At 53.5% G+C, this 144,179-nt stretch overlaps 1 protein-coding gene across 1 annotated transcript; it reads left to right on the top strand.

The window, feature by feature from the left end:
* Window positions 1–33,831: 33,831 nt before the first annotated feature.
* Window positions 33,832–142,264, top strand: LOC139250291 (POU domain, class 2, transcription factor 2-like). Its single transcript, XM_070872780.1, has 12 exons — window positions 33,832–33,842; window positions 36,528–36,641; window positions 50,369–50,563; window positions 95,882–95,999; window positions 100,983–101,074; window positions 106,034–106,219; window positions 111,797–111,938; window positions 118,365–118,513; window positions 119,131–119,310; window positions 121,335–121,401; window positions 122,927–123,074; window positions 142,143–142,264. The coding sequence occupies exons 2-12, from the start codon at window positions 36,615–36,617 to the stop codon at window positions 142,180–142,182; spliced, it is 1,344 nt and encodes a 447-aa protein (XP_070728881.1). The 5' UTR covers window positions 33,832–33,842; window positions 36,528–36,614; the 3' UTR covers window positions 142,183–142,264.
* Window positions 142,265–144,179: the final 1,915 nt, after the last annotated feature.

Genomic DNA, 144,179 nt, shown 5'->3' with positions numbered 1-144,179 from the left:
CCTGGGACCGGGTCTGGAGCCTGGGACCGGGTCGGGAGCCTGGGACCGGGGGGTCGGGAGCCTGGGACCGGGTCTGGAGCCTGGGACCGGGTCGGGAGCCTGGGACCGGGGGGTCTGGAGCCTGGGACCGGGTCGGGAGCCTGGGACCGGGGGGTCTGGAGCCTGGGACCGGGTCTGGAGCCTGGGACCGGGTCGGGAGCCTGGGACCGGGGGGTCGGGAGCCTGGGACCGGGTCGGGAGCCTGGGACCGGGTCTGGAGCCTGGGACCGGGTCGGGAGCTTGGGACCGGGTCGGGAGCCTGGGACCGGGGGGTCTGGAGCCTGGGACCGGGTCGGGTGCCTGGGACCGGGGGGTCGGGAGCCTGGGACCGGGTCTGGAGCCTGGGACCGGGGGGTCGGGAGCCTGGGACCGGGGGGTCGGGAGCCTGGGACCGGGTCGGGAGCCTGGGACCGGGGGGTCGGGAGCCTGGGACCGGGTCGGGAGCCTGGGACCGGGTCTGGAGCCTGGGACCGGGTCGGGATCCTGGGACCGGATCGGGAGCCTGGGACCGGGTCGGGAGCCTGGGACCGGGTCGGGAGCCTGGCGCCTGGGACCGGGTCTGGAGCCTGGGACCGGGTCGGGTGCCTGGGACCGGGTCGGGAGCCTGGGACCGGGTCGGGTGCCTGGGACCGGGTCAGTCCTCTGGCTCTATCAGTGGGCACATTGTAAAGTTAACTGCAAGCTAACTGCCAATTTAAACGTTGTTGCCAATGCCTTTAACATTGAGCTCCTGGATCGCTGCTCAAATTTGTCTTCCAAATTCCTGGACTTCTCTGGGCATCAAAACTAGGCTTCTGTCCTGGGCTGCAACCTAAGACTCCACTGCTGTATCTGTGCTCTGTGGATGACATTTTAAAGTAAGTTTGATCAGCTTCTAGCCCTTCCCCCATGGCCGCTGTTCCCTGTCGAGCCTGTGACCAGCCGACTGGTTCCACAGGTTATTCAGCTCCAGCAACAGTCAGATTTCCGACCCGCTCCTGGGCCCAAGTACCTTTCTCCGCCACTTCTACATCCTATGGTGACCTCCAACGTCGCCATCATCTCCTGGATCTTCATTCCCATGGAAACGCCTCCGTTCCCCAACTCTCTCCCCTTCAAATAGATTCTGGGTTTCACTCGCCCGCTGCACCTGTCCCTGAACATCGACAACAGTTTGTCAATGCTGCTTGCCGACTCCATCCGACTCCATCCGACCGACATCCCATCACGGGACCTCTGGCTTTTTCTCTGTGCTCCCTCCTCACTATTCCCTGTTAATCATCACCATAGGTAGTCCCTCGGAATCGAGGAAGACGTGCTTCCACTCTAGAAGTGAGTTCTCAGGGGACTGTGCAGTCCAATACGGGAATTACAGTCTCTGTCACAGGTTGGGCAGTCATTGAAGGAAAGGGTGCGTGGGGAGTCTGGTTTGCCGCACGCTCCTTCCGCTGCCTGCGCTTGGTTTCTGCATACTCTCGGCGACGAGACTCGAGGTGCTCAGCGCCCTCCCGGATGCACTTCCACCAGTCAGGGCGGTCTTGGGCCAGGGACTCCCAGGTGTCAGTGGGGATGTTGCATTTTATCAAGGAGGCTTTGAGGGTGTCCCTTTCCTCTGCTCACCTTGGGCTCATTTGCCGTGTAGGAGTTCCGAGTAGAGCGCTTGCTTTGGGAGTCTCGTGTCGGGCATGCGGACAATGTGGCCCGCCCAGCGGAGCTGGTCGAGTGTGGTCAGTGCTCTTCGATGCTGGGGATGTTGGTCTGATCGAGGACACTAACGTTGGTGCGTCTGTCCTCCCAGGGGATTTGCAGGATATTGCAGAGACATTGTTGGTGGTATTTCTCCAGCGATTTGAGGTGTCTACTGTATATGGCCCATGTATCTGAGCCATACAGGAGGGCGGGTATTATTACAGTCCTGTAGACCATGAGCATGGTGGCAGATTTGGGGGCCTGTTACTATCAGACTATGCGTATCCTAATAATTACTACGTAGCCAAGCCAATGCAACTGGAGTTTTCCCTGTGTCCATTCGCCTGGGGATTTTGGCTGCCACTCCGGACTTGAACTCACCACTTCAATTTCCACTTTCTTCTTCGCTTTTTTTTAAAACTTCTTTTCTCCCTACCCCTCCTCGACCCCTCTCCTCTGTCGACACGCTGCCTCTGAGGTACTCTGGCCTCCCAAATCCCTACCCCAACTCTTCAGTACCCCTCAATGTTCCTCGTCTCTGCTCCTGTCCCAGTCTTGACTGCCTCTTAGATAAGGCTACAGCTTCCCTCTGTGTCTCTTTGGGCATCCTCTGAAGGGCCGATCGAGGCACTCACCACTGCCTCCTTACCAGCAGCCACTGCTCCATCCTACTCTCTCGCCGACCTTCCCGCCCAGCGCTCCCACTGGGGGGCTAATCTTACCAACCTCCTCCCCGTCCAACTCACCCCTCCCAGTGGACTCAGCCAGCAGGTCAGCCATCACTGCCTCTCTCTGCATCTCCCTCCACAACATCCATTCACTTGTGAACAAGGCCCCTGCCATGCACGAGCTTTTCGTCGATGATTGCATTAGCATCATGGCCTTGATGGAAACCTGGCTCTGGGGTGTTGCCACCTCCATAAGAACATAAGAAATAGGAGCAGGAGTAGGCCATACGGCCCCTCGAGCCTGCTCCGCCATTTAATACAATCATGGCTGATCTGATCATGGACTCAGGTCCACTTCCCCGCCCGCTCCCCATAACCCCTTATTCCCTTATCGGTTAAGAAACTGTCTATCTCTGTCTTAAATATATTCAATGTCCCAGCTTCCACAGCTCTCTGAGGCAGCGAGTTCCACAGATTTACAACCCTCTGAGAGCAGAAATTCCTCCTCATCTCAGTTTTAAATGGGCGGCCCCTTATTCTAAGACCATGCCCCCTAGTTCTAGTCTCCCCTATCAGTGGAAACATCCTCTCTGCATCCACCTTGTCGAGCCCCCTCATAATCTTATACCTCTCGATAAGATCACCTCTCATTCTTCTGAATTCCAATGAGTAGAGGCCCAACCTCCTCAACCTTTCCTCATAAGTCAACCCCCTCATCTCCGGAATCAACCTCGTGAACCTTCTCTGAACTGCCTCCAAAGCAAGTATTACCTTTCGTAAATATGGAAACCAAAACTGCACGCAGTATTCCAGGTGTGGCCTCACCAATACCCTGTATAGCTGTAGCAAGACTTCCCTGCTTTTATAGAAACATAGAAATTTACAGCGCAGAAGGAGGCCATTTCGGCCCTTCGTGTCCGCGCCGGTCGACAAAGAGCCACACGGCCCTTGGTCAGCAGCCCCTAAAGGTTACATATAAACCTATGAGCAATGACGGAAAGGCAAAGAGCACCCAGCCCAACCAGTCTGCCTTAGCACAACTGCGACACCCCTTATACTGAAACATTCTACACTCCACCCCAACTGGAGCCACGTGATCTCCTGGGAGAGGCAAAAAACAGATAAAAACCCAGGCCAATTTAGGGAGAAGAAATCTGGGAAAATTCCTCTCCGACCCATCCAGGCAATCGAAACTGGTCCACGCGATCACCCTGCAGTACTTACCATTATATCTGCTCCGTCCAGCAAAAGGTTATCCAGTCTAATCCCAATTACCAGCTCTAGGTCCGTAACCCTGCAGGTTACTGCACTTTAAGTGCCCATCCAACCATCTCTCAAAAGTGGTGAGGGTTCCTGCATCCACCAATCTTCCAGGCAGCGAGTTCCAGATCCCCACAACCCTCTGAGTAAAGAAGCCTCCCCTCAAATCCCCTCTAAACCTTCCACCAACCATCTTAAAACTATGCCCCCTCATAATAGACCCCTCCACCAATGGAAATAGACCCTTACTATCCACTATGTCCAGGCCCCTCAATATTTTGTACACCTCAATGAGGTCTCCTCTCAACCTCCTCTGTTCCAATGAGAACAAACCCAGCCTATCCAATCTGTCCTCATAACTAAGATTCTCCATTCCAGGCAGCTTCCTAGTAAATCACCTCTGTACCCTCTCTAGTGCAATCATGTCCTTCCTATAATACGGCGACCAGAACTGCATGCAGTACTCCAGCTGTGGCCTAACTAAAGTATTATACAATTTAAGCATAACCTCCCTGCTCTTATATTCTATGCCTCAGCCAATAAAGACAAGCATTCCATATGCCTTCTTAACCACCTTATCCACCTGGTCTGCTACTTTCAGGGATCTGTGGACAAGCACTCCAAGGTCCCTTTGTTCATCTACATTATTAAGTAGCCGACCGCTTAATGTGTATACCCTTTCCTTATTAGCCCTCACAAAGTGCATTACCTCTCACTTCTCTGAATGAAATTCCATTTGCCGCTGCTCTGCCCACCTGACCAGTAGATTGATATCCTCCTGCAGCCCATGACTTTCCTCTTCATTATCAGCCACACAGCCAATTTTAGAGTTGTCTGCAAACTTCTTAATCATACTCCCTATATTCAAATCTAAATCGTTGATATATACCACAAAAAACAAGGGTCCCAGCACTGAGCCCTGCGGAACCCCACTTGAAACATCCTTCCAGTCCCAAAAACATCCATCAATCATTACCCTTTGCTTCCTACCTCCAAGCCAATTTTGGATCCAACTTGACACTTTGCCCTGTATCCCATGGGCTTTAACCTTCATGACCAGTTTACCATGTGGGACCTTATCAAAAGCCTTGCTAAAGTCCATATATATTACATCGTACGCACTACCCACATCGACCCTCTTGGTTACCTCCTCAAAAAATTCAATCAGGTTAGTCAGACACGATCTTCCCTTAAGAAATCCGTGCTGACTGTCCCTAATTAATCCTTGCCTTTCCAAATGCAGATTTGTCCTGTCTTTCAGGATTTTTTCCAATAATTTTTCCACCACTGAGATTAGGCTGTAATTATTTGGCCTATCCCTTTCTCCCTTCTTAAACAAGGGTACTACATTAGCAGTCCTCTACTCCTCCGGCACCATGCCCAGCTCCAAAGAGGACTGGCAAATGATGGTTAGGGCCTCTACTATTTCCTCTTTTACTTCGCTCAACATCCTGGGATGCATTTCATCTGGGCCTGGGGACTTATCTACTTTCAAAGCTGCTAAACCCCTTAATACTTCCTCTCTCACTATATTTATTTCATCCAGAATATCACATTCCTCCTCGATAGCAGTATCTGCAGTGCCCCTTTCCTTTGTGAAAACAGATGCAAAGTATTCAGTAAGAACCCTCCCAACACCTTCCGCCTCCACACAAAGATTACCCTCCTGGTCTCTAATCGGCCCTACCCTTTCTTTAGTTACCCTCTTACTATTAATATATTTCTAGAACATCTTGGGGTTTTCCTTAATTTTACTGGCCAAGAATTTCTGATGCTCTCTCTTAGCATTCTTAATATCCTTTTTAATTTTGCCTCTTAACTTTCTATATTCCTCTAAAGATTCTATAGTATTTAGCCATTGATATATATGACATAAGCATCCCTTTTTTTCTTAATCCTCCCCTGTACGTCTCGAGACATCCAGGAGGCTCTAGAATTATTTTTCCCAACCTTATTCTTTAAGGGCACTTGTTTGGCCTGAGCCTTCAAATGCCCCCCAGTGTTCCGACACTGATTTACTCCATCCCCTTTGCAATAAAGGCCAAGATTCCATTGGCCTTCCTGATCACTTGCTGTACCTGCATACTAACCTTTTGTGTTTCATGCACCAGGACCCCCAGGCCCCGCTGTATTGCAGCACTTTGCAATCTTTCTCCAGTTAAATAATAACTTGCTCTTTGATTTTTTTTTCTGCCAAAGTGCAGAACCTCACACTTTCCAACATTATCATCATCATCATAGGCGATCCCTCGAAGCGAGCATGTCTTGCTTCCACGCCAAAAAGGGATGAGTTCACAGGTGTTTCAATGAAGGACCTAATATTCCAGATCCCGAACTACATCTTGAAGGGTGGAAGATACCTGTGGGTGGATTTTGTTAACGTGGGGTGGCTGTTGCACACCAGCCACCACACGGGCTTGACAGAGCTAGGTCTTGGTCCAGTGGCAAGGATTACCCAAGACTAACTGGAGACCAGCTCTGCTGTGCAGACCGAGCGCGCACACTTATCGCAGTGTGGGCTGGCCCGTGCTGCCCCTGGGCCCTCGCCTCTTCTGGGCCCCAAACTCACGCCTCTCCTGGGCCCCGGTCACTTCCCCCTGCAGACTCTTGCCGCTCCTTCGCCCCTCCTGCTGTACCTGCCCGCACTTGCAATCAGCGACCTGGCTTCGCTGCCGTCGCCCTCCTGCAGTAGCACACGCTGCTCCCTGCAGTGGTATGTCACCGCAAGCTGCTCCCTCCGATGGCCCCGGCCTGCTGATGGTCTTGCAGGCCGGGACCACGTCGATTTCCAGGCTGGGCCGCGGCACGCTGCTCCCTCCAACATTATACTCCATCTGCCAAATGTTTCCCCTCACTGAGCCTGTCTCTGTCCTTTTGCAGGTTTTTTGTGTCCTCCTCACACATTGCTTTTCCTCCCATCTTTGTATCGTCAGCAAACTTGGCTACGTTACACTCAGTCCCTTCATCTAAATCATTAATACAGATTGGAAATAGTTGAGGTCCCAGCACTGATCCCTGCGGTACCCCACTAGTCACTGATTGCCAACCGGAGAATGACCCATTTATCCCGACTCTCTCTTTTCTGTTAGCTAGCCAATCCTCTATCCATGCTAATATATTACCCCTCAATGAAGCCTCCCCACCTGTCTATACATTCCATCACTTGCACCGCCCAGATGGTTGAGGTGGCAGTGTGACTCTTATAACCAAATCACAACTTGATCTGTTGTCCTGCTCCTCTGACACGTTCTCATCCTTTGACTCCTCTGGCCTCGCCTTTAAAATCCGCCCAAGGACCATGCCAAGTTTCTCACCAAGATATCTTCACAGCTTTCCTTCTGACACTGCACCAAGCCGCCTCTCATCCTCAGTCTCGATTCATCATGCTCTCTCCTGAGTTCACTGCCCTCTTATCCTCTTCCTCCCTGTAAAGTCCCCGACCCATATTCATGGCTATCCCATTGCCATCTCACGTGGCCTCGTTACTCCCATCGTGTCGATCACCGATAAGGCCATCTCTGACCACTTCCTTGTTTTGCTCTCCATCCACATCCCCTTTTCCCCTCCCAACCCTTCTGGAAAAACTCTCCCAATTCACTTACAACTGCACTTTGAAACTGTCTAGCCTTCGGCCCTCCATTCACCACAACGTTTCTGCTCAACCTCACCTCCACCTTTGCCCCAGTCCCCTTTAAATCCATTACTGTCTCCCACCCTGGCCATTCCCCTGGTACAGCCCTCATCTCAGCTCCCTCAATTCCAACTTGAACAGATATAGCGGACAACTGGTTTCGCCATTCACTGCTCGATCTGACTGGACCACGTAAAGCACTATCGGGTCCTGCTCTCATCTGTCAATGCTGATAACTACTGCAGGATCATTCTGGACTGCAAAGCTAACCACCGGCTTATTTTCTCTCCTGCAAACAGTCTTCTTGAACCCTGCTCCCGTCTCCTCCACCCTCACCTCCAACAAGTTTCAGGAGTTCTTTGTCACTAAGATTGAGACCATGCGATCAGCTGGCTTCCTCTACCCCTCTGGGCCAGCTTTCTCTCAGATTCCCACCCCCTCTGCATTCGCCCTGAAATTGCAACCTTCTCCAGTTTCTCTCCGAGCTCGCCTTGTCCACGACACCCACTTCCTGCTCCCTTGACCCTATTCCCACTAAACTTCTGACCACCCAACTTCTCTCTCCTCTGCTGTTGTTACCGTCCTCATCAAATCTGCCGTCATCACCCCTCCCCTCACAAAAAACAACCCTTGACCCCTCCATCCTTGCAAACCACCTCCCCAGCTCCAACCTCCCTTTCCTTTCCAAAGTCCTCGAACGTGATGTTGCCTCCCAAATCCATGCCCATCTTTCCCAGAACTCCATGTTTGAATTTCTCGAATCCGGTTTCCGCACCTGCCACAGTACCGAAACAGCTCTTATTAAGGACACGGACATCATCCTTTGTGACTGTGACTAAGGGAAACTATCCCTTCTCGTCCTTCTCGACCTGTCTGCAGCCTTTGACACGGTTGACCACTCCATCCTCCGCCAACGCCTCTCCACCATCAACTGGGTGGGACTGCACTCGCCTGGTTTCATTCTTAGCTATCTAATCGTAGCCATAAAATCACCTGCAATGGCTTCTCCTCCCACACTATTACCTCTGGTGTCCCCCAAGGATCTATCCTTGGCCCCCTCCTATTTCTCATCTACATGTTGCCCCTTGGCGACATCATCCGAAAACACGGAGTCAGTTTCCACATGTACGCTGGTGACATCCAGCTCTACCTCACCACCACTTCTCTCGACCCCTCCATGGTCTCTAAATTGTCAGACTGATTGTCCAACATCCAGCACTGGACGAGCAGAAATGTCCTCCAACTAAAGCCATTGTCCTAGGTCCCTGCCACAAAACCCGTTCCCTGGTCACCGGCTCCACCACTCTCCCTGGCAACTGTCCGAGGCTGAACGAAACTGCTCGCAACCTTGGTGTCATATTTGACCCCGAAATGAGTTTCCGACCACATTTCCGGAGCATAACTGAAACCGCCTACTTCCACCTCCGTAACATTGCCCGTCTCTGCCTTGCCTCAGCTCATCTGCTGCTGAGACCCTCATCCCTGCCTCTGTTACCTCCAGACTTGACTATTCCAACTCACTCCTGGCCGGCCTCCCTTATATCCTCCATAAACGAGGTCATCCAAACGTGTGCTCGCTGATCTACATTAATTCCAGGTTAAGCAACACCTGGCTTTTAAAATACTCATCCTTGTTTTTCAATCCCTCCATGGCCTCGCCCCTCCCCATCTCTGTAATCTCCTCCAGCCCCACAACCTCCCTGAGATATCTGCACTCCTCCATTTCTGCCCTCTTGAGCATCCCTGATTATAATCGCTCCACCATCGGTGGCCGTGCCTTCAGCTGCCTGGGCCCCAAGCTCTGGGACTTCCTCCCTGAACCTCTCCGCCTCTCTACCTCTCTTTTTTTCCTTTAAGACACTCCTTAAAACCTACCTCTTTGACCAAGCTCTGCCCTAATATCTCCTTATGTGACTCGATGTCAATTTTTGTTTTATAACGCTGCTGTGAAGTGCCTTGAGACATTTACTATGTTAAAAGCGCGAGATAAATGCAAGTAGTTCGATCAGGAGAGTGGAGCGGATCGGGAGCTTGGACTGGGTCTGGGAGCTGCCCTTTGTATATTGGTATGTGGGCCGAGATGACACTCGGGTTGTTTTGCCCGGTTTGTGCGTGTTGACCTGTTCAGCAGCACTGACTGTGCACACTCTGGGCTGTACAGGTGATGTCAGCTCCTTGTGTGGTGGAGGGATTGTACACAGTGTGACCAGCCGAGTCTGGGAGTGGCCACAGTTCCCATACTGCACCGATACACCTTCCACTGTGGGACTGAACCCCACAAACGCTAGCAACAGCCCAGGTTCCATCACCGGCCTGAGTCGTTTCAGCCTGATCTCAGCTTGGACAATGGTAGGGCTACAATTGGCCTCATTGATCTGGGATTAGAGAGGGTAAAATCAGCCAGCGTTCATGCTCTTGATGCCTGCCAGAAAGTGTGCGTGCCTGGCCCTGGGCTCTGACAGTGACTGACCTACCTGTTCAGGCAGCGAAGAGGTTCCACCCAATGTTACTGAAGTCAGAGGATCCAATCACAGCAGGCCCACTCACAGGGCGGGAGAAGGGAGGCCGGCTGACATCCAGCCGCCTGTCAGAACATGAAAACCACTCGGAGGTTTACCTCACCAATTTTTGCCTGGACAAGAGTCTCCTGTACAGACGGCAATTCAACCAGAAACCTCACCCCAAGACATGGCCCCTCACCCGGCCTAGGGAATCCATGCTTAGCCAAACTCCACATTCGGGCCCAGTGAGTCAGGGACTATCCAAACCCCACACCCAGGGCCCAGTGAGTCGGGGGCTATCCAAACATTACACCCAGGGCCCAGTGAGTCAGGGGCTATCCAAACCCCACACCCAGGGCCCAGTGAGTCAGGGGCTATCCAAACCCCACACCCAGGGCCCAGTGAGTCAGGGGCCATCCAAACCCCACACCCAGGGCCCAGTGAGTCAGGGGATAGCCAAACCCCACACCCAGGGCCCAGTGAGTCAGGGGATAGCCAAACCCTACACCCAGGGCCCATTGAGTCAGGGGATAGCCCAACCTCACACCCAGGGCCCAGTGAGTCAGGGGCCATCCAAACCCCACATCCAGGGCCCAGTGAGTCAGGGGCCATCCAAACCCCACACCCAGGGCCCAGTGAGTCAGGGGATAGCCAAACCCCACACCCAGGGCCCAGTGAGTTGGGGATAGCCAAACCCCACACCCAGGGCCCAGTGAGTCAGGGGATAGCCAAACCCCACACCCAGGTCCCAGTGAGTCAGGGGCCATCCAAACCCCACACCCAGGGCCCAGTGAGTCAGGGGATAGCCAAACCCCACACCCAGGGCCCAGTGAGTCAGGGGCCATCCAAACCCCACACCCAGGGCCTAGTGAGTAAGGGGATAGCCAAACCCCACACCTAGGGCCCAGTGAGTCAGGGGCCATCCAAACCCCACACCCAGGGCCCAGCCAAACCCCACACCCAGGGCCTAGTGAGTCAGGGGATAGCCAAACCCCACACCCAGGGCCCAGTGAGTCAGGGGACAGCCAAACCCCACACCCAGGGCCCAGTGAGTCAGGGGATAGCCAAACTCCACACCCAGGGCCCAGTGAGTCAGGGGATAGCCAAACCCCACACCCAGGGTCCAGTGAGTCAGGGGATAGCCAAACCCCACACCCAGGGCTCAGTGAGTCAGGGGATAGCCAAATCCCACACCCAGGGCCCAGTGAGTCAGGGGATAGCCAAACCCCACACCCAGGGCCCAGTGAGTCAGGGGCCGCCATCCAAACCCCACACCCAGGGCCTAGTGAGTAAGGGGATAGCCAAACCCCAAACCCAGGGCCCAGTGAGTCAGGGGATAGCCAAACCCCACACCCAGGGCCGAGTGAGTAAGGGGATAGCCAAACCCCAAACCCAGGGCCCAGTGAGTCAGGGGATAGCCAAACCCCACACCCAGGGCCCAGTGAGTAAGGGGATGGCCAAACCCCAAACCCAGGGCCCAGTGAGTCAGGGGATATGCAAACCCCACACCCAGGGCCCAGTGAGTAAGGGGATATCCAAACCCCACACCCAGGGCCTAGTGAGTCAGGGGATAGCCAAACCCCACACCCAGGGCCCAGTGAGTCAGGGGATAGCCAAACCCCACACCCAGGGCCCAGTGAGTCAGGGGATATCCAAACCCCACACCCAGGGCCCAGTGAGTCAGGGGCCATCAAAACCCCACACCCAGGTCCCAGTGAGTCAGGGGATAGCCAAACCCCACACCCAGGGCCCAGTGAGTCGGGGATAGCCAAACCCCACACCCAGGGCCCAGTGAGTCAGGGGATAGCCAAACCCCACACCCAGGGCCCAGTGAGTCAGGGGATAGTCAAACTCCACACCCAGGGCCCAGTGAGTCAGGGGATAGCCAAACCCCACACCCAGGGTCCAGTGAGTCAGGGGATAGCCAAACCCCACACCCAGGGCCCAGTGAGTCAGGGGATAGCCAAATCCCACACCCAGGGCCCAGTGAGTCAGGGGATAGCCAAACCCCACACCCAGGGCCCAGTGAGTCAGGGGCCGCCATCCAAACCCCACACCCAGGGCCTAGTGAGTAAGGGGATAGCCAAACCCCAAACCCAGGGCCCAGTGAGTCAGGGGATAGCCAAACCCCACACCCAGGGCCGAGTGAGTAAGGGGATAGCCAAACCCCAAACCCAGGGCCCAGTGAGTCAGGGGATAGCCAAACCCCACACCCAGGGCCCAGTGAGTAAGGGGATGGCCAAACCCCAAACCCAGGGCCCAGTGAGTCAGGGGATATCCAAACCCCACACCCAGGGCCCAGTGAGTAAGGGGATATCCAAACCCCACACCCAGGGCCTAGTGAGTCAGGGGATAGCCAAACCCCACACCCAGGGCCCAGTGAGTCAGGGGATAGCCAAACCCCACACCCAGGGCCCAGTGAGTCAGGGGATATCCAAACCCCACACCCAGGGCCCAGTGAGTCAGGGGCCATCAAAACCCCACACCCAGGGCCCAGTGAGTCAGGGGATAGCCAAACCCCACACCCAGGGCCCAGTGAGTCAGGGGATATCCAAACCCCACACCCAGGGCCCAGTGAGTCAGGGGATAGCCCAACCCCACACCCAGGGCCCAATGAGTCAGGGGCCATCCAAACCCCACACCCAGGACCCAGTGAGTCAGGGGCCATCCAAACCCCACACCCAGGGCCCAGTGAGTCAGGGGATAGCCAAACCCCACACCCAGGCCTAGTGGAGTCAGTGGTTACATAGAATCCATTCGGGTGACCATATTTTCTGTTGTGTATGCAATAACTCAATACACTGAATACTGTAAACTCCGAACAGGTACAAACCTGGCTCTACTTTATTGGGGCTCAAAGTGATCACATTACAAGATGGCTGGCCTTTTATACCTGGGCTGCACACACGTGCGCACAACCCAATGACCTCCGCCACCTGGTGGCTAGTAAACCCAAGCACACAGACATGACATTTTCTGTACCGAATCCAGGGGCACACCAGGTGTGAGCACGGCAAAGGATGGAAAATGCAGGTTGTGTCGCGGAGCGAGCCAAACATTTTTCACAGTATAGTTTAACTGTTGTACCTATTCCCTACAAATGTGCATATAGTTACCGCGGGTGTGACTTTTCAATATTGAAGCGCACTCAGACACCATCTCTAAATAATGCAATAACTCTGCTCAGGAACGTCCGGTTTCTGTGCCCACTGCCACAGGCGCTTGCTGACACTTGTCCTTTGGTCTCTGCTGTGCTGGGGGCTGCTGACCATTTACAAACAATAATAATAATCACTTCATATATTAACAAAATTATTCAGCATAACCGGCACTGACTGTCCAATCGGCTTCTGAATTGCAGACATTTTGAATTGTGTGGGAGTGGGGGAGGGAGGCTATGACAAAATCAGAGGCCTGCCAACCAATTCATCACCATCCTGGGCAGTCCCTCAAAATCGAGGAAGATTTCCTTCCACTTCAAAAGTGAGTTCTCAGGTGACTGAACAGTCCAATATGGGAATTACAGTCTATGTCACAGGTGGGACAGACAGTGGTTGAGGGAAGGGGAGGGTGGGACTCTTCTGCCGCACGCTCCTTCCGCTGCCTGCGCTTGATCACTGCACGCTCTCGGCGACGAGACTCGAGGTGCTCAGGGCCCTCCCGGATGCTCTTCCTCCACTTAGGACGGACTGGTCTTTGGCCAGGGACTCCCAGGTGTCGGTGGGGATGTTGCACTTTATCAGGGAGGCTTTGAGGGTGTCCCTTGAAACGTTTCCTCTGCCCACCTGGGGCTCGCTTGCCGTGTAGGAGTTCCGAGTAGAGTGCTTGCTTTGGGAGTCTCGTGTCTGGGGCGTGCGGACAATGTGGCCCTGCCCAGCGGAGCAGGTCGAGTGTGGTCGGTGCTTCGATGCTGGGGATGTCGGCCTGAGCGAGGACACTGACGTTGGTGCGTCAGTCCTCCCAGGGGATTTGCAGGATCCTGCAGAGACATCGTTGGTGGTATTTCTCCATCGATTTGAGGTGTCTACTGTACATGGTCCACGTCTCTGAGCCATACAGGAGGGCGGGTATCACTACAGCCCTGTAGACCATGAGCTTGGTGGTAGATTTGAGGGCCTGGTCTTCGAACACTCTCTCCCTCAGGCTGCCGAAGGCTGCTCTGGTGCACCGGAGGCGGTGTTGAACCTCATGACAGCCTGCCATTCAAACTGTGTACATCCCGGAGCAAAGGAAAAGAGGAGAAACATATGGGGGTTTGGTTATCGAGCGAGGCTGGGCCGGGCGCACAGCCAACCTTGCTGGCAGCGTGTGCCTGGCCGTTGACACTCGATTGACAAGGACGCCCACAAATACACCATCTCCTGACACTGCCGAGCCCAGCCCTCCCGACGAGTCAGCACTCACGATGGCCATGATTGACAGGGGCGTCCAGGCAGGAAAGGTGTAATCAAGTTCGGGTGAATAGTACAGTGTGTTGTACGTCATATTCCAACGCCAGAAATTAAAAGTTAGGATATGCAGGGACGAACTTCATGAACGGTGGACCCTTCTGGGCACATTGTTTCCCCGGGGACACACTACCCCATCGGGGATGTGTGCTCAGCCTAATGTACGTAGCATACGCGGCTCAGAAACAGGCCATGCCGGCATTTATGCTCCTCTCGAGCCTCCTCCCATCTTTCCTCATCTAAATCTATCAGCATAACCCGATATTCCATTCTCCCTCATAGGCTTGTCTGGCCTCCCCTTAAATACATCGATACTATTCGCCTCAACCCCTCCCTGTGGTAGTGAGTTCCACATTCTCACCACTCTCTGGGTAAAGATGCTTTTTTCTGAATTCCCCATTGGATTTCTTGGTGATTATCTTATATTGATGGCCTCTAGTTATGCTCTTCCCCACAAGTGGAAACATTCTCTCTGTATCCACTCAGTCAAAACCATTCGTAATTTTAAAGACCTCTACTAGGTCACCCTTCAAGAGAAAATGGACCCAGCAAGTTATCCAAACTCCACCCCAGGCCCAGTGAGTCACGGGTTATCCAAACCCCAGACAATTAACCCATTGTAGGATAACGTTTAAGGGAAAGAAGTGGGTTGGGAAGTAGACAGTTCCCCAATCCCTCAAGTTCCAGTCGTGACAGTGCGGCACTCCCACAATACTGCCCCTCCGACAGTGCGGCGCTCCCTCAGTACTGCCCCTCCGACAGTGCGGCGCTCCCTCAGTACTGCCCCTCCGACAGTGCGGCGCTCCCTCAGTACTGCCCCTCCGACAGTGCGGCGCTCCCTCAATACTGCCCCTCCAACAGTGCGGCGCTCCCTCAGTACTGCCCCTCCGACAGTGCGGCGCTCCCTCAGTACTGCCCCTCCGACAGTGCGGCACTCCCTCAGTACTGCCCCTCCGACTGTGCGGCGCTCCCTCAGTACTGCCCCTCCGACAGTGCGGCACTCCCTCAGTACTGCCCCTACGACAGTGAGGCGCTCCCTCAGTACTGCCCCTCCGACAGTGCGGCACTCCCTCAGTACTGCCCCTCCGACAGTGCAGGGCTCCCTCAGTACTGCCCCTCCGACAGTGCGGCGCTCCCTCAGTACTGCCCCTCCGACAGGGCAGTGCTCCCTCAGTACTGCCCCTCCGACAGTGCGGCACTCCCTCAGTACCGCCCCTCCGACAGTGCGGTGCTCCCTCAGTACCGCCCCTCCGACAGTGCGGCGCTCCCTCAGTACTGCCCCTCCGACAGTGTGGTGCTCCCTCAGTAAGCGCTCCCTCAGTACCGCCCCTCCGACAGTGCGGCGCTCCCTCAGTACTGCCCCTCCGACAGTGTGGTGCTCCCTCAGTAAGCGCTCCCTCAGTACCACCCCAGTGCGGCGCTCCCTCAGTACTGCTCCTCTGACAGCGCGGCGCTCCCTCAGTACTGCCCCTCCGACAGTGCGGCGCTCCCTCAGTACTGCCCCTCCGACAGTGCGGCGCTCCCTCAGTACTGCCCCTCCGACAGTGCGGCGCTCCCTCAGTACTGCCCCTCCGACAGTGCGGCGCTCCCTCAGTACTGCCCCTCCGACAGTGCGGCGCTCCCTCAGTACTGCCCCTCCGACAGTGCGGCGCTCCCTCAGTACTGCCCCTCCGACAGTGCGGCGCTCCCTCAGTACTGCCCGTCCGACAGTGCGGCGCTCCCTCAGTACTGCCCCTCCGACAGTGCGGCGCTCCCTCAGTACTGCCCCTCCGACAGTGCGGCGCTCCCTCAGTACCGCCCCTCTGACAGTGCGGCGCTCCCTCAGTACTGCCCCTCCGACAGTGCGGCGCTCCCTCAGTACTGCCCCTCCGACAGTGCGGCGCTCCCTCAGTACCGCCCCTCCGACAGTGCGGCGCTCCCTCAGTACTGCCCCTCCGACAGTGTGGTGCTCCCTCAGTAAGCGCTCCCTCAGTACCACCCCAGTGCGGCGCTCCCTCAGTACTGCTCCTCCGACAGCGCGGCGCTCCCTCAGTACTGCCCCTCCGACAGTGCGGCGCTCCCTCAGTACTGCCCCTCCGACAGTGCGGCGCTCCCTCAGTACTGCCCCTCCGACAGTGCGGCGCTCCCTCAGTACTGCCCCTCCGACAGTGCGGCGCTCCCTCAGTACTGCCCCTCCGACAGTGCGGCGCTCCCTCAGTACTGCCCCTCCGACAGTGCGGCGCTCCCTCAGTACTGCCCCTCCGACAGTGCGGCGCTCCCTCAGTACTGCCCGTCCGACAGTGCGGCGCTCCCTCAGTACTGCCCCTCCGACAGTGCGGCGCTCCCTCAGTACTGCCCCTCCGACAGTGCGGCGCTCCCTCAGTACTGCCCCTCCGACAGTGCGGCGCTCCCTCAGTACTGCCCCTCCGACAGTGCGGCGCTCCCTCAGTACTGCCCCTCCGACAGTGCGGCGCTCCCTCAGTACTGCCCCTCCGACAGTGCGGCGCTCCTTCAGTACTGCTCCTCTGACAGTGCGGCACTCAATCCCTCCATTAGATACAGGTGAATGCAGGAAGTTAAACTAAAGAGTCATCTTTTCACATATTAACCACCATGATTCCAGCATCACTCCACTGCCTCTGTCCCTGCTCAGTAACACTGGCCAACACATGTACTGTGTGAGGGATTAATAATCATCATCTGTCTCTGTCTCCCTTTCAGACACCGAGAGAAATGGGCCAGACACCAATCACCAGGTAGGTGCTGTCAAGGACCAGAATTAGTGAACTGGTTGGTCTCTGGAGCAAGTAGAGAGGGTGGGGGGAGCAGGGAGGGGTGAATAGGGCAGGGGAGGGAGTGCAGTGCAGGGGTGGTGTAGGGGTTGCAGGGCGGGTATGGGGCTGGGGTTGCAGGACGGGGAAGGGGTTGCAGGGCAGGGTTGGGGGAGGGGTGCAGGGCTGGGTGATTAGACTGGAGTTTGGCCCGGGCTGGTTCTCAGTGAAGATTAGGCAGGGCTGGTTATTTGTGAAGATAGGCAGGGCTGGTTCTCAGTGAAGATTAGGCAGGGCTGGTTATTTGTGAAGATAGGCAGGGCTGGTTCTCAGTGAAGATTAGGCAGGGCTGGTTATTTGTGAAGATAGGCAGGGCTGGTTCTCAGTGAAGATAGGCAGGGCTGGTTCTCAGTGAAGATAGGCAGGGCTGGTTATGGGTGAAGATAGACCGGTCAGCCTGACCTCAGTAGTGGGTAAAATGATGGAATCAATTATTAAGGATGTCATAGCAGCGCATTTGGAAAATGGTGACATGATAGGTCCAAGTCAGCATGGATTTGTGAAAGGGAAATCATGCTTGACAAATCTTCTGGAATTTTTTGAGGATGTTTCCAGTAAAGTGGACAAAGGAGAACCAGTTGATGTGGTATATTTGGACTTTCAGAAGGCTTTCGACAAGGTCCCACACAAGAGATTAATGTGCAAAGTTAAAGCACATGGGATTGGGGGTAGTGTGCTGACGTGGATTGAGAACTGGTTGTCAGACAGGAAGCAAAGAGTAGGAGTAAATGGGTACTTTTCAGAATGGCAGGCAGTGACTAGTGGGGTACCGCAAGGTTCTGTGCTGGGGCCCCAGCTGTTTACATTGTACATTAATGATTTAGACGAGGGGATTAAATGTAGTATCTCCAAATTTGCGGATGACACTAAATTGGGTGGCAGTGTGAGCTGCGAGGAGGATGCTATGAGGCTAGAGAGTGACTTGGATAGGTTAGGTGAGTGGGCAAATTAATGGCAGATGAAGTATAATGTGGATAAATGTGAGGTTATCCACTTTGGTGGTAAAACCAGAGAGACAGACTATTATCTGAATGGTGACAGATTAGGAAAAGGAGAGGTGCAACGAGACCTGGGTGTCATGGTACATCAGTCATTGAAGGTTGGCATGCAGGTACAGCAGGCGGTTAAGAAAGCAAATGGCATGTTGGCCTTCATAGCGAGGGGATTTGAGTACAGGGGCAGGGAGGTGTTGCTACAGTTGTACAGGGCCTTGGTGAGGCCACACCTGGAGTATTGTGTACAGTTTTGGTCTCCTAACTTGAGGAAGGACATTCTTGCTATTGAGGGAGTGCAGCGAAGATTCACCAGACTGATTCCCGGGATGGTGGGACTGACCTATCAAGAAAGACTGGATCAACTGGGCTTGTATTCACTGGAGTTCAGAAGAATGAGAGGGGACCTCATAGAAACGTTTAAAATTCTGACAGGTTTAGACAGGTTAGATGCAGGAAGAATGTTCCCAATGTTGGGGAAGTCCAGAACCAGGGGTCACAGTCTAAGGATAAGGGGCAAGCCATTTAGGACCGAGATGAGGAGAAACTTCTTCACCCAGAGAGTGGTGAACCTGTGGAATTCTCTACCACAGAAAGTAGTTGAGGCCAATTCACTAAATATATTCAAAAGGGAGTTAGATGAAGTCCTTACTACTTGGGGGATCAAGGGGTATGGCGAGAAAGCAGGAATGGGGTACTGAAGTTTCATGTTCAGCCATGAACTCATTGAATGGCGGTGCAGGCTAGAAGGGCTGAATGGCCTGCTCCTGCACCTATTTTCTATGTTTCTATAGGCAGGGCTGGTTATTGGTGGGCTGGTTATGGGTGAAGATTCGGCAGGGCTGGTTATGGGTGAAGATTAGGCAGGGCTGGTTATGGGTGAAGATAGGCAGGGCTGGTTATTGGTGAAGATTAGGCAGGGCAGGTTATGGGTGAAGATAGGCAGGGCAGGTTATGGGTGAAGATAGGCAGGGCTGGTTATGGGTGAAGATAGGCAGGGCTGGTTATTGGTGAAGATTAGGCAGGGCTGGTTATGGGTGAAGATAGGCAGGGCTGGTTATTGGTGAAGATTAGGCAAGGCAGGTTATGGGTGAAGATAGGCAGGGCTGGTTATTGGTGAAGATAGGCAGGGCTGGTTATGGGTGAAGATAGGCAGGGCAGGTTATGGGTGAAGATAGGCAGGGCTGGTTATGGGTGAAGATAGGCAGGGCTGGTTATGGGTGAAGATAGGCAGGGCTGGTTATGGGTGAAGATAGGCAGGGCAGGTTATGGGTGAAGATAGGCAGGGCTGGTTATTGGTGAAGATAGGCAGGGCAGGTTATGGGTGAAGATAGGCAGGGCTGGTTATGGGTGAAGATAGGCAGGGCTGGTTATGGGTGAAGATAGGCAGGGCAGGTTATGGGTGAAGATAGGCAGGGCTGGTTATTGGTGAAGATAGGCAGGGCTGGTTATTGGTGGGCTGGTTATGGGTGAAGATTAGGCAGGGCAGGTTATGGGTGAAGATGGGCAGGTTATGGGTGAAGATAGGCAGGGCTGGTTATGGGTGAAGATAGGCAGGGCTGGTTATTGGTGAAGATTAGGCAGGGCTGGTTATGGGTGAAGATAGGTAGGGCTGGTTATTGGTGAAGATTAGGCAGGGCAGGTTATGGGTGAAGATAGGCAGGGCTGGTTATTGGTGAAGATTAGGCAGGGCTGGTTATGGGTGAAGATAGGCAGGGCTGGTTATGGGTGAAGATAGGCAGGGCTGGTTATGGGTGAAGATAGGCAGGGCTGGTTATGGGTGAAGATAGGCAGGGCTGGTTATGGGTGAAGATAGGCAGGGCTGGTTATGGGTGAAGATAGGCAGGGCAGGTTATGGGTGAAGATAGGCAGGGCTGGTTATTGGTGAAGATAGGCAGGGCTGGTTATTGGTGGGCTGGTTATGGGTGAAGATTAGGCAGGGCAGGTTGTGGGTGAAGATAGGCAGGGCTGGTTATGGGTGAAGATAGGCAGGGCTGGTTATGGGTGAAGATAGGCAGGGCAGGTTATGGGTGAAGATAGGCAGGGCTGGTTATTGGTGAAGATAGGCAGGGCTGGTTATTGGTGGGCTGGTTATGGGTGAAGATTAGGCAGGGCAGGTTATGGGTGAAGATAGGCAGGGCTGGTTATGGGTGAAGATAGGCAGGGCTGGTTATGGGTGAAGATAGGCAGGGCTGGTTATTGGTGAAGATTAGGCAGGGCAGGTTATCACTGCTTGAGTGTCTGGGTTGGCGGGTTAAATTGGGGACATTAACCAGGAGAGTAACGAGACATGTCTGTTTGTGTTTCAGACGCAGTCAAGTAAAGTGCCATCATTTTCCTCATCACCTGCTTCTTCGAACCTCAGCACCAAGGTACGTGTGACTGATGTAATCACTTCATTTTCATTCTGTGTCTTTCCGTCCACACCTGCATCATCCACCTACACAGTAATACACATGGACTGGACTTCCTGGAATGGGCCGCAGGCTCTAATAGGTCCTGGAACAGTCAGCAGGTCTGCACTCGTCAGTTCCTCATTCCCCGCAGCTCATGTCAGTCTCAATCCAAGCCTCGTTCACCAGCTTCCTGTCAAAGCACAATACCATTCACACGCAGTGTTAGTGCTCAACACTCAGGGCAGGTACAGCACGGGTTAGATACAGAGTAAAGCTGCCTCTACACTGTCCCATCAAACACTCCCAGGGCAGGTACAGCACGGGGTTAGATACAGAGTAAAGCTCCCTCTACACTGTCCCATCAAACACTCCCAGGGTAGGTACAGCACGGGGTTAGATACAGAGTAAAGAACATAGAACATATAAGAACATAAGAACATAAGAACATAAGAATTAGGAACTGCAGTAGGCCATCTAGCCCCTCGAGCCTGCTCCGCCATTCAATAAGATCATGGCTGATCTGGCCGTGGACTCAGCTCCACTTACCCACCCGATCCCCGTAACCCTTAATTCCCTTATTGGTTAAAAATCTATCTATCTGTGATTTGAATACATTCAATGAGCTAGCCTCAACTGCTTCCTTCGGCAGAGAATTCCACAGATTCACAACCCTCTGGGAGAAGAAATTCCTTCTCAACTCAGTTTTAAATTGACTCCCCTGTATTTTGAGGCTGTGTCCCCTAGTTCTAGTCTCCCCGACCAGTGGAAACAACCTCTCTGCCTCTATCTTGTCTATCCCTTTCATGATTTTAAATGTTTCTGTAAAATCACCCCTCATCCTTCTGTACTCCAACGAGTAAAGGCCCAGTCTACTCAATCTATCATCATCAGGTAACCCCCTCATCTCTGGAATCAGCCTAGTGAATCGTCTCTGTACCCCCTCCAAAGCTAGTATATCCTTCCTTAAGTAAGGTGACCAAAACTGCACACAGTACTCCAGGTGCGGCCTCACCAATACCTTATACAGTTGCAGCAGGACCTCCCTGTTTTTGTACTCCATCCCTCTCGCAATGAAGGCCAACATTCCATTCGCCTTCCTGATTACCTGCAGCACCTGCAAACTAACTTTTTGGGAGTTTCATGCACAAGGACCCCCAGGTCCCTCTGCACCGCAGCATGTTGTAATTTCTCCCCATTCAAATAATATTCCCTTTTACTGTTTTTTTTCCAAGGTGGATGACCTCACAGTTTCCGACATTGTATTCCATCTGCCAAACCTTAGCCCATTCGCTTAACCTATCTAAATCTCTTTGCAGCCTCTCTGTGTCCTCTGCACAACCCGCTTTCCCACTAATCTTTGTGTCATCTGCAAATTTTGTTACACTACACTCTGTCCCCTCTTCCAGGTCATCTATGTATATTGTAAACAGTTGTGGTCCCAGCACCGATCCCTGTGGCACACCACTAACCACCGATTTCCAACCCGAAAAGGACCCATTTATCCCGACTCTCTGCTTTCTGTTCGCCAGCCAATTCTCTATCCATGCTAATACATTTCCTCTGACTCCGTGTACCTTTATCTTCTGCAGTAACCTTTTGTGTGGCACCTTATCGAATGCCTTTTGGAAATATAAATACACCACATCCATCGGGACACCTCTATCCACCATGCTCGTTATATCCTCTACACTGTCCCACCAAACACTCCCAGGGCAGGTACAGCACGGGTTAGATACAGAGTAAAGCTCCCTCTACACTGTCCCATCAAACACTCCCAGGGCAGGTACAGCACGGGGTTAGATACAGAGTAAAGCTCCCTCTACACTGTCCCATCAAACACTCCCAGGGCAGGTACAGCACGGGGTTAGATACAGAGTAAAGCTCCCTCTACACTGTCCCATCAAACACTCCCAGGGCAGGTACAGCACGGGGTTAGATACAGAGTAAAGCTCCCTCTACACTGACCCATCAAACACTCCCAGGGTAGGTACAACACAGGTTAGATACAGAGTAAAGCTCCCTCTACACTGTCCCATCAAACACTCCCTGGGCAGGTACAACACAGGCTAGATACAGAGTAAAGCTCCCTCTACACTGTCCCATCAAACACTCCCAGGGCAGGTACAGCACGGGGTTAGATACAGAGTAAAGCTCCCTCTACACTGTCCCATCAAACACTCCCAGGGCAGGTACAGCACGGGGTTAGATACAGAGTAAAGCTCCCTCTACACTGTCCCATCAAACACTCCCAGGGCAGGTACAGCACGGGGTTAGATACAGAGTAAAGCTCCCTCTACACTGCCCCATCAAACACTCCCAGGGCAGGTCCAGCACGGGTTAGATACAGAGTAAAGCTCCCTCTACACTGTCCCATCAAACACTCCCAGGGCAGGTACAAGGGTTAGATACAGAGTAAAGCTCCCTCTACACTGTCCCATCAAACACTCCCAGGGCAGGTACAGCACGGGTTAGATACAGAGTAAAGCTCCCTCTACACTGTCCCATCAAACACTCCCAGGGCAGGTACAGCACGGAGTTAGATGCAGAGTAAAGCTCCCTCTACACTGTCCCATCAAACACTCCCAGGGCAGGTCCAGCACGGGTTAGATACAGAGTAAAGCTCCCTCTACACTGTCCCATCAAACACTCCCAGGGCAGGTACAAGGGTTAGATACAGAGTAAAGCTCCCTCTACACTGTCCCATCAAACACTCCCAGGGCAGGTACAGCACGGGTTAGATACAGAGTAAAGCTCCCTCTACACTGTCCCATCAAACACTCCCAGGGCAGGTACAGCACGGAGTTAGATGCAGAGTAAAGCTCCCTCTACACTGTCCCATCAAACACTCCCAGGGCAGGTACAGCACGGGGTTAGATACAGAGTAAAGCTCCCTCTACACTGTCCCATCAAACACTCCCAGGGCAGGTACAGCACGGGGTTAGATACAGAGTAAAGCTCCCTCTACACTGTCCCATCAACGTGCATCAGATCAGTGATATTTGGACTCCTACCTCACCACAGCAGTTGGTTATATGAGTGACAGTTCAGAAAGTGTGTGCCTGGAGCGTGACTGCGATGCTCACCCTGAGATCTGGTTGGCGATGTTGCTCTGTTAAAGGAACGTGTGTGTGTGTTTGCGGAGCGGCGTTAGGTGCTGGTGGCTATAGGAGATTTTATCTGTCTTACACACAGATTCTGCCTTTGTGACTAACATGTTTTTCAAACACTTTCACCTCTGTGGGTTTTGTGAGTCAGACCTTTCCCCTGCGAGCTGCGGGCGGGGAAGCCCCCCTCTCTCGCTCTTTCTACCAAACAGGAAGCAGCAGGCACCTCCTCACCCTCACTGTTGGCTCTTTAACCCTTTCCCCCTCCCCCAGTTCCAACCAGTAACAGTCCACGCCCACAGCTCGGCTATTCTGCAGCAAAAACCCATAAACTCGGCACAGACTCCACAGGTCCGGCAGCATCTTAGAAAGAACAAAGGGCAGCTTCCTGTTTCACAGAACACGGATCAGAATGGGTACATGACAGCAGGACAAGCCAGGACTGTACTCAGCACAACAGGCAGAGGGGGAGGAGCAGGTATACAGCAGGTAAAGGACAGGAGTATAGAATGGGACAGTGTCGAGGGAGCTTTACTCTGTATCTAACCCCCTGTACCTGCCCTGGGAGTGTTTGATGGGACAGTGTAGAGGGAGTTTTACTCTGTATCTAACCCCGTGCTGTACCTGCCCTGGGAGTGTTTGATGGGACAGTGTAGAGGGAGCTTTACTCTGTATCTAACCTCCTGTATCTGCCCTGGGAGTGTTTGATGGGACAGTGTAGAGGGAGCTTTACTCTGTATCTAACCTCCTGTACCTGCCCTGGGAGTGTTTGATGGGACAGTGTAGAAGGAGCTTTACTCTGTATCTAACCCCCTGTACCTGCCCTGGGAGTGTTTGATGGGACAGTACAGAGGGAGCTTTACTCTGTATCTAACCTCCTGTACCTGCCCTGGGAGTGTTTGATGGGACAGTGTAGAAGGAGCTTTACTCTGTATCTAACCCCCTGTACCTGCCCTGGGAGTGTTTGATGGGACAGTACAGAAGGAGCTTTACTCTGTATCTAACCCCCTGTACCTGCCCTGGGAGTGTTTGATGGGACAGTGTAGAGGGAGCTTTACTCTGTATCTAACCTGTACTGTACCTGCCCTGGGAATGTTTGATGGGGCAGTGTAGAGGGAGCTTTACTCTGTATCTAACCCCCTGTACCTGCCCTGGGAGTGTTTGATGGGACAGTGTAGTGGGAGCTTTACTCTATATCTAACCCCGTGCTGTACCTGCCCTGGGAGTGTTTGATGGGACAGTGTAGAGGGAGCTTTACTCTCTATCTAACCCCCTGTACCTACCCTGGGAGTGTTTGATGGGACAGTGTAGAGGGAGCTTTACTCTGTATCTAACCCGTGCTGTACCTGCCCTGGGAGTGTTTGATGGGACAGTGTAGAGAGTGCTTTACTCTGTATCTAACCCCCTGTACCTACCCTGGGAGTGTTTGATGGGACAGTGTAGAGGGAGCTTTACTCTGTATCTAACCCCCTGTACCTACCCTGGGAGTGTTTGATGGGACAGTGTAGAAGGAGCTTTACTCTGTATCTAACCCTGTGCTGTACCTGCCCTGGGAGTGTTTGATGGGACAGTGTAGAGGGAGCTTTACTCTGTATCTAACCCGTGCTGTACCTGCCCTGGGAGTGTTTGATGGGACAGTGTAGAGAGTGCTTTACTCTGTATCTAACCCCCTGTACCTACCCTGGGAGTGTTTGATGGGACAGTGTAGAAGGAGCTTTACTCTGTATCTAACCCCGTGCTGTACCTGCCCTGGGACTGTTTGATGGGACAGTGTAGAGGGAGCTTTACTCTGTATCTAACCCCCTGTACCTACCCTGGGAGTGTTTGATGGGACAGTGTAGAGGGAGCTTTACTCTGTATCTAACCCCGTGCTGTACCTGCCCTGGGAGTGTTTGATGGGACAGTGTAGAGGGAGCTTTACTCTGTATCTAAGCCCGTGCTGTACCTGCCCTGGGAGTGTTTGATGGGACAGTGTAGAAGGAGCTTTACTCTGTATCTAACCCTGTGCTGTACCAATTCTGGCCCCTTGTACATTCCCGATTTCCTTCACCCCACCATTGGTGGCCGTGCCTTCAGCTGCCTGGGTCCTAAGCTACTACTACAACAACTTCTATTTATGTAGCGCCTTTAACGTAGTAAAACGTCCCAAGTTTGTTGCAGGGGTGTTATAAGACAAAGCAGATAAATGTGACACTGAACCACATAAGAAGAAATTACGGCATATGACCAAAAGCTTGGTCAAAGAGGTAGGTCTTAAGGATTGTGTAAAAGGAGGAAAGGGAGGCGGAGAGGTTTAGGCAGGGAGTTTCAGAGCTTAGGGCCGAGGCAACAGAAGGCACGTGCACCGATGGTTGAGCAGTTAAAATCAAAGATGCTCAAGAGGGCCGAATTTGAGGAGCGTCGACATATAGGGGGTTTGTGGGGCTGGAGGAGATTATAGAGGTAGGGTGGGGCGAGGTGGCCATGGATCTCCCTCCCTAAACCTCTCTGCCTCTCTACCTTTCCCTCCTCCTTTAAGACGCTCCTGAAAACCAACCTCTTTGAGCAAACTTTACATCACCTGTCCTTATTTTTTGTTATGTGGTTCGCTGTCACATTTTGTCTGGTAAAGGACAGGATTATCATTATCATCATCATCATAGGCAGTCCCTCGAATTCGAGGAAGACTTGCTTCCACTCTAAAAGTTAGTTCTCAGGTGGCTGTATAGTCCAATAAGGGAATGACAGTCTCTGTCACAGGTGGGACAGACAGTGGTTGAAGGAAAGGGTGGGTGGGGACTCTGGTTTGCCGCACGCTCCTTCCACTGCCTGCGCTTGTTTTCTGCACGCTCTCGGCGACGAGACTCGAGGTGCTCAGCGTCCTCCCGGATGCTCTTCCTCCACCTCGGGCGGTCTTTGGCCAGGGACTCCCAGGTGTCGGTGGGGATGTTGCACTTTATCAAGGAGGCTTTGAGGGTGTCCTTGAAACGTTTCATATGCCCACCCGGGGCTCGCTTGCCGTGTAGGGGTTCCGAGTAGAGCGCTTGCTTTGGGAGTCTCGTGTCAGGCATGTGGACGATGTGGCCCGCCCAGCAGAGCTGGTCGAGTGTGGTCAGTGCTTCGATGCTGGGGAAGTGGCCTGAGCGAGAACACTGACGTTGGTGCGTCTGTCCTCTCAGTGGATTTGCAGGATCTTGTGGAGGCTTCCCCAGCACTTTGAGGTGTCTGGTGTTTATAATCCACGTCTCTGATCCATATAGCTTGACGTCCTGGTCTTCAAACACTCTCTCTCTGTCAGGTGACCGAGGCTGTGCTGGCACACTGGAGGCAGTGTTGGACCTCGTCATTGTAGTTGTTGTGCGGTGAAGATCATGTCCATTGTACCCCTTACTGGACGGAATCCACACTGTGACTCTGGGAGCAGCTCTTCAGCCACAGGGAGAAGACGGTTGAGGAGGATTCTTGCGATGACTTTCGCAGTGGCCGACAGCGAGGAGATTCCTCTGTAGTTGCTGAAGTCAGACTTTTTTGAAGATGGTCACGATTATGGCATCTCTGAGATCTCCTGGCATGCTCTCCTCCCTCGCCTGCTAGTAGGCTCCCGATGTATGGAAAATAGTCCTCGTTGTCCAAGGCCGAGCCATGGATTTTGATGACCAGGGGGCAGCGCTCTGTGGTGAGGGATCTTTGTCTTATGGATATTTAGTGTCAGGCCCCATGCTTTCGTACGCCTCAGTGAAGGTGTTGCCGATGGCTTGGAGTTCAGCCTCTGAGTGTGCACAGACGCAAGTGTCGTCCGCGTACTGTAGTTCGACGACAGAGGATGGGACGGTCTTGTATCTGGCCTGGAGGCAACGAAGGTTGAACAGGTTCCCATTGGTTCTATAGTTTAGCGGGGAGCTTGTTGATAGTGAGGTGGAGCACTGCAGCAAGGAAGATCGAGAAAAGCATTGGTGCGATGACGCAGCCCTGCTTGACCCCGGTCCGGATGTGGACGGGGTCTGTGGTGAATCCATTGGTCAGGATCATGGCTTGCATGCATCCTGGAGCAGGCGGAGGATGGTGACAAACTTTTGGGGGCAGCCGAAACGGAGGACACTCCATAGACTCTCGCAGTTGACAGTGTTAAAGGCCTTTGTAAGGCCAAAGAAGGCCATGACTAAGGGTTGGCGCTGTTGCTGGCACTCCTCCTGTAGTTGTCGCACTGTGAAGATCATGTCCGTTGTATCCTCTAGTGGATGGAATCCAGTCTGGGAGGAGCTCTTTAGCCACAGGGAGAAGACGGTTGAGGAGGATTCTAGCGCTGACTTTCCCAGTGGCCGACAGCAAGGAGATTCTTCTGTAGTTGCCGCAGTCGGACTTGCCCCCTTTTTTGAAGATGGTCACGATTACTCCATCTCTGAGATCTCCCGACATGCTCTCCTCCTTCCAGATGAGAGAGATGAGGTTGTGTATTCGCACCAATCGTGCCTCTCCGCCATACTTTAGTGCCACATCGGAGATTCCATCTGCTCCTGATGCCTTGTTGTTCCTGAGCTTGACGGATGGCCTTTTCTACCTTGTGCAGGGCTGGCGTTTTGCTGAGATGGTGCTAGGCAGCATGCAGTGCACTGGAGTTGAGGACAGAGTCTCAATTAAGGAAATGATCCTTCCAGTGGGCCCTGGCTGCCTCGTTGTCCTTGATGAGTGTTTTCCCGTTCTTGGCCAGCAGTGGGGTCGGGCCTTGGGTGCTTGGGCCATAGGTGGACTTAACTGTGGTGAAGAATCCTCGCACATCATGGCTGTCAGCCAGCGGCTGGATCTCCTGCACTGTCTCCACCCACCATCTATTCTTTCGTTTTTTTTGTTGGAACTTGGCCTTCAGCTGCTTGTCGAGCTGCTTTGCTGCTCCCGAGTTGGGTGGTTGTTTCAGGTTCAGAAATGCCCTGCGCTTGCAGTTTATTGGCTCCTGGATCTCCTGGTCGTTCTCGTCAAACCAGTCCTGGTGTTTCCTAGTCGAGTGACCGAGCGTCTCTTCGCAGGCACTGGTTATGGAGGCCTGGAGGGCAGACCAAGCGCTGTGGGCATTCTGCATCTCTGGGTCATCAAGGGTCGCCAGGTTGGCAGTGAGGTGCTGGCTGTATCGGGCTCTCTTAACTGTGTTCTTGATGGTGAAGCCAACTCCATGGAGGCGGCGTTCTTCTGGTTTGCGTTTCCAGAAGAATGTGTAATCGCCACCTTGTTCTTTGAGCTGGCCTTCCCCTGACCGCTGGGTCTCGCTTAGGGCGGCGATGTTGACATCAAAGCGTCCAAGTTCCCGGGCAACAATGGCGGTGTGGCGTTCCAGTCTGTCACTGTTGGAGTTGTCCATGTAGGGTCCTGATGTTCCAGGTCCCGAACTTCATATTGAAGGGTGGAAGATGCCTGTGCGTGAGTTATTTTAACGTGGGGTGGCCGTTGCACACCAGCGACCACACGGGCTTGGCTGAGCAAGGTCTTGGTCCAGTGGCAAGGGGGTCCGAGGCGACTGGAGACCAGGCTCTGCTGTATGGGCCTAGTTGCCGTCGGCGAGATGCGAGCCGTAAGCTTGGCACTGAGCTGCGCCTTTCGGTGAGATGGTGACAAATCTGAGATGTGGAGAGTGGGAGTCACAGGAACACAAAACAGGTTAAGGACTATCCCCATATCCCTTGGCTCCCTTTATATCAAAAAAATCTATCGATCTCTGCCTTGAATATACTCAACGACTGAGAATTCCAAAGATTCACCATCCTCTGAGTGAAGAAATTTCTCCTCATCTCAGTCCTAAATGGCCGACCCCTTATACTGTGATGGTGACCCCTGGTTCTAGACTCCCCAGTCAGGGGCAACATCCTCCCTGCATCCACCCTATCTAGACCTGTAAGGATTTTGTATATTTCAATGAGATCAACAACAATTTATATTTGTATAGCGCCTTTAACGTAGTGAAAGTCCCAAGGTGCTTCACAGGAGCATTACGAGATAAAAACTTGACACCGAGCCGCATAAGGAGAAATTAGGGCAGGTGACCAAAAGCTTGGTCAAAGAGGTATGTTTTAAGGAGCAATCTTGAAGGAGGGTAGAGAGGCAGAGAGGTTTAGGCAGGGAGTTCTCGAGCTTGGGGCCCAGGCAGCAGAAGGCACGGCCACCACTGGTTGAGTGATTAAAATCAGGGCTGCTCAGGAGGGCAGAGTTAGAGGAGCGCAGACATCTCAGGGGGGGTTGTGGGGCTGGAGGAGATTACAGAGATAGGGAGGGGCAAGGTCATGGAGGGATTTGAAAATAAGTGTGAGAATTTTGAAATCGAGGCATTGCTTAACCGGGAGCCAATGTAGGTCGGCGAGCACAGAGGGGTGATGGGTGAGTGGGACTTGGTGCGAGTTAGGACACGGGCTGCTGAGTTTTGGATGACATCAAGTTTATGTAAGGTAGAATGTGGGAGGCCAGTCAGGAGTGCGTTGGAATAGTCAAGTCTGGAGGTAACAAAGGCAGGGATGAGGGCTTCAGCAGCGGATAAGCGGAGGCAAGGGCGGACGCGGACGATGATATGGAGGTGGAACTAGGCGGTTTTAGTTATGCTGCGGATATGTGGTCGAAAGCTCATTTCAGGGTCAAATATGACAGCAAGGTAATGAACATTTTGGTTCAGCCTCAGACAGAAGTTGGAGGATCACCTCTCATTCTTGTAAACTCCAGAGAATATAGGCCTCGTCTACTCAATCTTTCCTCCAAGGACAATCGCCCCCATCCCAGAAATCAGTCTGGTGAACCTTTGTTACATTCCCTCTGTGGCAAGTATATCCTTCCTTAGGTAAGGATAAAAAATTCCCAAGTTGCTTCACAGGAGCATTTTCAAACATGATTTGACACCGAGCGCCACATGAGATGTTAGGGCAGATGATCAGAAGCTTGGTGGTCAACGAGGAAGGTTTTAAGGAGCGTCTTAAAGGAGGAACAAGAGATAGATAGTCAGAGAGGTTTGGAGAGGGAGTTCCCTATGTACCCCTCTCTCTTTCTGTCTCATAAAAGGTTGCTATGCAAGATAAGGACTCATGGGATTGTGGGTAATATACTAGCATGAATAGAGGATTGGTTAACGGACAGAAAACAGAGAGTAGGGATAAATGGGTCATTTTCCGGTTGGCATTCAGTAACTAGTGGGGTGCCGCAGGGATCAGTGCTGGGGCCCCAGCTAATTACAATCTATATCAATGACTTAGATGAAGAGACCGAGTGTGATGTATCCACGATTGCTGATGATACAAAACTAGGTGGGAAAGTAAGCTGTGAGGAGGACGTAAAGACCTCACAAAGGGATATAGACTGGGCAATAAAGTGTCAGGTGGAGTATAATGTGGGGGAAATGTGAGGTTATTCAATTTGGTAAGAAGAATAGAAAAGCGTATTTTTTAGCTGGTGAGAAACTATTAGATGTTGATGTTCAGAGAGATTTGGGTGTCCGTGTACAGTAAACACAAAGTTAGCATGCAGGTACAGCAAGCAATTAGGAAGGCAAATGGTATGTTGGCCTTTATTGCAAGGGTGTTGGAGTACAAGAGTAAGGAAGTCTTCCTATAATTGTACAGGGCCTTTGTGAGACCACACCTGGAATACTGTGCACAGGTTTGGTCTCCTTATCCAAGGAAGGGTATACTTGCCTTAGAAACGGTGCAATGAAGGGTCACTCGATTGATCCCTGGGATGAGAGGGCTGTTCAATGAGGATAGATTGAGTAGATTGGGCCTTTACTCGCTGGAGTTTAGAAGAATGAAAGATGATCTCATTGAAACATGTAAGATACTGAGGGGGATTGACAGGGTAGATGCTGGGAGGTTGTTTCCCCGGGCTGGAGTGTCTGCCAGGGGACACTCCAGCCCGGGAACCAGGGGGCACAGTCTCAGCGTAAAGGGTAGGCCATTTAACACAGAGATAAGGAGGAATGTCTTCACTCAGAGGGTTGTGAATCTTTACAATTCTCTACCCCAAAGGGTTGTGGATGCTCAGTCATTGAGTATATTCAAGGCTGAGATAGATAGATTTTTGGACTCTAGGGGAATCAATGGATATGAAGATCGGGCAGGAAAGTGTTGAGGTCGAAGATCAGCCATGATCTTATTGAATGGCGGAGCAGGCTCGAGGGGCCAAATGGTTCACTCCTGCTCCTAATTCTTATGTTCTTATGTATGTCCCTCTCTCTCTCTGACTCTGTCTCGCTCTGTTTCTCTCTCTTTGCCTCTCTCTCTCTCTCTATCTCTCTTATGTCTTTCTGTTTCTGGCTCTCTCTGTCTCTCTCTCTCTGGCTATTTGTCTCTCTCTGTCTCTCTCTCTCTGTCTCTATCTCTGTGTGTGTCTCTCTCTCTCTCTCTGTTTCTCTCTCTCTGTCTCTATCTCTGTGTGTGTCTCTCTCTCTCTCTGTTTCTGGCTCTCTCTGTCTCTCTCTCTCTGGCTATTTGTCTCTCTCTGTTTCTCTCTCTCTGTCTCTATCTCTGTGTGTGTGTCTCTCTCTCTCTCTGTTTCTTGCCCTCTCTGTCTGCTCTCTCTCTTGAGTCTTTGTTTCTCTGCCTCTCTCTCTCTCTCTGTTATGCTAACTCTATTTACCAACCCCGCCTCTCCCCATGATGTGCTGGGTGTATTTGACATGGTGGGGCAGAAATTTATCTTGGGCAGGATCTCATGGTCCTCCTGTTGAAGTGGGAGATTGAATATTGGGCGGGTCTGTACCAGGAGCTGGATGGGAATTTCCACCTGATGTGTTGAGTCTGGTGGAGAGGGGAGGGGAGGGGGGCGATTGCCTTCATCTGTGTGATTTTAAACAAAATGCTGCAGAAGAGTGGAAGAAAAGCTGGAAATGCTGGAATCACTCAGCCCCTCCAGCAGAGTGCGTGCTGAGAGTAGAGGAGTTGATGTTTGAAGTGTGGACCCAAACCGTCCCACCTGTCTCTCCACAGCTGCTGCTTGTACTGCTGAGTCTTTGCAGTTGTGGTGCTTGACCTCTGACCCTGCAGATCTGGTGGTGTGGTGGCTGGTGGTGGTGGTTTTTAGTGGTGGGGCCGGTGGTGGTTTTTGGTGTTGGGGCCGGTGGTGGTTTTTGGCGGTGGGGCCGGTGGCGGTGGGGCCGATGGTGGTTTTTGGTGGGGTGGCCGGTGGCGGTGGGGCCGATGGCGGTGGGGCCGGTGGTGGTTTTTGGTGTTGGGGCCGGTGGTGGTGATGCCGATGGTGGTTTTTGGTGGGGTGGCCGGTGGTGGTGATGCCGATGGTGGTTTTTGGTGGGGTGGCCGGTGGTGGTGATGCCGATGGTGGTTTTTGGTGGGGTGGCCGGTGGCGGTGGGGCCGATGGTGGTTTTTGGTGGGGTGGCCGGTGGCGGTGGGGCCGATGGTGGTTTTTGGTGGGGTGGCCGGTGGCGGTGGGGCCGATGGTGGTTTTTGGTGGGGTGGCCGGTGGTGGTGATGCCGATGGTGGTTTTTGGTGGGGTGGCCGGTGGCGGTGGGGCCGATGGTGGTTTTTGGTGGGGTGGCCGGTGGCGGTGGGGCCGATGGTGGTTTTTGGTGGGGTGGCCGGTGGTGGTGATGCCGATGGTGGTTTTTGGTGGGGTGGCCGGTGGTGGTGATGCCGATAGTGGTTTTTGGTGGGGTGGCCGGTGGCGGTGGGGCCGATGGTGGTTTTTGGTGGGGTGGCCTGTGGCGGTGGGGCCGATGGTGGTTTTTGGTGGGGTGGCCGGTGGCGGTGGGGCCGATGGTGGTTTTTGGTGGGGTGGCCGGTGGTGGTGATGCCGATGGTGGTTTTTGGTGGGGTGGCCGGTGGCGGTGGGGCCGATGGTGGTTTTTGGTGGTGGTGGCCGGTGGTGGTGGTGTGAGTTTTGGTGATGGGGGTTATTGGTGTTGGTTGGGCTTAAGCTGCTGGGGCTAGTGGTTCTGGGGCTGAGGCTGCTGGGGGTTCTGCTGCTGGTGTTGAGTCTGCTACAATCAGCACACACAGAGTTAAAGGACGGTGCCTGGAGAGAATCCTGACTGCTCAACAGCTGCCCTGAAATTCTTGGAGTTGAGCGTGGGGATCAGATAAGTTCCCCTGAGTCACACGGCGGCAGCTAAGGAGTTTGGACAGGCAGAGTCTGATATTCCTGCTTTTTTACTGGGGATCAATTTGCATAGAATAGATGTCGGTGGAGGATATGCAAATAGGCAGGGGCGGAGAGGAGTGGCACTGAGTTCTCACCACACACTCAGTACAGGAGCAGCGAATGAACTTAATCAAAGCGCCACACAACACTGCAACTTGTAGACACCGAGTGCAGCTTGGACAGGGCTCATCCACACACAGAGCTGATGCATGGACACACTATCTGACTGTGAGTACGCTGGTGTGTGACTGAGGTTAGGACGGTGACTGTGAGAACACAAGTGTGTGACAGTGCCAATACTCAATAAATTGAATCATTTCCATATAGATAAAAGAGTTACAGGCTGGAATCTAGTCGAGGGGTTCGGGGGGGTTTATATATAGAATATCGGATACCCGGGAGTGAGTTACAGGCTGGAATCTAATCGAGGGGTTCGGGGGGTTTATATATAGAATAACAGATACCCGAGAGTGAGTTATAGACTGGAATCTAATCGAGGGGTTCGGGGGGTTTATATATAGAATAACAGATACCCAGAAGTGAGTTATAGACTGGAATCTAATCGAGGGGTTCGGGGGGTTTATATGTAGAATAACAGATACCCGGGAGTGAGTTACAGGCTGGAATCTAATCGAGGGGTTCGGGGGGTTTATATATAGAATAATGGATACCCGGGAGTGAGTTACAGGCTGAAATCTAATCGAGGGGTTCCGGGGGTTTATATAAAGAATAACAGATACCCGGGAGAGAGTTACAGGCTGGAATCTAATCGAGGGGTTCGGGGGGTTTATATGTAGAATAACAGATACCCAGGAGTGAGTTACAGGCTGGAATCTAGTCGAGGGGTTCGGGGGGTTTATATGTAGAATAACAGATACCCAGGAGTGAGTTACAGGCTGGAATCTAGTCGAGGGGTTCGGGGGGTTTATATATAGAATAACAGATACCCGGGAGTGAGTTACAGGCTGGAATCTAGTCGAGGGGTTCGGGGGGTTTATATATAGAATAACAGATACCCGGGAGTGAGTTACAGGCTGGAATCTAGTTGAGGGGTTTGGGGGGTTTAGATATAGAATAACACATACCTGGGCGTGAGTTGCAGGCTGGAATCTAATCGAGGGATTCGGGGGGTTGAGATATAGAATAACACATACCTGGGAGTGAGTTACAGGCTGGAATCTAATCGAGGGATTCGGGGGGTTGAGATATAGAATAACAGATACCTGGGCGTGAGTTGCAGGCTGGAATCTAATCGAGGGATTCGGGGGGTTGAGATATAGAATAACACATACCTGGGAGTGAGTTACAGGCTGGAATCTAATCGAGGGGTTCAGGGGGTTTAGATATAGAATATCGGATACCCGGGAGTGAGTTACAGGCTGGAATCTAATCGAGGGGTTCGGGGGGTTTATATATAGAATAACAGATACCCGGGAGTGAGTTACAGGCTGCAATCTAGTCGAGGGGTTCGGGGGGGTTTATATATAGAATATCGGATACCCGGGAGTGAGTTACAGGCTGGAATCTAATCGAGGGGTTCGGGGGGTTTATATATAGAATAATAGATACCCGGGAGTGAGTTACAGGCTGCAATCTAGTCGAGGGGTTCGGGGGGGTTTATATATAGAATAACAGATACCCAGGAGTGAGTTACAGGCTGGAATCTAGTCGAGGGGTTCGGGGGGTTTATATATAGAATAACAGATACCCGGGAGTGAGTTATAGACTGGAATCTAGTTGAGGGGTTTGGGGGGTTTAGATATAGAATAACACATACCTGGGCGTGAGTTACAGGCTGGAATCTAATCGAGGGATTCGGGGGGTTGAGATATAGAATAACACATACCTGGGAGTGAGTTGCAGGCTGGAATCTAATCGAGGGATTCGGGGGGTTGAGATATAAAATATCGGATACCTGGGAGTGAGTTACAGGCTGGAATCTAATCGAGGGATTCGGGGGGTTTAGATATAAAATATCGGATACCTGGGAGTGAGTTACAGGCTGGAATCTAATCGAGGGATTCGGGGGGTTTAGATATAGAATAACAGATACCTGGGCGTGAGTTGCAGGCTGGAATCTAATCGAGGGATTCGGGGGGTTGAGATATAGAATAACACATACCTGGGAGTGAGTTGCAGGCTGGAATCTAATCGAGGGATTCGGGGGGTTTATATATAGAATAACAGATACCTGGGAGTGAGTTACAGGCTGGAATCTAATCGAGGGGTTCGGGGGGTTTAGATAAAGAATAACAGATACCCGGGAGTGAGTTACAGGCTGGAATCTAATCGAGGGGTTCGGGGGGTTTATACATAGAATAACAGATATCTGGGAGTGAGTTACAAGCTGGAATCTAATCGAGGGGTTCGGGAGGTTTATATATAGAATAACAGATACCCGGGAGTGAGTTACAGGCTGGAATCTAATCGAGGGGTTGGGGGTTTATATATCGAATAACTGATACCCGGGAGTGAGTTACAGGCTGGAATCTAATCGAGGGGTTCGGGGGGTTTAGATAAAGAATAATGGATACCCGGGAGTGAGTTACAGACTGGGATTAAGAGCTAAGACTTGGCCAGTATGGCTGGAGTCACGTGTAGGGTGTCATATCCCATTTGCTGAAGGACATTAGTTGGGTTTTTATGTCCAACAGCTTTCAAGATATTTTTCCGGTGTTGGATTGAATTCTGTTACCACAATGGAATTGAGCTCAGGAACTGGATTGCTTGTCCAATACCAGCTGTACTGTACAGCTCTTCACATACACCCGACATTTGACCCGCCCATCAATACATCAATACCTTACACCCTACACCCTGTATCTACATCACACATCCTGTACCTGCACCCTGTACCTACACCCAGTGCTCCAGAATGTGATTTGAGATAATAATGTTGACGTTCCTTTACAGTTTAAGTCAGAAGAGGCCAGCAATTCCCCTCAGGCACCCACACAGACGCCTCAACAGCAACAGAGTCACCTCCCTCAGGCCCAGCTCATGTTGGCAAGCAGTCAGCTGGCAGGGGTAAGTGCTCGCAATGCACCAGACACAGCTCCGCAAGGGGGTTAAGAGTCAACAGGTAACCTCTGGGGAAACCCTGAAGAGGGGTCACCTGGAGGTCTGGCGACTGTGCGCTTGAATCCAACTCCTTTTCCTCCGACAACCCATGGGGGAAGAGTCCCTCAAGCCGTGTGCGGCGGGTAGCATTGACAAAACCCCGACACCACATCTGCTCATCGCCTCGGACCAAACTATCATTCCGATGACGTAGGGGTTGGGTTAGCTCCTGTCCTCTGAATTCACTGACCTCGTTCTTCCTAAACCGTTCTCTCCCGCATAAACTCTCGGACCTATACTCACGGCCCACCCTCGGTCTTCCATCTCCCGAGGCGCCTCCACACCCGTGGTCTTGATCACAGCCACAGCCGTCTCCAAGCACTTCCTTGTATCCTGGCAGGTTGAGGGCCTGAACGTCGCCAGAGGGTTGAAGGCCCCAGGCTTCGCTCCACCGGCAACATTCTGGCCTTCATCCCACCGGCAATGTCCCGGACATCATCCCACCAATGCCGCGCTGGCCTCCCCCCCCCCCCCCCTGGCCACTGGCCCCAGTCAACAGCAGAGTCTCTGTCGAGCACATGGTGAGCACAATGGCTGTGGTCACCCTGACCGCTCCTCCTTCCACAAAGTGGACCTCTGACCTTCCCAATGCCTGTCCTCAGCCAGGCTTCGGTTTTCCCACCATCTCACCGAAAGGCGCAGCTCAGCACCGCGCTTACGGCTCGCACCCCACCGTGGGCAACTTGGCCCATACAGCCGTGCCTGGTCTCCAGGCATCTTGGACCCCTTTGCCACCGGACCAAGACCTTGCTCTGCTCAGCCTGTGTGGTAGCCGGTCACCCCACATTAAAAGAACTCACACACAGACATCTTCCACCCTTCAAAATGAAGTTCGGGACCTGGAACGTCAGGACTCTCATAGACAACTCCTCTTATCCCTCTCCACCCCCCTTCCTGCCCCATTTCCTTCTGCAACCATCCCTGGAAAAACCTCTTCCCCACCCCCCAAATCACTTACTAACTACACTTTCTAAAACCCAACTGCCCAGACTTTCGCCCTCCATTGGCCACAATATTTCTGCAGCCAATGATATGCTCAACCGCTCCCTCACCTCCATCTCTGATACCCTGGTCCAAGAAAAACCTTTACTCGCTCCCATCCTGGCCGTTCTCCCTGGTAGCTTTGCTCCGTCAAGTCCAAAGGACGCAGACGTAAACGTATCTGTCGCACAACTGGTTCCACCGTTCATCGCCAGGTCTGGCTGGCCAAATCAAGCACCATTGGGTCCTGCTCTTCCCTGTCAACACTGAAATCCTGGAATGCAAAGATAGCCCTCGGCTTCTCTTCTCCACTACAAACTGCTTGAACCCCTCTCCCGTTCCTGCTTCACCCTCACCTCAAACAACAAGGAGCTCATGGACTTCTTTGTCACGAAGATTGAGACCATCCCTTCGGCTGTCTCTGCTGCTTCCCTTCCTTCTCCTGGGTCAAACTTCCCCCCCGTGCTCGCTGACCTACATTGGCTCCCGGTTAAGCAATGCCTCGCTTTTCAAATTCTCATCCTTTGTTTTCGAATCCCTCCATGCCCTTGCCTCTCCCTATCTCTGTAATCTCCAGCCCCACACCCCTCTGCGATGTTTGCGCTCCTCTAATTCTGGCCTCTTGAGTATCGCCGATTTTAATCACTGAACCATTGGTGGCCGTGCCTTCAGTTGCCTGAGCCCCATGCTCTGGAACTCCCTCCCTAAACCTCTCTACCTCTCTTTCCTTCTTTAGGACGCTGCTTAACACCTACTTGTTTCACCAAACTTTTGGTCATCTGCCTTAATATCTCCTTATGTGGCTCGGGATCCCATTTTATTTGACAATCGTCCCTGTGAAGTGCCCTTGGGACTTTCACTACATTAAGGGCTCTGTATAAATACAATTATTGTTAAAGGCACTATATAAATACAAGTTGTTGTTGTAGGTTCACCCCTGCCCTAGCCATGAACTCACATTTTACTCTAGTTTCTCTCCGATCTCCCCTCATGCCCTCTCCGAGCTCATCTTGTCCATGAGACCCACCTCCTGCTCCCTCTTCCCGATTCCCACAATACTGCTGACCATCCAGTTTCTCTTCCTGACCCCAATGTGAGCTGATATTGTAAACGGTTCTCTCTCCTCGGGTACTGCTCCACTCCCCTTCAAATTTGATGTCGTCACCTCCCACCGTCTCAAAACTAACCCTTGACCCCCCCCACCGCTCTGCCCTGGCAAACTGCCACCCATCCCCCAGCTCCCTTTCCTCTCCAAAGTCCTTGAATCTGTTGTCAACTCACTCCCAAATCCGTGCCCCTCTTTCCTGGAAATCCAGGTTTGAACCCCTTCAAACCTGGCACAGCACTGAAGTGTCCTTATCAAAGTTAGAAATGACATCCTATGTGAGTGTGATCATGGTAAACTATCCCTCCTCATCCTCCAAGACCTCTCTGTAGCCTTTGACATGGTTGACCACATTATTATCCTCCCACACTGCACCTCCAGTATCCAGCTGGTTGGGACTGCACTTGCCTGGTGACGTTCTTATCTATCCAGTCATAGCCAGAGAATCACCTGCAATGGCTTCCCTTCCTGCTCCCGCACTGTTGCCTCTGGTATTTCCCCCAAGGATCTATCCTTGGCCCCCTCCTATTTCTCATCGACATGTTGCCCCTCAGCGACATCATCCGACAACACGGCGTCAGGTTGCACCTGTCCGCCGACGACACCCAGCTCTACCTCGCCACCACCTGGCCCGACCCCTCCACTGCCTCTGATTTGTCACTCAGCGCGTCTGGCATCCTGTGCTGGATGAGCAGAACTTTCCTCCAGCTAAATATTGGGAAGACTGAAGCCATCGTCTCCGGTCCCCACCACAAACTCTGTTCCCTCGCCAGCGACTGCATCCCTCTCCCAGGCAACGGTCTGAGGCTGAACCACACTGTTCCATCTCCGAGGTGAGCTTCCGACCACATACCCGCTCCGTCACCAAGACAGCCTGCTTCCACCTCCGGAGCATTGCCCTGCTCCACACCCGTCTCAACCATGTCTTTGTTACCTCCAGACTTTATTATTCCATTGCACTCCTGGCCGACCCTCCCCACCATCCAACCTTCAGCTCATCCGAACCCTGCTGCCCGTGCCCTAACTGGGTTCACGTCCCAATATCCATGTGTTCGCTGACCAACACTGGCTCCCACAACCACCCCAATGTAAAATTCTTGTCTTCCAACCCCTCCATGGCCTCGATCCTTCCGACCTCTGTCACCTCCTCCAGACCCACGACCCTCCTGGACCTCCGCGTTTCTCCAATTCTGGCCACTTGTGCATCCACTGCTCCTTTCGCCCCAACATCGGCGGCCGTGTACTCGGTCGTCCAGGTCCACAGCTCTGCAATTCCCTCCCTAAACCTTCTGCCGCTGTCGCCTCTTTTCAAATGCTCCATTAAACCTACATCACGCCTGCCCAAATGTCTCCTCCTTTGGCTCCGTGTCGATCTTTGTCCGATAATGTGTCTGTCAAGCACTTTGAACATTATTTCTGTTATTAATGCAAGTCATTGTTGTGAGAGGGTGGATTGAAGCGGGTAAGTTAGAGAGGTGGGGTAGAATGGTTTCAGGGTAAGCTAGAGGGATTATTATTTTTAAAGAACTTTTATTTATATCGCACCTTTAACTTAGTAAAACGTCCCAAGGCGCGTCACAGCTGTGTCGCAAGACAAAAGAGATAAATTTGACACCGAGCCACAAAAGAAGAAATTAAGGTAGACAGAGGTCAGTTTTAAAGAGCGTCTTAAAGGAGGATAGAGGAGTAGAGGTTTCGGGAGGGAGTTCCAGAGCTTGGGGCCCAACAGCTGAAGGCACGGCCACCGATGGTGGAGCGATTTATAATCAGGGATGCTCAGGAGGGCAGAGTTAGAGGAGCGCAGACATCTCGGGCGGGTTGTGGGGCTGGAGATTGCAGAGATAGGGAGGGGCGAGGGCCAGGGAGGGATTTGTAAACAAGGATGAGAATTTTGAAATCGAGGCGTTGTTTAGCCGGGAGCCAATGTCGGTCAGCGAGCACAGCGGGTGATGGGCGAGCGGGACTTGGTGTGAGTTAGGACACGGGGCAGTGAGCACAGGGGGTGATGGGTGAGTGGGACTCAGTGCGAGTTAGGACACGGGTCAGTGAGCACAGGGAGTGATGGGTGAGCGGGACTCGGTGCGAGTTAGGACACGGGGCAGTGAGCACAGGGAGTGATGGGTGAGTGGGACTTGGTGCGAGTTAGGACACGGGGCAGTGAGCACAGGGAGTGATGGGTGAGCGGGACTCGGTGCGAGTTAGGACACGGGTCAGTGAGCACAGGGAGTGATGGGTGAGCGGGACTCGGTGCGAGTTAGGACACGGGTCAGTGAGCACAGGGAGTGATGGGTGAGCGGGACTCAGTGCGAGTTAGGACACGGGGCAGTGAGCACAGGGGGTGATGGGTGAGCGGGACTTGGTGTGAGTTAGGACACGGGGCAGTGAGCACAGGGGGTGATGGGCGAGCGGGACTTCGCGCGAGTTAGGACACGGGTTGCTGAGTTTTGGAAGATCTCAACTTTACGTCGGGTAGAATGTGGGAGGCCAGCCAGGAGTGAGTCGGAATAGTCAAGTCTGGAGGTAACAAATGCAGGGATGAGGGTTTCAGCAGCAGATGAGCTGAGGCAAGGACAGAGACAGGCGATGTTATGGAGGTGGAAATAGGCGGTTTTAGTTCTGCCGCCAATATGTGGCCGGAAACTCATTTCAGAGTCAAATATGACACCCAGGTTGGGAACAGTCTTCACCCTCAGATAGATGCTAGGGAGCGGGATGGAGTCTGTGGTTCGAGAACGCAGTTTGTGGCGGGGACCAAAGATAATGGCTTCGGTCTTCCCAATATTTTATTGGAGAAAATTTCTGCTGGATGACGGACAAGCAATCTGACAACTTAGATACCAAGCATGGGTGGAGAGCAGTGATGGAGAGGTAGAGCTGGATGTCGTCAGCGTACGTGTGGAAACTGACAACATGTTTTCAGATGATGTTGCCAAGGGGCAGCATATAGACAAGAAATAAGAGGAGGCCATGGATAGATCCTTGGGGGAAACCAGAGGAAATGATGCGGGAGTGGGAAGAGAAGCCACTGCAGGAGATTTTCTGGCTACGATTAGATAAGAATGCGAGTGCAGTCCCACCGAGCTGGACGATGATGGAGAGGGATTGGAGGAGGATGGAGTGGTCAGTCATGTCAAAGGTGAGGTAGAGGGGTTTCAGGGGTAGTTAGAGGGGTTTGAAAATGTTGCAGTGTGCAAAAATATGGATTTGAGGTGTTTAAGATGATGGGTTAGTAGGTTGGTTGGAGGAAGCATTAAGGCCTTTCAATAGAGGCAGAACATTGGACAGGTCCTGGCCTATCATGTCTCCATTAACATCTGGCCCGACCGTGATCTTCCCGCATCATTTACACTGGATCGTGATTAGGTGCAGAGACAGTGGGGATGATCAGTGATTGGGTGCAGGGGACAGTGGGTGATCAGTGATTATGTGCAGGGGACAGTGGGTGATCAGTGATTTGGTGCAGGGACAGTGGGTGTGATCAGTGATTGGGTGCTGGGGACAGTGGGTGATCAGTGATTGGGTGCTGGGACAGTGGGTGATCAGTGATTATGTGCAGGGGACAGTGGGTGATCAGTGATTGGATGCTGGGACAGTGGGTGATCAGTGATTGGATGCTGGGACAGTGGGTGATCAGTGATTGGGTGCAGGGACAGTGGGTGATCAGTGATTGGACGCAGGGACAGTGGGTGATCAGTGACTGGGTGCTGGGACAGTGAGTGCAATCAGTGATTGGGTGCAGGGGACAGTGGGTGATCAGTGATTGGGTGCAGAGACAGTGGGTGATCAGTGATTGGGTGCTGGGACAGTGGGTGATCAGTGACTGGGTGCTGGGACAGTGAGTGCAATCAGTGATTGGGTGCAGGGGACAGTGGGTGATCAGTGATTGGGTGCTGGGGACAGTGAGTGTAATCAGTGATTGGGTGCTGGGGACAGTGAGTGTAATCAGTGATTGGGTGCAGGGACAGTGGGTGATCAGTGATTGGGTGCAGGGGACAGTGGGTGATCAGTGATTGGGTGCTGGAGACAGTGAGTGTAATCAGTGATTGGCTGCTGGGACAGTGAGTGTAATCAGTGATTGGGCGCAGGGACAGTGGTGATCAGTGATTGGGCGCTGGGACAGTGCGTGTAATCAGTGATTGGGCGCAGGGACAGGGGTGATCAGTGATTGGGTGCAGGGACTGTGGGTGATCAGTGATTGGATGCTGGGACAGTGGGCGATCAGTGATTGGGTGCAGAGACAGTGAGTGATCAGTGATTGGATGCTGGGACAGTGGGTGATCAGTGATTGGGTGCAGGGACAGTGGGTGATCAGTGATTGGGTGCTGGGACAGTGGGTGATCAGTGATTGGGTGCTGGGACAGTGGGTGATCAGTGATTGGGTGCTGGGACAGTGGGTGTGATCAGTGATTGGTTGCTGGGGACAGTGAGTGTAATCAGTGATTGGGTGCAGGGACAGTGGGTGATCAGTGATTGGGTGCCAGGACAGTGAGTGTAATCAGTGATTGGGTGCTGGGGACAGTGGGTGATCAGTGATTGGGTGCAGGGACAGTGGGTGATCAGTGATTGGGTGCTGGGACAGTGGGTGATCAGTGATTGGGTGCAGGGACAGTGGGTGATCAGTGATTGGGTGCAGGGACAGTGGGTGATCAGTGATTGGATGCTGGGACAGTGGGTGATCAGTGATTGGGCGCAGGGACAGTGGTGATCAGTGATTGGGCGCTGGGACAGTGCGTGTAATCAGTGATTGGGCACAGGGACAGGGGTGATCAGTGATTGGGTGCAGGGACAGTGGGTGATCAGTGATTGGATGCTGCGACAGTGGGTGATCAGTGATTGGGTGCAGAGACAGTGAGTGATCAGTGATTGGATGCTGGGACAGTGGGTGATCAGTGATTGGGTGCAGGGACAGTGGGTGATCAGTGATTGGGTGCAGGGACAGTGGGTGATCAGTGATTGGGTGCTGGGACAGTGGGTGATCAGTGACTGGGCGCAGGGACAGTGGGTGATCAGTGATTGGGTGCTGAGACAGTGGGTGTGATCAGTGATTGGTTGCTGGGGAGAGTGGGTGATCAGTGATTGGGTGCTGGGGACAGTGGGTGATCAGTGATTGGGTGCTGGGAAAGTGGGTGATCAGTGATTGGGTGCAGGGACAGTGGGTGATCAGTGATTGGGTGCAACGACAGTGGGTGATCAGTGATTGGATGCTGCGACAGTGGGTGATCAGTGATTGGGTGCTGGGACAGTGGGTGATCAGTGATTGGGTGCAGGGACAGTGGGTGATCAGTGATTGGGTGCAGGGACAGTGGGTGTGATCAGTGATTGGTTGCTGGGGACAGTGAGTGTAATCAGTGATTGGGCGCAGGGACAGGGGTGATCAGTGATTGGGCGCTGGGACAGTGGGTGTGATCAGTGGTTGGGTGCTGGGGACAGTGGGTGATCAGTGATTGGGCGCAGGGACAGTGGGTGATCAGTGATTGGTTGCTGGGACAGTGGGTGTGATCAGTGATTGGTTGCTGGGGACAGTGAGTGTAATCAGTGATTGGGTGCTGGGACAGGGGGTGATCAGTGATTGGGTGCTGGGGACACTGAGTGTAATCAGTGATTGGCTGCTTGGACAGTGAGTGTAATCAGTGATTGGGTGCTGGGGACAGGAGTGATCAGTGATTGGGCGCAGGAACAGTGAGTGATCAGTGATTGGGTGCAGGGACAGTGGGTGATCAGTGATTGGGTGCAGGGACAGTGGGTGATCAGTGATTGGGTGCTGGGACAGTGGGTGATCAGTGACTGGGTGCTGGGACAGTGAGTGCAATCAGTGATTGGGTGCAGGGGACAGTGGGTGATCAGTGATTGAGTGCTGGGGACAGTGAGTGTAATCAGTGATTGGGTGCTGGGGACAGTGAGTGTAATCAGTGATTGGGTGCAGGGACAGTGGGTGATCAGTGATTGGGTGCAGGGGACAGTGGGTGATCAGTGATTGGGTGCTGGGAACAGTGAGTGTAATCAGTGATTGGGCGCAGGGACAGGGGTGATCAGTGATTGGGCGCTGGGACAGTGGGTGTGATCAGTGATTGGGTTCTGGGGACAGTGGGTGATCAGTGATTGGGTGCTGGGACAGTGGGTGATCAGTGATTGGGTGCTGGAGACAGTGAGTGTAATCAGTGATTGGCTGCTGGGACAGTGAGTGTAATCAGTGATTGGGCGCAGGGACAGTGGTGATCAGTGATTGGGCGCTGGGACAGTGCGTGTAATCAGTGATTGGGCGCAGGGACAGGGGTGATCAGTGATTGGGTGCAGGGACAGTGGGTGATCAGTGATTGGATGCTGGGACAGTGGGCGATCAGTGATTGGGTGCAGAGACAGTGAGTGATCAGTGATTGGATGCTGGGACAGTGGGTGATCAGTGATTGGGTGCAGGGACAGTGGGTGATCAGTGATTGGGTGCTGGGACAGTGGGTGATCAGTGATTGGGTGCCAGGACAGTGAGTGTAATCAGTGATTGGGTGCTGGGGACAGTGGGTGATCAGTGATTGGGTGCAGGGACAGTGGGTGATCAGTGATTGGGTGCTGGGACAGTGGGTGATCAGTGATTGGGTGCAGGGACAGTGGGTGATCAGTGATTGGGTGCAGGGACAGTGGGTGATCAGTGATTGGATGCTGGGACAGTGGGTGATCAGTGATTGGGCGCAGGGACAGTGGTGATCAGTGATTGGGCGCTGGGACAGTGCGTGTAATCAGTGATTGGGCACAGGGACAGGGGTGATCAGTGATTGGGTGCAGGGACAGTGGGTGATCAGTGATTGGATGCTGCGACAGTGGGTGATCAGTGATTGGGTGCAGAGACAGTGAGTGATCAGTGATTGGATGCTGGGACAGTGGGTGATCAGTGATTGGATGCAGGGACAGTGGGTGATCAGTGATTGGGTGCAGGGACAGTGGGTGATCAGTGATTGGGTGCTGGGACAGTGGGTGATCAGTGATTGGGCGCAGGGACAGTGGGTGATCAGTGATTGGGTGCTGAGACAGTGGGTGTGATCAGTGATTGGGTGCTGGGGACAGTGGGTGATCAGTGATTGGGTGCTGGGACAGTGGGTGATCAGTGATTGGGTGCAGGGACAGTGGGTGATCAGTGATTGGGTGCAACGACAGTGGGTGATCAGTGATTGGATGCTGCGACAGTGGGTGATCAGTGATTGGGTGCTGGGACAGTGGGTGATCAGTGATTGGGTGCAGGGACAGTGGGTGTGATCAGTGATTGGTTGCTGGGGACAGTGAGTGTAATCAGTGATTGGGCGCAGGGACAGGGGTGATCAGTGATTGGGCGCTGGGACAGTGGGTGTGATCAGTGGTTGGGTGCTGGGGACAGTGGGTGAGCAGTGATTGGGCGCAGGGACAGTGGGTGATCAGTGATTGGTTGCTGGGACAGTGGGTGTGATCAGTGATTGGTTGCTGGGGACAGTGAGTGTAATCAGTGATTGGGTGCTGGGGCAGGGGGTGATCAGTGATTGGGTGCTGGGACAGGGGGTGATCAGTGATTGGGTGCTGGGGACAGTGAGTGTAATCAGTGATTGGCTGCTTGGACAGTGGGTGTAATCAGTGATTGGGTGCTGGGGACAGGAGTGATCAGTGATTGGGCGCAGGAACAGTGAGTGATCAGTGAATGGGCGCAGGGATAGTGGGTGATCAGTGATTGGGTGCTGGGACAGTGAGTGTAATCAGTGATTGTGTGCTGGGGACAGTGGGTGATCAGTGATTGGGCGCGGGGACAGGGGTGATCAGTGATTGGGTGCTGGGCTTAGTGGGTGTAATCAGTGATTGGGTGCTGGGGACAGTGGGTGATCAGTGATTGGGCGCTGGGACAGTGGGTGTGATCAGTGATTGGGTGCTGGGGACAGTGGGTGATCAGTGATTGGGCGCTGGGACAGTGGGTGTGATCAGTGATTGGGTGCTGGGATAGTGAGTGTAATCAGTGATTGTGTGCTGGGACAGTGGGTGATCAGTGATTGGGCGCTGGGACAGTGGGTGTGATCAGTGATTGGATGCAGGGACAGTGGGTGATCAGTGATTGGGTGCAGGGACAGTGGGTGATCAGTGATTGGGTGCTGGGACAGTGGGTGATCAGTGATTATGTGCAGGGGACAGTGGGTGATCAGTGATTGGACGCAGGGACAGTGGGTGATCAGTGACTGGGTGCTGGGACAGTGAGTGCAATCAGTGATTGGGTGCAGGGACAGTGGTGATCAGTGATTGGGCGCTGGGACAGTGCGTGTAATCAGTGATTGGACGCAGGGACAGGGGTGATCAGTGATTGGATGCTGGGACAGTGGGTGATCAGTGATTGGGTGCAGAGACAGTGAGTGATCAGTGATTGGATGCTGGGACAGTGGGTGATCAGTGATTGGGTGCAGGGACAGTGGGTGATCAGTGATTGGGTGCTGGGACAGTGGGTGATCAGTGATTGGGTGCTGGGACAGTGGGTGATCAGTGATTGGGTGCTGGGACAGTGGGTGTGATCAGTGATTGGTGGCTGGGGTGGGGACAGTGAGTGTAATCAGTGATTGGGTTCAGGGACAGTGGGTGATCAGTGATTGGGTGCTGGGACAGTGGGTGATCAGTGATTGGGTGCCAGGACAGTGAGTGTAATCAGTGATTGGGTGCTGGGGACAGTGGGTGATCAGTGATTGGGTGCAGGGACAGTGGGTGATCAGTGATTGGGTGCTGGGACAGTGGGTGATCAGTGATTGGGCGCAGGGACAGTGGTGATCAGTGATTGGGCGCTGGGATAGTGCGTGTAATCAGTGATTGGGCGCAGGGACAGGGGTGATCAGTGATTGGGTGCAGGGACAGTGGGTGATCAGTGATTGGATGCTGCGACAGTGGGTGATCAGTGATTGGGTGCAGAGACAGTGAGTGATCAGTGATTGGATGCTGGGACAGTGGGTGATCAGTGATTGGGTGCAGGGACAGTGGGTGATCAGTGATTGGGTGCAGGTACAGTGGGTGATCAGTGATTGGGTGCTGGGACAGTGGGTGATCAGTGATTGGGCGCAGGGACAGTGGGTGACCAGTGATTGGGTGCTGAGACAGTGGGTGTGATCAGTGATTGGTTGCTGGGGACAGTGGGTGATCAGTGATTGGGTGCTGGGGACAGTGGGTGATCAGTGATTATGTGCAGGGGACGGTGGGTGATCAGTGATTGGGTGCAGGGACAGTGGGTGATCAGTGATTGGGTGCAACGACAGTGGGTGATCAGTGATTGGGTGCAGGGACAGTGGGTGATCAGTGATTGGGTGCTGGGACAGTGGGTGTGATCAGTGATTGGTTGCTGGGGACAGTGAGTGTAATCAGTGATTGGGTGCTGGGACAGGGGGTGATCAGTGATTGGGTGCTGGGGACACTGAGTGTAATCAGTGATTGGGCGCAGGGACAGGGGTGATCAGTGATTGGGCGCTGGGACAGTGGGTGTGATCAGTGGTTGGGTGCTGGGGACAGTGGGTGATCAGTGATTGGGTGCTGGGACAGGGGGTGATCAGTGATTGGGTGCTGGGGACAGTGAGTGTAATCAGTGATTGGCTGCTTGGACAGTGAGTGCAATCAGTGATTGGGTGCTGGGGACAGGAGTGATCAGTGATTGGGCGCAGGAACAGTGAGTGATCAGTGAATGGGCGCAGGGATAGTGGGTGATCAGTGATTGGGTGCTGGGACAGTGAGTGTAATCAGTGATTGTGTGCTGGGGACAGTGGCTGATCAGTGATTGGGCGCAGGGACAGGGGTGATCAGTGATTGGGTGCTGGGCTCAGTGGGTGTAATCAGTGATTGGGTGCTGGGGACAGTGGGTGAGCAGTGATTGGGTGCTGGGGACTGTGAGTGTAATCAGTGATTGGGTGCTGGGACAGTGGGTGATCAGTGATTGGGTGCTGGGACAGTGGGTGATCAGTGATTGGGTGCAGGGACAGTGGGTGGTCAGTGATTGGGTGCTGGGACAGTGGGTGATCAGTGATTGGGTGCTGGGACAGTGGGTGATCAGTGATTGGGTGCAGGGACAGTGGGTGATCAGTGATTGGGTGCAGAGACAGTGGGTGATCAGTGATTGGGTGCTGCGACAGTGTGTAATCAGTGATTGGGTGCAGTGGGTGATCAGTGATTGGGTGCAGGGACAGTGGGTGATCAGTGATTGGGTGCTGGGACAGTGGGTGATCAGTGATTGGGCGCTGGGACAGTGGGTGTGATCAGTGATTGGGTGCTGGGGACAGTGGGTGATCAGTGATTGGGCGCTGGGACAGTGAGTGTAATCAGTGATTGGGTGCTGGGACAGTGGGTAATCAGTGATTGGGTGCTGGGGACAGTGGGTAAGTTTAGGCCTCAGTGATTGGCGGTCAATCTTATCCAGGGATGCTAAGTAAGTCCTTTCCTTCCCCTGTGCGCCCAGTGTGTGGACCGTTACAGAACTCCCAGGGTTGGAAAGAGTCAGAGAGAAGGTGATAGCAGGGGTTAGGGGCGGCTGACAAATCAATGTGCTGTCTTTGTTATCTAAACTTTGTCTTTCTCTCCTTTTTTCTCCCACTGTCTCACTGAACTGTACTCCACTCATTTACACCCCATTCCATCTCTCACTGCACATACACTACCCGCTCATCACACCTCCCCTCACCCTCCTCCCTGATCACACCTCCCCTCACCCTCCTCCCTCATCACACCTCCCCTCACCCTCCTCCCTCATCACACCTCCCCTCACCCTCCTCCCTCATCACACCTCCCCTCACCCTCCTCCCTCATCACACCTCCCTGACCCTCCTCCCTCATCACACCTCCCCTCACCCTCCTCCCTCATCACACCTCCCCTCACCTTTCTCCCTCATCACACCTCCCCTCACCCTCCTCCCTCATCACACCTCCCCTCACCCTCCTCCTTCATCACACCTCCCCTCACACTCCTCCCTCATCACATCTCTCCTCACCCTCTCTCCCTCATCACACCTCCCCTCACCCTCCTCCCTCATCACACCTCCCCTCACCCTCCTCCCTCATCACACCTCCCCTCACCCTCCTCCCTCATCACACCTCCCCTCACCCTCCTCCCTCATCACACCTCCCCTCACCCTCCTCCCTCATCACACCTCCCCTCACCCTCCTCCCTCATCACACCTCCCCTCACCCTCCTCCCTCATCACACCTTCCCTCACCCTCCTCCCTCATCACACCTCCCCTCACCCTCCTCCCTCATCACACCTCCCCTCACCCTCCTCCCTCATCACACCTCCCCTCACCCTCCTCCCTCATCACATCTCTCCTCACCCTCCTCCCTCATCACATCTCTCCTCACCCTCCCTCCCTCATCACATCTCTCCTCATCCTCCCTCCCTTATCACACCTCCCCACATCACACCTCCCCTTACAATCCCTATCTCCCCTCACCTTCCCTCCCCTCACTCTCTGTCCCTCATCACACCTGCTCTCACCATCCCTCCCCTTTCCTCACCCTCCCTCCCCTTTCCTCACCCTCCCTCTCATCGACCTCCCTCCCCCCCCTCCCCTCCCCGCCCCCCCACAGCTCACAGCTCTGTTACCAGCCCAGCAGCAGCTCCTCCTCCAGCAGGCCCAGGCCCAGCTGCTGGCGGCTGCCGTCCAACAGTCTAATGCGGCGGCGGCAGCATCCCAGCACTCTGCCCTCGACCCGCAGCACTCCAGCAGCCACCAGCAGGCAGGACCGCTAACACTGTCACAGCCAATCCAAATCACCGCCCAGGTAAGGAGCTGCAGTGAGCCCGTGTGGGGGCAGTCCTGGAGTCCTCACACACTCAGTCACACTCACACACTCACTCACATTCGTCACACTCAGTCACACTCACACACTCACTCACATTCGTCACACGCACACACTCAGCCACACTCAGCCACACTCAGCACACTCAGACACACTCAGTCACACTCAGCCACACTCAGACACACTCAGCACACTCAGACACACTCAGTCACACTCAGACACACTCAGCCACACTCAGCCACACTCAGCACACTCAGACACACTCAGCACACTCAGCACACTCAGCCACACTCAGCACACTCAGACACACTCAGTCACACTCAGTCACACTCAGCACACTCAGTCACACTCAGTCACACTCAGCACACTCAGCCACACTCAGCACACTCAGCACACTCAGTCACACTCAGACACACTCAGTCACACTCAGCACACTCAGTCACACTCAGCACACTCAGCACACTCAGCACACTCAGACACACTCAGCACACTCAGACACACTCAGACACACTCAGTCACACTCAGCACACTCAGACACACTCAGTCACACTCAGTCACACTCAGACACACTCAGACACACTCAGCACACTCAGACACACTCAGACACACTCAGTCACACTCAGACACACTCAGACACACTCGACACACTCAGACACACTCAGACACACTCAGTCACACTCAGTCACACTCAGTCACACTCAGACACACTCAGTCACACTCAGCACACTCAGACACACTCAGTCACACTCAGCACACTCAGACACACTCAGACACACTCAGTCACACTCAGCACACTCAGTCACACTCAGTAACTCAGCACACTCAGCACACTCAGACACACTCAGACACACTCAGTCACACTCAGCCACACTCAGCACACTCAGTCACACTCAGACACACTCAGTCACACTCAGACACACTCAGACACACTCAGCACACTCAGACACACTCAGACACACTCAGTCACACTCAGCCACACTCAGACACACTCAGCACACTCAGCCACACTCAGCACACTCAGTCACACTCAGCCACACTCAGCCACACTCAGCACACTCAGCACACTCAGTCACACTCAGCCACACTCAGCACACTCAGTCACACTCAGCCACACTCAGACACACTCAGCCACACTCAGCCACACTCAGTCACACGCGCACACTCAGACACACTCAGTCACACTCAGCACACTCAGTCACACTCAGCACACTCAGCGACACTCAGCCACACTCAGCACACTCAGACACACTCAGACACACTCAGCACACTCAGACACACTCAGCACACTCAGACACACGCGCACACTCAGACACACTCAGTCACACTCAGCACACTCAGTCACACTCAGCACACTCAGCGACACTCAGTCACACTCAGACACACTCAGCACACTCAGACACACGCGCACACTCAGTCACACTCAGCACACTCAGACACACTCAGCACACTCAGTCACACTCAGCACACTCAGACACACTCAGCACACTCAGCACACTCAGTCACACTCAGCACACTCAGCACACTCAGTCACACTCAGCACACTCAGCACACTCAGCCACACTCAGCACACTCAGTCACACTCAGCACACTCAGCACACTCAGACACACTCAGTCACACTCAGTCACACTCAGCACACTCAGACACACTCAGCCACACGCGCACACTCAGTCACACTTAGCACACTCAGTCACACTCAGTCACACTCAGCACACTCAGTCACACTCAGTCACACTCAGCACACTCAGACACACTCAGTCACACTCAGACACACTCAGCCACACGCGCACACTCAGCACACTCAGTCACACTCAGCACACTCAGTCACACTCAGCACACTCAGTCACACTCAGCCACACTCAGCCACACTCAGCCACACTCAGCCACACTCAGCACACTCAGCCACACTCAGCACACTCAGCACACTCAGCACACTCAGTCACACTCAGACACACTCAGCCACACGCGCACACTCAGTCACACTCAGTCACACTCAGTCACACTCAGCGACACTCAGCACACTCAGCACACTCAGCCACACTCAGTCACACTCAGTCACACTCAGCACACTCAGCCACACGCACACACTCAGACACACTCAGCCACACTCAACACACTCAGTCACACTCAGTACACTCAGACACACTCAGTCACACGCACACACTCAGCCGCACGCACACACTTAGCACACTCAGTCACACTCAGCCACACTTAGTCACACTCAGCCACACTCAGTCACACTCAGCCACACTCATCCACACTCAGTCACATGCACACACTCAGCCACACTCAGTCACACTCAGTCACACTCAGACACACTCAGTCACACTCAGCCACACTCAGTCACACTCAGCCACACGCGCACACTCAGACACACTCAGTCACACTCAGCACACTCATCCACACTCAGTCACATGCACACACTCAGCCACACTCAGTCACACTCAGCGACACTCAGCACACTCAGACACACTCAGTCACACTCAGTCACACTCAGTCACATGCACACACTCAGCCACACTCAGTCACACTCAACACACTCAGTCACACGCACACACTAAGCCACACTCGGCACACTCAGTCACACACACACACTCAGACACACTCAGTCACACTCAGTCAGACTCAGACACACTCAGTCACACTCAGTCACACTCAGCCACACTCAGTCACACTCAGCCACACTCAGCCACACTCAGCCACACTCAGTTACACTCAGCCACACTCAGTCACACTCAGCACACTCAGCCACACTCAGTTACACTCAGTCACACTCAGCACACTCAGCCACACTCAGTCACACTCAGTCACACTCAGTCACACTCAGCCACACTCAGCCACACTCAGCACACTCAGTCACACTCAGTCACACTCAGCACACTCAGTCACACTCAGACACACTCAGCCACACTCAGTCACACTCAGCACACTCAGCACACTCAGTCACACTCAGCCACACTCAGCCACACTCAGCACACTCAGCCACACTCAGTCACACTCAGCCACACTCAGTCACACTCAGCACACTCAGTTACACTCAGTCACACTCAGCACACTCAGTCACACTCAGTCACACTCAGCCACACTCAGTCACACGCGCACTCTCAGTCACACTCAGCCACACTCAGCCACACGCGCACACTCAGTCACACTCAGCACACGCGCACACTCAGCCACACTCAGCCACACTCAACCACACTCAGCCACACTCAGCACACTCAGCCACACTGAGCCACACTCAGTCACACTCAGCCACACTCAGCCACACTCAGCACACTCAGTCACACTCAGTCACACTCAGCACACTCAGTCACACTCAGACACACTCAGCCACACTCAGTCACACTCAGCACACTCAGTCACACTCAGCCACACTCAGCCACACTCAGCACACTCAGCCACACTCAGCCACACTCAGCCACACTCAGTCACACTCAGCACACTCAGCACACTCAGCCACACTCAGTCACACTCAGCACACTCAGTCACACTCAGACGCACTCAGCACACTCAGCACACTCAGTCACACTCAGTCACACTCCGCCACACTCAGACACACTCAGTCATACTCAGTCACACTCAGCACACTCAGCCACACTCAGTCACACTCAGCACACTCAGTCACACTCAGCCACACTCAGCCACACTCAGCACACTCAGTCACACTCAGCCACACTCAGTCACACTCAGCACACTCAGTTACACTCAGTCACACTCAGCCACACTCTGCACACTCTGCACACTCAGTCACACTCAGCACACTCAGTCACACTCAGCACACTCAGCCACACTCAGCCACACTCAGTCACACTCAGCACACTCAGTCACACTCAGCCACACTCAGTCACACTCAGTCACACTCAGTTACACTCAGTCACACTCAGCACACTCAGTCACACTCAGCACACTCAGTCACACTCAGCCACACTCAGCCACACTCAGTCACACTCAGTTACACTCAGCCACACTCAGTCACACTCAGTCACACTCAGCCACACTCAGCACACTCAGTCACACTCAGCACACTCAGTCACACTCAGCCACACTCAGCCACACTCAGTCACACTCAGTTACACTCAGCCACACTCAGCCCACTCAGTTACACTCAGTAACACTCAGTCACACTCAGCCACACTCAGCCACATTCAGTCACACTCAGCACACTCAGTTACACTCAGTCACACTCAGCCACACTCAGTTACACTCAGCCACACTCAGTCACACTCAGCACACTCAGTTACACTCAGTCACACTCAGTCACACTCAGCCACACTCAGCCACATTCAGTCACACTCAGCACACTCAGCCACACTCAGTCACACTCAGCCACACTCAGCCACACTCAGCCACACTCAGTCACACTCAGCACACTCAGTCACACTCAGCCACACTCAGCCACACTCAGTCACACTCAGTTACACTCAGCCACACTCAGTCACACTCAGTCACACTCAGCCACACTCAGTCACACTCAGCCACACTCAGCCACACTCAGTCACACTCAGTTACACTCAGCCACACTCAGCCCACTCAGCCACACTCAGTCACACTCAGTCACACTCAGCCACACTCAGCACACTCAGTCACACTCAGCACACTCAGTCACACTCAGCCACACTCAGCCACACTCAGTCACACTCAGTTACACTCAGCCACACTCAGCCCACTCAGTTACACTCAGTAACACTCAGTCACACTCAGCCACACTCAGCCACATTCAGTCACACTCAGCACACTCAGCCACACTCAGTCACACTCAGCCACACTCAGCCACACTCAGCCACACTCAGCACACTCAGTCACACTCACACACTCAGCCACACTCAGTCACACTCAGCACACTCAGTTACACTCAGTCACACTCAGCACACTCAGTTACACTCAGTCACACTCAGCCACACTCAGTCACACTCAGTTACACTCAGCCACACTCAGTCACACTCAGCACACTCAGTTACACTCAGTCACACTCAGCCACACTCAGTTACACTCAGCCACACTCAGTCACACTCAGCCACACTCAGCCACACTCAGCCACACTCAGTCACACTCAGCCACACTCAGCCCACTCAGTTACACTCAGCCACACTCAGTCACACTCAGCCACACTCAGCCACACTCAGCCACACTCAGCAAACTCAGTCACACTCAGTCACACTCACACACTCAGTCACACTCAGTCACACTCAGCCACACTCAGTCACACGCGCACTCTCAGTCACACTCAGCCACACTCAGTCACACGCGCACTCTCAGACACACTCAGTCACACTCAGCCACACTCAGTCACACTCAGTCACACTCAGCCACAACCAGTCATACCCAGTCACACTCAGCCACACTCAGCACACTCAGCCACACGCGCACACTCAGTCACACTCAGCACACGCGCACACTCAGCCACACTCAACCACACTCAGCCACACTCAGTCACACTCAGTCACACTCAGCCACACTCAGCCACACTCAGTTACACTCAGCCACACTCAGTTACACTCAGCCACACTCAGTCACACTCAGCACACTCAGCCACACTCAGTTACACTCAGCACACTCAGTCACACTCAGTCACACTCAGTCACACTCAGCACACTCAGTTACACTCAGCCACACTCAGTCACACTCAGCCACACTCAGTCACACTCAGCACACTCAGCCACACTCAGTCACACTCTGTCACACTCAGTTACACTCAGTCACACTCAGTTACACTCAGTCACACTCAGTCACATTCAGCACACTCAGTCACACTCAGCACACTCAGTCACACTCAGCACAATCAGTTACACTCAGTTACACTCAGCCACACTCAGTCACACTCAGCACACTCAGCCACACTCAGTCACACTCAGTCACACTCAGCACACTCAGCCACACTCAGTCACACTCGGTCACACTCAGTTACACTCAGTCACACTCAGCACACTCAGTCACACTCAGCCACACTCAGTCACACTCAGTCACACTCAGTCACACTCAGTTACACTCAGTCACACTCAGCACACTCAGCCACACTCAGCCACACTCAGCACACTCAGACACACTCAGCCACACTCAGTTACACTCAGCCACACTCAGCCACACTCAGCCACACTCAGTCACACTCAGCCACACTCAGCACACTCAGCACACTCAGCACACTCAGCCACACTCAGCCGCACTCAGTTACACTCAGTCACACTCAGCCACACTCAGTCACACTCAGCCACACTCAGCCACACTCAGCACACTCAGCACACTCAGCACACTCAGCCACACTCAGCCACACTCAGTTACACTCAGTCACACTCAGCCACACTCAGCCACACTCAGTTACACTCAGCCACACTCAGCCACACTCAGCACACTCAGCACACTCAGCCACACTCAGCCACACTCAGCACACTCAGCCACACTCAGCCACACTCAGTTACACTCAGCCACACTCAGCCACACTCAGCACACTCAGCACACTCAGCCACACTCAGCCACACTCAGTTACACTCAGTCACACTCAGCCACACTCAGCACACTCAGTTACACTCAGCCACACTCAGCACACTCAGACACACTCAGCCACACTCAGCCACACTCAGTTACACTCAGCCACACTCAGCCACACTCAGACACACTCAGCCACACTCAGCCACACTCAGACACACTCAGCCACACTCAGCCACACTCAGTTACACTCAGCCACACTCAGCCACACTCAGTCACACTCAGCCACACTCAGTTACACTCAGCCACACTCAGTCACACTCAGCACACTCAGTTACACTCAGCCACACTCAGCCACACTCAGTCACACTCAGCCACACTCAGCCACACTCAGTTACACTCAGTCACACTCAGCCACACTCAGCCACACTCAGTTACACTCAGCCACACTCAGCCACACTCAGCCACACTCAGCACACTCAGCACACTCAGTCACACTCAGCCACACTCAGCCACACTCAGCACACTCAGCCACACTCAGTCACACTCAGTCACACTCAGCACCCTCAGTTACACTCAGTCACACTCAGCCACACTCAGCCACACTCAGTTACACTCAGCCACACTCAGCCACACTCAGTCACACTCAGCCACACTCAGCCACACTCAGCCACACTCAGCACACTCAGCACACTCAGCCACACTCAGCCACACTCAGTTACACTCAGTCACACTCAGCCACACTCAGCCACACTCAGTTACACTCAGCCACACTCAGCACACTCAGCACACTCAGCCACACTCAGCCACACTCAGTTACACTCAGTCACACTCAGCCACACTCAGCCACACTCAGTTACACTCAGCCACACTCAGCACACTCAGTCACACTCAGCCACACTCAGTCACACTCAGTCACACTCAGTTACACTCAGTCACACTCAGCACACTCAGTCACACTCAGTCACACTCAGTCACACTCAGCACACTCAGCCACACTCAGCCACACTCAGTCACACTCAGTTACACTCAGCACACTCAGTCACACTCAGACACACTCAGTTACACTCAGCCACACTCAGACACACTCAGTCACACTCAGCACACTCAGCACACTCAGTCACACTCAGCCACACTCAGACACACTCAGTCACACTCAGACACACTCAGCCACACTCAGCCACACTCAGCACACTCAGCCACACTCAGTCACACTCAGCACACTCAGACACACTCAGCACACTCAGTCACACTCAGACACACTCAGTTACACTCAGCCACACTCAGCCACACTCAGTCACACTCAGCACACTCAGACACACTCAGCACACTCAGTCACACTCAGACACACTCAGTTACACTCAGCCACACTCAGCACACTCAGTTACACTCAGCACACTCAGACACACTCAGACACACTCAGTCACACTCAGTCACACTCAGCACACTCAGCCACACTCAGCCACACTCAGTCACACTCAGCACACTCAGCACACTCAGTCACACTCAGACACACTCAGACACACTCAGTCACACTCAGCCACACTCAGACACACTCAGCCACACTCAGCCACACTCAGTCACACTCAGCCACACTCAGTCACACTCAGACACACTCAGACACACTCAGCACACTCAGTCACACTCAGCACACTAAGCACACTCAGACACACTCAGACACACTCAGCACACTCAGTCACACTCAGCCACACTCAGACACACTCAGCCACACTCAGCCACACTCAGTCACACTCAGACACACTCAGCACACTCAGCCACACTCAGCCACACTCAGCCACACTCAGCCACACTCAGCACACTCAGACACACTTAGCACACTCAGTCAGACTCAGACACACTCAGTTACACTCAGCCACACTCAGCCACACTCAGACACACTCAGTCACACTCAGACACACTCAGCACACTCAGTTACACTCAGCCACACTCAGACACACTCAGCACACTCAGCACACTCAGACACACTCAGTCACACTCAGCACACTCAGACACACTCAGTCACACTCAGTTACACTCAGCCACACTCAGTCACACTCAGCACACTCAGTCACACTCAGCCACACTCAGTCACACTCAGACACACTCAGTCACACTCAGTTACACTCAGCCACACTCAGTCACACTCAGCACACTCAGTCACACTCAGTTACACTCAGTCACACTCAGCACACTCAGTCACACTCAGCACACTCAGCACACTCAGTCACACTCAGACACACTCAGTCACACTCAGCACACTCAGTCACACTCAGCCACACTCAGCCACACTCAGCACACTCAGACACACTCAGCCACACTCAGTTACACTCAGCCACACTCAGTCACACTCAGCACACTCAGTCACACTCAGCCACACTCAGCCACACTCAGCACACTCAGACACACTCAGTCACACTCAGCCACACTCAGTTACACTCAGCCACACTCAGCACACTCAGACACACTCAGCCACACTCAGCCACACTCAGTTACACTCAGCCACACTCAGCCACACTCAGACACACTCAGTTACACTCAGCCACACTCAGCACACTCAGACACACTCAGCCACACTCAGCCACACTCAGCCACACTCAGTTACACTCAGCCACACTCAGCCACACTCAGTCACACTCAGCCACACTCAGCCACACTCAGTTACACTCAGCCACACTCAGTCACACTCAGCACACTCAGTTACACTCAGCCACACTCAGCCACACTCAGTCACACTCAGCCACACTCAGCCACACTCAGTTACACTCAGTCACACTCAGCCACATTCAGCCACACTCAGTTACACTCAGCCACACTCAGCCACACTCAGCACACTCAGCACACTCAGTCACACTCAGCCACACTCAGCCACACTCAGCACACTCAGCCACACTCAGTCACACTCAGTCACACTCAGCACACTCAGTTACACTCAGTCACACTCAGCCACACTCAGCCACACTCAGTTACACTCAGCCACACTCAGCCACACTCAGCACACTCAGCCACACTCAGCCACACTCAGTCACACTCAGCCACACTCAGCCACACTCAGTTACACTCAGCCACACTCAGCCACACTCAGCACACTCAGCACACTCAGCCACACTCAGCCACACTCAGTTACACTCAGTCACACTCAGCCACACTCAGCCACACTCAGTTACACTCAGCCACACTCAGCACACTCAGCACACTCAGCCACACTCAGCCACACTCAGCACACTCAGCCACACTCAGCCACACTCAGTCACACTCAGCCACACTCAGTTACACTCAGCCACACTCAGCCACACTCAGCACACTCAGCACACTCAGTCACACTCAGTCACACTCAGCACACTCAGTCACACTCAGCCACACTCAGTCACACTCAGTCACACTCAGTTACACTCAGTCACACTCAGCACACTCAGTCACACTCAGCCACACTCAGTCACACTCAGCACACTCAGTTACACTCAGCCACACTCAGCACACTCAGTTACACTCAGACACACTCAGACACACTCAGACACACTCAGTCACACTCAGCACACTCAGTTACACTCAGCACACTCAGTTACACTCAGCACACTCAGACACACTCAGACACACTCAGTCACACTCAGTCACACTCAGCACACTCAGCCACACTCAGCCACACTCAGTCACACTCAGTTACACTCAGCACACTCAGTCACACTCAGACACACTCAGTTACACTCAGCCACACTCAGACACACTCAGTCACAGTCAGCACACTCAGCACACTCAGTCACACTCAGCCACACTCAGACACACTCAGTCACACTCAGACACACTCAGTCACACTCAGCCACACTCAGCACACTCAGCCACACTCAGTCACACTCAGCACACTCAGACACACTCAGCACACTCAGTCACACTCAGACACACTCAGTTACACTCAGCCACACTCAGTCACACTCAGCACACTCAGACACACTCAGCACACTCAGTCACACTCAGCACACTCAGCACATTCAGTCACACTCAGCACACTCTGTCACACTCAGCATACTCAGCCACACTCAGTCACACTCAGCCACACTCAGTCACACTCAGTCACACTCAGACACACTCAGTCACACTCAGCACACTCAGACACACTCAGTCACACTCAGTCACACTCAGCACACTCAGTCACACTCAGCATACTCAGCCACACTCAGCCACACTCAGTCACACTCAGTCACACTCAGACACACTCAGTCACACTCAGCACACTCAGACACACTCAGACACACTCAGTTACACTCAGCCACACTCAGTCACACTCAGCACACTCAGTCACACTCAGACACACTCAGTTACACTCAGCCACACTCAGTCACACTCAGACACACTCAGACACACTCAGACACACTCAGTCACACTCAGCTACACGCGCACACTCAGTCACACTCAGCACACTCAGACACACTCAGTCACACTCAGTCACACTCAGCCACACTCAGCACACTCAGTCACACTCAGCCACACTCAGTCACACTCAGTCACACTCAGCCACACGCGCACACTCAGTCACACTCAGCACACTCAGACACACTCAGTCACACTCAGTCACACTCAGTCACACTCAGTCACACTCAGACACACTCAGTCACACTCAGACACACTCAGCCACACTCAGTCACACTCAGTCACACTCAGCACACTCAGTCACACTCAGACACACTCAGTCACACTCAGCACACTCAGTCACACTCAGCCACACTCTGCACACTCAGACACACTCAGCACACTCAGTCACACTCAGCCACACTCAGCCACACTCAGTCACACGCGCACACTCAGTCACACTCAGTCACACTCAGACACACTCAGTCACACTCAGCACACTCAGTCACACTCAGCCACACTCAGTCACACTCAGACACACTCAGTCACACGCGCACACTCAGTCACACTCAGTCACACTCAGACACACTCAGTCACACTCAGCACACTCAGACACACTCAGTCACACTCAGACACACTCAGTCACACTCAGCACACGCAGACACACTCAGTCACACGCGCACACTCAGACACACTCAGTCACACTCAGCACACTCAGCCACACGCGCACACTCAGTCACACTCAGCACACTCAGACACACTCAGTCACACTCAGTCACACTCAGCCACACGCGCACACTCAGTCACACTCAGCACACTCAGACACACTCAGTCACACTCAGCCACACTCAGCCACACTCAGTCACACTCAGTCACACTCAGACACACTCAGCACACTCAGCACACTCAGTCACACTCAGCACACTCAGACACACTCAGTCACACTCAGTTACACTCAGCCACACTCAGTCACACTCAGCACACTCAGTCACACTCAGCCACACTCAGTCACACTCAGTCACACTCAGCACACTCAGCCACACTCAGCCACACTCAGTCACACTCAGTTACACTCAGTCACACTCAGCACACTCAGTCACACTCAGCACACTCAGCACACTCAGTCACAATCAGACACACTCAGTCACACTCAGCACACTCAGTCACACTCAGCCACACTCAGCCACACTCAGCCACACTCAGACACACTCAGCCACACTCAGTTACACTCAGCCACACTCAGTCACACTCAGCACACTCAGTCACACTCAGCCACACTCAGCCACACTCAGCACACTCAGTTACACTCAGCCACACTCAGCACACTCAGACACACTCAGTTACACTCAGCCACACTCAGCCACACTCAGCACACTCAGACACACTCAGTCACACTCAGCCACACTCAGCACACTCAGACACACTCAGTCACACTCAGCCACACTCAGTTACACTCAGCACACTCAGACACACTCAGCCACACTCAGCCACACTCAGTTACACTCAGCCACACTCAGCCACACTCAGACACACTCAGTTACACTCAGCCACACTCAGCACACTCAGACACACTCAGCCACACTCAGCCACACTCAGCACACTCAGTTACACTCAGCCACACTCAGCCACACTCAGTTACACTCAGCCACACTCAGCCACACTCAGTCACACTCAGCCACACTCAGCCACACTCAGTTACACTCAGCCACACTCAGTCACACTCAGCACACTCAGTTACACTCAGCCACACTCAGCCACACTCAGTCACACTCAGCCACACTCAGCCACACTCAGTTACACTCAGTCACACTCAGCCACACTCAGCCACACTCAGTTACACTCAGCCACACTCAGCCACACTCAGCACACTCAGCACACTCAGTCACACTCAGCCACACTCAGCCACACTCAGCACACTCAGCCACACTCAGTCACACTCAGTCACACTCAGCACACTCAGTTACACTCAGTCACACTCAGCCACACTCAGCCACACTCAGTTACACTCAGCCACACTCAGCCACACTCAGCACACTCAGTCACACTCAGCCACACTCAGCCACACTCAGTCACACTCAGCCACACGCAGCCACACTCAGCACACTCAGCCACACTCAGTTACACTCAGTCACACTCAGCCACACTCAGCCACACTCAGTTACACTCAGCCACACTCAGCACACTCAGCACACTCAGCCACACTCAGCCACACTCAGCACACTCAGCCACACTCAGCCACACTCAGTCACACTCAGCCACACTCAGTTACACTCAGCCACACTCAGCCACACTCAGCACACTCAGCACACTCAGTCACACTCAGCACACTCAGTCACACTCAGTCACACTCAGCCACACTCAGTCACACTCAGTCACACTCAGTTACACTCAGTCACACTCAGCACACTCAGTCACACTCAGTCACACTCAGCCACACTCAGCCACACTCAGTCACACTCAGCACACTCAGTTACACTCAGCCACACTCAGCACACTCAGTTACACTCAGACACACTCAGACACACTCAGTCACACTCAGCACACTCAGTTACACTCAGCACACTCAGTTACACTCAGCACACTCAGACACACTCAGACACACTCAGTCACACTCAGTCACACTCAGCACACTCAGCCACACTCAGCCACACTCAGTCACACTCAGTTACACTCAGCACACTCAGTCACACTCAGACACACTCAGTCACACTCAGCACACTCAGTCACACTCAGCCACACTCAGACACACTCAGTCACACTCAGTCACACTCAGCCACACTCAGCCACACTCAGCACACTCAGCCACACTCAGTCACACTCAGCACACTCAGACACACTCAGCACACTCAGTCACGCTCAGACACACTCAGTTACACTCAGCCACACTCAGTCACACTCAGCACACTCAGACACACTCAGCACACTCAGTCACACTCAGACACACTCAGTTACACTCAGCCACACTCAGCACACTCAGTTACACTCAGCACACTCAGACACACTCAGTCACACTCAGCACACTCAGCCACAGTCAGACACACTCAGTCACACTCTGCACACTCAGACACACTCAGCCACACTCAGTCACACTCAGCCACACTCAGTTACACTCAGCCACACTCAGCCACACTCAGCACACTCAGCACACTCAGTCACACTCAGTCACACTCAGCACACTCAGTCACACTCAGCCACACTCAGTCACACTCAGTCACACTCAGTTACACTCAGTCACACTCAGCACACTCAGTCACACTCAGTCACACTCAGCCACACTCAGCCACACTCAGTCACACTCAGCACACTCAGTTACACTCAGCCACACTCAGCACACTCAGTTACACTCAGACACACTCAGACACACTCAGACACACTCAGTCACACTCAGCACACTCAGTTACACTCAGCACACTCAGTTACACTCAGCACACTCAGACACACTCAGACACACTCAGACACACTCAGTCACACTCAGTCACACTCAGCACACTCAGCCACACTCAGCCACACTCAGTCACACTCAGTTACACTCAGCACACTCAGTCACACTCAGACACACTCAGTTACACTCAGCCACACTCAGACACACTCAGTCACACTCAGCACACTCAGTCACACTCAGCCACACTCAGACACACTCAGTCACACTCAGACACACTCAGCCACACTCAGTCACACTCAGCCACACTCAGCACACTCAGCCACACTCAGTCACACTCAGCACACTCAGACACACTCAGTCACACTCAGCACACTCAGCCACAGTCAGACACACTCAGTCACACTCAGCCACACTCAGCCACACTCAGTCACACTCAGCACACTCAGACACACTCAGCACACTCAGTCACACTCAGACACACTCAGTTACACTCAGCCACACTCAGCACACTCAGTTACACTCAGCACACTCAGACACACTCAGTCACACTCAGCACACTCAGCCACAGTCAGACACACTCAGTCACACTCTGCACACTCAGACACACTCAGACACACTCAGTCACACTCAGTCACACTCAGCACACTCAGCCACACTCAGCCACACTCAGTCACACTCAGCACACTCAGACACACTCAGTTACACTCAGCCACACTCAGTCACACTCAGCACACTCAGTCACACTCAGACACACTCAGTTACACTCAGCCACACTCAGTCACACTCAGCACACTCAGACACACTCAGTCACACTCAGTCACACTCAGCCACACTCAGCACACTCAGTCACACTCAGCCACACTCAGTCACACTCAGTCACACTCAGCCACACGCGCACACTCAGTCACACTCAGCACACTCAGACACACTCAGTCACACTCAGTCACACTCAGTCACACTCAGACACACTCAGTCACACTCAGCACACTCAGACACACTCAGTCACACTCAGACACACTCAGCCACACTCAGTCACACTCAGTCACACTCAGCACACTCAGTCACACTCAGACACACTCAGTCACACTCAGCACACTCAGTCACACTCAGCCACACTCTGCACACTCAGACACACTCAGCACACTCAGTCACACTCAGCCACACTCAGTCACACTCAGCCACACTCAGTCACACGCGCACACTCAGTCACACTCAGTCACACTCAGACACACTCAGTCACACTCAGCACACTCAGTCACACTCAGCCACACTCAGTCACACTCAGACACACTCAGTCACACTCAGACACACTCAGTCACACTCAGACACACTCAGTCACACTCAGCACACTCAGACACACTCAGTCACACGCGCACACTCAGACACACTCAGTCACACTCAGCACACTCAGTCACACTCAGCCACACTCTGCACACTCAGACACACTCAGCACACTCAGTCACACTCAGCCACACTCAGTCACACTCAGTCACACTCAGTCACACTCAGCCACACTCAGTCACACTCAGCACACTCAGTTACACTCAGCCACACGCAGCACACTCAGTTACACTCAGACACACTCAGACACACTCAGACACACTCAGTTACACTCAGCACACTCAGTTACACTCAGCACACTCAGACACACTCAGACACACTCAGTCACACTCAGTCACACTCAGCACACTCAGCCACACTCAGCCACACTCAGTCACACTCAGTTACACTCAGCACACTCAGCCACACTCAGTCACACTCAGTCACACTCAGTCACACTCAGTCACACTCAGACACACTCAGCCACACTCAGCCACACTCTGCACACTCAGACACACGCACACACTCAGTCACACTCAGCACACTCAGACACACTCAGTCACACTCAGTCACACTCAGCATACTCAGTCACACTCAGCATACTCAGCCACACTCAGTCACACTCAGACACACTCAGTCACACTCAGCACACTCAGACACACTCAGACACACTCAGACACACTCAGTTACACTCAGACACACTCAGTTACACTCAGCCACACTCAGACACACTCAGTTACACTCAGCCACACTCAGTCACACTCAGCCACACGCGCACACTCAGTCACACTCAGCACACTCAGACACACTCAGACACACTCAGCACACTCAGTCACACTCAGCACACTCAGTCACACTCAGTCACACTCAGCCACACGCGCACACTCAGTCACACTCAGCACACTCAGACACACTCAGTCACACTCAGCCACACTCAGCCACACTCAGTCACACTCAGACACACTCAGTCACACTCAGCACACTCAGACCCACTCAGTCACACTCTGCACACTCAGACACACTCAGCACACTCAGTCACACTCAGTCACACTCAGACACACTCAGTCACACTCAGCACACTCAGACACACTCAGTCACACTCAGACACACTCAGTCACACTCAGTCACACTCAGACACACTCAGTCACACTCTGCACACTCAGACACACTCAGCACACTCAGTCACACTCAGCCACACTCAGTCACACTCAGCCACACTCAGACACACTCAGTCACACTCAGCACACTCAGTCACACTCAGCCACACTCTGCACACTCAGACACACTCAGCACACTCAGTCACACTCAGCCACACTCAGTCACACTCAGTCACACTCAGACACACTCAGTCACACTCAGCACACTCAGACACACTCAGTCACACGCGCACACTCAGACACACTCAGTCACACTCAGCACACTCAGCCACACGCGCACACTCAGTCACACTCAGCACACGCGCACACTCAGTCACACTCAGCACAATCAGCCACACTCAGTCACACTCAGCCACACTCAGTCACACTCAGTCACACTCAGTCACACTCAGCACACGCGCACACTCAGTCACACTCAGCCACACGCGCACACTCAGCACACTCAGTCACACTCAGCACACGCGCACACTCAGTCACACTCAGCACACTCAGACACACTCAGTCACACTCTGCACACTCAGCCACACTCAGTCACACTCAGTCACACTCAGCACACGCGCACACTCAGACACACTCAGCCACACGCGCACACTCAGTCACACTCAGTCACACTCAGCACACTCAACACACTCAGTCACACTCAGCACACTCAACACACTCAGTCACACTCAGCACACTCAGTCACACTCAGTCACACTCAGCACACTCAACACACTCAGTCACATGCACACACTCAGCCACACTCAGTCATACTCAACACACTCAGTCACACGCACACACTCAGTCACACGCACACACTCAGCCACACTCAGTCACACTCAGCCACACTCAGTCACACTCAGCCACACTCAGACACACTCAGTCACACTCAGCACACTCAGACACACTCAGTCACACTCAGCCACACTCAGTCACACTCAGCCACACTCAGACACACTCAGTCACACTCAGCACACTCAGACACACTCAGCACACTCAGTCACACTCAGTCACACTCAGACACACTCAGTCACACTCAGTCACACGCACACACTCAGCCACACTCAGTCACACTCAGACACACTCAGACACACTCAGCCACACGCGCACACTCAGCCACACGTACACACTCAGTCACACTCAGACACACTCAGTCACACTCAGTCACACGCACACACTCAGCACACTCAGACACACTCAGCACACTCAGTCACACTCAGCCACACTCAGCACACTCAGTCACACTCAGTCACACTCAGTCACACTCAGCACACTCAGACACACTCAGTCACACTCAGTCACACTCAGACACACTCAGCACACTCAGTCACACTCAGTCACACTCAGTCACACGCGCACACTCAGACACACTCAGCACACTCAGACACACTCAGACACACTCAGCACACTCAGCCACACTCAGCCACACTCAGACACACTCAGCACACTCAGACACACTCAGCACACTCAGCCACACTCAGTCACACTCAGCCACACTCAGCACACTCAGTCACACTCAGCACACTCAGTCACACTCAGCCACACTCAGCACACTCAGTCACACTCAGTCACACTCAGTCACACTCAGCCACACTCAGCACACTCAGCCACACTCAGTCACACTCAGACACACTCAGCACACTCAGTCACACTCAGCCACACTCAGCACACTCAGTCACACTCAGCCACACTCAGCCACACTCAGCACACTCAGACACACTCAGTCACACTCAGCACACTCAGCCACACTCAGACACACTCAGCCACACTCAGCCACACTCAGACACACTCAGCACACTCAGTCACACTCAGCCACACTCAGCACACTCAGACACACTCAGTCACACTCAGCCACACTCAGTTACACTCAGCCACACTCAGCACACTCAGACACACTCAGCCACACTCAGCCACACTCAGTTACACTCAGCCACACTCAGCCACACTCAGACACACTCAGTTACACTCAGCCACACTCAGCACACTCAGACACACTCAGCCACACTCAGCCACACTCAGTTACACTCAGCCACACTCAGCCACACTCAGTTACACTCAGCCACACTCAGCCACACTCAGTCACACTCAGCCACACTCAGCCACACTCAGCCACACTCAGTTACACTCAGCCACACTCAGTCACACTCAGCACACTCAGTTACACTCAGCCACACTCAGCCACACTCAGTCACACTCAGCCACACTCAGCCACACTCAGTTACACTCAGTCACACTCAGCCACACTCAGCCACACTCAGCACACTCAGTCACACTCAGCCACACTCAGCCACACTCAGCACACTCAGCCACACTCAGTCACACTCAGTCACACTCAGCACACTCAGTTACACTCAGTCACACTCAGCCACACTCAGCCACACTCAGTTACACTCAGCCACACTCAGCACACTCAGTCACACTCAGCCACACTCAGCCACACTCAGTCACACTCAGCCACACTCAGCACACTCAGTTACACTCAGCCACACTCAGCCACACTCAGCACACTCAGTCACACTCAGCCACACTCAGCCACACTCAGTTACACTCAGTCACACTCAGCCACACTCAGCCACACTCAGTTACACTCAGCCACACTCAGCCACACTCAGCACACTCAGCCACACTCAGCCACACTCAGCCACACTCAGCACACTCAGCCACACTCAGTCACACTCAGCCACACTCAGTTACACTCAGCCACACTCAGCCACACTCAGCGCACTCAGCCACACTCAGCCACACTCAGTCACACTCAGCCACACTCAGCCACACTCAGTTACACTCAGCCACACTCAGCCACACTCAGCACACTCAGCCACACTCAGCCACACTCAGCCACACTCAGTCACACTCAGCCACACTCAGCCACACTCAGCCACACTCAGTTACACTCAGCCACACTCAGCCACACTCAGCCACACTCAGCCACACTCAGTCACACTCAGCCACACTCAGCCACACTCAGTCACACTCAGCACACTCAGTTACACTCAGCCACACTCAGCACACTCAGCACACTCAGTCACACTCAGCACACTCAGTTACACTCAGTCACACTCAGTTACACTCAGCACACTCAGACACACTCAGACACACTCAGTCACACTCAGTTACACTCAGCACACTCAGACACACTCAGACACACTCAGTCACACTCAGTCACACTCAGCACACTCAGCCACACTCAGCCACACTCAGTCACACTCAGTTACACTCAGCACACTCAGTCACACTCAGACACACTCAGTTACACTCAGCCACACTCAGACACACTCAGTCACACTCAGCACACTCAGAACACTCAGTCACACTCAGCCACACTCAGACACACTCAGCCACACTCAGCCACACTCAGCACACTCAGCCACACTCAGCCACACTCAGCACACTCAGCCACACTCAGTCACACTCAGTCACACTCAGCACACTCAGTTACACTCAGTCACACTCAGCCACACTCAGCCACACTCAGTTACACTCAGCCACACTCAGCACACTCAGTCACACTCAGCCACACTCAGCCACACTCAGTCACACTCAGCCACACTCAGCACACTCAGTTACACTCAGCCACACTCAGCCACACTCAGCACACTCAGTCACACTCAGCCACACTCAGCCACACTCAGTTACACTCAGTCACACTCAGCCACACTCAGCCACACTCAGTTACACTCAGCCACACTCAGCACACTCAGCACACTCAGCCACACTCAGCCACACTCAGCACACTCAGCCACACTCAGTCACACTCAGCCACACTCAGTTACACTCAGCCACACTCAGCCACACTCAGCGCACTCAGCCACACTCAGCCACACTCAGTCACACTCAGCCACACTCAGCCACACTCAGTTACACTCAGCCACACTCAGCCACACTCAGCACACTCAGCACACTCAGCCACACTCAGCCACACTCAGTTACACTCAGTCACACTCAGCCACACTCAGCCACACTCAGCCACACTCAGTTACACTCAGCCACACTCAGCACACTCAGCCACACTCAGCCACACTCAGCCACACTCAGTCACACTCAGCCACACTCAGCCACACTCAGTCACACTCAGCACACTCAGTTACACTCAGCCACACTCAGCACACTCAGCACACTCAGTCACACTCAGCACACTCAGTTACACTCAGTCACACTCAGTTACACTCAGCACACTCAGACACACTCAGACACACTCAGTCACACTCAGCACACTCAGTTACACTCAGTCACACTCAGTTACACTCAGCACACTCAGACACACTCAGACACACTCAGTCACACTCAGTCACACTCAGCACACTCAGCCACACTCAGCCACACTCAGTCACACTCAGTTACACTCAGCACACTCAGTCACACTCAGACACACTCAGTTACACTCAGCCACACTCAGACACACTCAGTCACACTCAGCACACTCAGAACACTCAGTCACACTCAGCCACACTCAGACACACTCAGTCACACTCAGACACACTCAGCCACACTCAGTCACACTCAGCCACACTCAGCCACACTCAGCACACTCAGCCACACTCAGCACACTCAGACACACTCAGCCACACTCAGTCACACTCAGACACACTCAGTTACACTCAGCCACACTCAGCACACTCAGTTACACTCAGCACACTCAGACACACTCAGTCACACTCAGCACACTCAGCCACAGTCAGACACACTCAGTCACACTCTGCACACTCAGACACACTCAGCACACTCAGTCACACTCAGTCACACTCAGTCACACTCAGCACACTCAGACACACTCAGTCACACTCAGTCACACTCAGCACACTCAGTCACACTCAGCATACTCAGCCACACTCAGTCACACTCAGCCACACTCAGTCACACTCAGTCACACTCAGACACACTCAGTCACACTCAGCACACTCAGACACACTCAGACACACTCAGTTACACTCAGCCACACTCAGTCACACTCAGCACACTCAGTCACACTCAGACACACTCAGTTACACTCAGCCACACTCAGTCACACTCAGCACACTCAGACACACTCAGACACACTCAGTCACACTCAGCTACACGCGCACACTCAGTCACACTCAGCACACTCAGACACACTCAGTCACACTCAGTCACACTCAGTCACACTCAGCCACACGCGCACACTCAGTCACACTCAGCACACTCAGACACACTCAGTCACACTCAGTCACACTCAGACACACTCAGTCACACTCAGCACACTCAGACACACTCAGTCACACTCAGTCACACTCAGACACACTCAGACACACTCAGCCACACTCAGTCACACTCAGCACACTCAGTCACACTCAGACACACTCAGTCACACTCAGCACACTCAGTCACACTCAGCCACACTCTGCACACTCAGACACACTCAGCACACTCAGTTACACTCAGCCACACTCAGTCACACTCAGCCACACTCAGTCACACGCGCACACTCAGTCACACTCAGTCACACTCAGACACACTCAGTCACACTCAGCACACTCAGTCACACTCAGACACACTCAGTCACACTCAGACACACTCAGTCACACGCGCACACTCAGTCACACTCAGTCACACTCAGACACACTCAGTCACACTCAGCACACTCAGACACACTCAGTCACACTCAGACACACTCAGTCACACTCAGCACACTCAGACACACTCAGTCACACGCGCACACTCAGACACACTCAGTCACACTCAGCACACTCAGCCACACGCGCACACTCAGTCACACTCAGCACACTCAGACACACTCAGTCACACTCAGTCACACTCAGTCACACTCAGACACACTCAGCACACTCAGTCACACTCAGTCACACTCAGCCACACGCGCACACTCAGTCACACTCAGCACACTCAGACACACTCAGTCACACTCAGCCACACTCAGCCACACTCAGCACACTCAGCCACACTCAGTCACACTCAGCCACACTCAGCCACACTCAGTCACACTCAGACACACTCAGCACACTCAGTCACACTCAGTCACACTCAGTCACACTCTGCACACTCTGCACACTCAGCCACACTCAGCCACACTCAGTCACACTCAGTCACACTCAGACACACTCAGCCACACTCTGCACACTCAGACACACGCACACACTCAGTCACACTCAGCACACTCAGTCACACTCAGACACACTCAGTCACACTCAGCACACTCAGACACACTCAGTCACACTCAGTCACACTCAGCATACTCAGTCACACTCAGCATACTCAGCCACACTCAGCACACTCAGACACACTCAGTCACACTCAGCACACTCAGACACACTCAGACACACTCAGACACACTCAGTTACACTCAGACACACTCAGTTACACTCAGCCACACTCAGTCACACTCAGCACACTCAGACACACTCAGACACACTCAGCACACTCAGTCACACTCAGCACACTCAGTCACACTCAGTCACACTCAGCCACACGCGCACACTCAGTCACACTCAGCACACTCAGACACACTCAGTCACACTCAGCCACACTCAGCCACACTCAGTCACACTCAGACACACTCAGTCACACTCAGCACACTCAGACACACTCAGTCACACTCTGCACACTCAGACACACTCAGCACACTCAGTCACACTCAGTCACACTCAGACACACTCAGTCACACTCAGCACACTCAGACACACTCAGTCACACTCAGACACACTCAGTCACACTCAGTCACACTCAGACACACTCAGTCACACTCTGCACACTCAGACACACTCAGCACACTCAGACACACTCAGCACACTCAGTCACACTCAGCCACACTCAGTCACACTCAGCCACACTCAGACACACTCAGTCACACTCAGCACACTCAGTCACACTCAGCCACACTCTGCACACTCAGACACACTCAGCACACTCAGTCACACTCAGTCACACTCAGACACACTCAGTCACACTCAGCACACTCAGACACACTCAGTCACACTCAGACACACTCAGTCACACTCAGTCACACTCAGACACACTCAGTCACACTCTGCACACTCAGACACACTCAGCACACTCAGACACACTCAGCACACTCAGTCACACTCAGCCACACTCAGTCACACTCAGCCACACTCAGACACACTCAGTCACACTCAGCACACTCAGTCACACTCAGCCACACTCTGCACACTCAGACACACTCAGCACACTCAGTCACACTCAGCCACACTCAGTCACACTCAGTCACACTCAGACACACTCAGTCACACTCAGCACACTCAGACACACTCAGTCACACGCGCACACTCAGACACACTCAGTCACACTCAGCACACTCAGCCACACGCGCACACTCAGTCACACTCAGCACACGCGCACACTCAGTCACACTCAGCACAATCAGCCACACTCAGTCACACTCAGCCACACTCAGTCACACTCAGTCACACTCAGTCACACTCAGCACACGCGCACACTCAGTCACACTCAGCCACACGCGCACACTCAGCACACTCAGTCACACTCAGCACACTCAGTCACACTCAGCACACTCAGTCACACTCAGCACACTCAGACACACTCAGTCACACTCAGTCACACTCTGCACACTCAGCCACACTCAGTCACACTCAGCACACGCGCACACTCAGACACACTCAGCCACACGCGCACACTCAGTCACACTCAGCACACTCAACACACTCAGTCACACTCAGCACACTCAACACACTCAGTCACACTCAGCACACTCAGTCACACTCAGTCACACTCAGCACACTCAACACACTCAGTCACATCACACACTCAGCCACACTCAGTCATACTCAACACACTCAGTCACACGCACACACTCAGTCACACGCACACACTCAGCCACACTCAGTCACACTCAGTCACACTCAGCCACACTCAGTCACACTCAGCCACACTCAGACACACTCAGTCACACTCAGCACACTCAGTCACACTCAGCCACACTCAGTCACACTCAGCCACACTCAGACACACTCAGTCACACTCAGCACACTCAGACACACTCAGACACACTCAGCACACTCAGTCACACTCAGTCACACTCAGACACACTCAGTCACACTCAGTCACACGCACACACTCAGCCACACTCAGTCACACTCAGACACACTCAGACACACTCAGCCACACGCGCACACTCAGCCACACGTACACCCTCAGTCACACTCAGACACACTCAGTCACACTCAGTCACACGCACACACTCAGCACACTCAGACACACTCAGACACACTCAGCACACTCAGTCACACTCAGCCACACTCAGCACACTCAGCACACTCAGTCACACTCAGTCACACTCAGTCACACTCAGCACACTCAGACACACTCAGTCACACTCAGTCACACTCAGACACACTCAGCACACTCAGTCACACTCAGTCACACTCAGTCACACGCGCACACTCAGACACACTCAGCACACTCAGACACACTCAGACACACTCAGCACACTCAGCCACACTCAGACACACTCAGTCACACTCAGCACACTCAGTCACACTCAGTCACACTCAGCACACTCAGACACACTCAGCACACTCAGCCACACTCAGTCACACTCAGCCACACTCAGCACACTCAGTCACACTCAGCACACTCAGTCACACTCAGCCACACTCAGTCACACTCAGTCACACTCAGTCACACTCAGCCACACTCAGCACACTCAGTCACACTCAGACACACTCAGCACACTCAGTCACACTCAGCCACACTCAGCCACACTCAGCACACTCAGACACACTCAGTCACACTCAGCACACTCAGCCACACTCAGACACACTCAGCCACACTCAGATACACTCAGCACACTCAGTCACACTCAGCCACACTCAGCCACACTCAGCCACACTCAGCACACTCAGTCACACTCAGCCACACTCAGACACACTCAGCACACTCAGTCACACTCAACCACACTCAGCCACACTCAGCCACACTCAGCCACACTCAGTCACACTCAGCCACACTCAGCACACTCAGTCACACTCAGCCACACTCAGCACACTCAGCACACTCAGCCACACTCAGTCACACTCAGCACACTCAGTCACACTCAGACGCACTCAGCACACTCAGCACACTCAGTCACACTCAGTCACACTCCGCCACACTCAGACACACTCAGTCACACTCAGCACACTCAGCCACACTCAGTCACACTCAGTCACACTCAGCACACTCAGTCACACTCAGACACACTCAGTCACACTCAGTCACACTCAGCACACTCAGCACACTCAGACACACACAGCACACTCAGTCACACTCAGCCACACTCAGTCACACTCAGTCACACTCAGCACACTCAGCACACTCAGACACACTCAGCACACTCAGTCACACTCAGCCACACTCAGACACACTCAGCCACACTCAGTCACACTCAGTCACACTCAGTCACACTCAGCCACACTCAGCCACACTCAGACACACTCAGACACACTCAGCACACTCAGTACACTCAGACACACTCAGCACACTCAGTCACACTCAGTCACACGCGCACACTCAGACACACTCAGCACACTCAGACACACTCAGACACACTCAGACACACTCAGCACACTCAGCACACTCAGACACACTCAGCACACTCAGTCACACTCAGTCACACGCGCACACTCAGACACACTCAGCGCACTCAGACACACTCAGCACACTCAGACACACTCAGCACACTCAGCACACTCAGACACACTCAGCACACTCAGCACACTCAGACACACTCAACACACTCAGCCACACTCAGCCACACTCAGCACACTCAGACACACTCAGCACACTCAGTCACACTCAGCACACTCAGACACACTCAGCACACTCAGACACACTCAACACACTCAGCCACACTCAGACACACTCAGCCACACTCAGTCACACTCAGCACACTCAGACACACTCAGCACACTCAGTCACACTCAGTCACACTCAGTCACACTCAGCCACACTCAGTCACACTCAGCACACTCAGACACACTCAGCACACTCAGACACACTCAACACACTCAGCCACACTCAGACACACTCAGCCACACTCAGTCACACTCAGCACACTCAGACACACTCAGCACACTCAGTCACACTCAGTCACACTCAGTCACACTCAGCCACACTCAGTCACACTCAGCCACACTCAGACACACTCAGACACACTCAGCACACTCAGTACACTCAGACACACTCAGTCACACGCGCACACTCAGACACACTCAGCACACTCAGACACACTCAGCACACTCAGACACACTCAGCACACTCAGTCACACTCAGTCACACGCGCCCACTCAGACACACTCAGCGCACTCAGACACACTCAGCACACTCAGACACACTCAGCACACTCAGCACACTCAGACACACTCGACACACTCAGCACACTCAGACACACTCAGCACACTCAGACACACTCAGCACACTCAGACACACTCAGCACACTCAGCCACACTCAGCACACTCAGACACACCCAACCACACTCCGCACACTCAGACACACTCAGTCACACTCAGTCACACGCGCACACTCAGACACACTCAGCACACTCAGACACACTCAGCACACTCAGACACACTCAGCACACTCAGCACACTCAGACACACTCAACACACTCAGACACACTCAAACACACTCAGTCACACTCAGTCACATGCACACACTCAGTCACACGCACACACTCAGTCACACTCAGCACACTCAGCACACTCAGACACACTCAGCCACACTCAGCCACACTCAGTCACACTCAGACACACTCAGTCACACTCAGCACACTCAGCACACTCAGACACACTCAGCCACACTCAGCCACACTCAGACACACTCAGTCACACTCAGCACACTCAGCACACTCAGTCACACTCAGCACACTCAGCACACTCAGACACACTCAGTCACACTCAGTCACACGCGCACACTCAGACACACTCAGCACACTCAGACACACTCAGCACACTCAGACACACTCAGCACACTCAGCACACTCAGACACACTCAACACACTCAGACACACTCAACACACTCAGACACACTCAAACACACTCAGTCACACTCAGTCACATGCACACACTCAGTCACACGCACACACTCAGTCACACGCACACACTCGGTCACACTCAGCCACACTCAGCACACTCAGTCACACTCAGCCATACTCAGACACACTCAGCACACTCAGTCACACTCAGCCACACTCAGTCACACTCAGCACACTCAGACACACTCAGCCACACTCAGACACACTCAGCACACTCAGTCACACTCAGCCACACTCAGACACACTCAGCCACACTCAGTCACACTCAGTCACACTCAGCCACACTCAGCCACACTCAGTCACACTCAGCACACTCAGTCACACTCAGACACACTCAGCACACTCAGTCACACTCAGACACACTCAGTCACACTCAGCACACTCAGTCACACTCAGACACACTCAGTCACACTCAGTCACACTCAGACACACTCAGCACACTCAGCACACTCAGACACACTCAGCACACTCAGCACACTCAGTCACACTCAGACACACTCAGCCACACTCAGCACACTCAGACACACTCAGTCACACTCAGCACACTCAGCCACACTCAGCCACACTCAGTCACACTCAGTCACACTCAGACACACTCAGCACACTCAGTCACACTCAGCACACTCAGCACACTCAGCACACTCAGCACACTCAGACACACTCAGCACACTCAGTCACACTCAGACACACTCAGCACACTCAGTCACACTCAGACACACTCAGCACACTCAGACACAGTCAGACACACTCAGCACACTCAGACACACTCAGACACACTCAGCACACTCAGACACACTCAGCACACTCAGACACACTCAGACACACTCAACACACTCAGCCACACTCAGCCACACTCAGCACACTCAGCCACACTCAGCACACTCAGGCACACTCAGCACACTCAGTCACACTCAGCCACACTCAGCCACACTCAGCACACTCAGCCACACTCAGCACACTCAGTTACACTCAGTCACACTCAGCACACTCAGACACACTCAGCACACTCAGGCACACTCAGCACACTCAGACACACTCAGCACACTCAGCCACACTCAGCACACTCAGCCACACTCAGCCACACTCAGCACACTCAGACACACTCAGTCACACTCAGCCACACTCAAACACACTCAGTCACACTCAGTCACATGCACACACTCAGTCACACGCACACACTCAGTCACACGCACACACTCGGTCACACTCAGCACACTCAGCACACTCAGCCACACTCAGTCACACTCAGCCACACTCAGTCACATGCACACACTCAGTCACACGCACACACTCAGTCACACGCACACACTCGGTCACACTCAGACACAGTCAGTCACACTCAGCACACTCAGCACACTCAGCACACTCAGCCACACTCAGACACACTCAGCACACTCAGACACACTCAGCACACTCAGCACACTCAGACACACTCAGTCACACTCAGTCACACTCAGCACACTCAGCACACTCAGACACACTCAGTCACACTCAGACACACTCAGCACACTCAGACACACTCAGCACACTCAGCACACTCAGCACACTCAGACACACTCAACACACTCAGCCACACTCAGCCACACTCAGTCACACTCAGTCACACTCAGCCACACTCAGTCACACTCAGTCACATGCACACACTCAGCACACTCAGACACACTCAGCACACTCAGACACACTCAGCACACTCAGCACACTCAGACACACTCAACACACTCAGCCACACTCAGACACACTCAGCCACACTCAAACACACTCAGTCACACTCAGTCACACGCACACACTCGGTCACACTCAGCACACTCAGACACACTCAGCACACTCAGCACACTCAGTCACACTCAGCCACACTCAGACACACTCAGTCACACTCAGCACACTCAGCACACTCAGTCACACTCGGTCACACTCAGTCACACTCAGTCACACGCGCACACTCAGACACACTCAGCACACTCAGACACACTCAGCACACTCAGACACACTCAGCCACACTCAGACACACTCAGCCACACTCAAACACACTCAGTCACACTCAGTCACATGCACACACTCAGTCACACGCACACACTCAGTCACACGCACACACTCGGTCACACTCAGCCACACTCAGCACACTCAGTCACACTCAGCCACACTCAGACACACTCAGCACACTCAGTCACACTCAGCCACACTCAGTCACACTCAGCACACTCAGACACACTCAGCCACACTCAGCCACTCTCAGTCACACTCAGCACACTCAGCCACACTCAGACACACTCAGCACACTCAGCCACACTCAGTCACACTCAGCACACTCAGTCACACTCAGTCACACTCAGCCACACTCAGACACACTCAGCCACACTCAGTCACACTCAGCCACACTCAGACACACTCAGCCACACTCAGTCACACTCAGTCACACTCAGCACACTCAGTCACACTCAGCCACACTCAGACACACTCAGCCACACTCAAACACACTCAGTCACACTCAGTCACATGCACACACTCAGTCACACGCACACACTCAGTCACACGCACACACTCAGCACACTCAGTCACACTCAACACACTCAGACACACTCAGCCACACTCAAACACACTCAGCCACACTCAAACACACTCAGTCACACTCAGTCACATGCACACACTCAGTCACACGCACACACTCAGTCACACGCACACACTCGGTCACACTCAGCACACTCAGACACACTCAGTCACATGCACACACTCAGTCACACGCACACACTCAGTCACACGCACACACTCAGCACACTCAGTCACACTCAGCACACTCAGCCACACTCAGTCACACTCAGTCACACTCAGACACACTCAGCACACTCAGTCACACTCAGCACACTCAGCACACTCAGTCACACTCAGTCACACTCAGACACACTCAGCACACTCAGCCACACTCAGCCACACTCAGTCACACTCAGACACACTCAGCACACTCAGTCACACTCAGCACACTCAGCACACTCAGACACACTCAGCACACTCAGACACACTCAGCACACTCAGTCACACTCAGACACACTCAGCACACTCAGACACACTCAGACACACTCAGCACACTCAGACACACTCAGACACACTCAGCACACTCAGACACACTCAGCACACTCAGACACACTCAGCACACTCAGACACACTCAGACACACTCAACACACTCAGCCACACTCAGCCACACTCAGCACACTCAGCCACACTCAGCACACTCAGGCACACTCAGCACACTCAGTCACACTCAGCCACACTCAGCCACACTCAGCACACTCAGTTACACTCAGTCACACTCAGCACACTCAGACACACTCAGCACACTCAGGCACACTCAGCACACTCAGACACACTCAGCCACACTCAGCACACTCAGCCACACTCAGCCACACTCAGCACACTCAGACACACTCAGTCACACTCAGCCACACTCAAACACACTCAAACACACTCAGTCACACTCAGTCACATGCACACACTCAGTGACACGCACACACTCAGTCACACGCACACACTCGGTCACACTCAGCACACTCAGCACACTCAGCCACACTCAGTCACACTCAGCCACACTCAGTCACATGCACACACTCAGTCACACGCACACACTCAGTCACACGCACACACTCGGTCACACTCAGACACAGTCAGTCACACTCAGCACACTCAGCACACTCAGCACACTCAGCCACACTCAGACACACTCAGCACACTCAGACACACTCAGCACACTCAGCACACTCAGACACACTCAGTCACACTCAGTCACACTCAGCACACTCAGCACACTCAGACACACTCAGTCACACTCAGACACACTCAGCACACTCAGACACACTCAGCACACTCAGACACACTCAGACACACTCAACACACTCAGCCACACTCAGCCACACTCAGTCACACTCAGTCACACTCAGCCACACTCAGTCACACTCAGTCACATGCACACACTCAGCACACTCAGACACACTCAGCACACTCAGACACACTCAGCACACTCAGCACACTCAGACACACTCAACACACTCAGCCACACTCAGACACACTCAGCCACACTCAGACACACTCAGCCACACTCAAACACACTCAGTCACACTCAGTCACACGCACACACTCGGTCACACTCAGCACACTCAGACACACTCAGCACACTCAGCACACTCAGTCACACTCAGCCACACTCAGTCACACTCAGACACACTCAGTCACACTCAGCACACTCAGCACACTCAGTCACACTCGGTCACACTCGGTCACACTCAGTCACACGCGCACACTCAGACACACTCAGCACACTCAGACACACTCAGCACACTCAGACACACTCAGCCACACTCAGACACACTCAGCCACACTCAAACACACTCAGTCACACTCAGTCACATGCACACACTCAGTCACACGCACACACTCAGTCACACGCACACACTCGGTCACACTCAGCCACACTCAGCACACTCAGTCACACTCAGCCACACTCAGACACACTCAGCACACTCAGTCACACTCAGCCACACTCAGTCACACTCAGCACACTCAGACACACTCAGCCACACTCAGCCACACTCAGCCACACTCAGCACACTCAGCCACACTCAGACACACTCAGCACACTCAGCCACACTCAGTCACACTCAGCACACTCAGTCACACTCAGCCACACTCAGCCACACTCAGCCACACTCAGTCACACTCAGTCACACTCAGCCACACTCAGTCACACTCAGTCACACTCAGCACACTCAGTCACACTCAGCACACTCAGTCACACTCAGCCACACTCAGACACACTCAGCCACACTCAAACACACTCAGTCACACTCAGTCACATGCACACACTCAGTCACACGCACACACTCAGTCACACGCACACACTCAGCACACTCAGTCACACTCAACACACTCAGCCACACTCAGACACACTCAGCCACACTCAAACACACTCAGTCACACTCAGTCACATGCACACACTCAGTCACACGCACACACTCAGTCACACGCACACACTCGGTCACACTCAGCACACTCAGACACACTCAGTCACACTCAGTCACACTCAGCACACTCAGCACACTCAGACACACTCAGCACACTCAGCACACTCAGACACACTCAGCACACTCAGCACACTCAGACACACTCAGTCACACTCAACACACTCAGCACACTCAGACACACTCAGTCACACTCAGTCACACGCGCACACTCAGACACACTCAGCACACTCAGACACACTCAGCACACTCAGACACACTCAGCCACACTCAGTCACATGCACACACTCAGTCACACGCACACACTCAGTCACACGCACACACTCGGTCACACTCAGCACACTCAGACACACTCAGCCACACTCAGCCACACTCAGTCACACTCAGACACACTCAGTCACACTCAGCACACTCAGCACACTCAGACACACTCAGTCACACTCAGCACACTCAGCACACTCAGACACACTCAGTCACACTCAGCACACTCAGACACACTCAGTCACACTCAGTCACACGCGCACACTCAGACACACTCAGCACACTCAGACACACTCAGCACACTCAGACACACTCAGCACACTCAGCACACTCAGACACACTCAACACACTCAGCCACACTCAGACACACTCAGCCACACTCAGTCACATGCACACACTCAGTCACACGCACACACTCAGTCACACGCACACACTCGGTCACACTCAGCCACACTCAGCACACTCAGCACACTCAGTCACACTCAGCCACACTCAGCACACTCAGACACACTCAGCCACACTCAGCCACACTCAGACACACTCAGCACACTCAGTCACACTCAGCACACTCAGTCACACTCAGCCACACTCAGACACACTCAGCACACTCAGCCACACTCAGTCACACTCAGCACACTCAGTCACACTCAGACACACTCAGCACACTTAGCACACTCAGTCACACTCAGCCACACTCAGACACACTCAGCCACACTCAGTCACACTCAGTCACACTCAGCCACACTCAGACACACTCAGCCACACTCAGTCACACTCCGTCACACTCAGCACACTCAGCACACTCAGTCACACTCAGTCACACTCAGCACACTCAGTCACACTCAGACACACTCAGCACACTCAGTCACACTCAGACACACTCAGCCACACTCAGACACACTCAGCACACTCAGTCACACTCAGCCACACTCAGACACACTCAGCACACTCAGCACACTCAGTCACACTCAGCACACTCAGTCACACTCAGTCACACTCAGACACACTCAGCCACACTCAGTCACACTCAGACACACTCAGTCACACTCAGTCACACTCAGACACACTCAGCACACTCAGCCACACTCAGCCACACTCAGTCACACTTAGCACACTCAGTCACACTCAGACACACTCAGCACACTCAGCACACTCAGACACACTCAGACACACTCAGCACACTCAGCACACTCAGACACACTCAGCACACTCAGTCACACTCAGACACACTCAGCACACTCAGACACACTCAGCACACTCAGACACACTCAGCACACTCAGACACACTCAACACACTCAGCCACACTCAGACACACTCAGCACACTCAGACACACTCAGCACACTCAGCACACTCAGACACACTCAGATACACTCAGCACACTCAGGCACACTCAGCACACTCAGACACACTCAGCACACTCAGCACACTCAGACACACTCAGATACACTCAGCACACTCAGACACACTCAACACACTCAGCCACACTCAGCACACTCAGACACACTCAGCACACTCAGACACACTCAGTCACACTCAGCCACACTCAAACACACTCAGTCACACTCAGTCACATGCACACACTCAGTCACACGCACACACTCAGTCACACGCACACACTCGGTCACACTCAGCACACTCAGCACACTCAGACACACTCAGCCACACTCAGCCACACTCAGACACACTCAGTCACACTCAGACACACTCAGTCACACTCAGCACACTCAGCACACTCAGTCACACTCAGCCACACTCAGCCACACTCAGTCACACTCAGCACACTCAGCCACACTCAGTCACACGCACACACTCAGCACACTCAGACACACTCAGTCACACTCAGCACACTCAGCACACTCAGACACACTCAGTCACACGCACACACTCAGCACACTCAGACACACTCAGTCACACTCAGCACACTCAGCACACTCAGCCACACTCAGTCACACTCAGCACACTCAGTCACACTCAGCCACACTCAGTCACACTCAGCACACTCAGCCACACTCAGTCACACTCAGCACACTCAGCACACTCAGCCACACTCAGCCACACTCAGCACACTCAGCCACACTCAGACACACTCAGCCACACTCAGCCACACTCAGCACACTCAGCACACTCAGCCACACTCAGCCACACTCAGCCACACTCAGTCACACTCAGCACACTCAGCCACACTCAGCACACTCAGCACACTCAGCCACACTCAGCACACTCAGACACACTCAGCCACACTCAGACACACTCAGCCACACTCAGCACACTCAGCACACTCAGCCACACTCAGTCACACTCAGCACACTCAGTCACACTCAGCACACTCAGCCACACTCAGCACACTCAGCACACTCAGCCACACTCAGACACACTCAGTCACACTCAGCACACTCAGTCACACTCAGTCACACGCGCACACTCAGACACACTCAGCACACTCAGACACACTCAGACACACTCAGCACACTCAGACACATTCAGCACACTCAGACACACTCAGACATACTCAGCCACACTCAGCACACTCAGACACACTCAGCACACTCAGCCACACTCAGCCACACTCAGTCACACTCAGCACACTCAGACACACTCAGTCACATGCACACACTCAGTCACACGCACACACTCAGTCACACGCACACACTCGGTCACACTCAGCACACTCAGCACACTCAGTCACACTCAACACACTCAGCCACACTCAGACACACTCAGCCACACTCAAACACACTCAGTCACACTCAGTCACACTCAGACACACTCAACACACTCAGCCACACTCAGACACACTCAGCCACACTCAGACACACTCAGCCACACTCAGACACACTCAACACACTCAGCCACACTCAGACACACTCAGCCACACTCAAACACACTCAGTCACACTCAGTCACATGCACACACTCAGTCACACGCACACACTCAGTCACACGCACACACTCGGTCACACTCAGCACACTCAGCACACTCAGACACACTCAACACACTCAGCCACACTCAGCCACACTCAAACACACTCAGTCACACTCAGTCACATGCACACACTCAGTCACATGCACACACTCAGTCACACGCACACACTCAGTCACACGCACACACTCGGTCACACTCAGCACACTCAGACACACTCAGTCACACTCAGTCACACTCAGTCACACTCAGACACACTCAGACACACTCAGCCACACTCAAACACACTCAGTCACACTCAGTCACATGCACACACTCAGTCACACGCACACACTCAGTCACACGCACACACTCGGTCACACTCAGCACACTCAGACACACTCAGTCACACTCAGACACACTCAGCACACTCAGCACACTCAGACACACTCAGCACACTCGGTCACACTCAGCACACTCAGCACACTCAGACACACTCAGACACACTCAGACACACTCAGCCACACTCAGTCACACTCAGCACACTCGGTCACACTCAGCACACTCAGTCACACTCAGCACACTCGGTCACACTCAGCACACTCAGCACACTCAGCACACTCAGTTACACTCAGACACACTCAGTCACACTCAGACACACTCAGTCACACTCAGCACACTCGGTCACACTCAGCACACTCGGTCACACTCAGCACACTCAGCCACACTCAGTCACACTCGGTCACACTCAGTCACACTCAGCACACTCAGTCACACTCAGCACACTCAGTCACACTCAGCACACTCAGCACACTCAGCCACACTCAGACACACTCAGCCACACTCAGTCACACTCAGCCACACTCAGACACACTCAGCCACACTCAGCCACACTCAGTCACACTCAGCACACTCAGACACACTCAGCACACTCAGACACACTCAGCCACACTCAGTCACACTCAGCACACTCAGACACACTCAGCACACTCAGACACACTCAGTCACACTCAGCACATTCAGACACACTCAGTCACACTCAGCACACTCAGTCACACTCAGCACACTCAGTCACACTCAGACACACTCACCACACTCAGCCACACTCAGTCACACTCAGCACACTCAGTCACACTCAGTCACACTCAGCACACTCAGTCACACTCAGTCACACTCAGCACACTCAGTCACACTCAGTCACACGCACACACTCAGTCACAAGCACACACTCAGACACACTCAGCACACTCAGACACACTCAGCACACTCAGACACACTCAGACACACTCAGTCACACTCAGCACACTCAGACACACTCAGTCACACTCAGCACACTCAGTCACACTCAGCACACTCAGTCACACTCAGTCACACTCAGCACACTCAGTCACACTCAGTCACACGCACACACTCAGTCACAAGCACACACTCAGTCACACTCAGCACACTCAGACACACTCAGCCACACTCAGCCACACTCAGTCACACTCAGACACACTCAGCACACTCAGACACACTCAGTCACACTCAGCACACTCAGCACACTCAGACACACTCAGCACACTCAGCCACACTCAGCCACACTCAGTCACACTCAGCACACTCAGTCACACTCAGCACACTCAGCACACTCAGACACACTCAGTCACACTCAGCACACTCAGCACACTCAGACACACTCAGTCACACTCAGTCACACGCGCACACTCAGACACACTCAGCACACTCAGACACACTCAGCACACTCAGACACACTCAGCACACTCAACACACTCAGCCACACTCAGACACACTCAGACACACTCAAACACACTCAGTCACACTCAGTCACATGCACACACTCAGTCACACGCACACACTCAGTCACACGCACACACTCGGTCACACTCAGCACACTCAGCACACTCAGTCACACTCAACACACTCAGCCACACTCAGACACACTCAGCCACACTCAAACACACTCAGTCACACTCAGTCACATGCACACACTCAGTCACACGCACACACTCAGTCACACGCACACACTCGGTCACACTCAGCACACTCGGCACACTCAGTCACACTCAACACACTCAGTCACACTCAGTCACACTCAGACACACTCAGACACACTCAACACACTCAGCCACACTCAGACACACTCAGCCACACTCAAACACACTCAGTCACACTCAGTCACATGCACACACTCAGTCACACGCACACACTCAGTCACATGCACACACTCGGTCACACTCAGTCACACTCAGTCACACTCAGCACACTCAGCCACACTCAGTCACACTCAGCACACTCGGTCACACTCAGCACACTCAGACACACTCAGACACACTCAGCCACACTCAGCCACACTCAGCACACTCAGCACACTCAGACACACTCAGCCACACTCAGCACACTCAGCCACACTCAGCCACACTCAGTCACACTCAGACACACTCAGCCACACTCAGCACACTCAGCACACTCAGTCACACTCGGTCACACTCAGCACACTCAGTTACACTCAGACACACTCAGTCACACTCAGCCACACTCAGCCACACTCAGCCACACTCAGCACACTCAGCACACTCAGACACACTCAGACACACTCAGCCACACTCAGCACACTCAGCACACTCGGTCACACTCAGCACACTCAGTTACACTCAGACACACTCAGTCACACTCAGCCACACTCAGCCACACTCAGCCACACTCAGCACACTCAGCACACTCAGACACACTCAGACACACTCAGCCACACTCAGCACACTCAGCACACTCAGTCACACTCGGTCACACTCAGCACACTCAGTTACACTCAGACACACTCAGTCACACTCAGCACACTCAGTCACACTCGGTCACACTCAGCACACTCAGTTACACTCAGACACACTCAGTCACACTCAGCACACTCGGTCACACTCGGTCACACTCAGCACACTCAGTCACACTCAGCACACTCGGTCACACTCAGCACACTCAGCCACACTCAGTCACACTCAGTCACACTCAGCACACTCAGCACACTCAGCCACACTCAGCCACACTCAGCCACACTCAGCACACTCAGCACACTCAGACACACTCAGACACACTCAGCACACTCAGCACACTCAGTCACACTCGGTCACACTCAGCACACTCAGCACACTCAGTTACACTCAGACACACTCAGTCACACTCAGTCACACTCAGCACACTCAGTCACACTCGGTCACACTCAGCACACTCAGTTACACTCAGACACACTCAGTCACACTCAGCACACTCGGTCACACTCAGCACACTCAGTCACACTCAGCACACTCGGTCACACTCAGCACACTCAGCCACACTCAGTCACACTCAGTCACACTCAGCACACTCAGCACACTCAGCCACACTCAGACACACTCAGCCACACTCAGTCACACTCAGCACACTCAGCCACACTCAGTCACACGCACACACTCAGTCACACGCACACACTCAGTCACACTCAACACACTCAGTCACACGCACACACTCAGCCACACTCAGTCACACTCAGTCACACTCAGCACACTCAGTCACACTCAGTCACACGCACACACTCAGTCACAAGCACACACTCAGACACACTCAGTCACACTCAGCCACACTCAGTCACACGCACACACTCAGTCACATGCACACACTCAGTCACACGCACACACTCAGTCACACGCACACACTCGGTCACACTCAGCACACTCAGCCACACTCAGCCACACTCAGTCACACTCAGCACACTCAGTCACACTCAGCACACTCAGCACACTCAGACACACTCAGTCACACTCAGCACACTCAGACACACTCAGTCACACTCAGACACACACAGCACACTCAGACACACTCAGCACACTCAGACACACTCAGCACACTCAGCACACTCAGACACACTCAACACACTCAAACACACTCAGTCACACTCAGTCACATGCACACACTCAGTCACACGCACACACTCAGTCACACGCACACACTCGGTCACACTCAGCACACTCAGCACACTCAGTCACACTCAACACACTCAGCCACACTCAGACACACTCAGCCACACTCAAACACACTCAGTCACACTCAGTCACATGCACACACTCAGTCACACGCACACACTCAGTCACACGCACACACTCGGTCACACTCAGCACACTCAGCACACTCAGTCACACTCAGACACACTCAACACACTCAGCCACACTCAGACACACTCAGCCACACTCAAACACACTCAGTCACACTCAGTCACATGCACACACTCAGTCACACGCACACACTCAGTCACACGCACACACTCGGTCACACTCAGCACACTCAGACACACTCAGTCACACTCAGTCACACTCAGCACACTCAGACACACTCAGCACACTCAGCACACTCAGACACACTCAGCCACACTCAGCCACACTCAGTCACACTCAGCACACTCGGTCACACTCAGCACACTCAGACACACTCAGACACACTCAGCCACACTCAGCCACACTCAGTCACACTCGGTCACACTCAGCACACTCAGACACACTCAGCCACACTCAGCACACTCAGACACACTCAGCACACTCAGCCACACTCAGCCACACTCAGCACACTCAGTCACACTCAGCACACTCAGTCACACTCAGCACACTCAGACACACTCAGCACACTCAGCACACTCAGTCACACTCAGCACACTCAGACACACTCGGTCACACTCAGCACACTCAGTTACACTCAGACACACTCAGCACACTCAGCACACTCAGTCACACTCAGCACACTCAGTCACACTCGGTCACACTCAGCACACTCAGTTACACTCAGACACACTCAGCCACACTCAGCACACTCAGCACACTCAGTCACACTCAGCACACTCAGTCACATTCGGTCACACTCAGCACACTCGGTCACACTCAGCACACTCGGTCACACTCAGCACACTCAGCCACACTCAGACACACTCAGCACACTCAGTCACACTCGGTCACACTCAGCACACTCAGTTACACTCAGTCACACTCGGTCACACTCAGCCACACTCAGTTACACTCAGACACACTCAGACACACTCAGACACACTCAGCACACTCAGTCACACTCAGCACACTCAGACACACTCAGCACACTCAGACACACTCAGCACACTCAGTCACACTCGGTCACACTCAGCACACTCAGTCACACTCAGCACACTCAGCACACTCAGTCACACTCAGCACACTCAGTCACACTCGGTCACACTCGGCACACTCGGTCACACTCAGCACACTCAGCCACACTCAGACACACTCAGCCACACTCAGTCACACTCAGCACACTCGGTCACACTCAGCACACTCAGTCACACTCAGCACACTCAGTCACACTCAGTCACACTCGGTCACACTCAGCACACTCAGACACACTCAGTCACACTCAGCACACTCGGTCACACTCAGACACACTCAGTCACACTCAGTCACACTCAGTCACACTCAGCACACTCAGACACACTCAGTCACACTCAGCCACACTCAGACACACTCAGACACACTCAGCACACTCAGTCACACTCAGCACACTCAGACACACTCAGCACACTCAGTCACACTCAGTCACACTCAGCCACACTCAGCACACTCAGTCACACTCAGCACACTCAGACACACTCAGCACACTCAGTCACACTCAGTCACACTCGGTCACACTCAGCACACTCAGACACACTCAGTCACACTCAGCACACTCGGTCACACTCAGACACACTCAGTCACACTCAGTCACACTCAGTCACACTCAGCACACTCAGACACACTCAGTCACACTCAGCCACACTCAGACACACTCAGACACACTCAGCACACTCAGTCACACTCAGCACACTCAGACACACTCAGCACACTCAGTCACACTCAGTCACACTCAGCCACACTCAGCACACTCAGTCACACTCAGCACACTCAGACACACTCAGACACACTCAGTCACACTCAGCACACTCAGACACACTCAGCCACACTCAGCACACTCAGTCACACTCAGCACACTCAGACACACTCAGACACACTCAGTCACACTCAGCCACACTCAGCACACTCAGCACACTCAGCCACACTCAGTCACACGCACACACTCAGTCACACGCACACACTCAGTCACACTCAACACACTCAGTCACACGCACACACTCAGCCACACTCAGTCACACTCAGCACACTCAGCCACACTCAACACACTCAACACACTCAGCCACACTCAGCACACTCAGTCACACTCAACACACTCAGCACACTCAGTCACACTCAGTCACACGCACACACTCAGTCACAAGCACACACTCAGACACACTCAGTCACACTCAGCCACACTCAGTCACACGCACACACTCAGTCACATGCACACACTCAGTCACACGCACACACTCAGTCACACGCACACACTCGGTCACACTCAGCACACTCAGCACACTCGACACACTCAGTCACACTCAGCCACACTCAGTCACACTCAGCCACACTCAGACACACTCAGTCACACTCAGCACACTCAGACACACTCAGTCACACTCAGCCACACTCAGACACACTCAGCCACACTCAGTCACACTCAGCACACTCAGTCACACTCAGCACACTCAGCACACTCAGACACACTCAGACACACTCAGTCACACTCAGTCACATGCGCACACTCAGACACACTCAGCACACTCAGACACACTCAGCACACTCAGACACACTCAGCACACTCAGCACACTCAGACACACTCAACACACTCAGCCACACTCAGACACACTCAGACACACTCAGACACACTCAAACACACTCAGTCACACTCAGTCACATGCACACACTCAGTCACACGCACACACTCGGTCACACTCAGCACACTCAGCACACTCAGTCACACTCAACACACTCAGCCACACTCAGACACACTCAGCCACACTCAAACACACTCAGTCACACTCAGTCACATGCACACACTCAGTCACACTCAGCACACTCAGACACACTCAGCCACACTCAGCCACACTCAGCCACACTCAGTCACATGCACACACTCAGTCACACGCACACACTCAGCCACACTCAGTCACACGCACACACTCGGTCACACTCAGTCACACGCACACACTCAGCCACACTCAGCACACTCAGCACACTCAGCACACTCAGTCACACTCAGACACACTCAGTCACACTCAGTCACACTCAGTCACACTCAGCACACTCAGTTACACTCAGACACACTCAGTCACACTCAGCCACACTCAGCACACTCAGTTACACTCAGACACACTCGGTCACACTCAGCACACTCAGTCACACTCAGCACACTCAGACACACTCAGACACACTCAGACACATTCAGCCATACTCAGCCACACTCAGTCACACTCAGCACACTCAGACACACTCAGCCACACTCAGCCACACTCAGCACACTCAGACACACTCAGCCACACTCAGCCACACTCAGCCACACTCAGTCACACTCAGCACACTCAGACACACTCAGCCACACTCAGCACACTCAGTCACACTCAGTCACACTCAGCACACTCAGACACACTCAGACACACTCAGCACACTCAGACACACTCAGACACACTCAGCACACTCAGACACACTCAGCACACTCAGCCACACTCAGCACACTCAGCACACTCAGCCACACTCAGTCACACGCACACACTCAGTCACACTCAGCCACACTCAGACACACTCAGCACACTCAGACACACTCAGCACACTCAGCCACACTCAGACACACTCAGTCACACTCAGCCACACTCAGTCACACTCAGACACACTCAGCACACTCAGACACACTCAGCCACACTCAGTCACACTCAGCCACACTCAGCACACTCAGTCACACTCAGCCACACTCAGACACACTCAGCACACTCAGACACACTCAGCACACTCAGCCACACTCAGACACACTCAGTCACACTCAGCCACACTCAGTCACACGCACACACTCAGTCACACGCACACACTCAGTCACACTCAACACACTCAGTCACACGCACACACTCAGCCACACTCAGTCACACTCAGCACACTCAGTCACACTCAGTCACACTCAGCACACTCAGTCACACTCAGTCACACGCACACACTCAGTCACAAGCACACACTCAGACACACTCAGTCACACTCAGCCACACTCAGTCACACGCACACACTCAGTCACACGCACACACTCAGTCACACTCAACACACTCAGTCACACGCACACAGTCAGCCACACTCAGTCACACGCACACACTCAGTCACACGCACACACTCAGTCACACGCACACACTCAGCCACACTCAGTCACACGCACACACTCAGCCACACTCAGTCACACGCACACACTCAGCCACACTCAGTCACAAGCACACACTCAGTCACACTCAACACACTCAGTCACACGCACACACTCAGCCACACTCAGTCACACTCAACACACTCAGTCACACACACACACTCAGCCACACTCAGTCACACGCGCACACTCAGCCACACTCAGTCACACGCACACACTCAGCCACACTCAGTCACACACACACACTCAGTCACACTCAACACACTCAGCCACACGCACACACTCAGCCACACGCACACACTCAGCCACACTCAGCCACACGCACACACTCAGCCACACGCACACACTCAGCCACACGCACACACTCAGCCACACTCAGCCACACGCACACACACACACTCAGCCACACGCACACACTCAGCCACACGCACACACTCAGCCACACTCAGCCACACGCACACACACACACACTCAGCCACACGCACACACTCAACACACTCAGCCACACGCACACACTCAACACACTCAGCCACACGCACACACTCAACACACTCAGCCACACGCACACACTCAACACACTCAGCCACACGCACACACACACACTCAGCCACACTCAGCGACACGCGCACACTCGCGCACACACACACCCGCCCAAACACCGACGTCCGTACTCGCTTACACTGACGCTATTTGCAGACACTCATTTTCATGTACACTCAGACATTCACACTCGTCTATCTGCACAGCCGGGTATACACCCACGCTCTCACACCCACTCACATTTGCAAACTCAATTGCTGGCTCCCATACTTGTCGGTCATTTCCGAACACACTCGCTCGCTCGCACGTCATGCTCTCACCAACACATTTGTGTCATTGTTCCACACCGTTGCACATCATTGGCTCAGTCTGATACACTTCAAAACAATGTCGCCGCACCCGTTGGCAGACACTCCAGCTCTCACGTACTCGGGCTCATCAGCATTCATTCAAATGTACGTTAGCACACATGCTCACTGCATTACACTCAAATACCCCGTGGAAGATATTTATCTGTCCAACTTCTTGCTCTTACACACACGCTGACAGACTCATCCATTCTCACGTCCTTACGCTCTGAAACATCCGCCGTTCTCTGAGACTTCAGGCAATGGCTGGCCTGGCAATGCCCTGCGGTCCTTGGCTGTCCTACTCGGAGCTGACTAACTGGCCTGTCTTTACCTTTAGGACCTTCAGCAGTTGCTCCAGCTCCAGCAGTTGGTCCTTGTACCTGGGCATCACCTCGCTGCCAACCTTCAAGGACCTGCACAGTTCCTCCTGCCACAGGCAGCGCAAGGACAGCAAGGTAGGCGTTTCCTCATCGTTCCGTCACAGCGCGTGGATCGGTGTATCACAAGGGTCTGCCCTCTCTCAGTACCTGCTCCTGGGCTGTTGGGGGCTCGGGCGAGCTTCCTTCCCTCCCCGCGCTGAGCAATGAAGGAGGAAGGTCGGACAGTCCACCGCCTGCGGCCGTACTGAGCCCAGAAATGGATGGAGGTATGAATTGACTCTGGGTCTGTGACCTCACTGTCCCCGTGCTCTCGGTCTCTGACCTCACTGTCCCCATGCTCTGGGTCTCTGACCTCACTGTCCCCGTGCTCTGGGTCTCTGACCTCACTGTCCCCGTGCTCTGGGTCTATGACCTCACTGTCCCCATGCTCTGGGTCTGTGACCTCACTGTCCCCATGCTCTGGGTCTGTGACCTCACTGTCCCCGTGCTCTGGGTTTGTGACCTCACTGTCCCCGTGCTCTGGGTCTCTGACCTCACTGTCCCCGTGCTCTGGGTCTCTGACCTCACTGTCCCTGTGCTCTGGGTCTCTGACCTCACTGTCCCCGTGCTCTGGGTCTCTGACCTCACTGACCAGACTATTATCTGAATGGTGACAGATTAGGAAAAGGGAAGGTGCAACGAGACCTGGGTGTCATGGTACATCAGTCATTGAAGGTTGGCATGCAGGTACAGCAGGCGGTTAAGAAAGCAAATGGCATGTTGGCCTTCATAGCGAGGGGATTTGAGTACAGGGGCAGGGAGGTGTTGCTACAGTTGTACAGGGCCTTGGTGAGCCCACACCTGGAGTATTGCGTACAGTTTTGGTCTCCTAACTTGAGGAAGGACATTCTTGCTATTGAGGGAGTGCAGCGAAGATTCACCAGACTGATTCCCGGGATGGTGGGACTGACCTATCAAGAAAGACTGGATCAACTGGGCTTGTATTCACTGGAGTTCAGAAGAGTGAGAGGGGACCTCATAGAAACGTTTAAAATTCTGACGGGTTTGGACAGGTTGGATGCAGGAAGAATGTTCCCAATGTTGGGGAAGTCCAGAACCAGGGGTCACAGTCTAAGGATAAGGGGTAAGCCATTTAGGACCGAGATGAGGAGAAACTTCTTCACCCAGAGAGTGGTGAACCTGTGGAATTCTCTACCACAGGAAGTAGTTGAGGCCAATTCACTAAATATATTCAAAAGGGAGTTAGATGAAGTCCTTACTACTCGGGGGATCAAGGGGTATGGCGTGAAAGCAGGAAGTGGGTACTGAAGTTTCATGTTCAGCCATGAACTCATTGAATGGCGGTGCAGGCTAGAAGGGCTGAATGGCCTGCTCCTGCACCTATTTTCTATGTTTCTATGTTTCTATGTCCCCGTGCTCTGGGTCTCTGACCTCACTGTCCCCGTGCTCTGGGTCTATGACCTCACTGTCCCCGTGCTCTGGGTCTCTGACCTCACTGTCCCCGTGCTCTGGGTCTATGACCTCACTGTCCCCGTGCTCTGGGTCTGTGACCTCACTGTCCCCGTGCTCTGGGTCTCTGATCTCATTGTCCCCGTGCTCTGGGTCTCTGACCTCACTGTCCCCGTGCTCTGGGTCTCTGACCTCACTGTCCCCGTGCTCTGGGACTCTGACCTCACTGTCCCCGTGCTCTGGGTCTCTGATCTCACTGTCCCCATGCTCTGGGTCTCTGATCTCACTGTCCTCGTGTTCTTGGTCTCTGATCTCACTGTCCCCACGCTCTGATCTCACTGTCCCCATGCTCTGGGTCTCTGATCTCACTGTCCCCGTGCTCTGGGTCTCTGATCTCACTGTCCCCGTGCTCTGGGTCTCTGATCTCACTGTCCCCATGCTCTGGGTCTCCGATCTCACTGTCCCCGCGCTCTGGGTCTCTGATCTCACTGTCCCCCATGCTATGGGTCTCTGATCTCACTGTCCCCCGTGCTATGGGTCTCTAATTTCACTGTCCCCGCGCTCTGGGTCTCTGATCTCACTCTCCCCCGTGCTCTGGGTCTCTAATTTCACTGTCCCCACGCTCTGGGTCTCTGATCTCACTGTCCCCGTGCTCTGGGTCTCTGATCTCACTGTCCTCGTGCTCTGGGTCTCTGATCTCACTGTCCCTGTGCTCTGGGTCTCTGATCTCACTCTCCCCCGTGCTATGGGTCTCTGATCTCACTCTACCCCGTGCTATGGGTCTCTGATTTCACTGTCCCCGGGCTCTAGATCTCTGATCTCACTGTCCCCGCGCTCTGGGTCTCTGATCTCACTGTCCTCGTGCTCTGGGTCTCTGATCTCACTCTCCCCCGCGCTCTAGGTCTCTGATCTATATGGGTAGAGCTGCAGAATACCAAAGGACAAAAAACGTTAGTGGGAGTTGTGTACAGACCTCCAAACAGTAGTAGTGATGTTGGGGAGGGCATCAAACATGAAATTAGGGCTGCGTGCAATAAAGGTGCAGCAGTTATCATGGGTGACTTTAATATGCACATAGATTGGGTTAACCAAACTGGAAGCAATACGGTAGAGGAGGATTTCCTGGAGTGCATAAGGGATGGTTTTTTAGACCAATATGTCGAGGAACCAACTAGGGGGGAGGCCATCTTAGACTGGGTGTTGTGTAATGAGAGAGGATTAATTAGCAATCTCGTTGTGCGAGGTCCCTTGGGGAAGAGTGACCATAATATGGTGGAATTCTGCATTAGGATGGAGAATGAAATAGTTAATTCAGAGACCATGGTCCAGAACTTAAAGAAGGGTAACTTTGAAGGTATGAGGCGTGAATTGGCTAGGATAGATTGGCGAATGATACTTAAGGGGTTGACTGTGGATGGGCAATGGCAGACATTTAGAGACCGCATGGATGAATTACAACAATTGTACATTCCTGTCTGTCGTAAAAATAAAAAAGGGAAGGTGGCTCAACCGTGGCTATCAAGGGAAATCAGGGATAGCATTAAAGCCAAGGAAGTGGCATACAAATTGGCCAGAAATAGCAGCGAACCCGGGGACTGGGAGAAATTTAGAACTCAGCAGAGGAGGACAAAGGGTTTGATTAGGGCAGGGAAAATGGAGTACGAGAAGAAACTTGCAGGGAACATTAAGATGGATTGCAAAAGTTTCTATAGATATGTAAAGAGAAAAAGGTTAGTAAAGACAAACGTAGGTCCCCTGCAGTCAGAATCAGGGGAAGTCATAACGGGGAACAGAGAAATGGCAGACCAATTGAACAAGTACTTTGGTTCGGTATTCACTGAGGAGGACACAAACAACCTTCCGGATATAAAAGGGGTCGGAGGGTCTAGTAAGGAGGAGGAACTGAGGGAAATCCTTATTAGTCGGGAAATTGTGTTGGGGAAATTGATGGGATTGAAGGCCGATAAATCCCCAGGACCTGATGGACTGCATCCCAGAGTACTTAAGGAGGTGGCCTTGGAAATAGTGGATGCATTGACAGTCATTTTCCAACATTCCATTAACTCTGGATCAGTTCCTATGGAGTGGAGGGTAGCCAATGTAACCCACTTTTTAAAAAAGGAGGGAGAGAGAAAACAGGGAATTATAGACCGGTCAGCCTGACATCGGTAGTGGGTAAAATGATGGAATCAATTATTAAGGATGTCATAGCAGTGCATTTGGAAAGAGGTAATATGATAGGTCCAAGTCAGCATGGATTTGTGAAAGGGAAATCATGCTTGACAAATCTTCTGGAATTTTTTGAGGATGTTTCCAGTAGAGTGGACAAGGGAGAACCAGTTGATGTGGTATATTTGGACTTTCAGAAGGCTTTCGACAAGGTCCCACACAAGAGATTAATGTGCAAAGTTAAAGCACATGGGATTGGGGGTAGTGTGCTGACATGGATTGAGAACTGGTTGTCAGACAGGAAGCAAAGAGTAGGAGTAAATGGGGACTTTTCAGAATGGCAGGCAGTGACTAGTGGGGTACCGCAAGGTTCTGTGCTGGGGCCCCAGCTGTTTACACTGTACATTAATGATTTAGACGAGGGGATTAAATGTAGTATCTCCAAATTTGCGGATGACACTAAGTTGGGTGGCAGTGTGAGCTGCAAGGAGGATTCTATGAGGCTGCAGAGCGACTTGGATAGGTTAGGTGAGTGGGCAAATGCATGGCAGATGAAGTATAATGTGGATAAATGTGAGGTTATCCACTTTGGTGGTAAAAACAGAGAGACAGACTATTATCTGAATGGTGACAGATTAGGAAAAGGGGAGGTGCAAAGAGACCTGGGTGTCATGGTACATCAGTCATTGAAGGTTGGCATGCAGGTACAGCAGGCGGTTAAGAAAGCAAATGGCATGTTGGCCTTCATAGCGAGGGGATTTGAGTACAAGGGCAGGGAGGTGTTGCTATAATTGTACAGGGCCTTGGTGAGGCCACACCTGGAGTATTGTGTACAGTTTTGGTCTCCTAACTTGAGGAAGGACATTCTTGCTATTGAGGGAGTGCAGCGAAGGTTCACCAGACTGATTCCTGGGATGGCGGGACTGACCTATCAAGAAAGACTGGATCAACTGGGCTTGTATTCACTGGAGTTCAGAAGAATGAGAGGGGACCTCATAGAAACGTTTAAAATTCTGACGGGGTTAGACAGGTTAGATGCAGGAAGAATGTTCCCAATGTTGGGGAAGTCCAGAACCAGGGGACACAGTCTAAGGATAAGGGGGAAGCCATTTAGGACCGAGATGAGGAGGAATTTCTTCACCCAGAGAGTGGTGAACCTGTGGAATTCTCTACCACAGAAAGTTGTTGAGGCCAATTCACTAAATATATTCAAAAAGGAGTTAGATGAAGTCCTTACTACTAGGGGAATCAAGGGGTATGGTGAGAAAGCAGGAATGGGGTACTGAAGTTTCATGTTCAGCCATGAACTCATTGAATGGCGGTGCAGGCTAGAAGGGCCGAATGGCCTACTCCTGCACCTATTTTCTATGTTTCTATCTCACTGTCCTCGTGCTCTGTGTCTCTGATCTCACTGATTCGCCACTCTCCTTTCCATTCCAGGTCTGCTCTCGACACCAAATCTTCTACAGCTACCTCAGCAAAGCCAAGGGGGACTCCTGCAAGCCCAACCCCGCCTGGGGCTCGCTGCACAGGTCAGTCAAAGCACTACGTCCCAAGCTGCACACAGTCACTGCTCAGAATTACCTTCAGACTTCTAAGTAAGAGCCAGCGTTAGTCTGTACCACACTCTGTGCCTGTGTCAGTCTCTGTACACACACTCAGTGCCTGTGTCAGTCTCTGTACACACACTCAGTGCCTGTGTCAGTCTCTGTACACACACTCAGTGCCTGTGTCAGTCTCTGTACACACACTCAGTGCCTGTGTCAGTCTCTGTACACACACTCAGTGCCTGTGCTAGTCTCTGTACACACACTCAGTGCCTGTGTCAGTCTCTGTACACACACTCAATGCCTGTGTCAGTCTCTGTACACACACTCAGTGCCTATGTCAGTCTCTGTACACACACTCAGTGCCTGTGTCAGTCTCTGTACACACACTCAGTGCCTGTGTCAGTCTGTACACACATTCTGTGCCTGCGTCAGTCTCTGTACACACACTCTGTGCCTGTGTCAGTCTCTGTACACACACTCAGTGCCTGTGTCAGTCTGTACACACACTCTGTGCCTGTGTCAGTCTCTGTACACACACTCAGTGCCTGTGTCAGTCTCTGTACACACACTCAGTGCCTGTGTCAGTCTCTGTACACACTCAGTGCCTGTGCCAGTCTCTGTACACACACTCAGTGCCTGTGTCAGTCTCTGTACACACACTCAGTGCCTGTGTCAGTCTCTGTACACACACTCAGTGCCTGTGCCAGTCTCTGTACACACACTCAGTGCCTGTGTCAGTCTCTGTACACACACTCAGTGCCTGTGCCAGTCTCTGTACACACACTCAGTGCCTGTGTCAGTCTCTGTACACACACTCAGTGCCTGTGTCAGTCTCTGTACACACACTCAGTGCCTGTGCCAGTCTCTGTACACACACTCAGTGCCTGTGTCAGTCTCTGTACACACACTCAGTGCCTGTGCCAGTCTCTGTACACACACTCAGTGCCTGTGTCAGTCTCTGTACACATACTCAATGCCTGTGTCAGTCTCTGTACACACACTCAGTGCCTATGTCAGTCTCTGTACACACACTCAGTGCCTGTGTCAGTCTCTGTACACACACTCAGTGCCTGTGTCAGTCTGTACACACATTCTGTGCCTGCGTCAGTCTCTGTACACACACTCTGTGCCTGTGTCAGTCTCTGTACACACACTCAGTGCCTGTGTCAGTCTGTACACACACTCTGTGCCTGTGTCAGTCTCTGTACACACACTCAGTGCCTGTGTCAGTCTCTGTACACACACTCAGTGCCTGTGTCAGTCTCTGTACACACTCAGTGCCTGTGCCAGTCTCTGTACACACACTCAGTGCCTGTGCCAGTCTCTGTACACACACTCAGTGCCTGTGTCAGTCTCTGTACACACACTCAGTGCCTGTGTCAGTCTCTGTACACACACTCAGTGCCTGTGTCAGTCTCTGTACACACACTCAGTGCCTGTGTCAGTCTCTGTACACACACTCAGTGCCTGTGTCAGTCTCTGTACACACACTCAGTGCCTGTGTCAGTCTCTGTACACACATTCAGTGCCTGTGTCAGTCTCTGTACACACACTCAGTGCCTGTTTCAGTCACTGTACACACACTCAGTGCCTGGTTGTGACAGGATGAGACTGGATTTAGGGGAAATAAACCGGAAAATAATAGAGTTCAGGAGAAAGAGCGAACGCTAAAAAACAAAAACAAACAAGCCAATACTATAGAATCATGGAAAGTTACAACACAGGCCATTCGGCCTGTTGTGCGTGTACTTACTCCTTCAAAAAGCAGTTCTGCTTCATCCCACAACCCTGCTTGTCCGAGAGTCTGGTGCCTAGAACTATCCACAATACCCCAGCTCAGGCTCAACCGCTGATTTATAAAGCTCCAGCATGATCTCTTTGCTTTTATATTTTATTCCTCTATTTATAAACCCGAATAACCCATGTGCTTTTTTAACTCACTCATCAGCTTGCTGTGCCACCGTTAAGGATTTGTATATAAGAACATAAGAAATAGGAGCAGGAGTAGGCCATACAGCCCCTCGAGCCTGCTCTGCCATTTAATACGATCACGGCTGATCTGATCATGGACTCGGGTCCACTTCCCCGCCCACTCCCCATAACCCCTTATCCCCTTACCGGTTTGTGAACACATCTCATCTGCACTCTTCAAAATCGTTCCATGTTAGTCCTCCCTAATCACCTTGCAAATCACCTCCCAGTCTGAAAAATAATGATCCACCGCCACCCTCTGCTTTTTGTCACTGAGCCAATTGTGTCCCCATTCCCCCACTTTCCCCTTCGTTCCGTGGGTTTGCACCTTCTTAACAAGCCTCCTGTGGGGCTCTGTCGAAGGCCTTTGAAAGTCGCTATGTAAAACCTCTGCTGCATGACCTCATCAAAGAGTTCAACCAAGTTAGTCACCTGCTGCAATGGCTTCTTATCCAGCACGGTGTCACATTTTTTTTTTGTCTTATAACACTCCTGTTAAGCGCCTTGGGCTGTTTACGATGTTAAAGGCACTATATAAATACAAGTTGTTGTTGGGGATAAAACCCCTGGTCCGGATGGATTGCATCCACACATATTAAACAAAGTTGGGGAAGAGGGAACGGAAGCCACATATATATAGATCCATCTGGACCAAGGCGCTTAACAGGAGTGTTATAAGACAAAAAAAATACATATAATATATATATAAACATTTATTAGAAAAGGAAATAATGCCAGAAGACTGATGGACAGCTAATGTTAATCCTATTTTTAAAAAGGGAGATCGAACAAGTCCAGAAAACTATGGATCAATTAACTTAACGTCGGTGGTAGGATAGATAATGGATTCCTTACTCCAATATGTAATAAACAAGCATGGATTTCAAAAGAGACGGTCATGCTTGACCAATCTATTGAATTCTTTGAAGAAACAACAGAAAGGGTAGACAAGGGTACTGCAGTAGATGTTATCTATTTGGCTTTTCCAAAGGCCTTCAATAAGGTAGACTGATGAACAAGGCCAGAGCATGTGGAGTCAGGGGACAAGTAGCAGAATGGAACGCAAGCTGGCTACAAAAGAGAAAAGAGAGAGAGAGTAGGGGATCATGGTAGTTATTCAGACTGGCAAGTGGTGTTCCACAAGGATGGATGCTGGGACCACTGTTGTTTGCAGTTGACAATTGATTTGGACTCGGGAATCGGAAGTACAAGTTCAAAATTTGCGGATGACATCAAATTGGGAGGGATAACTAATACAGAGGAGGACTGCGGCAAAACACAGAAAGGCGTTAATAAGCTTGCAGAACGGGCGTGTAATCGTCAAATTAATTTCAATATCAATAAGTGTGGTGCATTTTGGTCAGAAGAATGAGGAAGCCGTATGCTCCCTGGAAAATAGTATCTAAATGGGGTCAAGGAGCAAAGGGATCTCGGGGTACAGATAAACAAATCGCTACAAGTACAGACACAGGCACTGGGGTTTCATTCTAGAGGGATAGAATTGAAAAGCAGAGAAGTTATGTCAAACTTGTATCAAACCTTTGTTAGACCACAGTTTGGAGTACTGCGTACAGTTATGGTCTCCATATTATGTAAAGGATATAGAGGCACTGGAAAAGTTGCAAATAAATATTTACAATGATGATACCAGAACCAACGTGAAAGATTGAACTGGCTGGGGCTCTTTTCTCCAGCAAAGAGAAGGCTGAGGGGTGATCTGATAGAGAGCTTTAAAACTCTGAAGGTGTTTGATAGAGTAGACATAGGGAAGATGTTTCCACTTGTGGGGGAGGTTAAACTAGGGGCCATAAAGATAATACAGTCACCAAGAAATCGAAATCCAATAGGGAATTCAGGAGAAACATCCTTTCCCCAGAGAGTGGTGAGAATGTGGAACTCGCTCCCACAAGGAGTGGTTGAAGCGAGTAGTATCGATGTATTTAAGGGGAAGCTGGATAACTACATGAGGGAGAAAGGGATAGAAGGATATGTTGATGGGGTGAGATGAAGAGGGAGGGGGCTCGAGTGGAGCATAAACCCCGACATGGATCTGTTGGGCCGAATGGCCTGTTTCTGTGCAGTAAATTCTCTGTATTGGGAAGAGGCATGAAGGTAGGAGGGAGAGAGGGACAGAAGGCATGATAGAGAGGGGAAGGCATGGGGGAGAGTGAGTGGGGGGAGGGAGAGAGAGGGGAGGGAATGGGGGGAGGGAGAGAGAGGGGAGGGCATGAGGGAAAGTGAGTGAGGGAGAGAGAGAGGAGGGCATGAGGGAGAGAGAGAGAGGGGAGGGAATGGGGAGGGAGAGAGAGGGGAGGGCATGAGGGAGAGTGAGTGAGTGGGGGGAGGGAGAGAGAGGGGAGGGAATGGGGAGAGTGAGTGAGGGGAGAGAGCGAGAGGGGAGGGCATGAGGGAGAGTGAGCAAGGGGAGGGAGAGAGAGAGGGGAGGGCATGGGGAGAGTGAGTGGGGGGAGGGAGAGAGAGGGGAGGGCATGGGGAGAGTGAGCGAGGGGAGGGGAGGGAGAGGGGAGGGCATGAGGGAAAGTGAGCGAGGGGAGGGAGAGAGAGGGGAGGGCATGGGGAGAGTGAGTGGGGGGAGGGAGAGAGAGAGGGGAGGACATGGGGGAGAGAGAGGGGGTAGGGCATGGGAAAGAGAGGGCGTTGGAGAGTGAGGGGGAGGGGAAGGGGTGTGAGAGGGAAGGGGGAGGGACAGAGGGGCAGGCATGGGAAAGAGAGGGAAGGGGAAGGAGAGAGAGAGGGTAAGAAATGGGAGTGAGAGGGGATGGAGAGGTGGATTGCAGAGAGGCGTAGTGTGTGTGAGTGATGGAACTGTATTACGGAGACGCCTCTCTTGACACCGACACCATTTGCTGAGAGGGGACCCTGTCTTGGTGGAGGAGCTGTAGGTTGTGTCACCTCACTAGGACAGCCCATAATATTCTTTAATGTGTGAATCTGACTCTTGTGTTGCAGGCAGTGACCCGGCCAGGCCTCCCCGGGTCCTTAGCCCATGAGCCTCACCTGCAGGGACTCCCCCACTCACAGACAACCAAAGGTGTGGAGGCCCCATCACACCCCGAGGAGCCCAGCGACCTGGAGGAGCTGGAGCAGTTCGCTCGCACCTTCAAACAGCGGCGCATCAAGCTGGGCTTCACCCAGGTAAGGTGCTCAATGCTGGCTGGCCAGAGGTAGTGCCATGTGGGTAACGTAATGAGGTGGGTCAGTGCTGTAACTGGGCCGGGAACGGTCAGTCTGTCCTGTAACTGGGCCGGGAACGGTCAGTCTGTCCTGTAACTGGGCCGGGAACGGTCAGTCTGTCCTGTAACTGGGCCGGGTATATTGAGTTTGCCCTGTAACCAGCCTGTCACTCCGGGTCTGTAACCTAGCCTGTCACTCCGGGACCTGTAACCCAGCCTGTCACTCCGGGACCTGTAACCCAGCCTGTCACTCCGGGTCTGTAACCCAGCCTGTCACTCCGGGTCTGTAACCCAGCCTGTCACTCCGGGTCTGTAACCCAGCCTGTCACTCCGGGTCTGTAACCCAGCCTGTCACTCCGGGACCTGTAACCCAGCCTGTCACTCCGGGTCTGTAACCCAGCCTGTCACTCCGGGTCTGTAACCCAGCCTGTCACTCCGGGTCTGTAACCCAGCCTGTCACTCCGGGCCTGTAACCCAGCCTGTCACTCCGGGACCTGTAACCCAGCCTGTCACTCCGGGACTGTAACCCAGCCTGTCACTCTGGGACCTGTAACCCAGCCTGTCACTCCGGGTCTGTAACCCAGCCTGTCACTCGGGACCTGTAACCCAGCCTGTCACTCCGGGTCTGTAACCCAGCCTGTCACTCCTGGACTGTAACCCAGCCTGTCACTCCGGGTCTGTATCGCAGCCTGTCACTCCGGGCCTGTAACCCAGCCTGTCACTCCGGGTCTGTAACCCAGCCTGTCACTCCGGGTCTGTAACCCAGTCTGTCACGCCGGGTCTGTAACCCAGCCTGTCACTCCGGGCCTGTAACCCAGCCTGTCACTCCGGGTCTGTAACCCAGCCTGTCACTCCGGGTCTGTAACCCAGCCTGTCACTCCGGGTCTGTAACCCAGCCTGTCACTCCGGGTCTGTAACCCAGCCTGTCACTCCGGGTCTGTAACCCAGCCTGTCACTCCGGGACCTGTAACCCAGCCTGTCACTCCGGGTCTGTAACCCAGCCTGTCACTCCGGGTCTGTAACCCAGCCTGTCACTCCGGGTCTGTAACCCAGCCTGTCACTCCGGGCCTGTAACCCAGCCTGTCACTCCGGGACCTGTAACCCAGCCTGTCACTCCGGGACTGTAACCCAGCCTGTCACTCTGGGACCTGTAACCCAGCCTGTCACTCCGGGTCTGTAACCCAGCCTGTCACTCCGGGTCTGTAACCCAGCCTGTCACTCCGGGACCTGTAACCCAGCCTGTCACTCCGGGTCTGTAACCCAGCCTGTCACTCCTGGACTGTAACCCAGCCTGTCACTCCGGGTCTGTATCGCAGCCTGTCACTCCGGGCCTGTAACCCAGCCTGTCACTCTGGGTCTGTAACCCAGCCTGTCACTCCGGGTCTGTAACCCAGTCTGTCACGCCGGGTCTGTAACCCAGCCTGTCACTCCGGGCCTGTAACCCAGCCTGTCACTCCGGGTCTGTAACCCAGCCTGTCACTCCGGGTCTGTAACCCAGCCTGTCACTCCGGGCCTGTAACCCAGCCTGTCACTCCGGGACCTGTAACCCAGCCTGTCACTCCGGGCCTGTAACCCAGCCTGTCGCTCCGGGTCTGTAACCCAGCCTGTCACTACGGGTCTGTAACCCAGCCTGTCACTCCTGGACTGTAACCCAGCCTGTCACTCCGGGTCTGTATCGCAGCCTGTCACTCCGGGCCTGTAACCCAGCCTGTCACTCCGGGTCTGTAACCCAGCCTGTCACTCCGGGTGTGTAACCCAGTCTGTCACGCCGGGTCTGTAACCCAGCCTGTCACTCCGGGCCTGTAACCCAGCCTGTCACTCCGGGCCTGTAACCCAGCCTGTCACTCCGGGTCTGTAACCCAGCCTGTCACTCCTGGAATGTAACCCAGCCTGTCACTCCGGGTGTGTAACCCAGCCTGTCACGCCGGGTCTGTAACCCAGCCTGTCACTCCGGGCCTGTAACCCAGCCTGTCACTCCGGGTCTGTAACCCAGCCTGTCACTCCTGGAATGTAACCCAGCCTGTCACTCCGGGTCTGTATTGCAGCCTGTAACCCAGCCTGTCACTCCGGGACCTGTAACCCAGCCTGTCACTCTGGGTCTGTAACCCAGCCTGTCTCTCCGGGTCTGTAACCCAGCCTGTCACTCCGAGTCTGTAACCCAGCCTGTCACTCCGGGTCTGTAACCCAGCCTGTCACTCCGGGACCTGTAACCCAGCCTGTCACTCCAGGCCTGTAACCCAGCCTGTCACTCCGGGACCTGTAAGCCAGCCTGTCACTCCGGGTCTGTAACCCAGCCTGTCACTCCGGGTCTGTAACCCAGCCTGTCACTCCGGGCCTGTAACCCAGCCTGTCACTCCGGGCCTGTAACCCAGCCTGTCACTCCGGGCCTGTAACCCAGCCTGTCACTCCGGGCCTGTAACCCAGCCTGTCACTCCGGGTCTGTAACCCAGCCTGTCACTCCTGGACTGTAACCCAGCCTGTCACTCCTGGACTGTAACCCAGCCTGTCACTCCGGGCCTGTAACCCAGCCTGTCACTCCGGGCCTGTAACCCAGCCTGTCACTCCGGGTCTGTAACCCAGCCTGTCACTCCGGGACTGTAACCCAGCCTGTCACTCCGGGCCTGTAACCCAGCCTGTTACTCCGGGACTGTAACCCAGCCTGTCACTCCGGGCCTGTAACCCAGCCTGTCACTCCGGGACTGTAACCCAGCCTGTCACTCCGGGTCTGTAACCCAGCCTGTCACTCCGGGACTGTAACCCAGCCTGTCACTCCGGGTCTGTAACCCAGCCTGTCACTCCGGGTCTGTAACCCAGCCTGTCACTCCGGGTCTGTAACCCAGCCTGTCACTCCGGGTCTGTAACCCAGCCTGTCACTCCGGGACCTGTAACCCAGCCTGTCACTCCGGGTCTGTAACCCAGCCTGTCACTCCGGGTCTGTAACCCAGCCTGTCACTCCGGGTCTGTAACCCAGCCTGTCACTCCGGGCCTGTAACCCAGCCTGTCACTCCGGGACCTGTAACCCAGCCTGTCACTCCGGGACTGTAACCCAGCCTGTCACTCTGGGACCTGTAACCCAGCCTGTCACTCCGGGTCTGTAACCCAGCCTGTCACTCCGGGACCTGTAACCCAGCCTGTCACTCCGGGTCTGTAACCCAGCCTGTCACTCCTGGACTGTAACCCAGCCTGTCACTCCGGGTCTGTATCGCAGCCTGTCACTCCGGGCCTGTAACCCAGCCTGTCACTCCGGGTCTGTAACCCAGCCTGTCACTCCGGGTCTGTAACCCAGTCTGTCACGCCGGGTCTGTAACCCAGCCTGTCACTCCGGGCCTGTAACCCAGCCTGTCACTCCGGGTCTGTAACCCAGCCTGTCACTCCGGGTCTGTAACCCAGCCTGTCACTCCGGGCCTGTAACCCAGCCTGTCACTCCGGGACCTGTAACCCAGCCTGTCGCTCCGGGTCTGTAACCCAGCCTGTCACTACGGGTCTGTAACCCAGCCTGTCACTCCTGGACTGTAACCCAGCCTGTCACTCCGGGTCTGTATCGCAGCCTGTCACTCCGGGCCTGTAACCCAGCCTGTCACTCCGGGTCTGTAACCCAGCCTGTCACTCCGGGTGTGTAACCCAGTCTGTCACGCCGGGTCTGTAACCCAGCCTGTCACTCCGGGCCTGTAACCCAGCCTGTCACTCCGGGTCTGTAACCCAGCCTGTCACTCCTGGAATGTAACCCAGCCTGTCACTCCGGGTGTGTAACCCAGCCTGTCACGCCGGGTCTGTAACCCAGCCTGTCACTCCGGGCCTGTAACCCAGCCTGTCACTCCGGGTTTGTAACCCAGCCTGTCACTCCTGGAATGTAACCCAGCCTGTCACTCCGGGTGTGTAACCCAGCCTGTCACTCCGGGTCTGTATTGCAGCCTGTAACCCAGCCTGTCACTCCGGGACCTGTAACCCAGCCTGTCACTCTGGGTCTGTAACCCAGCCTGTCTCTCCGGGTCTGTAACCCAGCCTGTCACTCCGAGTCTGTAACCCAGCCTGTCACTCCGGGTCTGTAACCCAGCCTGTCACTCCGGGACCTGTAACCCAGCCTGTCACTCCGGGCCTGTAACCCAGCCTGTCACTCCGGGTCTGTAACCCAGCCTGTCACTCCTGGAATGTAACCCAGCCTGTCACTCCGGGTGTGTAACCCAGCCTGTCACGCCGGGTCTGTAACCCAGCCTGTCACTCCGGGCCTGTAACCCAGCCTGTCACTCCGGGTCTGTAACCCAGCCTGTCACTCCTGGAATGTAACCCAGCCTGTCACTCCGGGTGTGTAACCCAGCCTGTCACTCCGGGTCTGTATTGCAGCCTGTAACCCAGCCTGTCACTCCGGGACCTGTAACCCAGCCTGTCACTCTGGGTCTGTAACCCAGCCTGTCTCTCCGGGTCTGTAACCCAGCCTGTCACTCCGAGTCTGTAACCCAGCCTGTCACTCCGGGTCTGTAACCCAGCCTGTCACTCCGGGACCTGTAACCCAGCCTGTCACTCCAGGCCTGTAACCCAGCCTGTCACTCCGGGACCTGTAAGCCAGCCTGTCACTCCGGGTCTGTAACCCAGCCTGTCACTCCGGGTCTGTAACCCAGCCTGTCACTCCGGGCCTGTAACCCAGCCTGTCACTCCGGGCCTGTAACCCAGCCTGTCACTCCGGGCCTGTAACCCAGCCTGTCACTCCGGGCCTGTAACCCAGCCTGTCACTCCGGGCCTGTAACCCAGCCTGTCACTCCGGGTCTGTAACCCAGCCTGTCACTCCTGGACTGTAACCCAGCCTGTCACTCCTGGACTGTAACCCAGCCTGTCACTCCGGGCCTGTAACCCAGCCTGTCACTCCGGGACTGTAACCCAGCCTGTCACTCCGGGTCTGTAACCCAGCCTGTCACTCCGGGACTGTAACCCAGCCTGTCACTCCGGGCCTGTAACCCAGCCTGTTACTCCGGGACTGTAACCCAGCCTGTCACTCCGGGCCTGTAACCCAGCCTGTCACTCCGGGACTGTAACCCAGCCTGTCACTCCGGGTCTGTAACCCAGCCTGTCACTCCGGGACTGTAACCCAGCCTGTCACTCCGGGCCTGTAACCCAGCCTGTTACTCCGGGACTGTAACCCAGCCTGTCACTCCGGGCCTGTAACCCAGCCTGTCACTCCGGGCCTGTAACCCAGCCTGTCACTCCGGCACTGTAACCCAGCCTGTTACTCTGGGTGTGCTGTGTGGCTCAGAAGAGCCGAGGGCCCAGGGGCAGCACGGGCCCAGCCCACTCTGCGATACGTGTACGCTCTAGGTCCGTGCAGCAGAGCTGGTCTCCAGTCGTCCTGGTTCACCCTTGCCACTGGATAAAGGCCTAGCTCAGCAAAGCCCGTGTGGCGGCTGGTGTGTAACGGTCACCACACGTTAATAAAATCCACCCACAGGCATCTTTCACCCCTCACTTGGAGTTCAGGACTCCTGTGGAAGCAAGTCATCCTCGTTCGAGGACCGCCTGTGACGATGATGATGATGCTGTGTGTCTGCAGGGCGATGTCGGGCTGGCGATGGGGAAGCTTTACGGCAATGACTTCAGCCAGACGACAATCTCCCGTTTTGAGGCCCTCAACCTCAGCTTTAAGAACATGTGCAAACTGAAACCCTTACTAGAGAAATGGCTGAATGATGCAGGTATGTGACCTCTGATCCTTCAACTCTGACTTTTCAACATGGTCCTTTTTTTAAAATCATGATCATCTCAAATTCCTCATCGTACAGCACAGAAGGAGGCCATTCGGCCCATCGAATCTGCGTCGGCTCTTTTGAGGAGCAATCCAGTTAGTCCCACTGCTTGTAAACATGGGTTCTTTGCTTAAGAATGCATAGCAACACATTGCTATTAAGACCTAGTTGGTTTAGCAGCAAATATTTAACAAACACACCGCACATTACCAGGTCCTCCACCAGGCTCACAACCACCTGCCCCATCGTGGATCCCCCGAACCCAACTGGCTGGGGTTTTATTGAGTCTTGTGAACATCACATGACTGGCGAAGCCACTCACAACTCAACAGTTCTACAACTCTTTTGTTGCAAAACAAATTAAACAGTTAGTTCAAGTGTCGCCCGATTAAAGGCAAGGGACACTCCAAACACTTTTCAAGTGCCCTTTTTTTTTGGGCACTAAAACCACAAATATATACATGTGCCCCCTGGCTAAAAGGGAGGGGACACTAAAACCCGGCAATAAAACAAATTAAACTTTAAAACATATCAAATCAAATTAAAATTTGTTTGCCGGGGGTGATGATGCACTCCAGTCCCTCCGGTGCCCACCTCTCGCGGAAGGCCGCGAGCGTACCGGTGGACACCGCGTGCTCCATCTCCAAGGACACCCTGGACCGGAGGTAAGAGCGGAAGAGAGGCAGGCAGTCAGGTTGAACGACCCCCTCGACCGCCCGCTGCCTGGACCGGCTGATAGCACCCTTGGCCAGGCCCAGGAGCAGTCCTACGAGGAGGCCCTCGGACCTACCCGCTCCCCTTCGCAAAGGGTGCCCAAAGATCAGGAGTGTGGGACTGAAGTGCAGCCAGAATTTGAGGAGCAGCCCCTTTAAATAATAAAACAGGGGCTGCAACCTCGCACATTCCGTAAAAACATGGAACACGGACTCCTCCAGACCGCAGAAATTGCAGGCGGCCTTGGAGCCCGTGAACCGGCTTAAAAATATATTGCACGGCACAGCTCCGTGCACCACCCTCCAGGCCAAGTCCCCGATGAATAGTGGGAGGACTCCCGCGTCGAGTGCCCTCCATCGGGGACCCCCGCCTCCTCCGGACAGCAAGATGGTACGCCATGGCGTGTCCGGACGGCAGGCGAGGATGGCAAAGTTGAGAGTGTGCAGGGGCAGCCCGTACAGGAAACCCCTCCGCGTGGAACTGAAAGGCACGGAGGGGATTTCCCCGAGGCGGCTCAAGTTGTGAGGCGCCGGCCCCCGAGGGAGGTTCCGGTGTTTGGCGCCGATGAGGAATTCCGTCCGGATGGGGGTCAGTTCGGACGGGATCTCCCCACGTGCTTGAGCCTCCTCGATGCACCTAACGGAGTCGGGGCCCAGAGCTGTTTTTAGCGACTCGATGGCATCGGCCGCGCGGCGGACGTTGGCAGAATTTAGGCGCCGAGCCAGCGTGTCTGGCGCCATCCAGCCCGCTCCTCCGCCATCGAGCAGGTCCCTGACCCTGGTCACCTCACCAGCCACAGCCCTCTCGTCCGACCGCCACCTGAAACCTCGGTCGTGGAGGTACGGATTCCCGAGCAGCGGCTCCTGCAGGACGGCCGCCACTCCAGCCGGTGGAGAGCTGCACTTGGTGGAGACTTTGTTCCAGACCCTGGTGAGTTCCTTGTAAAAGACAGGCAGCTCCCGGAGGGCGGTCCTGACGCCCCCCACACTCACAAACAGGAGCTGCGTGTCATAATTGAGGTCGAGCTGCTGGCGGAAGAAATACCTCGCCAGAGCACACCACCTAGGAGGGGGCTCGACGTAAAGGTATCTCTGCAGGGTCTGAAGACGGAAAGTCGCGAGCTGGGTGCTGACGCACACCAACGACTGACCGCCCTCCCTAAGCAGGAGACTCAAGACCGCAGCAGAGACCCAGTGCTTCCTGTTGTTCCAGAAGAAGTCCACCAGCTTCTTCTGTATCTTGGCGACAAACGCAGGGGGAGGGGTCAAAGTGACCAGCCGGTACCACAGCATGGCGGCCACCAGCTGGTTTATGACTAGCGCTCGACCCCTGTAGGACAGCACTCGGAGCAGTCCTGTCCAGCGCCCTAGGCGAGCGGCGACCTTGGCCTCCAGCTCCTGCCAGTTCGCCGGCCAGGCTCCCTCGTTGGGGCTAAGGTAGACTCCCAGATAGAGGAGATGGGTCGTGCTCCAGGCAAAAGGCCTGAGCTCCTCCGGCAGGGAGTCCACCCGCCACTGACCCACCAGGAGTCCGGAACATTTCTCCCAGTTGATCCTGGCGGAGGACGCGGCCGAGTAAATCTCCTGGCACTCACGCATCCTCCGCAGGTCAGCGGGATCCTCTACCGCGAGGAGCACGTCATCGGCGTAAGCCGAGAGGACGACCTCCACGCCCGGCCCTTGCAGAGCCAGTCCCGTCAACCTCGTCCGCAAGAGGCGCAGGAAAGGCTCCACGCAAACGGCGTATAACTGGCCGGACATGGGGCATCCCTGGCGCACCCCTCTCCCAAAGCGAAGGGGCGCCGTCAAGGACCCGTTAACCTTTATCAGACACTCCGCGGCGGCGTACAAAAGTCGGATCCGGGCGACGAAATGCGTCCCGAACCCGAAAGCGCGCAGAGTTCCGAGCAGATAGTCGTGATCCACCCTGTCGAACGCCTTCTCTTGGTCGAGAGATAGGAAGGCGACCGACAGACCAGCCTCCTGGGAATAATGGATGAGGTCCCGGACCAGATGGATGTTATCGTGGATTGTCCGGCCCGGGACCGTGTAGGACTGGTCGGGGTGGATCATGTGGTCCAGCACGGCGCCAAGGCGAGCAGACATCGCCCTGGCGAAGATTTTGTAGTCCGTGCTGAGGAGGGAGACCGGGCGCCAGTTCTTAAGGAGGCGGAGATCGCCCTTCTTAGGCAGCAGGATGATGACTGCCCTGCGCCAAGAGAGGGGCATCTCCCCGGTCGCCAGACTTTCCCTCAGGACCTGCGCGTAGTCGCCCCCCAGGACGTCCCAGAACGCCCTGTGGAACTCCACGGTCAGCCCGTCCAGCCCCGGGGCTTTTCCCCTCGAGAGCCGGTCGAGGGCACCGGTCAGCTCCGCCAGGCTTAGCGGAGCTTCCAGATTTTCACCGCCCTCCGGGCTGACCTTCGGCAGGTCCTCCCACAAAACTCTACGCGCTTCCTCGCTGGACGGATCCGGGTGCATACACTTCCCCAAAAGCCTGCGATTTTTTTTTTTCTCCTTCAAGTACTTACCCAATTTCCTTTTGAAGGTTACTATTCAACCTATATCCACCAAGCCTACCAGGCAGTGCCAAATCGCTGCATAAAACAGGTTTACTCATGTCGCCTCTGGTTCTTTTGCCAATCACCTTTTGCCAATCTGTGCCCCCTGGTCATAGACCCTTCGGCCATTGCAAACCGTTTCTCTTTATTTACTCAATCTAAACCCGTCACGATTTCAAACACCTCGATCAAATCTCCTCTTCGCCGTCTCTGCTCTAAGAAACATAGAAATCTACAGCGCAAAAGGAGGCCATTTTGGCCCATTGTGTCCGCGCCGGCTGACAAAGAGCCGCACTGAAGGTTACAGATAAATCTATGAACAATGGCGGAAAGGTAAAGAGCACCCAACTCCTTCACCCAACAACCCTCACCCAAATGCCCCTCACTCAACACCCCTCACCCAACTCTCAGTCACCTCACACCCCCTCACCCCACACCCCAACTCCCCCTCACCCAACTCTCAGTCACCTCACACCCCCTCACCCCACACCCCAACTCCCCCTCACCCAACTCTCAGTCACCTCACACCCCCTCACCCCACACCCCAACTCCCCCTCACCCAACTCTCAGTCACCTCACACCCCCTCACCCCACACCCCAACTCTCAGTCACCTCACACCCCCTCACCCCACACCCCAACTCCCCCTCACCCAACTCTCAGTCACCTCACACCCCCTCACCCCACACCCCAACTCCCCCTCACCCAACTCTCAGTCACCTCACACCCCCTCACCCCACACCCCAACTCCCCCTCACCCAACTCTCAGTCACCTCACACCCCCTCACCCCACACCCCAACCTTCCCTCACTAGTCTGCCCTGCACCACTGCAAACACCCCTTAGACTGAAACATTCTACACAGGTTAAAAACCCTGGCCATTTTGTGGGGGGGGGGGGGGGGGGGAGGGGGGGGGGAATCCTGGAAAATTCTTCTCCGACCCATCCGGGCGATCAAAGCGAATCCAGGAGCTCACCCTGGCCATATTTGACTCCCTGCCAGTATTACCATCACAGCGGCGCCAGCCAACAAGGAGAAGTTAGCACCGTCCCAGCGACTTTGATTTCCCGAATAAGTCTGTTGCATGGTACTTCACCAAACGCCTTTTGAAAGTCCATACGTTCATCTACTGCATCACCTTCACCAGCCCTCTGTGTTGCTTCACCAAAGAACCCAGTCCGGTTAGTCAGACACGGTTTGTCTTTAACACATCTGAGTGACCCTCATCAAGCTGTGCTTCTCCAAGTGAGAATTCACTTTGCCCTTGACGATGGACTCTCAGCTCGTTGTTGCTGCTGTTTTCGCCCCGGGAGAGGCAGCGGTGAGCTCCTCCAGCAGGGCGGCCATTTTCCAGTGCCGCGCCAGGGTTTTCGGGGCCGGTTTTGGCGAGGCGCGGAGCATCACACCCCCCCCCCGGCCCCCCCCCCCCCGGCCAGGAGAGGCGAGTGCAATGCCCCCTGGTTGCGACACCGGCTCGATTTTTATTTGCCTCCTGCCTGACCCGTCGCGCTCCGTCGTACCCCCTGCTGGGACCGCCTGTGAGAGCGGGCAGTCCGACCTGTGCAGTGAGGTAACGAATGTCGACCTCCGGTCAGTGTGATTGGGTTTTTATTACAATTACCGTACTGGTGGCATGAGATATATTTTGGGAATGTTTTTGGCCGGCTTTTTCCAGCTCTTTTTGTTTTCTCCCCAGGCCCCTCTCAGAGCGCTCCGAGGCCAGCTGTTTAGCTCGGGATTTTCGCATGCTCAGCCTGCCTCGCGCTCTTAAAGTGGTGTGCAACGTCTCACTTAGCACTACACACCCCCCCCCCCGCCGCCCCCGGCCCTCCACACTCAGGGCCCAGCTGCCCAATTTTGCTGACTGAGGTGCAACCTTTTCCCAGGCGGTATCAAGGCGGCCCCGCCATCATTAGCGCCCCGAAATCCTAAAAGCTAAAAACCCAGCCCTTGTAGTTTTACCACCACTGCCGTAGGGCTGAGCGGCCTGTGGTTAACCCGCATTATCCCACTCCCCCTTTTTTTTTTTTTGAACAGGGGTGTAACATTTTCAATCATCCAGACCTGTGGCAGCACCCCCATATCCAAGGAGGGTTGTTCTCAAATCCTCCTGGAGTTCATCGCGTCGGGTTATGGTGAAAAATGCGGCGAAGGGGGATTTGGGGTGTGGGGTGAGGGAGAGTGGGGTGAGGGGGAGTTGGGGTGAGGGGGAGTTGGGGTGTGGGGTGAGGGGGTGTGAGGTGACGGAGAGTTGGGTGAGGGGGAGTTGGGGTGTAGGGTGAGGGAGAGTGGAGTGAGGGAAGGTTGGGGTGTGGGGTGAGAGGGTATGAGGTGAGGGAGAGTGGGGTGAGGGGGAGTTGGGGTGTAGGGTGAGGGAGAGTGGAGTGAGGGAAGGTTGGGGTGTGGGGTGAGGGGGTGTGAGGTGAGGGAGAGTGGGGTGAGGGGGAGTTGGGGTGTGGGGTGAGGGGGTGTGAGGTGAGGGAGAGTGGGGTGAGGGGGAGTTGGGGTGTGGGGTGAGGGGGTATGAGGTGAGGGAGAGTGGGGTGAGGCGGAGTTGGGGTGTAGGGTGAGGGAGAGTGGAGTGAGGGAAGGTTGGGGTGTGGGGTGAGGGGGTATGAGGTGAGGGTGAGGGGGAGTTGGGGTGTAGGGTGAGGGAGAGTGGAGTGAGGGAAGGTTGGGGTGTGGGGTGAGGGGGTGTGAGGTGAGGGAGAGTGGGGTGAGGGGGAGTTGGGGTGTGGGGTGAGGGGGTGTGAGGTGACTGAGAGTTGGGTGAGGGGCATTTGGGTGAGGGCTGTTGGGTGAAGGAGTTGGGTGAGGGGGAGTCTGGTGAGGAGTGAGGGGGATTTGGTTGAGGGGATGTGGGTGAGGAGGAGTTGGGGGAGTCGGGAGAGGGGTGAGGGGGAGTCGGGTGAGAGGTGTTGGGTGAGGTGGAGTTGGGTGAGGGAGATTCAGTTGAGGGGGACTTGGGTGAAGAGTGTTGAGTCAAGGGTGAAGAGATGAAGGAGTTGAGTGAAGAGTTGTTGAGTGAGGGGTGTTGAGTGAAGGGTGAGGGGGAGTTGTGAATTGTGTGCACCTCCCTTACGTTTCTCCCTTCTTTCTTTAGAAAACATGTCAGCGGACTCCACGCTGCCCAGCCCGAATGCACTGAGCAGTCCTCCACTTGGCATAGAGGGAATGGGAGGGCGCAGGAGGAAAAAGCGAACAAGCATCGAGACCAATGTCCGAGTGGCCTTAGAGAAGAGCTTCCTCGCGGTAAATAATACAAATACTTGACAGGTAACGGTGTGTGAGTGAAAGCCAGGGTCCAGTCACTGCCTCGAACCAGGGCCCAGGCCCCAGTCACTGCATGGAACCAGGGCCCAGGCCTCAGTCACTGCCCGAAACCAGGGCCCAGGCCCCAGTCACTGCCCGAAACCAGGGCCCAGGCCCCGGTCACTGCCCGAAACCAAGGCCCAGGCCCCAGTCACTGCCCGAAACCAGGGCCCAGGCCCCAGTCACTGCCTGAAACCAAGGCCCAGGCCCCCAGTCACTGCCCGAAACCAGGGCCCAGGCCCCAGTCACTGCCTGAAACCAGGGCCCAGGCCCCAGTCACTGCCCGAAACCAGGGCCCAGGCCCCAGTCACTGCCTGAAACCAAGGCCCAGGCCCCAGTCACTGCCCGAAACCAGGGCCCAGGCCCCAGTCACTGCCTGAAACCAAGGCCCAGGCCCCCAGTCACTGCCCGAAACCAGGGCCCAGGCCCCAGTCACTGCGAAAACCATGACCCCGCCCCCAGTCACTGTCCCTGTGGTGGGACACGGTATACCGGGGACTGTGTGATGGGGTCGGGTGTGATGGTAGAGTGTGACGGGGCTGTCTGTGTCCTGACAGAATCAGAAGCCGACCTCGGAGGAGATTCAGCTGATTGCGGACCAGCTGACCATGGAGAAGGAGGTGATTCGAGTCTGGTTCTGCAACCGGAGACAGAAAGAAAAACGAATCAATCCAGCCAGCAACAGTGGGGTGTCGGTGCACACACATAGCAAACCATCCATCTACAGCACTCACATGGTGAGTACAGGCATCAGAGCGTGATTACAGAGCCAGAGAGTGAGAGAGTTACTGTCCCAGAGAGTGAGTGAGTCGATGGAGAAAGGAACAGAAGGATATGCTGATGGGGTTGGATGTAGAAGGGTGCGAGGTCAGAAAACAGGGAGTCGGGATAAATGGTTCATTCTCGGGTTGGCAATCAGTGACTAGTGGGGTGCCGCAGGGATCAGTGCTGGGACCCCAACTATTTACAATCTATTTTAACGACTTGGAAGAAGGGACCGAGTGTAATGTAGCCAAGTTTGCTGACGATACAAAGATGGGAGGAAAAGCAATGTGTGAGGAGAACACAAAAAATCTGCAAAAGGACATAGACAGGCTAAGTGAGTGGGCAAAAATTTGGCAGATGGGGTATAATGTTGGAAAGTGTGAGGTTATGCACTTCGGCAGAAAAAAAAATTGAAGAGCAAGTTATTATTTAAATGGAGAAAGATTGCACAGTGCCGCAGTACAGCGGGACCTGGAGGTCCTGGTACATGAAACACAAAAGGTTAGTATGCAGGTACAGCAAGTGATCAGGAAGGCCAATGGAATCTTTGCCTTTATTGCAAAGGGGATGGAGTATTAAAGCAGGGAAGTCTTGTTACAGTTGTACAGGGTATTGGTGAGGCCACACCTGGAATACTGCGTGCAATTTTCGTTTCCATATTTACGAAAGGTAATACTTGCTTTGGAGGCAGTTCAGAGAAGGTTCACTCGGTTGATTCCGGGGATGAGGGGGTTGACTTATGAGGAAAGGTTGAGTAGGTTGGGCCTCTACTCATTGGAATTCAGAAGAATGAGAGGTGATCTTATCGAAATGTACAAGATTATGAGGGGGCTCGACAAGGTGGATGCAGAGAGGATGTTTCCACTGATGGGGGAGACTAGAACTAGGGGGCATGATCTTAGAATAAGGAGCCGCCCATTTAAAACTGAGATGAGGAGGAATTTATTCTCTGAGGGTTGTGGATCTGTGGAATTCGCTGCCTCGGAGAGCTGTGGAAGCTGGGACATTGAATACATTTAAGACAGAAATAGACAGTTTCTTAACCGATAAGGGGATAAGGGGTTATGGGGAGTGGGCGGGGAAGTGGGCCTAAGTCCATGATTGGATCAGCCATGACCATATTAAATGGCGGAGCAGGCTCGAGGGGTCGTATGGCCTACTCCTGCTCCTGTTTCTTATGTTCTATGAGGCTCGTGTGGAGTAGAAACACCGGCATGGATCAGTTGGGCCGAATGGCCTGCTGCACATTCTATGAAGTAGCACCAATGCGGGAATGGAATTGAAGGAACGTTGGCCATTAAGTAAGGGATAGTGCAGGGAGCCGAGTCTAGCAGTAATAACTTGCATTTTATAATGCCTTTAACACAGTAAAATATCCCAAATTGCTTCAAATGAGCAAGTATCAGGCTAAAAGTACCAAAGAAGGAGCTATTAGAGCAGGCGACCAAAAGCTTGGTCAAAGAGATAGCTTTTAAGGAGTGTCTTAAAGGAGGAAAGAGGTAGAGAGGCGGAGAGGTTTAGGGAGGGCGTTGCAGAGCTTGGGGCCCAGGCAGCTGAAGACACGGCCACCAATAGTTGAGCGATTAAAATCAGGGATGCTCAAGAGGCCAGAAATGGAGGAGCACAGACATCTCGGAGGGTTGTTGGGCTGGAGGAGTTTACTGAGATATGAGGGGCGAGGCCATGGAGGGATTTGAACACAAGGATGAGAATTTTAAAATCAAGGTGTTTCTGGAAGTGAGTCACTGTCAGTCAGCGAGCACAGGGCTGACGGGCGAACGGGATAGAAAGATATGTATCCAGGCACACACTTTCTCAACAACCTGTTATTACTCATTGATTCTGATGCAGTTACCCCTGTTGAGTAATATCTCTCGGCACTATATTGACTTCTGCCTCCCTTGGCTGGCACGAGGATAGACTCACCCCTCGCAACATCCCGAGTTTTTTAAAAATGTCATCTCTAACCTTTGATCCCTAATTCCCTCTCAATCAGGTCTCTCCACAGCCGACAAGTTTGAATCTCTCGGTGTCACAGGGCACAAACAGCCTCAGCACAACAGGTAAAGGAAAGGGTTAACTCTGCAGCAGTCTGGGACTGGTACAGGGAGAGGGACTGGTACAGGGAGGGATGGTACAGGGAGGGATGGTACAGGGAGGGATGGTACAGGGAGGGATGGTACAGGGAGAGGGACTGGTACAGGGAGGGATGGTACAGGGAGTGATGGTACAGGGAGGGATGGTACAGGGTGTGGGATGGTACAGGGAGGGATGGTACAGGGAGGGATGGTACAGGGAGGGATGGTACAGGGAGGGATGGTACAGGGTGTGGGATGGTACAGGGTGTGGGATGGTACAGGGAGGGATGGTACAGGGTGTGGGATGGTACAGGGAGGGATGGTACAGGGTGTGGGATGGTACAGGGTGTGGGATGGTACAGGGTGTGGGATGGTACAGGGTGTGGGATGGTACAGGGAGGGATGGTACAGGGAGGGATGGTACAGGGTGTGGGATGGTACAGGGAGGGATGGTACAGGGAGGGATGGTACAGGGAGGGATGGTACAGGGTGTGGGATGGTACAGGGAGGGATGGTACAGGGAGGGATGGTACAGGGAGGGATGGTACAGGGTGTGGGATGGTACAGGGAGGGATGGTACAGGGAGGGATGGTACAGGGAGGGATGGTACAGGGAGGGATGGTACAGGGTGTGGGATGGTACAGGGAGGGATGGTACAGGGAGGGATGGTACAGGGAGGGATGGTACAGGGTGTGGGATGGTACAGGGAGGGATGGTACAGGGAGGGATGGTACAGGGTGAGGGATGGTACAGGGTGTGGGATGGTACAGGGAGGGATGGTACAGGGAGGGATGGTACAGGGAGGGATGGTACAGGGAGGGATGGTACAGGGAGGGATGGTACAGGGTGAGGGATGGTACAGGGTGTGGGATGGTACAGGGAGGGATGGTACAGGGAGGGATGGTACAGGGAGGGATGGTACAGGGAGGGATGGTACAGGGTGTGGGATGGTACAGGGAGGGATGGTACAGGGAGGGATAGTACAGGGAGGGATGGTACAGGGAGGGATGGTACAGGGAGGGATGGTACAGGGAGGGATGGTACAGGGAGGGATGGTACAGGGTGTGGGATGGTACAGGGAGGGATGGTACAGGGTGTGGGATGGTACAGGGAGGGATGGTACAGGGTGTGGGATGGTACAGGGAGGGATGGTACAGGGTGTGGGATGGTACAGAGAGGGATGGTACAGAGAGGGATGGTACAGGGAGGGATGGTACAGGGAGGGATGGTACAGGGTGTGGGATGGTACAGGGAGGGATAGTACAGGGTGTGGGATGGTACAGAGAGGGATGGTACAGAGAGGGATGGTACAGGGAGGGATGGTACAGGGAGGGATGGTACAGGGTGTGGGATGGTACAGGGAGGGATGGTACAGGGTGTGGGATGGTACAGGGAGGGATGGTACAGGGAGGGATGGTACAGAGAGGGATGGTACAGGGAGGGATGGTACAGGGAGGGCTGTACTGTTGCGTTGAGAGATGTTTTTGACCATGACCCATTCACCTCGCAGTGACCACGATGTCTGCCGCTGGCGCGATGCACACTTCGGGGATAACCGGAAGCTCACTCTCGGCACTGAACACCTCACCCACCCCACCCCCCAACAGCACAAACAGCAGCCATTCACTGGCACTCTCCGGCCTGACCTCGAGCACAGGGTAAGTGTCATCTGACAGTGGGTGCAACGGACCCACCGGAGCCTTCCATAGCTCGCAAACACTCACCCTCCATCCCATCCTCACAGCGACTAACACAGAGAGAGGGGTAGTGCAGGGGACACAAGGAAAAAGAGGGAGAGAAAGAGAAAGGAGAGGCAGGGACAGGCCGACAGAAAATGAAGAAGGAAACAGAGAAAGCAGAGGGAGACGGAGCGAAAGGAGAGAGGGGCGGAGAAAGGAGAGAGAGAGAGGGACGGAGAAAGGAGAGAGAGAGAGAAAGGAGAGAGGCAGAGAAAGGAGAGAGGCAGAGAAAGGAGAGAGAGAGAGAGGCAGAGAAAGGAGAGAGAGAGGCAGAGAATGGATAGAGAGAGAGGCAGAGAAAGGATAGAGAGAGAGGCAGAGAAATGAGAGAGAGAGCCAGATAAAGGAGAGAGAGAGAGAGGAGCGGTGAAAAGAGAGAGAGAGAGGCAGAGAAAGGAGAGAGAGAGAGAGGCAGAGAAAGGAGAGAGAGAGAGAGGCAGAGAAAGGAGAGAGAGAGAGAGGCAGAGAAAGGAGAGAGAGAGAGAGTGAGAGGCAGAGAAAGGAGAGAGAGAGGCAGAGAAAGGAGAGAGAGAGAGAGAGAGAGGCAGAGAAAGGAGAGAGAGAGAGAGGCAGAGAAAGGAGAGAGAGAGAGAGGCAGAGAAAGGAGAGAGAGAGAGGCAGAGAAAGGAGAGAGAGAGAGAGGCAGAGAAAGGAGAGAGAGAGGCAGAGAGAGAGAGGCAGAGAAAAGAGAGAGAGAGAGAGAGAGGCAGTGAAAGGGGAGAAAGAGACTGAGAAATTCAGATGGAGGGTGAGAAAGTTGGATCTCAAACCAGCGTACTAAGCTTAAATAAAGGAGACTATGAAGGTATGAGAGCAGAGTTGGGTAAAGTGGACTGGGAAAATAGATTTAAGTGTAGGACAGTTGATGCACAGTGGCGTACATTTTAGGAGATATTTCACAACTGAAGAAAAATATATTCCAGTGAGGAGGAAAGAGTGTAAGAGAAAAGATAGCCACCTGTGGCTAACTAAAGAAATAAAGGATGGTATCCAATTAAAAACAAGGGCATACAAAGTGGCCAAAACTAGTGGGAGGACAGAAGACTGGGAAGCTTTTAAAAGCCAGCAAAGAATGACTAAAAAAATGATTAAGAAAGGGAAGATAGACTATGAAAGTAAACTAACACAAAATATAAAAACCGATAGGAAGAGTTTCTACAGGTATATAAAAAGGAAAAGAGTGGCTAAAGTAAATGTTGATCCCTTAAAGGTGAGACTGGAGAATTAGTAATAGGGAACATGGAGATGGCAGAAACTCTGAACAAATATTCTGTATCAGTCTTTACGGTAGAGGACACTAACAGTATTCCGACAGTGGATAGTCAAGGGGCTATAGGGGCGGGGGGGGAACTTAACACAATCACAAATAAGATATTTGGTACTCAGTGGTGTATTTGGACTTCCAGAAGGCATTTGACAAGGTGCCACATAAAGGGTTGCTGCACAAGATAAAAGTTCAGGGGATTGGGGGATAATATATTAGCATGGATAGAGGATTGGCTAGCTAACAGAAAACAGAGAGTCGGGATAAATGGTTCATTCTCGGGTTGGCAATCAGTAACTAGTGGGGTGCCGCAGGGATCAGTGCTGGGACCACAATTATTTACAATCTATATTAATGACTTGGAAGAAGGGACTGAGTGTAACGTAACCAAGTTTGCTGATGATACAAAGATGGGAGGAAAAGCAATGTGTGAGGAGGACACAAAAAATCTGCAAAAGGACATAGACAGGCTAAGTGAATGTGCATGAAACACAAAAGGTTAGTATGCAGGTACAGCAAGTGATCAGGAAGGCCAATGGAATCTTGGCCTTTATTGCAAAGGGGATGGAGTATAAAAGCAGGGAAGTCTTGTTACAGCTATACAGGGTATTGGTGAGGCCACTCCTGGAGTACTGCGTGCAGTTTTGGTTTCCATATTTACGAAAGGATATACTTGCTTTGGAGGCAGTTCAGAGAAGGTTCACTCGGTTGATTCCGGGGATGAGGGGGTTGACTTATGAGGAAAGGTTGAGGAGGTTGGGCCTCTTCTCATTGGAATTCAGAAGAATGAGAGGTGATCTTATCGAAACGTATAAGATTATGAGGGGGCTTGTCAAGGTGGATGCAGAGAGGATGTTTCCACTGATGGGGGAGACTAGAACTAGAGGGCATGATCTTAGAATAAGGGGCCGCCCATTTAAAACTGAGATGAGGAGAAATTTCTTCTCTGAGGGTTGTAAATCTGTGGAATTTGCTGCCTCAGAGAGCTGTGGAAGCTGGGACATTGAATACATTTAAGACCAAAATAGACAGTTTCTTAACCCATAAGGGATTAAGCGGTTATGGGGAGCAGGGAGGGAGGTGGACCTGAGACCATGATCGGATCAGCCATGATCATATTAAATGGCGGAGCAGGCTCGAGGGGCCATTTGGCCTACTCCTGCTCCTATTTCTTATGTTCTTATTGTAAAGGAGAGAGAGAGAAAGGGGAGGGAGAGAGAGAGAGAGAAAGGGGAGAGAGAGAGAGAAAGGGGAGAGGGAGAGAGAAAGGGGAGAGAGAGAGAGAGAAAGGGGAGAGAAACAGAAAGGAGCGAGAAAGAGAGAGAAGGGATGGAGACAAAGTAGAGAGAGTTGGAGACATTGATGCAGAGAGGGTGAGAGAGGGGGAGAAGGTGAGTTAGAGAGCGAGCTTGTGTTGTGGGGTGAGCCAGTGTCAGGTAGTTGAAGGGTCGTTGCTCTCTGAGTTATCACCGCCCCGCCCCCTCACCTATATCATTATGTGTGCGGGTGAGCGCAGGTTCTGAATGCCTGTTATTTGGTTGGATTACAGGAGTTCATTGCTGGGTATGAACCATGGGATTAACCCCTCGCTAATGGCCAACAATCCCTTGGCCACCATCCAAGGTTTGTTGTATCTGTGTGTCAAATCACTCCATTCCCACACACACTCCATTGTACCATGTGTGCAGTGATTGAGTCCCACATCCCCTCCATCCGTGTCCCACATCCCCTCCATCCATGTCCCACATCCCCTCCATCCGTGTCCCACATCCCCTCCATCCGTGTCCTACATCCCCTCCATCCGTGCTCCACATCCGCTTCAGATGTATTCCTGAAGGTGCTGACCCTCTCTCCCCCCCTCCCTGAAGGTGCTGACTCTCTCCCCCCTCCCCTGAAGGTGCTGACTCTCTCCCCCCTCCCCTGAAGATGCTGACTCTCTCCCCCCTCCCCTGAAGGTGCTGACTCTCTCCCCCCTCCCCTGAAGGTGCTGACTCTCTTCCCCCCCTCCCCTGAAGGTGCTGACTCTCTCCCCCCCTCCCCTGAAGGTGCTGACTCTCTCCCCCCTCCCCTGAAGGTGCTGACTCTCTCCCCCCTCCCCTGAAGGTGCTGACTCTCTCCCCCCTCCCCTGAAGGTGCTCTCTCCCCCCTCCCCTGAAGGTGCTGACTCCCCCCTCCCCTGAAGGTGCTGACTCTCTCCCCCCTCCCCTGAAGGTGCTGACTCTCTTCCCCCTCCCCTGAAGGTGCTGACTCTCTCCCCCCTCCCCTGAAGGTGCTGACTCTCTCCCCCCTCCCCTGAAGGTGCTGACTCTCTCCCCCCTCCCCTGAAGGTGCTGACTCTCTCCCCCCTCCCCTGAAGGTGCTGACTCCCCCCTCCCCTGAAGGTGCTGACTCTCTTCCCCCCCTCCCCTGAAGGTGCTGACTCTCTCCCCCCTCCCCTGAAGGTGCTGACTCTCTCCCCCCTCCCCTGAAGGTGCTGACTCTCTCCCCCCTCCCCTGAAGGTGCTGACTCTTCCCCCTCCCCTGAAGGTGCTGACTCCCCCCTCCCCTGAAGGTGCTGACTCTCTCCCCCCTCCCCTGAAGGTGCTGACTCTCCCCCCCCTCCCCTGAAGGTGCTGACTCTCTCCCCCCTCCCCTGAAGATGCTGACTCTCCCCCCTCCCCTGAAGGTGTTGACTCTCCCCCCTCCCCTGAAGGTGTTGACTCTCCCCCCTCCCCTGAAGGTGCAGACTCTCCCCCCTCCCCTAAAGATGCTGACTCTCCCCCCTCCCCTGAAGGTGTTGACTCTCCCCCCTCCCCTGAAGGTGTTGACTCTCCCCCCTCCCCTGAAGATGCTGACTCTCTCCCCCCTCCCCTGAAGGTGCTGACTCTCTCCCCCCTCCCCTGAAGGAGTGAATCATGTTTTTTTCCTGTTGGAAGCAGATTATCTCTTTTGCTGGCCCTTTGTTCCTGGCCCCTCTGTTCCTCAGTGTGTCCCCTCTATTCCCTAGTGTGTCCCCTCTATATCTGTCTGTTCCCCATTGAGTTCCCTCTATAATTCCTGTATTCCCCAGTGGACTCCCTCTATATCCCTCTGTTTCCCGGTGTGTCCCCTCTATATCCTTCTGTTCCCCATTGCATTCTGGTTATTCACAGTGCACAGGATTTTCTCATTGTGTGGTTTTTTTACTCGCTGCGCGTTCCCTCCCCGTGCGTTCCCTCCCTGCGCGTTCTCTCACTGTGTGTTACTGTGTGTCCCCTCACTGTGTGTTCCTGTGTGTCCCCTCACTGTGTGTTCCTGTGTTCCCTCACTGTGTGTTCCTGTGTTCCCTCACTGTGTGTTCCTGTGTTCCCTCACTGTGTGTTCCTGTGTTCCCTCACTGTGTGTTTCTGTGTTGCCTCTCTGTGTGTTCCCTCTCTGTGTGTTGTCTCTCTCACTCTCTCTCTCTGTTCCCTCTGTGGGTTCTTCCTCTGTGTGTTTCTGTGCTCCGTCTCTGTGTGCTCCCTCTCTGTGTGTTCTCTCACTGCGTGTTCCAGTCCCTCGCTGTGTGTGTTCTCATGCGTTCCCTCACTGTGTGTCCTCTTACTGTGTGTTCCCATGCGTCCTCTCACTGTGTGTCCTCTTTCTGTGTGTTCTCTTTCTGTGTGTTCTCTTTCTGTGTGTTCTCTCACTGTGCGTTCTCTCACTGTGCGTTCTCTCACTGTGCGTTCTCTCACTGTGCGTCCTCTCTCTATGTGTTCTCTCACTGTGTTCTCTCACTGTGTTCTCTCACTGTGCGTTCTCTCAATGTGCGTTCTCTCACTGTGCGTTCTCTCACTGTGCGTTCCCTCACTGTGCGTTCTCTCACTGTGCGTTCTCTGTGCGTTCTCTCACTGTGCGTTCTCTCACTGTGTGTTCTCACACTGTGCGTTCTCTCACTGTGTTCTCATGCAATCCCTCACTGTGTGTTCCCATGCGTCCTCTCTCTATGTGTTCTCTCACTGTGTTCTCTCACTGTGCGTTCTCTCAATGTGCGTTCTCTCAATGTGCGTTCTCTCACTGTGTGTTCTCTCACTGTGTGCTCTCTGTGTGTTCTCTCACTGTGTGTTCTCTCACTGTGTTCTCTCTCTGTGCGTTCTCTCTCTGTGTGTTCTCTCACTGTGTTCTCATGCATTCCCTCACTGTGTTCCCATGCGTCCTCTCTCTATGTGTTCTCTCACTGTGTTCTCTCACTGTGTGTTCTCTCACTGTGTTCTCATGCATTCCCTCACTGTGTGTTCCCATGCGTCCTCTCACTGTGTGTTCTCTCACTGTGTGTTCTCTCACTGTGTGTTCTCTCTGTGTGTGTTCTCTCACTGTGTGTTCTCTCACTGTGTGTTCTCTCTCTGTGCGTTCTCTCACTGTGTGTTCTCTCACTGTGTGTTCTCTCTGTGTGTGTTCTCTCACTGTGTGTTCTCTCACTGTGTGTTCTCTCTCTGTGCGTTCTCCCACTGTGTGTTCTCTCTCTGTGTGTTCTCTCACTGTGTGTTCTCACACTGTGCATTCTCTCACTGTGCGTTCTCTCACTGTGTTCTCATGCAATCCCTCACTGTGTGTTCCCATGCGTCCTCTCAGTGTTCTCTCTCTGTGCGTTCTCTCTCTGTGTGTTCTCTCACTGTGTTCTCATGCATTCCCTCACTGTGTTCCCATGCGTCCTCTCTCTATGTGTTCTCTCACTGTGTTCTCTCACTGTGTGTTCTCTCACTGTTTTCTCATGCATTCCCTCACTGTGTGTTCCCATGCATCCTCTCACTGTGTGTTCTCTCTCTGTGTGTTCTCTCACTGTGTGTTCTCTCTCTGTGTGTTCTCTCACTGTGTGTTCTCTCACTGTGCGTTCTCTCACTGTGTGTTCTCTCTCTCTGTGTTCTCTCTCTCTGTGTTCTCTCTCTGTGTGTTCTCTCACTGTGTGTTCTCTCACTGTGCGTTCTCTCACTGTGCGTTCTCTCACTGTGTGTTCTCTCTCTCTGTGTTCTCTCTCTGTGTGTTCTCTCACTGTGTGTTCTCTCACTGTGCGTTCTCTCACTGTGTGTTCTCTCTCTGTGTGTTCTCTCACTGTGTGTTCTCTCTCTGTGTGTTCCCTCACTGTGTGTTCCCATGCGTCCTCTCACTTTGTGTTCTCACACTTTGTGTTCTCTCACTGTGTGTTCTCTCTGTGTGTGTTCTCTCACTGTGTGTTCTCTCTCTGTGTGTTCGCTCACTGTGCGTTCCCTCACTGTGCGTTCCCTCACTGTGCGTTCCCTCAATGTGTGTTCCCTCACTGTGCGTTCCCTCAATGTGCGTTCTCTCACTGTGCGTTCTCTCACTGTGCGTTCTCTCACTGTGCGTTCCCTCACTGTGCGTTCTCTCACTGTGCGTTCTCTCACTGTGCGTTCCCTCACTGTGCGTTCTCTCACTGTGCGTTCTCTCACTGTGCGTTCTCTCACTGTGCGTTCTCTCACTGTGCGTTCTCTCACTGTGCGTTCCCTCACTGTGTGTTCTCTCACTGTGCGTTCTCAATGTGCGTTCCCTCACTGTGTGTTCTCTCACTGTGCGTTCTCTCACTGTGCGTTCCCTCACTGTGTGTTCTCTCACTGTGCGTTCTCTCACTGTGCGTTCTCTCACTGTGCGTTCTCTCACTGTGCGTTCCCTCACTGTGCGTTCCCTCACTGTGCGTTCTCTCACTGTGCGTTCTCACTGTGCGTTCTCACAATGTGCGTTCCCTCACTGTGCGTTCTCTCACTGTGCGTTCTCTCACTGTGCGTTCTCTCACTGTGCGTTCCCTCACTGTGCGTTCTCTCACTGTGCGTTCTCTCACTGTGCGTTCTCTCACTGTGCGTTCTCTCACTGTGCGTTCTCTCACTGTGCGTTCTCTCACTGTGCGTTCTCTCACTGTGCGTTCTCTCACTGTGCGTTCTCTCACTGTGCGTTCCCTCACTGTGCGTTCTCTCACTGTGCGTTCCCTCACTGTGCGTTCTCAATGTGCGTTCCCTCACTGTGCGTTCTCTCACTGTGCGTTCCCTCACTGTGCATTCTCTCACTGTGCGTTCTCTCACTGTGTGTTCCCTCACTGTGCGTTCTCTCACTGTGCGTTCCCTCACTGTGCGTTCTCTCACTGTGCGTTCTCAATGTGCGTTCCCTCACTGTGCGTTCTCTCACTGTGCGTTCCCTCACTGTGCATTCTCTCAATGTGCGTTCCCTCACTGTGCGTTCCCTCACTGTGCGTTCTCTCACTGTGCGTTCCCTCACTGTGTGTTCTCTCACTGTGCGTTCTCTCACTGTGCGTTCTCTCACTGTGCGTTCCCTCACTGTGCGTTCTCTCACTGTGCGTTCCCTCACTGTGCGTTCTCTCACTGTGCGTTCTCTCACTGTGCGTTCTCACTGTGCGTTCTCTCAATGTGCGTTCTCTCACTCTGCGTTCTCACTGTGCGTTCTCTCAATGTGCGTTCTCTCACTGTGCGTTCCCTCACTGTGTGTTCTCTCACTGTGCGTTCTCTCACTGTGCGTTCTCTCACTGTGCGTTCTCTCACTGTGCGTTCCCTCACTGTGCGTTCTCTCAATGTGCGTTCCCTCACTGTGCGTTCTCTCACTGTGCGTTCTCTCACTGTGCGTTCCCTCACTGTGCGTTCTCTCACTGTGCGTTCCCTCACTGTGCGTTCTCAATGTGCGTTCCCTCACTGTGCGTTCCCTCACTGTGTGTTCTCTCACTGTGCGTTCTCTCACTGTGCGTTCTCTCACTGTGCGTTCTCTCACTGTGCGTTCTCAATGTGCGTTCCCTCACTGTGCGTTCCCTCACTGTGTGTTCTCTCACTGTGCGTTCCCTCACTGTGTGTTCTCTCACTGTGCGTTCCCTCACTGTGCGTTCCCTCACTGTGCGTTCTCTCACTGTGCGTTCCCTCACTGTGCGTTCTCTCACTGTGTGTTCTCTCACTGTGTGTTCCCTCACTGTGCGTTCTCTCACTGTGCGTTCCCTCACTGTGCGTTCCCTCACTGTGTGTTCTCTCCCTGTGCGTTCTCTCGCTGTGTGTTCCCTCACTGTGCGTTCCCTCACTGTGTGTTCTCTCACTGTGCGTTCCCTCACTGTGCGGTCTCTCACTGTGCGTTCCCTCACTGTGTGTTCTCTCTCTGTGCGTTCTCTCACTGTGTGTTCCCTCACTGTGCGTTCCCTCACTGTGCGGTCTCTCACTGTGCGTTCTCTCACTGTGTGTTCTCTCACTGTGTGTTCTCTCACTGTGTGTTCTCTCACTGTGCGTTCCCTCACTGTGCGTTCTCTCACTGTGAGTTCTCTCACTGTGAGTTCTCTCACTGTGCGTTCCCTCACTGTGTGTTCTCTCACTGTGTGTTCTCTCACTGTGCGTTCCCTCACTGTGTGTTCCCTCACTGTGTGTTCTCTCACTGTGTGTTCCCTCACTGTGTGTTCTCTCACTGTGTGTTCCCTCACTGTGTGTTCTCTCACTGTGTGTTCCCTCACTGTGTGTTCTCTCACTGTGTGTTCCCTCACTGTGTGTTCTCTCACTGTGCGTTCCCTCACTGTGTGTTCTCTCACTGTGTGTTCTCTCACTGTGTGTTCCCTCACTGTGTGTTCTCTCACTGTGCGTTCTCTCACTGTGCGTTCCCTCACTGTGCGTTCTCTCACTGTGCGTTCTCTCACTGTGTGTTCTCTCACTGTGCGTTCTCTCACTGTGCGTTCTCTCACTGTGCGTTCCCTCACTGTGTGTTCTCTCACTGTGCGTTCTCTCACTGTGCGTTCTCTCACTGTGTGTTCCCTCACTGTGCGTTCTCTCACTGTGTGTTCTCTCACTGTGCGTTCTCTCACTGTGCGTTCTCTCACTGTGTGTTCTCTCACTGTGCGTTCTCTCACTGTGTGTTCCCTCACTGTGTGTTCTCTCACTGTGTGTTCTCTCGCTGTGTGTTCTCTCACTGTGCGTTCTCTCACTGTGCGTTCTCTCACTGTGCGTTCCCTCACTGTGTATTCTCTCACTGTGAGTTCTCTCACTGTGCGTTCTCTCGCTGTGCATTTTCTCACTGTGTGTTCTCTCACTGTGCATTCTCTCACTGTGTGTTCTCTCACTGTGCGTTCCCTCACTGTGCGTTCTCTCACTGTGCATTCTCTCACTGTGTGTTCTCTCACTGTGCATTTTCTCACTGTGCGTTCTCTCACTGTGTATTCTCTCACTGTGCGTTCTCTCGCTGTGCATTTTCTCACTGTGTGTTCTCTCACTGTGCATTTTCTCACTGTGCGTTCCCTCACTGTGTGTTCCCTCACTGTGCGGTCTCTCACTGTGCGTTCCCTCACTGTGTGTTCTCTCTCTGTGCTTTCCCTCACTGTGCGTTCCCTCACTGTGCGTTCTCTCACTGTGCGTTCTCTCACTGTGCGTTCTCTCACTGTGCGTTCTCTCACTGTGCGTTCTCTCACTGTGCGTTCTCTCACTGTGCGTTCTCTCACTGTGCGTTCTCTCACTGTGCGTTCTCTCACTGTGCGTTCTCTCACTGTGCGTTCTCTCACTGTGCGTTCTCTCACTGTGCGTTCCCTCACTGTGCGTTCTCTCACTGTGCGTTCTCTCACTGTGCGTTCTCTCACTGTGCGTTCTCTCGCACTGTGCGTTCTCTCACTGTGCGTTCTCTCACTGTGCGTTCTCTCACTGTGCGTTCTCTCACTGTGCGTTCCCTCACTGTTCGTTCTCTCACTGTGCGTTCCCTCACTGTGCGTTCCCTCACTGTGTGTTCTCTCACTGTGTGTTCTCTCACTGTGCATTCTCTCACTGTGTGTTCTCTCACTGTGAGTTCCCTCACTATGCGTTCCTTCACTGTGCATTCTCTCACTGTGTGTTCTAATGTGTTCTCTCGCTGTGCGTTCCCTCACTGTGCGTTCTCTCACTGTGTGTTCCCTCACTGTGCATTCTCTACTGTGTGTTCCCTCACTGTGCGTTCTCTACTGTGTGTTCCCTCGCTGTGCGTTCTCTCGCTGTGCGTTCCCTCGCTGTGTGTTCTCATGCGTTCTCTCACTGTGTGTTTCTGTGTTCTCTCATTGTGTGTTCTCTCACTGTGTTCTCATGCGTTCCCTCGCTGTGTGTTCTCTCGCTGTGTGTGTTCTCTCACTGTGTGTTTCTGTGTTCTCTCATTGTGTGTTCTCTCTCTGTGTGTTCTCTCACTGTGTTCTCATGCGTTCCCTCATTGTGTGTTCTCTCGCTGTGTGTGTTCTCTCACTGTGTGTTCTCATGCGTTCCCTCACCGTGTGTTCTCATGCGTTCTCTCACTGTGTGTTTCTTTGTTCTCTCACTGTGTGTTTCTGTGTTCTCTCATTTTGTGTTTCTGTGTTCTCTCACTGTGTGTTCTCATGCGTTCTCTCACTGTGTGTTCTCTCGCTGTGCGTTCTCTCGCTGTGCGTTCTCTCGCTGTGCGTTCTCTCGCTGTGTGTTCTCTCGCTGTGTGTTCTCTCACTGTGCGTTCTCTCACTGTGTGTTCCCTCACTGTGCGTTCCCTCACTGTGTGTTCTCTCGCTGTGTGTTCTCTCGCTGTGCGTTCCCTCACTGTGCGTTCTCTCACTGTGCGTTCTCTCACTGTGTGTTCCCTCACTGTGCGTTCTCTCACTGTGCGTTCTCTCACTGTGTGTTCCCTCACTGTGTGTTCTCTCGCTGTGTGTTCTCTCGCTGTGTGTTCTCTCGCTGTGCGTTCTCTCGCTGTGCGTTCTCTCACTGTGCGTTCTCTCGCTGTGTGTTCTCTCGCTGTGTGTTCTCTCACTGTGCGTTCTCTCGCTGTGTGTTCTCTCGCTGTGCGTTCCCTCACTGTGTGTTCTCTCACTGTGCGTTCCCTCACTGTGCGTTCCCTCACTGTGCGTTCTCTCACTGTGTGTTCCCTCACTGTGCGTTCCCTCACTGTGTGTTCTCTCACTGTGTGTTCTCTCACTGTGTGTTCTCTCACTGTGAGTTCCCTCACTGTGCGTTCTCTCACTGTGCGTTCCCTCACTGTGCGTTCTCTCACTGTGCGTTCCCTCACTGTGCGTTCCCTCACTGTGCGTTCTCTCACTGTGCGTTCCCTCATTGTGCGTTCCCTCACTGTGCGTTCCCTCACTGTGCGTTCCCTCACTGTGCGTTCTCTCAATGTGCGTTTCATCACTGTGTGTTATCTCACTGTGCGTTCTCTCACTGTGCGTTCTCTCACTGTGCGTTCTCTCACTGTGCGTTCTCTCACTGTGCGTTCCCTCACTGTGCGTTCCCTCACTGTGCGTTCTCTCACTGTGCGTTCCCTCACTGTGCGTTCCCTCACTGTGCGTTCTCTCACTGTGCGTTCTCTCACTGTGCGTTCTCTCACTGTGCGTTCTCTCACTGTGCGTTCTCTCACTGTGCGTTCCCTCACTGTGCGTTCTCTCACTGTGCGTTCTCTCACTGTGTGTTCCATCACTGTGTGTTCCCTCACTGTGTGTTCTCTCACTGTGTGTTCTCTCGCTGTGTGTTATCTCGCTGTGTGTTCTCTCACTGTGCGTTCTCTCACTGTGCGTTCTCTCACTGTGCATTCCCTCACTGTGTATTCTCTCACTGTGAGTTCTCTCGCTGTGCGTTCTCTCGCTGTGCATTTTCTCACTGTGTGTTCTCTCACTGTGCCTTCTCTCACTGTGTGTTCTCTCACTGTGCGTTCCCTCACTGTGCGTTCTCTCACTGTGCATTCTCTCACTGTGTGTTCTCTCACTGTGCATTTTCTCACTGTGCGTTCTCTCACTGTGTATTCTCTCACTGTGCGTTCTCTCGCTGTGCATTTTCTCACTGTGTGTTCTCTCACTGTGCATTTTCTCACTGTGCGTTCTCTCACTGTGCGTTCTCTCACTGTGCGTTCCCTCACTGTGCGTTCTCTCACTGTGCGTTCTCTCACTGTGCGTTCTCTCACTGTGCGTTCTCTCACTGTGCGTTCCCTCACTGTGCGTTCCCTCACTGTGCGTTCTCTCACTGTGTGTTCTCTCACTGTGCGTTCCCTCACTGTGCGTTCTCTCACTGTGCGTTCCCTCACTGTGCGTTCCCTCACTGTGCGTTCTCTCACTGTGCGTTCCCTCACTGTGTGTTCCCTCACTGTGTGTTATCTCACTGTGCGTTCTCTCACTGTGCGTTCTCTCACTGTGCGTTCCTTCACTGTGCGTTCTCTCACTGTGCGTTCCCTCACTGTGCGTTCCCTCACTGTGCGTTCCCTCACTGTGCGTTCTCTCACTGTGCGTTCTCTCACTGTGCGTTCTCTCACTGTGCGTTCTCTCACTGTGCGTTCCCTCACTGTGCGTTCCCTCACTGTGCGTTCCCTCACTGTGCGTTCTCTCACTGTGCGTTTCCTCACTGTGTGTTCTCTCACTGTGAGTTCTCTCACTGTGCGTTCTCTCACTGTGCGTTCTCTCACTGTGCGTTCCCTCACTGTGCGTTCCCTCACTGTGCGTTCTCTCACTGTGCGTTCCCTCACTGTGCGTTCCCTCACTGTGCGTTCCCTCACTGTGCGTTCTCTCACTGTGCGTTCTCTCACTGTGCGTTCCCTCACTGTGCGTTCCCTCACTGTGCGTTCCCTCACTGTGCGTTCCCTCACTGTGCGTTCCCTCACTGTGCGTTCTCTCACTGTGCGTTCTCTCACTGTGCGTTCCCTCAATGTGCGTTCTCTCACTGTGCGTTCTCTCACTGTGCGTTCTCTCACTGTGCGTTCCCTCACTGTGCGTTCCCTCACTGTGCATTCTCTCACTGTGCGTGCTCTCACTGTGCGTTCCCTCAATGTGCGTTCTCTCACTGTGCGTTCTCTCACTGTGCGTTCTCTCACTGTGCGTTCTCTCACTGTGCATTCTCTCACTGTGTGTTCTCTCACTGTGCATTCTCTCACTGTGTGTTCTCTCACTGTGTGTTCTCTCACTGTGCATTCTCTCACTGTGTGTTCTCTCACTGTGCGTTCTCTCACTGTGAGTTCCCTCACTATGCGTTCCCTCACTGTGCATTCTCTCACTGTGCATTCTCTCACTGTGTGTTCTCATGTGTTCTCTCGCTGTGCGTTCCCTCACTGTGTGTTCTCTCGCTGTGCGTTCTCTCACTGTGTGTTCCCTCACTGTGCATTCTCTACTGTGTGTTCTCTCACTGTGTGTTCCCTCACTGTGCATTCTCTACTGTGTGTTCTCTCACTGTGTGTTCCCTCACTGTGCGTTCTCTCGCTGTGCGTTCTCTACTGTGTGTTCCCTCGCTGTGCGTTCTCTCGCTGTGCGTTCCCTCGCTGTGTGTTCTCATGCGTTCTCTCACTGTGTGTTTCTGTGTTCTCTCATTGTGTGTTCTCTCACTGTGTTCTCATGCGTTCCCTCGCTGTGTGTTCTCTCGCTGTGTGTGTTCTCTCACTGTGTGTTCTCATGCGTTCCCTCACCGTGTGTTCTCATGCGTTCTCTCACTGTGTGTTTCTTTGTTCTCTCACTGTGTGTTTCTGTGTTCTCTCATTTTGTGTTTCTGTGTTCTCTCACTGTGTGTTCTCATGCGTTCTCTCACTGTGTGTTCTCTCGCTGTGCGTTCTCTCGCTGTGCGTTCTCTCGCTGTGCGTTCTCTCGCTGTGTGTTCTCTCGCTGTGTGTTCTCTCACTGTGCGTTCTCTCACTGTGTGTTCCCTCACTGTGCGTTCCCTCACTGTGTGTTCTCTCGCTGTGTGTTCTCTCGCTGTGCGTTCCCTCACTGTGCGTTCTCTCACTGTGCGTTCTCTCACTGTGTGTTCCCTCACTGTGCGTTCTCTCACTGTGCGTTCTCTCACTGTGTGTTCCCTCACTGTGTGTTCTCTCGCTGTGTGTTCTCTCACTGTGTGTTCTCTCGCTGTGCGTTCTCTCGCTGTGCGTTCTCTCACTGTGCGTTCTCTCGCTGTGCGTTCTCTCGCTGTGTGTTCCCTCACTGTGTGTTCTCTCGCTGTGTGTTCTCTCACTGTGTGTTCTCTCGCTGTGCGTTCTCTCGCTGTGTGTTCTCTCGCTGTGCGTTCCCTCACTGTGTGTTCTCTTGCTGTGCGTTCTCTCACTGTGTGTTCTCTCGCTGTGCGTTCTCTCACTGTGTGTTCTCTCACTGTGTGTTCTCTCGCTGTGCGTTCTCTCACTGTGTGTTCCCTCACTGTGTGTTCTCTCACTGTGCGTTCTCTCGCTGTGTGTTCTCTCGCTGTGTGTTCCCTCACTGTGTGTTCCCTCACTGTGCGGTCTCTCACTGTGCGTTCCCTCACTGTGTGTTCTCTCTCTGTGCGTTCTCTCACTGTGCGTTCTCTCACTGTGCGTTCTCTCACTGTGCGTTCCCTCACTGTGCGTTCTCTCACTGTGCGTTCTCTCACTGTGCGTTCTCTCACTGTGCGTTCTCTCACTGTGTGTTCCCTCACTGTGCGTTCCCTCACTGTGCGTTCCCTCACTGTGCGTTCTCTCACTGTGCGTTCTCTCACTGTGCGTTCTCTCACTGTGTGTTCCCTCACTGTGCGTTCCCTCACTGTGTGTTCTCTCACTGTGCGTTCTCTCACTGTGCGTTCCCTCACTGTGCGTTCCCTCACTGTGCGTTCCCTCACTGTGCGTTCTCTCACTGTGCGTTCCCTCACTGTGCGTTCCCTCACTGTGCGTTCTCTCACTGTGTGTTCCCTCACTGTGCGTTCCCTCACTGTGTGTTCTCTCACTGTGTGTTCTCTCACTGTGCGTTCCCTCACTGTGCGTTCTCTCACTGTGCGTTCACTCACTGTGCGTTCCCTCACTGTGCGTTCTCTCACTGTGCGTTCCCTCACTGTGCGTTCCCTCACTGTGCGTTCCCTCACTGTGCGTTCCCTCACTGTGCGTTCCCTCACTGTGCGTTCCCTCACTGTGCGTTCTCTCACTGTGCGTTCTCTCACTGTGCGTTCTCTCACTGTGCGTTCCCTCACTGTGCGTTCCCTCACTGTGCGTTCTCTCACTGTGCGTTTCCTCACTGTGTGTTCTCTCACTGTGCGTTCTCTCACTGTGCGTTCTCTCACTGTGCGTTCTCTCACTGTGCGTTCCCTCACTGTGCGTTCCCTCACTGTGCGTTCTCTCACTGTGCGTTCCCTCACTGTGCGTTCCCTCACTGTGCGTTCTCTCACTGTGCTTTCTCTCACTGTGCGTTCTCTCACTGTGCGTTCTCTCACTGTGCGTTCTCTCACTGTGCGTTCTCTCACTGTGCGTTCCCTCACTGTGCGTTCTCTCACTGTGCGTTCCCTCAATGTGCGTTCTCTCACTGTGCGTTCTCTCACTGTGCGTTCTCTCACTGTGCGTTCCCTCACTGTGCGTTCTCTCACTGTGCGTTCTCTCACTGTGCGTTCTCTCAACTGTGCGTTCCCTCACTGTGCGTTCTCTCACTGTGCGTGCTCTCACTGTGCGTTCCCTCAATGTGCGTTCTCTCACTGTGCGTTCTCTCACTGTGTGTTCTCTCACTGTGCGTTCTCTCACTGTGTGTTCTCTCACTGTGCATTCTCTCACTGTGTGTTCTCTCACTGTGCATTCTCTCACTGTGAGTTCTCTCACTGTGTGTTCTCTCACTGTGCATTCTCTCACTGTGTGTTCTCTCACTGTGCATTCTCTCACTGTGTGTTCTCTCACTGTGAGTTCCCTCACTATGCGTTCCTTCACTGTGCATTCTCTCACTGTGTGTTCTCATGTGTTCTCTCGCTGTGCGTTCCCTCACTGTGTGTTCTCTCGCTGTGCGTTCTCTCACTGTGTGTTCCCTCACTGTGCATTCTCTACTGTGTGTTCTCTCACTGTGTGTTCCCTCACTGTGCATTCTCTACTGTGTGTTCTCTCACTGTGTGTTCCCTCACTGTGCGTTCTCTACTGTGCGTTCCCTCACTGTGCGTTCCCTCACTGTGTGTTCCCTCACTGTGCGTTCCCTCACTGTGCGTTCTCTCACTGTGCGTTCTCTCACTGTGTGTTCTCTCACTGTGCGTTCCCTCACTGTGCGTTCCCTCACTGTGCGTTCCCTCACTGTGCGTTCCCTCACTGTGCGTTCTCTCACTGTGCGTTCCCTCACTGTGCGTTCCCTCACTGTGCGTTCCCTCACTGTGCGTTCTCTCACTGTGTGTTCTCTCACTGTGCGTTCTCTCACTGTGAGTTCCCTCACTTTGCGTTCCCTCACTGTGCATTCTCTCACTGTGCATTCTCTCACTGTGTGTTCTCATGTGTTCTCTCGCTGTGCGTTCCCTCACTGTGTGTTCTCTCACTGTGCGTTCTCTCACTGTGCGTTCTCTCACTGTGCGTTCTCTCACTGTGCGTTCCCTCACTGTGCGTTCCCTCACTGTGCGTTCCCTCACTGTGCGTTCTCTCACTGTGCGTTCCCTCACTGTGCGTTCCCTCACTGTGCGTTCTCTCACTGTGCGTTCTCTCACTGTGCGTTCCCTCACTGTGCGTTCTCTCACTGTGCGTTCTCTCACTGTGCGTTCCCTCACTGTGCGTTCTCTCACTGTGCGTTCTCTCACTGTGCGTTCCCTCAATGTGCGTTCTCTCACTGTGCGTTCTCTCACTGTGCGTTCTCTCACTGTGCGTTCCCTCACTGTGCGTTCTCTCACTGTGCGTGCTCTCACTGTGCGTTCTCTCACTGTGCGTTCTCTCACTGTGCGTTCCCTCAATGTGCGTTCTCTCACTGTGCGTTCTCTCACTGTGTGTTCTCTCACTGTGCGTTCTCTCACTGTGTGTTCTCTCACTGTGCGTTCTCTCACTGTGTGTTCTCTCACTGTGCGTTCTCTCACTGTGAGTTCTCTCACTGTGTGTTCTCTCACTGTGCATTCTCTCACTGTGTGTTCTCTCACTGTGCATTCTCTCACTGTGTGTTCTCTCACTGTGAGTTCCCTCACTATGCGTTCCTTCACTGTGCATTCTCTCACTGTGTGTTCTCATGTGTTCTCTTGCTGTGCGTTCCCTCACTGTGTGTTCTCTCGCTGTGCGTTCTCTCACTGTGTGTTCCCTCACTGTGCATTCTCTACTGTGTGTTCTCTCACTGTGTGTTCCCTCACTGTGCATTCTCTACTGTGCGTTCTCTCACTGTGCGTTCTCTCACTGTGCGTTCCCTCAATGTGCGTTCTCTCACTGTGCGTTCTCTCACTGTGTGTTCTCTCACTGTGCGTTCTCTCACTGTGTGTTCTCTCACTGTGCGTTCTCTCACTGTGTGTTCCCTCACTGTGCGTTCTCTACTGTGTGTTCCCTCGCTGTGCGTTCTCTCGCTGTGCGTTCCCTCGCTGTGTGTTCTCATGCGTTCTCTCACTGTGTGTTTCTGTGTTCTCTCATTGTGTGTTCTCTCACTGTGTTCTCATGCGTTCCCTCGCTGTGTGTTCTCTCGCTGTGTGTGTTCTCTCACTGTGTGTTTCTGTGTTCTCTCATTGTGTGTTCTCTCTCTGTGTGTTCTCTCACTGTGTTCTCATGTGTTCCCTCATTGTGTGTTCTCTCGCTGTGTGTGTTCTCTCACTGTGTGTTCTCATGCGTTCCCTCACCGTGTGTTCTCATGCGTTCTCTCACTGTGTGTTTCTTTGTTCTCTCACTGTGTGTTTCTGTGTTCTCTCATTTTGTGTTTCTGTGTTCTCTCACTGTGTGTTCTCATGCGTTCTCTCACTGTGTGTTCTCTCGCTGTGCGTTCTCTCGCTGTGCGTTCTCTCGCTGTGCGTTCTCTCGCTGTGTGTTCTCTCGCTGTGTGTTCTCTCACTGTGCGTTCTCTCACTGTGCGTTCTCTCACTGTGTGTTCCCTCACTGTGCGTTCCCTCACTGTGTGTTCTCTCGCTGTGTGTTCTCTCGCTGTGCGTTCCCTCACTGTGCGTTCTCTCACTGTGCGTTCTCTCACTGTGTGTTCCCTCACTGTGCGTTCTCTCACTGTGCGTTCTCTCACTGTGTGTTCCCTCACTGTGTGTTCTCTCGCTGTGTGTTCTCTCACTGTGTGTTCTCTCGCTGTGCGTTCTCTCGCTGTGCGTTCTCTCACAGTGCGTTCTCTCGCTGTGTGTTCTCTCGCTGTGTGTTCTCTCACTGTGCGTTCTCTCGCTGTGTGTTCTCTCGCTGTGCGTTCCCTCACTGTGTGTTCTCTTGCTGTGCGTTCTCTCACTGTGTGTTCTCTCGCTGTGCGTTCTCTCACTGTGTGTTCTCTCACTGTGTGTTCTCTCGCTGTGCGTTCTCTCACTGTGTGTTCCCTCACTGTGTGTTCTCTCACTGTGCGTTCTCTCGCTGTGTGTTCTCTCGCTGTGTGTTCCCTCACTGTGTGTTCTCTCGCTGTGCGTTCTCTCACTGTGCGTTCTCTCGCTGTGTGTTCTCTCGCTGTGCGTTCTCTCACTGTGCGTTCTCTCGCTGTGCGTTCCCTCACTGTGCGTTCTCTCGCTGTGCGTTCCCTCACTGTGTGTTCTCTCGCTGTGCGTTCTCTCACTGTGTGTTCTCATGCGTTCCCTCACTGTGTATTCTCTCGCTGTGTGTTCCCTCACTGTGTGTTCTCTCGCTGTGTGTTCTCATGCGTTCTCTCATTGTGTGTTCTCATGCGTTCCCTCACTGTGTATTCTCTCACTGTGTGTTCTCTCGCTGTGCGTTCTCTCGCTGTGTGTTCTCTGTGTGTTCTCATGCGTTCTCTCACTGTGTGTTCTCATGCGTTCCCTCACTGTGTATTCTCTCGCTGTGTGTTCTCTCGCTGTGTATGTTCTCTCACTGTGTGTTTTTGCGTTCCCTCACTGTGCGTTCCCTCACTGTGTGTTTCTGTGTTCTCTCACTGTGTGTTCCTTTGTATTCCTGTGTGTTCCCACTGCCTGTGGCTCACGTTCTTCCCTCTTCTCTTGCAGCCCTCGCGAGTGGTGGAACCATTCCAATTACCAGCCTTGATGCCAGTGGTAACCTGGTGCTGTCGAGTGGTGCAGGCAGTGCAGGGACGCAGAGCATTGTTACCTCACCCCTCTTCCTCAACCACCCCGGCCTGCCTCTCCTCGCCAGTAACCCGGCAGCCGGCAGTCTGGCCTCCGTCGCCTCGCTCCGAACCAAACCCTCCCCGGCCTGCGTCGAGCCGGGGGCCTCTGCCGTCGCCATCGGCCCCGCGGCATCCAGTGCAGAGTGACCCGGGGGGGGTGGTGCGGAGTAACACTCGCTCTGACTCCACTTCATCAGCTCCCTCTGGACCCGTGGAGGAGTGACCCCAGAGAGGTGGCGCTCACTCAGACAGCCCCGTCACCTGTGCTCCCAGAGGGTGGGGCTCACAGCCTGATTCGCGACTTTTACTCATTCAAAATGGATTCTGCAATGTTTTGCAGTTTGCTTTTTGTTTTTAAACGTTCATTTTCTCTGGGATTTGTTTTTTTTTTATATCATTTGTAGTGTTTATTTTGTATTTACGTCCCGGTGGGGAGGGAATTTATCTATTTATTTACTCTTTTTGAAATATTTTATTCAGATACAAACACCTCCCCATAACAACCAAACCAAAAGAAAGAATCATCTCTTATTATTGCTCCAATCCAGTGCCTGAACTCCCGGTTATAAAACACACACACACACGCAAAGCTTTTTAAAATGTTTCTCCGGAATTTGAATATTTCAAACATAACGACAGTGGGTTTTAGTTCAAAATAAGTGGCAGACATTGCTGTGTCTGCTACCAATATACCTCATAGCCAGGGAGGGGGGCCACAGCGGGAAAATCCAGACCCCTCCTCCTCTCGCTCTGCTCCCGGGGTCTTCCTGTCTCCCCCGCCCCCCGCCCCCCCCCCCCCTCCAAAAAAGAATAACAAGCCCTGGCTTTCCTCCGAAATATATTTAATAATGATTTAAAAAGAAAACCAAAGTCTTGTTGAGAGGAGTGGGCCATTTCGACGGGTTGGGACTAAACTAGAAGGGGCGGGGGTGTGTGGGTGGATGGTGCCAACCAGCTCCCATCCTGATCCCCACCCCCCCCCCCCCCCCCAAACTCCGAGCTCAGTTTAGCTTTTCGCCTCCCGATTTCTGATTTCAGGTGTTTAACTCTAGACTGTGAACCAGCGTGTCCACGAGTGTGTGGACCAACGCGTACACGAGTGTGTGGACCAGTGTATACACGAGACTGTGTACACGAGTACAGCTTTAGGAGAGTGTGCGCAGGGGGGGCAGAGGGAGCCCCCCCCCTCCCACCCACCGCCTCCTCCTCCTCACTGCCTCCCTTTAAAAAAACCCCCTTTTAACCCTGGAACTGAAGTGATCCTCACCTACTTTAGATGGAATGTATCTGTTTAGCTAAATAGTTTTTATAGAAGAAATCTATGTTCGGCTCTTATTGCATATGTATAAAAAAAAATACAAAAGAAACTTGACTTTAGACCAAAAATTCTCCTATCTCCACATTAACCGGTTGGTGGTTGTTAGCGCGATCCTGATGCACAGAAATACCAAAAAAATAAAACCCCAATCCCGGCCGGGGTCAGGGTTCGGGGTCAGGGTCAGGTTCTGACCCCAGCTCCGACCCCAGCCCCACTCACTCACTCACTCACTCAGCGCTGGGCTTCACCAACTGACCCACCTCTCCCAGTGAATCTCAGTCTGCGTCATCAGAGGCAATTGGGCATCATTAATGTTTAGCAACGCCATTAAAATGCATCGACATTGTTTCATTACCGCCATTACTATTAATACGGCCCGTTAATATTAATTTGCAGCATTGATGGTCGTTATTGCTCACTGATATTCACTGGGTTTGGAGAATCTGATTATCCCGGGTCAAGTGGTCTGTCAAGGGGTGGGGGTTGGGATTTATCCCAGTTCAGCGGGTCTATCACGGGTCAGGGGGTCTAACCCGGGTCGAGGGCGGTTATCCTGGGTCAGGACGGGTTTATCTCGGGTCAGGGAGGGTCTATCTC

Source organism: Pristiophorus japonicus, unplaced genomic scaffold (genome assembly GCF_044704955.1).
Source record: "Pristiophorus japonicus isolate sPriJap1 unplaced genomic scaffold, sPriJap1.hap1 HAP1_SCAFFOLD_366, whole genome shotgun sequence".
Classification (NCBI taxonomy): Eukaryota; Metazoa; Chordata; class Chondrichthyes; family Pristiophoridae; genus Pristiophorus; species Pristiophorus japonicus.
Note: the sequence above shows the minus strand (reverse complement) of the source record. Positions and strands in the feature narration are given on the sequence as shown.

Coding starts and splice junctions, on each gene's coding strand:
- LOC139250291 (XM_070872780.1), top strand. CDS start 36,615: ATGTTGGCAAGCAGTCAGCTGGCAGGG. Junction 111,939..118,364: donor GAAATGGCTGAATGATGCAG/GTATGTGACCTC, acceptor TTCTTTCTTTAG/AAAACATGTCAGCGGACTCC. Junction 121,402..122,926: donor AAACAGCCTCAGCACAACAG/GTAAAGGAAAGG, acceptor TTCACCTCGCAG/TGACCACGATGTCTGCCGCT.